The sequence below is a fragment of the Pongo abelii genome, chromosome 21 (genome assembly GCF_028885655.2).
Source record: "Pongo abelii isolate AG06213 chromosome 21, NHGRI_mPonAbe1-v2.0_pri, whole genome shotgun sequence".
Classification (NCBI taxonomy): Eukaryota; Metazoa; Chordata; class Mammalia; order Primates; family Hominidae; genus Pongo; species Pongo abelii.
Window position 1 is genome coordinate 60,862,983 of NC_072006.2, and position 142,781 is coordinate 61,005,763.

At 45.3% G+C, this 142,781-nt stretch overlaps 4 protein-coding genes, 2 long non-coding RNA genes, 1 other non-coding gene and 1 pseudogene across 9 annotated transcripts; 6 read left to right on the forward strand and 2 right to left on the reverse strand.

Moving 5' to 3' along the window:
• The first annotated feature begins 366 nt into the window (after positions 1 to 366).
• On the forward strand, positions 367 to 57,993 carry RTF2 (replication termination factor 2). Of its 3 annotated transcripts, none has more exons than XM_024238515.3 (9): positions 367 to 2,355; positions 7,867 to 7,961; positions 9,248 to 9,341; positions 11,563 to 11,702; positions 18,849 to 18,927; positions 49,054 to 49,167; positions 52,597 to 52,651; positions 52,768 to 52,863; positions 57,253 to 57,993. In XM_024238515.3, exons 1-9 carry the CDS (start codon positions 2,287 to 2,289, stop codon positions 57,276 to 57,278), a joined length of 768 nt encoding a protein of 255 aa, XP_024094283.2. In that variant the 5' UTR covers positions 367 to 2,286; the 3' UTR covers positions 57,279 to 57,993.
• On the forward strand, positions 10,219 to 10,321 carry LOC112130421 (small nucleolar RNA U13). Its single transcript, XR_002912691.1, has one exon. It is a non-coding gene; the product is annotated as a small nucleolar RNA U13 (small nucleolar RNA).
• On the reverse strand, positions 26,086 to 33,158 carry LOC100462087 (beta-1,3-galactosyl-O-glycosyl-glycoprotein beta-1,6-N-acetylglucosaminyltransferase 7). Its single transcript, XM_002830449.3, has 3 exons — positions 32,134 to 33,158; positions 30,704 to 30,799; positions 26,086 to 27,261 (listed from the first exon to the last, which is right to left on the reverse strand). The coding sequence occupies exons 1-3, from the start codon at positions 33,101 to 33,103 to the stop codon at positions 27,035 to 27,037; spliced, it is 1,293 nt and encodes a 430-aa protein (XP_002830495.3). The 5' UTR covers positions 33,104 to 33,158; the 3' UTR covers positions 26,086 to 27,034.
• On the reverse strand, positions 50,469 to 60,500 carry LOC129052158 (uncharacterized). The gene is made up of 3 exons (XR_008517030.2): positions 60,217 to 60,500; positions 56,262 to 56,420; positions 50,469 to 50,581 (listed from the first exon to the last, which is right to left on the reverse strand). It is a non-coding gene; the product is annotated as an uncharacterized LOC129052158 (long non-coding RNA).
• On the forward strand, positions 60,245 to 61,976 carry LOC100461720 (protein FAM209A). Its single transcript, XM_002830448.4, has 2 exons — positions 60,245 to 60,863; positions 61,628 to 61,976. The coding sequence occupies exons 1-2, from the start codon at positions 60,252 to 60,254 to the stop codon at positions 61,892 to 61,894; spliced, it is 879 nt and encodes a 292-aa protein (XP_002830494.1). The 5' UTR covers positions 60,245 to 60,251; the 3' UTR covers positions 61,895 to 61,976.
• A 6,712-nt stretch (positions 61,977 to 68,688) lies between these two features.
• On the forward strand, positions 68,689 to 72,290 carry LOC100936225 (protein FAM209B). Its single transcript, XM_024238645.2, has 2 exons — positions 68,689 to 69,370; positions 71,942 to 72,290. Exons 1-2 carry the CDS (start codon positions 68,918 to 68,920, stop codon positions 72,206 to 72,208), a joined length of 720 nt encoding a protein of 239 aa, XP_024094413.2. The 5' UTR covers positions 68,689 to 68,917; the 3' UTR covers positions 72,209 to 72,290.
• A 59,691-nt stretch (positions 72,291 to 131,981) lies between these two features.
• LOC129052159 (uncharacterized) lies at positions 131,982 to 133,776 on the forward strand. Its single transcript, XR_008517032.2, has 4 exons — positions 131,982 to 132,049; positions 132,299 to 132,396; positions 132,967 to 133,107; positions 133,204 to 133,776. It is a non-coding gene; the product is annotated as an uncharacterized LOC129052159 (long non-coding RNA).
• A 5,146-nt stretch (positions 133,777 to 138,922) lies between these two features.
• LOC100432860 (small ribosomal subunit protein eS4, X isoform-like) overlaps positions 138,923 to 142,781 on the forward strand; it is a 5,553-nt pseudogene continuing 1,694 nt past the window's right edge.

A 142,781-nucleotide genomic window follows, 5' to 3' on the forward strand; every position in this document is an offset into this window, starting at 1 on the left:
TGAGTCAGGTGAAAGAATGCCTACAAATCTCCCAGTGTGCGCATGGTCATGGCTTAATAAAGAGCCGCTATTTTTGTTTTTTTCTTCCCCAAATGAGAAAAGAACACTGGTTTGAGTCTTTCTAAAGATGCTGGTGTTTCTGCTGTTCTGTATTGGACCTTCTGTCCTTTGCTGTGAGAAAGAACTAATCCTAGCACTCATTCCCGGGTCTCTCACTAGCTATGTGACCTTGAAGGAGTCATTTGATCTTTCCACGCTTCTGTTTCCTCACCAGTAAATGGAATTCTAATAGTACCAACCAGTTTTAGTATCTGCCAGAACTAGGCTTTTGACCCCTTTCTCAATGAATCTCTTTCTTTTGGTTTACTGAGGAAATGTACTCAGCTATTCAGTGCGCCAAAGACTCTTCTAGGCACTGATGATACAATGTGGAATAAAAGTCCTGGCCGGGCTTGGTGGCTCACGGCTGTCATCCCAGCACTTTGGGAGGCCGAGGCAGGTGGATCACCTGAGGTCAGGAGTTTGAGACCAGCCTGGCCATCATGGTGAAGCCCCATCTCTACTAAAAATACAAAAATTAGCCCGGCATTGTGGCGGGCACCTGTAATCTCAGCGACTGGGGAGGCTGAAGCAGGAGAATCGCTTGATCCTGGGAGGTTGAGGTTGCAGTGAGCCGAGATCACATCACTGCACTCCAGTCTGGGCAACAGATCGAGACTCTGTCTAAAACAAAACAAAACAAAACAAAAAAACGAAGTCCCTACCCTCATAGAGCTTACAGTTGTTTTGGTTAGCATACAAATAAATCATAAATCAATCAGAGACCAACTAATTAAAGGGATTATTTTTTTAAATTCCCATTAATCACAGTAACAAGTACCCCAAGCTTACATATAGCCCTTGAAGTTTCCACATCCACATATTTTCTGGGCAACTCTTCCCAAGTAAAAAATATTTTCAGTGTTTTTATGTTTCACGTAGGTCAACAGGGTAACATCCAATCATAAAGATCTGCCTTCTTGGCAATGGAGAAATTTTCCCATCATATATATGTACAAATACATACATACATACATACATATTAATGACAGAGTCTTGCTCTGTTGCCTAGTCTGGAGTGCAGTGGCACGATCATAGCTCACCGCAAACTTGAATTCCTGGACTCAGGCAATCCTTCCTCCCCCCTCAGCCTCTGGAGCCGCTAGGACTACAAAAGCTTACCACAACGCCTGGCTAATTTTTCTTTTTCTTTCAAGATGGGGTCTCACCATGTTGTCCAGGCTGACCTGGAACTCCTGGGCTCAGGTGCTCCTCCCGTCTCGGCCTCCCAAAGTGCTGGGATTATAGGCACTTTCCCATAATGTTTATAATAATTAAAGGAACAAACAGAGATAGACAATCGCCTAAGAGCAGACAATCATGGATTTTTAGCAAGGGATTTGTGTTCTCATAGATAAAATACAGCCTGTCTCTTGGAATGGGCATGGCAACATCAGTGTATGTTTTATAAGAACTATTATGTCGTCTATTAATGATACTTGATTGTTAATAAAATTTTTTTAGCCTGGGCTTCAGGAAACTGTGAATGAAATACACACACGCACAAACTGTATGCAAAATTTCACACACATGCCATCTACAATATGCACGGCAACACCAGAAAGTTCCAGGCCTTAGGGAGGGTCTTACTTCCTAGAATCTGCTGTAACATCACTTCACAGGATTTGTTGTAAGTGCTTGAGTCACAGCTGGAGCTCAATAAAGATGCGTTCTCCTTTTAAACACAAAAATGTCCATTGATACGGCAGATTCCGTTCACAGGCATCATTAATCGCAGAAACAGAAGGGCGGCCCTTTTCCTCAAGGCGCTCTCAGTCCAGGGATGTGCCCGCTCCGCAGCCGCACAAGCTGGCGTGGGATAGGGTCAAAGAGCGGTGGATGCGCATGGGCCGCCCACGCCCTCGCTGCCCTCCCGGAGCGTGGGCGAGTGATTCCGATTGTGCGCAGAAACCCAGGGTCTCACGGGAAAGAGTAAACCCGCCCGCTCCCAGCCTCCAAGCGACGCTCTCCATGACAACCGGCGCTTGCTAACGGCCCCACCCCTCCCCGCCCCGCCCCGCCCCACCCCACCCCGCTACATCGCGATTAGCGTGCCGCCCCGCCCCGCTACGTCGCGACCAGCTTGTTGCGTCACGGCGGTGCGCCGGAAGTGGCTGCGGATTTCGCCAGAAATCCGGGAAGTGACAGCTTTAGGGTTTTGCTGCTGGCTCTGACTGCCGTCCTGCGATGGGTTGCGACGGCGGAACAATACCCAAGAGGCATGAACTGGTGAAGGGGCCGAAGAAGGTTGAGAAGGTCAGTGATGTGGGCGGGCTCTTGGGGACCCCAGAAAACGAGAGGAAGTAAGAAGGGGGAGCCAGTGGGGTTCCAGACCTGGCTGCGGTCTTTTATTCCATTCAGAGGACTCAAAATTAACAACAGTATTGAGAGTGGACATTCAGTGGTTGCTGACTATTGCCACTCACTGGACAGTAATCTTAACAGGGGGTATCTCATGTAATTATCACAATAGCCCTATAGCTACATACTGTTATCCAGACATGAAGTTGAGGCTCAAAAGGAGAAATTTGCAAAGCTAGTAAATGGCAGAGCCAGGATTTGAACCCTACCTGCGACTAGTAGCAATAATACAAATACCTAGTGTATATTGAGTTTTGTATACACTAACTTCATTTGCTCAGAGAAGCCTTCCCAAACTGTTCCCTTACCACATCCTTTTATAAACTGTCTTATCAGCCTGCACAAGGCTGTACGTGGTTGATTTGTATCAGTCTTCCCCGCTAGACGGTAAGTTCCTGATAGCAGAGGCTGTACCCTTTTTTTCTCTGCAACTAGCATAGTTCTGGCACACTAAATATTTTGAATAAATAAATGAGTGAATAATCCCTAATCTCACAAGTAATCGAGGAAATTATAATAATTTCTTTGCTACTGACAGGGACATTGAGTCCAGGGATATTAAGGTGACTAAGATCGCACAGCTGGTAGGTAGTGAAGCCAGGATTCCCATCCACTTATTTGGGATTTCAAAGTTAGCACTAGTAATTACTTTTTAATGATAAAATATTTGTAAAGCACCTAGTAGAGTGCCTGGCACACGTGGAGACTTCATGTATTCTGATTTAGGAGGTGGAGAGCTTGTTTAAAAAGGTAAACCCCTTATGTCACTATTGTATTTGAAGCATTCCAGTGGCTTCCCATCACATTAAGAATAAAACCTCGTCAGGCCCTTGAGCAGACCCTGTCTGTGTTTCTGACCTCATCTTCTTTCCCTCTCCACCTCTTTCATACTGTTCTAGCTAAACAGGCCTCTTGTTCTTCAACCTGGAGTGTGAGTTCATCAATCTGAAATACTCTTCACTGAGATTGTCACATGATGAGTTTCTTTACTTCATTCAGTTCTTTACTCAAATGTCGTCTGTCCACTGTCGCTGAAATGTGCCTCACTTCCAATATTCTCTCTTCTCTTTTTTACAGTGCCTACCACTGTGTTATTTGTTTATTGTCTCTTTCCCACGTAGACAGGAACCTTGTGTGTCTTACCTCTGTAACCCCTACAATGTGTCAGCCACATAATAGACACCTAATAAATATGTGTGAATACGAGAATGAATGAATACCCAAGAGGATGAAGTGTACCCTCTGATCATACCTACATGTAAACAGGTGAATGCTGGATAATTAGCATTCATGAGTGCTTTTTTGGCTTTCACCAAAAAAGTGTTCAGCTCAGTTTTGTTTTCTTGTGCCCAGGGCTGAAAAGGAGTAGCTTAATGAAAGGCTTGACAAGAAACAGGTGTCGGAAGAGGGTAGAAAAGAAGGAAGAGCGATTCAAAAAAGCCAGAATGGCTAGGCAGGATGGATTTTTATTATAACTATTCACACAACAAATTCTTAATAAGTGGTTACCATATATACATTGTTGTAGGCCCCAGGGCTATAGCAGTGAACAAAGCAGAGTCTAGCCCTGGTGGAGCTTACATTTCAGATCAATATTGTGAAATCTGCCCTGGTTCCTAACACAGAGCACCTAAATTCCTTGTAATTTCCTGGGTGACAGGATCCTCTTTTGTTCTAATAAGGCAATTATTGGTGGGCTCCTGGATGGGGGCTGGTCACCAGAAACACCAAGCCAAGATTAGAAGCCTGGAACTTTCAGCCCCACCTCACCCCCATCCTTCAGGGAGGAGAAGAGGAATTGGACATGGAGTTAATAATCCATCATGCGTACGTGGTGGGGTCTCCATAAAGATCCCTGAAGTTGAGGGTTTGGAGATTTTCTGGGTTGCCGACCACATCCACATGCCAGGAGAGTTACCCCAACTCCATGGGGACAGCCCTGCACTTGGGACCCTTCCAGACTATACCCTATGTACTTCTTTATCTGGCTATTTTTGTCCTTTAAAATGTATTTGTAATAAATCAGCAATGGTAACTAAACTGTTTCCCCACATCTGTGAGACACTAGCAAATTATCAAACCTGAGGGGGGGGATCGTGGTAGCCTTTGATGTACAGACAGAAGTACAGGTGACAACTTGAACTTGTGAATGGCATCTAAAGTCGGAGTAGGGACAGTATTATGGGACTGAGCCCTTAACCTTTGGGATCTGAGGCCATATCCAAATAGGTGGTATCAGAATTGAGTTTAATTGTAAGACACCTGGCTGCTCTCAGCGAATTGGTTGGTGTGGGGAAAATCCCATACATTTTGTCAGAAGTGTTCTGGAAGTATTGAGTGTTGTGAGGGAAAGTATAGAAAAAACACTTGTCTGGCTGGGCACGGTGGCTCACGCCTGTAATCCCAGCACTTTGGGAGGCCGAGGCGGGCGGATCACGAGGTCAGGAGATCGAGACCATCCTGGCTAACACAGTGAAACCCTGTCTCCACTAAAAATACAAAAAAGTAGCCAGGCATGGTGGCAGGTCTGTAGTCCCAGCTACTCGGGAGGCTGAGGCAGGAGAATGGTGTGAACCCAGGAGGCGGAGCTTGCAGTGAGCCAAGATAGCGCCACTGCACTCCAGCCTGGGCAACAGAGCAAGACTCCGTCTCAAAAAAGAAAAAAAACCACTTGTCTTTCCAGTACAGATATGTAGAAACTTAAAAGAAGAAAGACCCTAGAAAAGAAGAGAGACCCTGGTAAACACATTTTTTACTGCTTTTTTGGGGGAAACAATTTTCAAAGCTCTGGATAAGGAGTGATTTGTCACTTTTCTCCCTGTCCCCAACTCTCTGAGGTGCTTTTTGAATATAACCTAATCTCTTGGTGCCTCACTTTCCTCATCTACAAAAGTAAAAATACTAACTCGTAGAGTTTTTCTGAGGATTAAAAAGTTAAGTTATGGAAACTGCTTAGCACAGTGCCTGGCACACAGTAAGCACTTAAGCAGTTTTTACTTCAGAAATTAAATTCAGAGGGCCGGGTGTGTTGGCTTACACCTGTAAACTCAGCACTTTGGGAGATTGAGGCAGGAGAATCACTTGGGCTCAGCAGCTGGAGAACAGCCTGGGCAACACAGGGAGACCCCTTAACAAAAATAAAATAAAATTAGCTGGGAATTGGCGCTTGCTTGTAGTCCTAGCTACTTGGGAGGCTAAGAGGGAGGATTGCTTGAGCCCAGGAGAATTGAGCCTGCAGTGAGCTGTGATTGTGCCACTGCAGCCCAGTCTGGGCAACAGAGCAAGACCCTGTCTCAAAAAATAAATTAATAAAATAAATTCAGCGGGATTGTTTTTGTTTTCTTTTTTCCTTTTCTCTTCCTATTTTCTTCCAAATGTGTTGTCCTGTTAAATTATTCAGGTTTTGCATTTGAAGAATGGGAAAGAGTGGTGTAGTCTACACAGTGAAGGAAAAAGCAAGAATGGGAAAGAGTGGTGTAGTCTACACAGTGAAGGAAAAAGCAAGAATGGGAAAGAGTGGTGTAGTCTACACAGTGAAGGAAAAAACAAGAATGGGAAAGAGTGGTGTAGTCTACACAGTGAAGGAAAAAGCAAGAATGGGAAAGAGTGGTGTAGTCTACACAGTGAAGGAAAAAGCAAGAATGGGAAAGAGTGGTGTAGTCTACACAGTGAAGGAAAAAGCAAGAATGGGAAAGAGTGGTGTAGTCTACACAGTGAAGGAAAAAGCAAGAATGGGAAAGAGTGGTGTAGTCTACACAGTGAAGGAAAAAGCAAGAATGGGAAAGAGTGGTGTAGTCTACACAGTGAAGGAAAAAGCAAGAATGGGAAAGAGTGGTGTAGTCTACACAGTGAAGGAAAAAACAAGAATGGGAAAGAGTGGTGTAGTCTACACAGTGAAGGAAAAAACAAGAATGGGAAAGAGTGGTGTAGTCTACACAGTGAAGGAAAAAACAAGAATGGGAAGGAGTGGTGTAGTCTACACAGTGAAGGAAAAAACAAGAATGGGAAGGAGTGGTGTAGTCTACACAGTGAAGGAAAAAGCAAGAATGGGAAGGAGTGGTGTAGTCTACACAGTGAAGGAAAAAACAAGAATGGGAAGGAGTGGTGTAGTCTACACAGTGAAGGAAAAAACAAGAATGGGAAGGAGTGGTGTAGTCTACACAGTGAAGGAAAAAACAAGAATGGGAAAGAGTGGTGTAGTCTACACAGTGAAGGAAAAAACAAGAATGGGAAAGAGTGGTGCAGTCTACACAGTGAAGGAAAAAACAAGAATGGGAGGGAGTGGTGTAGTCTACACAGTGAAGGAAAAAGCAAGAATGGGAAAGAGTGGTGTAGTCTACACAGTGAAGGAAAAAGCAAGAATGGGAAAGAGTGGTGTAGTCTACACAGTGAAGGAAAAAGCAAGAATGGGAAAGAGTGGTGTAGTCTACGCAGTGAAGGAAAAAACAAGAATGGGAAAGAGTGGTGTAGTCTACACAGTGAAGGAAAAAGCAAGAATGGGAAGGAGTGGGACATGGAATATGATGTATGTGAAAATGTCATTCAAGGGCCAGGGAGGTTCTTATGTCTGGATTTTCATACTGTGGATAAAGTTTGATGTATCCCTTAGTGAATAAGCCCCAAAACACTTATTTCTGTTAAATTGAACATTTTATAAAGAATTATGTAGTCTTTGTTCTGAACTTTAAAAAAAAATGCTTGTCTTCTCAGTTCTTAAGTCTTTAAATTCTGCCGCAACTTAGCAGGCTTTCCCATTGTTAGAAATTAATCTAACACACTTTTTTTTCTCTTTTGTATGGCCTCCCTAAGTTATTATTAAGATTCAAATGTTAATATTTGTATGTGGCTTGCATAAACAGTTTAATAATTTTATATAATCTCTTTTTCTTTGTACATGTCATATTTAGATGGGCCTTTATTTGGTGTAGCATTAATTACTTGTGACTTTTAAAATCCTGATTTCAGCCAGGCACAGTTGCTCATGCTTTCAATACCAGCATGGGTGACTGAGTGGGCGGATCAGTTGAGTCCAGGAGTTTGAGGGCAACATGGCAAAACCATGTCTCTACAAAAAATACAAAAATTAGCCAGGCGTGGTGGTGTGCACCTATAGTCCCAGCTACTCCAGAGGCTGAGGTGGAAGGATTGCTTGAGTCCGGGAGGTGGAGGTTGCAGTGACTGAAGATTGCGCCACTACACTCCAGCCTGGGCAACAGAGTGAGACCCTGTCTCAAAAACAAACAAACAAAAAACAAACAAAAAACCCAACTTCCTATGTCATTATCTTTGATTTAAAAAACAAAAATCATTACAGTGTGGTATTACTGAATATACTTTTATATGTAGAACTGTGAACCATGTGTCTTTCAGAGTTGAAAATTAATTGAATTTTTTGTTTTTTATTAGGTCGACAAAGATGCTGAATTAGTGGCCCAGTGGAACTATTGTACTCTAAGTCAGGAAATATTAAGACGACCAATAGTTGCTTGTGAACTTGGCAGGTATGGTTTTTACACTTAATCAAGATGAGTTTATTAAGTGATTTTGAGGAGAATTTTGATGTGTAAATGCAGTTTTCCATTCATCAAGCAAATTTGTGAGGCATAGGTTGTCGTTCCCTGTCTCTGAACATAGTTCTGTAGTCTTTAATCAGTTTGGTTTATTTAATCCATGGTTTGAAAACTGAGGGGCTGGGCTGGGCGCAGTGGCTCACACCTGTAATCCCACCACTTTGGGAGGCTGAGGAGAAAGGGTCACTTAAGTCTAGGAATTCGAGACCAGTCTGGGCAATATAGTGAAACCCCACCTCTACAAAAAAATAAAATTAGCCAGGCATGGTGGCATGATCCTGTAGTCCCAGCTGTTCAAGAGGCTGAGGCAGGAGGATCCTGTGAGTCTGGGAGGTTGAGGCTGTAGTAAGCTATAATTTCACCACTGCACCCCAGCATGTGCAAGAGTGAGACCCTGTCTCAAAAAAAAAAAAAAAAAGCAAACTCGGGCCAATAGAAGCTCAGTTATAAGCATAAACACGTGAAGTAGCCATGCGAGGAACGGGAGAGAATGGCAGGGAGTGGAGAATACTGGAGAGTCCATGTCCTGTCCAAAGCGGGAGCTGCCACTCAGTTCCAGCCAGTTTTTACAGCTCAATGGTGTGGGCCTAGTGATTCCACGCCTTCTGGTTTTAATTTTTAAAGAAAAAGAGGAAATATGTACTTATACATTAAATTTCCCAATTAAAAAAATCCTTGTTCAGGTTACATTCAGCCTTCTGACTGCCAGTTTGTCACCTTTGATTTAAACTAATTTCTTGCTGGATGCATTGGCTCATGCCTGTGATCCCAGCTCTTTGGGAGGCTGAGGTGGGCGGATCACCTGAGGTCAGGAGACTGAGACCAGCCTGGCCAATATGGTGAAACCCCGTCTCTACTAAAAATACAAAAATTGGCCAGGCATAGTGGTGGGCGCCTATAATCTCAGCTACTCGGGAGGCTGAGGCAGGAGAATTGCTTGAATCCGGGAGGCGGAGGTTGCAGTGAGCTGAGATTGCACCATTGCACTCCAGCCTGGGTGACAAGAGTGAAACTCTGTCTCAAATAAATAAATAAATAATTTCCTTCTTTGCATGCTCTGGAAATAGTTGAAACAGGGTTAAATTTACTTTTTAATAATTCAGGGCATTTCTCTTACCAAATGTAAATGACTTTTGGATTGTGTTCAGTTTATTCTTCCTCCTTTGGTTGTTTGAAAGTTGCTTGTTGACATAATATTCTAATACTTACTATTGCAGACTTTATAACAAAGATGCCGTCATTGAATTTCTCTTGGACAAATCTGCAGAAAAGGCTCTTGGGAAGGCAGCATCTCACATTAAAAGCATTAAGGTAACACGAGTGATTCGGAAGTGCTGTGAGGGTCTGAAAAGTGGCTGAGGTTTATTTTATAGAATTTATACACCTTAAAGAGTGAACTCAGAAATTTGGGATTCCATTCCCACACGGCCATCTAATACAGGTATGATCTTGAGAGGTCACTTAAATCTCAAGCCACGAGTTCCACCATGCATACTTCCTACATTATAAATCTGTTGTGATTTCACCTGTGTGTTGTGCTTTGAAAATTTTCATGTTCTCTATTAATGTTGGGAGGCATTATTTTTGTAATTAAGATTCACCTACTTGGATTTTGGATTTGGAAGATACTTTTGTAGAATTAGATAATTTTATGGATCACTGTTAAATCATGTGGCTACCATTTGGTGATTAGAGGTTCTGATTGGCAGTTAAAGTTCTTTCATAAAAGTTGAAAAAACAAGTTTTTTTAATAAAGGAAGTTTCTTGAGAGGACACAACTTTTTAAATATGGTCAGTGGGGAAAAAAACTCAGAAAGGTAGTAAAGAATTTGAGAACCATCAGGCTAGTCAAACCTTTCATCTCACTGTAAATGACTCACTTGAGGCCACAGAGCTAGCGAAGTACTTAAACCAGAACCAGATCCCCTAACTCCCAGTCTAAGGCTCTAGGTTTTGCCTTCTTTTTCTTTCTTTCTTTCGTATTGTTATATTAGGCTTTTTGTTCAAATGCTTGGGGTTGATGATAGGATGTGTTCATTTCAGGCAAATTCGTAATTCTGAAATGTAGCTAATGATAATGCTCTAGAAATTATTCTGATTTTAGTGGTCTTTTACCTTGTGGAAGAGAATTTATTCCTGAAAAACCTGTGGTAGTATGAATCATCTAACATCAAAAATGTGGTGAAGGATTCTTTAGTAGTTCATAATGCTATGATTGGGTTTTCATGTGCACATGTAAGATGTGCCTGTCTCAAACCTTGTTGTGACATCAGCACGTTACCCATCTGATGAGGAAAAAAACACAGTTATCATTGAAATTAATTCGTACAGTTCTATACTTAAAATACTTGTAATATTCAGTTTTATGTGGTTGAATCTTTAATGGAAAAAAACTCCAAGAAATTACAACAGTAAAGAAAAAAAAGGATACAAATAAAACAATGCTAATACATAAGATTGTCATTACCATCAATTGATAGTCCACAAATACTCAGAGCAGAGAACTCAGTGAGATGTGCTCATTCTCGTCCAGGAAGCTGATCGTATGAATGGTGATTTGCCTTTCAAGACACTCACCAGCAGCTCTCTAGAGTGTTGAAATCAAAATGGTCTCATTAAATATGAAGAAATGCCTCAAATGCAAAAGTAGAGTTACTGTATCAAATTCCTTATAAAGTTGGGAATTCTTGAAAACCTGAATAGCTGTGTCTTAGAGTATGACAGTATTTTCTGGCTAATATTCTGCCTTAGCTCATTAGGAAATGGCCTCAGATTTTACTGTCTATTCAATGATTTTATATATTTTTTTTTGTTTTTGCTTTTTTCAATGATTAAATAAATGTGGATAGTCAGTAACATGAAGCAGCCTCAGAGAGGATTCATCACAGGGAGAAAGCATTCTCTTCTGGATGGAACTCATGCAGAGCTTTCTGTTAGTGGAGTAATTTTTTATATAAGAAGGTACTTTTCCTTAAGTTAAAAAAAAGTGTGTAGTAGAAATAACCAATTTACTTGCTAGTCAGTGAATTGAAAAAATCTTGTTTTCTGTTTTCCTTTTTTTTTTGAGACGGGGTTTTGCTTTTGTTGCCCAGACTGGAGTGCAATGGCACTATCTCGGCTCACTGCAACATCCTCCTCCGGGGTTCAAGCGATTCTCCTGCCTCAGCCTCCCGAGTAGCTGGGATTACAGGCATGCTCCACCACACCCAGCTAATTTTGTATTTTTAGTAGAGACGGGGTTTCACCATGTTGGTCAGGCTGGTCTTGAACTCCTGACCTCAGGTGATCTGCCCGCCTTGGCCTCCCAAAGTGCTGGGATTACAGGCGTGAGCCACCACGCCCGGCCTTGTTTTCTGTTTTCTATTTATGGTTTAATATTATATCCATGTTTCTCATGGACCAGAGGAAAGTAACTATGAGGAAGAGATTTTGATGGGAAGGGCTGGAATAACAATTTGTTGACTTAGGTGGTTAAGGCAAAGGATGATCTATTTATCAAATGAATTGTTAAAATATTAATGGTTTTTCCCAGAATGTGACAGAGCTGAAGCTTTCTGATAATCCTGCCTGGGAAGGGGATAAAGGAAACACTAAAGGTGACAAGCATGATGACCTCCAGCGGGCGCGTTTCATCTGCCCCGTTGTGGGCCTGGAGATGAACGGCCGACACAGGTTAGTGACGGACCTGGGACAGATGATGTGGGAGGCTGAAGGAATACTGCCGGCTTTGGTGGCAGTGGTGCCGGAGCTTAGCAATCATGTGGCTTGCTTTCTGGTGTGCTTGGGTTTGGTAGCGCCTTGGAGGAAATGGTGCTTGGTTGGTGGCAGTGGTGCTGGAGCTTAGCAATCATGTGGCTTGCTTTCTGGTGTCCGCGGGTTTGGTGGCGCCTTGGAGGAAATGGTGCTTGGTTGGTGGCAGTGGTGCCGGAGCTTAGCAGTCACGTGGCTTGCTTTCTGGTGTCCTCGGGTTTGGTGGCGCCTTGGAGGAAATGGTGCTCGGTCATGAGCGTGTTCATTGCCATCAGCCATTGCTACGGGACTTCCAGTGAGACCCAGCCTGGTCTGCGGACTTCCGTTCTTGAGGTGGGGAAACAAAACCTGAAGTGAAGTGGGATTCCGAAAAGTTCTCATGTGATGCTTATGAAACCTGAGTTTAGTTCTTAGATCATCTTTTCCTGTGGGACAGAAAGCAAAGGGCAAGTGTTTCCCACCAAGCAAATCCCATTTCCATCCAGTGACTGATTTTTAATTTTTATTATGTTTTATAGTTTTATCCTTTTTTTTTTGAAAGTAGAGATAAGGTCTCACTTTGTTGCCCAGGCTGGTCTTGAATTCCTGGCCTCAAGCGATCCTCCTGCCTCAGCATCCCAAAGTGCTGGGATTGTAGGCGTAAGCCACCATGCCCAGCCACTAATTTTTATTTTTGTAGAGATAGGGTCTCCCTATGTTGCCCAGGCTGGATTCAGATTCCTGGCCTTTAACGATCCTCCCAAAGCGCTGGGATAACATGTGGGAGCCACTGCACCTGATTACAAGTGCCAAAAGTTATGCGGTAGCAGGCAGTTATAGAAGCTGTGGTTAATCAGTCAACCAAAGGCTCAAAAACATGGTAATTTGCCTTGAATTTGTAGCTAACAGATTCTCTGGCTGTAGCACCAGGAATATTATGGTTGAGATGTGTGTAGCAAATGTAAGTAACCTGTATATTTTCCTCTTTAAAAAATACGAAGGGTTGAATGGGTTAGTACATGCTTTTTCATAGGATGTCTCACTAAGCAAAAGCATTAAGCCCTTTCCCCCACTCTTGAGAAGTACAGTCATACCTTGGAGATATTGTGGGTTCTATTCCAGACTACCACAATAAAACAGATATTACTGTAAAGCAATTCACACAAAATTTTGGTTTCTTAGTACATATAAAAGTTATCTTTAGCAGCGCACAGTGGCTCCCACGTATAATCCCAGCACTTTGGGAGGCCGAGACAGGAGGATTGCTTGAAGCTAGGAATTTGAGAACAGCCTGGGTAACATAGTGAGACCCTGTCTTTACAAAACAAAATTTTTTTTAATTAGCCAGCCATGGTGGCATGTACCTATAGACCTCACTACTTGGGAGGCTGAGGCAGGAGGATTGCTTGAGCCCAGGAATTCAAGGCTGCAGTGAGGTATGATCATGCCACTGCAGAGCCTGGGTGACAGAGCGAGACCCTGTCTCAAAAAAGAAAGTTATGTTTATACTGTAGTCTATTAAGTGTGCAATAGCATTATGTCCAAAAACAAAGTACCTATCTTAATTAAAAATTATTGCTAAAGAATGCTAGCAATCACCTGAACCTTCAGTGAGTCATCATCTTTTTGCTGGTGGAGCCTCGATGTTGCCTTGATGTCGATGGCTGCTAACTGATCAGGGTGGTGGTTGCTGAAGGTTAGGGTGGCTGTAGCAGTATATTACAGTAAGACAGCAATAGAATTTGCTGCATCGATTGGCTCTTTCATGAAAGATTTCTCTGTATGTAGCATGTGATGCTGTTTAATAGCACTTTACCCACAGTAGACCTTCTTTCAAAATTGGAATCGATTGTCTTAAACCCTGCAACTGCTTTATCAATTAAGCTTATATAATATTTCAAATCTATCATATCAACAATATTCACAGCATCTTCACCATGGGCAGATTCCGTCTCAAGAAACCACTTTCTTTGCTCATCCATAAGAAGCAACTCTTCATCCATTTGGGTGTTATCGTGAGATTGCAGCAATTCAGTCATCTTCAGGCTCCACTTCTCTCATTCTCTTGCTGTTCTACCACATTTGCGTTACTTCCTCCACCGAAGTCTTGAGCCCCTCCAAGTCGTCCATGAGGGGTGGAATCGGCTTCTTCCAAACTCCTGTTAATGTTGGTATTCTGCCCTCCTCTCATGAATCACAGATGTCTTTTTTTGTTTTTATTTTTGTTTTTGTTTTTGTTTTTTTTGAGACGGAGTCCAGCTCTGTTGCCCCGTCTGGAGTGCAGTGGCACAGTCTCGGCTCACTGCAACCCCCACCTCCTGGGTTCAAGTAATTCTCCTGCCTCAGCGTCCTGAGTAGCTGGGATTACAGGCGCCTGCCACCGCGCCCAGCTAATGTTTATATTTTTGGTAGAGACAGGGTTTACCATATTGGCCGGGCTGGTCTCAAACTCCTGACCTCAGATGATCCGCCTGCCTCAGCCTCCCAAAGTGCTGGGATTACAGGTGTGAGCCACCACAGCTGGCTAAATCACAGATGTTCTTAATGACATCTAGAATGGTGAATTCTTTCCAGAAGGTTTTCAATTTACTTTGCCCGGATCCATCAGAGGAATGGCGGAGGAAGCCTATGGCAGCTATAGCCTTATGAAATGTATTTTTAAATAAGACTTTAAAGTCAAAATTCCACCTTGATCCATGGGCTGCAGAATGGTTGTTGTGTTAGCAGCCATGAAAACAACTTTAATCTCCTTGTACATCTCCATCAGAGCTCTTGCTTGACTTAGGTGCATTATCAATGAGCAGTGATATTTTGAAAGGAATCTTTTTTTTTTTTTTTTTTTTTTTGAGCAGTAAGTCTCAACATTGGGCTTAAAATATTCCATAAGCCATGTTATAGACAGATGTGCTCTCATTCAGGCTTGGTTCTTCCATTTCAAGAGTACAGGCAGAGTAGACTTAGCATCATTCTTAAGAACCCTAGGGTTTTCAAATGGTAAATGAACATTGGCCCAACCGAAAGTCACCAGGCACGTTAGACCTTAGTGAGAGTCAGCCTGTCCTGATGCTTTGAATCCAGGCATTGACTTCTTTTTAGCAGTAGAAGTCCTGGATAGCATCTTCTTTCAATACAGGACCATTTTATCTACACTGAAAATCTGTTGTCTAGTGTACCCATCTTTATTAATGATTTTAGCTAGATTTTCTGGAGAACTTAATGCAGCTTCTCCATCAGCACTTGCTGCTTCACCTTGCACTTTTGTGTTATGGAGACGGCTTCTTTCCCTAAACCTCATGAACCAACTTCTTCCAGTTTCCAACTCTTCCTCTGCAGCGTTCTCGCCTCTGTCAGCCTTCATGGAATTGAAGAGAGTTAGGGCCTTGCTCTGGATTAGGCTTTGGCTTAAGGATCTGTCACTGTGGCTAGTTTGATCTTCTGTCCAGGCCACTAAAACTTTCTTCATATCAGCAATATGGTTGTTTCACTTTCTTACCATTCATCTGTTTATAGAGTGGCACTTTCAATTTCCTTCAAGAACTTTTCCTTTGCATCCACAGCCTGGCTAAGTGTTTGGTTTGAGAGGCCGGATTTTGGCCTATCTTGGCTGTGGACCTGCCTTTCTCCCTAAGCTTAATCATTTCTAGCTTTTGATTTAATGTGAGAGACATGCAATTCTTCTTTTACTTGGACACTTAAAGGCCATTGTAGGGTTCTCAATTGGCCTAATTTCAGTATTGTTGTGTCACAGAGAATAGGGAGAACTGAGAAGGAGAGAGGTGGGGGAATGGCCAGTTCATGGAGCAGTCAAAACACACACATTTATTAATTGAGTTCACCATCTTATATGAGTGTTGTTCCTGGCACCCCAAAACAATTACAAAAGTAACATCAAACGTCACTGAGCACAGATCACCATAACAGATGTAGTAATCATGAAATCATTTGAAATATTTGAGAATTACCAAAATGTGACACAGAGACATGTCATGATCACATGCTGCTGGGAAGATGCTGACAGACCTGCCAGATGCAGGATTGCCGTGAACCTTCAGTCTAAAATAATCACAATATCTGCAAAGCACAATAAAACAAGGTATGCCTGTATCCTTAATGGCTGGTAGTCCAGACTGCCCTCTGGAATCTTCTATTAAACACACGACATATTGAAAGGTAGCATTTTTTATTACTTTCATTCAGGAAAGGGGTGGGGCAAAGCATCTCGAGTAAGTAAAAATGGTTTTATTGAACTTTAAACAGCAGTATTCAATCTTGAGTATTCTGGCATATTGGTGTCTGTTTATTTAACAGGTGTACATGGACACCCTCTCAGTGTGCCAGGCAGTGTTGCATGTGGCAGACTGTGCCAGGGAAACTAACTGTCCTGTTCTGAAATGGAACAATGAGGGGTTTCATGGATTTGGAGAGAAGTACAGTTTAGGGTCCAAAGACCTTTTGCTTTTAAATATTACACTCTTCTTCAAATAATCTGAATTTAAACCGCTTAGGGCTCTCTTTTAAACCACCACTGTGGTCAAGTAAGACATATTCTGGGGAACCGGACTCATTTACCTAACCATGTCCCACTTCTATATACGTGTGTGTGTGTGTGTGTATGCATATATATACACACACATATATACATACACACATATGTATATGTTTGTATTTGAGGTGAAAGTCACATAAAATTGGCCATTTTAAAGTATATGTTTCAGTGGCATTTAGTACATTCACAGTGTGGTACGGTCACCACCTCTATCTGGTTCCAGAACATTTTTATCACCCCAAAAGGAAAACCTTCTGCCCATTACATAGGTACTCCCCATTGCCAGTCTGTTTCTGTATCAATGGATTTACATCTTCTGGATATTTCATATGCATAGAATCATACAATATGTAACCTTTCCTGTTTGGCTTCCCACTTGTTTTTAAGAAAACTGTAGCTCACCCTAGAAGAGGAACTTAGCAGAAACGAGCTCCACAATGGGGTCTCGAGTAGGAGTCCCCTGTAGCCTGTTGCTCTGATTGTGGCTTCCCCTGTTGTTTCCCCTTTGGTTTGCTGGTCAATCTCTTCTCCTTTTTCTCTTACCCAATGAATTGAGCTTTGCTTATTTTGACTTTGTCCATCTGTTATTGATAAGAGCCTCCACACTTGAAATTGATGATTGGATTAGTTTGTATATGGTCATCCCTTGATATATGTGGGAGATTGGTTCCAAGAGCCCCTGTGGATACCAAAATCCATGGATGCTCAGGTCTCTGATATAAAATGGTACAGTATTTGCATATAACCTACACACATCCTCCTGTATAGTTTAAATCAACTCGAGATTACTTATGATACCTAATACAATATAAATGCTGTGTAAATAGTTGTTATACTGTATTGTTTAAGGAATAATGACAAGAAAAAAGTCTGTGCGTGTTCAATATAAATGCATTCATTTTTCCTCCCAAATATTTTTGATCCGGGTTGGTTGAATTGATAGATGCGGAACGCATGGATATAGAGGATATAGAGGGCCAGCTGTATTTAGTAAAGTTTGTATAATAAACTGTTAGTGTAATAAAAACATTGGGCCTTTGTAAAAAGAAAAATATCTTCCTAATAATTTGTAAGTATCTATAAAATAGGATTTTTAAAATTCTAAACAACATTCAGTGAATTTAGTGCAGTGTTATGAACTGGATTTTGGTTAGGCCAATCTGCGTCTGCTGTAATCCCTGGGAAATTAGAGAAAATTTGTCCTGTGGCATTTTTCAAGGAATGCCTAAAGTGAAATATGAAAGTGCTTTATGCTGCTCTCCAGCCGCGGTGGTGGCATTATTCATTGTTTGATGTTTAATGCCCCCTCCCCCACACCACACACCCATATCCACGCTTCTCCACGCATCTGCATATAGACATAGAAATCGACATGTATTCTTCCCAAACTTTCATGGGGTCGCATTATAAGTAATTAATAACCTCTTTTTTTCCTTCTATTCTGTCTACCTTGGACATATTTTCATGACCTTGAATACAGATTTACCTTCTTTTTAATAGCCGTTTGGGTGTTTATAATTTATTTGACCATTTCCCTACTGAGGAACATGTAGGTGGCCTCCTTCCTTTCCTTTTTACCTTGCTGTACTACACAACTTCCTAAGCACACAGTTGTACGTTTGCACACTTGTGGGCATGTTTCTGTAGAATAAACTTAAAAGTCACACTTTACTTGATACCGCCAAATTGTCTTCCTAAAGTATTGTACTGTGTTTTATCCGCCTGACAACAAATGTGCCTGTATCCTCAGTTTCCAACTGGATACTTTCAATCTTTTTTTTTTTTTTTTTAAAGAGACAGAATCTGTCCCTGTTACCTAGGCTGGAGTGCAGTGGCGCTATCATAGCTCAGGCCATCCTCCCACCTCAGCCTCCCGAGTAGCTGGGACTGCAGGGGCCCACTACCACACTTGGCTAAGTTTTTAAAAAGATTTTTTTTTTAGAGATAGGTTCTCAGTATGTTGCCCAGGCTAATCTCAGACTCCTGACCTCAAGTGATCTTCCCACTTTGACCTCCCAAAGCGCTGGAATTTACAAGTGTGAGCCACTGTGCCTAGCCCCAATCTCTTGAATTGCTGCCTGATAGGTAAAAAATGATGTGTCATGGTTTTAAAAGGCATTTCTTTTAACATTTGAGGTTAAGAATCCTTTGGTCTTTATGTATTTTTTGTGTGAACTGCATGTTAGTCCTCTTTGGCCATTTTTCTATTATAGTGTTGACTGTTGCTTTCTTAAGACCTTTTTGAATATTCATAAAATAAGCTCTGAATCTTATATTTATTGAAAATATTTCCTCCCTGAGTTCCTGTTCTTTTGACTTTTTATGTTTGTGGTTTCAGTTTTGATCTTTTTTTTATTTTGGATGTAACTGATTTCTTTCTTTTTTTTTTTCTGCCCCTTTTCTATGAGAACATACGGATTTTTTTAATGGAGTAAAATGTAACTATTTTAATCTTTGTGGTTCTTGGCCTTTGTATCAACCGGATAAATGTGAATTGATCATGTGATTAATACAGTCCTTCCCCCACTGGGTTATTTCTCCAGGTTCTGCTTCCTTCGGTGCTGCGGCTGTGTGTTTTCTGAGCGAGCCTTGAAAGAGATAAAAGCGGAAGTTTGCCACACGGTGAGTTCCTGACATGTACCATTTGTTCCTTCTCCGTAGCTGAGGAAATCAGATGGTTTAGGGTCCGTTCCCTGCATTTGTTCTTTCTGAAATCAGCTCTCATAAGTTGCTTTTCTGCCTCCGTGGCTCTCGGTTGCTGGAAGTACAGACTCCAGTGGCCTCTTGTCACCTGACCACTGCCTGCCAGTCCAGGTCAGACCACACCAGGGCTGTTTCCCGAACGTGCCGCTGCCGCAGTTGCCTCTAGCAGACCTGCTGTCCTGGAGGGCCTGCTCCCCTGTGAGCCCCCGTTCCATAGTTCTTACTTCTTCTGTGACTCCCTGGTGTTAACCCTCCTTCCACATTCCCCAAGCACCTTGTTATCTCACTCCTCGCATCGTAATGTAATTGCGTATGTATGTGTCTGTCTCCCCACCGGACTTAGTTTTTCAGGGTAGGAAACAAGGCTTGTTCATCTCTTTATCCGCAGGGCGTATTCTCTCCAGGGCACGTAGCATGCCCTCAGTAAATGCTCGCATGGGTGGCGAGTAACTAGACATGAGAGCTAGCCTCAGCTCACGTGGAGGAAATACCGATGCTTTGCTTTAATGGCGCTGCTGCTGCTGAAGCCAGAATGTGTGTGTATCTTGGGTGTACTGCTGGCCCATCGAAAGCATGCTGCTTCATTTAATGTCATGGATGCCGGCAGCTTCTGAGTGTATTTTGCCTCTGTCAACCCTGTTTGTATTTCATTCCGCTCCCCACTGTGTTGTTGCTCCCTGTTGCGAAAGCCAGCACCTTTCACTGATTGGTGGTTAGGGGCCATTGCCTCTTCTAGGCACTGATCTGTGGGATAGCATGCTGAGTAAGATCCGTGAAGGCCCTTGTCCTCCTGCATCCCACATTCTGATTGGAGAGAGAGACACTCAGCTAGATGAGCAAGGCAGAATCGATTGTGACCGATGCTAGGAAGGAAACACATGAGGCCATGTGATGGAGGGAGAGAGGCTGGCGTAGTGGTGGTCAACAGAGGCATATCTGGAGGTTTGAGCTGAGACCCGAAGGGCACGAGGGAGCCAGCTGTGCACAGCCTGAGTAGCAGCCTCTTAGGCAGCAGGAACAGCATGTGCAAAAGCTCGGAAGTGACAGATGACTTTGCGAGTTCAGTGAAGAGAAAGTGTGAGAGTGGAGGGCTGGTGAGGGGAGTAGATGAGATTAAAGAGTTAGGCAGGGGTCGTCTCATGCAAGGCCTGGGGGCCACATTGGGGCTTATGGATTTTATTCTAAGAGCAGCAGGAAGCCAGAAGGCAGCTTTAAGCCGGATGGGATGTGCATTAATTTTATTCTAAAAATCCGAGACGTGGAGGAGGACGCTGGGCGGCTCCTGTTATCTAGGCCCAGTGGCAGGCAGAGGTGAGTGGGGGCGGTGAGTTATTTCCAGTTTGGGGTGACTATGAATAAAGCCTTCATAGAATGAGGAGTCTGTCTTATTAATCTTTAAGAAAAGAAATTCAAAGAAGACATTTGGGAATTGGTTGATATTCAGCCAGAAGTATTTATTGTGGCTCCCGTATTAAGATGATAGCATAGATTCCACGGGAAATAAGATTTGGATGACACGGTTCCTGCGCTCAAGGAGAGTGCAGTCCTGCAGGAATCAGAAGTTATATGAAACGTCACACTCTTTTGCTTTTTGAGGCCAGGTACTAAATAGATGGTAAAGATATTGGTATGAAGGGGCCAGAGAACTTTCTTTTGTCTGCTGGTAAGAAATGGCTTTATAAAGGGAGGGGCATTTGTTCTGGGCCTCAGAGGAAGAGCATGGTTATTGGTTGCACTCCCAGGGATGGAGAGATTGCTGGTGGTAGTGGTGCTGTTCTGGGGAGGCGCACAGCCAGGCACTGGGTATTTCTATGAGGCGTTGTCTGGCAGGACAGTGATGCCCATTTTGCTGTCCTTCAGACCTTCTGCCTGCTTTCAGGAGAAAGTCTCCCTTTAATCCTCGTATGTTTGTAACACTCTCTTAACTGCGTAAGAAAGTAGACTTTAAGCTCAGAGCTTTGGCAGGCAGGATCTAGCAAAACTGGTATTCTCTGCATTTTTACTGTAACTTGATATTTATGGCAAAGAGTACTGTTTTTCTGTATTTATCCTAGGAATATAAAGTTAACTGTTAGGTTGGGCACAGTGGCTCATGCCTGTAATCCCAGCACTTTGGGAGGCCGAGGCGGGTGGATCACCTGAGGTCAGGAGTTCGAGACCAGCCTGGCCAACATAGCAAAACCCCATCTCTCCTAAAAATACAAAAATTAGCTGGGTGTGGTGGCACGTGCCTGTAATCCTGGCTGCTCGGAAGGCTGAGGCAGGAGAATTGCTTGAACCTGGGAGCTGGAGGTTACAGTGAGCCAAGATTGTGCCGCTGCACTCCAGCCTGGGTGACAGAGTGAGACTCCATCTCAAAAATAAATAAATAAATAAAAAATAAAGTTAATGGTTAAAATTAAGTAGAAAAAATGGGTAGATTTAAATAAAAATTAAGATACTGACAGTACGGTTGGCAGGGGAATGGCTGAAGTTTGCAAAACACTGTTGTAAGTCCTGCTGGGACTGTGATTGGTTAGCGGGGGTGAAGAGGGGAATGGCTGAAGTTTGCAAAACACTGTTGTAAGTCCTGCTGGGACTGTGATTGGTTAGTGGGGGGGAAGAGGGGAATGGCTGAAGTTTGTAAAACACTGTTGTAAGTCCTGCTGGGACTGTGATTGGTTAGTGGGGGGGAAGAGGGGAATGGCTGAAGTTTGCAAAACACTGTTGTAAGTCCTGCTGGGACTGTGATTGGTTAGTGGGGGGAAGAGGGGCAGCAGCAGTGTTCATGGGGTGGAAGTAGCTGGGCAGCCATACTGAGATGAATGGCAGGTGTGATCGAAGCCTGGTCCTGTCAGGACTGTGGGGTGGGGTACAGGAGCAGGGAGAGAGGCCGAGGTGTGAGTCGGACTGGATTGGGGAAACCTTCGAATGCCAGAAGGAGGAGCAGGAGTTCTAGTTCTTAAGAGTTCTCAGAATCATTGTAATGGATAACCAGGTTTGGGGGACCTGCTGATCTAAAACAATACAGTTTTTTTCTTGCGCCCATAATAGTACCCATCTCTTAGATGGGTGTACAGTTGTCCTTTGCGTTGGTTGGCCTAAAACATCCATACTAATAACCATGATGACACGTACGCAGTAAAACCTCACTGCCGAGCTTCACGGAGAAGCTGATTCTGTTCCATGGAAATACAGCATTATGAGGGAGCTCTGACGTTACATCGTTGATGCTTGGGAAATTTTACTGAAAGCTAGTAAGCTTTCAACAGTCTGTACCTTGCACTTCAAGGGAAGGGAAGGAGGCAGGAGGAAAGAGGAACAGAGCCACGTCAGGATTGCACAAGGGACAGTAGAGAACAGGTGATGAACAGGAGCGTAGGCTCCTCCCGGCTCCTCATGGAGGCCGCCTTGGCTGTTGCGACCTTCTGCAGTTACGACAGGACACAGGTTGAAATTCAGGAATACCTCAGGAAATTGTCTTAAAAATAAATCTGTTGCCAACGAAGAATGAACAAGATAATGAATGCTTTTTACTTGTATACTGTACATCAGAGTTGCCTTTGCAGAGCTGTGTTGAATACTCTGTGCTAGTTTGCTGGGGCTGCTGTAATCAAGTACCCAAGCTGGATGACTTAACCGGAAAGTCATTGTCTTTTAGTTCTGGAGACTAACGTCCAAAATCAAGGTGTCATCATCAGGGTTAGTTTCTTCTGAGGGAAGGATCTGGTCCAGGCCTCTCATTGGCTTCTAGATGGCCTTCGCCCTGTTCACATCATCTTCCCTCTATCATGTCTGTCTTTGTGTCCAAATTTTCCCTTATGAGGACACCAGTCCCAATACTGGATTAGGGCCCAACTTAATGACCTCATCTTAACTAATTACATCTGCAGTGACTGTGTTTCCCAATAAGGTCACATTTTGAGGTACTAGGGCTTGGACTTCAACATATGGATTTTGCGGGGGGACATAATTCAACCCGTAATACACCATTTAGAAAATAAAATCATAGAGCATGGGGCCAGACATGGTGGTTCACGCCTGTAATCTCAACACTTTCGGAGGCTGAGGTGGTTGGATCACTTGAGGTCAGGAGTTCGAGACCCGCCTGGCCAACATGGTGAAACCACGTCTCTACTAAAAATACAAAAATTAGCTTGGCGTGGTGGTGCACGCCTGTCCTCCCAGCTACTTGGGAGACTGAGGCAGGAGAATCGCTTGAACCCAGGAGGTGGAAGTTGCAGTGAGCCAAGATCACGCCACTGCACTTCAGCCAAGATAACAGCAAGGCTCTCTTGCCGTTTATAAAAAATTTATTTAAAAAGTTTATTTTATAAAAATTTTAATTTATAAAAAAAAAATTATAGAGCATGGGACAGTCAGTGGCACATTAGAGTAGGAATCATTCATTTATGCATTCAACCTTAGTCTGGTCTGTGCTGCTATAACAGAATACCCAAGACTGGGTAATTTATAAAGAACAGAAATTTATTTCCTCACAGCTCCAAAGCCTGAGAAGTTCAAGATCGAGGCACCAGCGTCTGGTGTGAGCCTTTCTGCTGGGCTGTAACATGATGAATGCATCACATGGAGAAGGAGGGAGGGAAGGAGGGAGAGAGAGAACGAGAATAAGAGGGAGCCTGCCTTGTCCTTTAATAAGGACCCCACTCCCACATCCATCCATTCGTGCGGGCAGTGTCCCCATGACCCCAACTCCTCCCATGATGCCTCGCCTCCCAACACCATGGATTAGGGATCAGGTTTCCAACACATGAACTTTAGGGGACACATCCAAACCATAGCACGACCAGTATAACAGTTTGGGCTCACATACCAGCTCTGGCTTTGGGAATATCACTTCACCTCTTTAACCCTCAGATTCTACTATGTAAAATGAAGGAATTATAGTAAATTTTCAGATGCTTTTTATTTAGATCCAAAATTCTAAACAATAACATTATAAAATGAGGAAATAAATGGCGAATTCATATACTTTTATCAAGAATCAAACTCCAGTTTCTAATTTCAGGTTTCTGAAGTTTGATAATACAAAGTACAGGTTGAATGTTCCTTGTCTGAAATGCTTGGGACCAGAAGTGTTTTGAATTTCAGGTTTGTTTGGATTTTTGAATATTTATATAAACATAATGAGATATCTTGGGGATGGGACCCAAGTCTAAACACTGAATTTATTTAAATTTCATATACACCGTATAGAAGGTAATTTTATACAATATATTTAATAATTTTGTACATTAATCAAAGTTTTGACTGTGACCCATCACATGAGATCAGGTGTGGAATTTCCCATTTGTGACACCAAGTTAGCACTCAGAATGTTTCAGATTTTGAAGCATTTCAGATTTTCCGATAAGGAATTCTTAACCTGTATTTTGGTCAGAGTTGGCTAACTGCTGTAACAAACAACCCCAAAGTTCCAGCGGCTAATCCAGTGGGCAGCTTTCTTCCAAGGGGAAAGATTCAGGCTCTGATCTCTTGTTTTGGTCAGAAGGAGAAGAGAACATCTCTTTTTTTTTTTTTTGGATTTACTTTTTATTTATTCATTTATTTTATTATTATTTTTTTATTATACTTTAAGTTCTGACCAACCCAAACGTCCATCAGTGATAGACTGGATTAAGAAAATGTGGCACATATACACTGTGGAATACTATGCAGCCATAAAAAAAGGATGAGTTCATGTCCTTTTTAGGGACATGGATGGAGCTGGAAACCATCATTCTAAGCAAACTATCGCGAGGACAAAAAACCAAACACCACGTGTTCTCACTCATAGGTGGGAATTGAACAATGAGAACACTTGGACACAGGAAGGGGAACATCACACACCTGGGCCTGTCATGGGGAGAACATCTCTTTTAGGAGGTTGTTACGGACCAAGCCTGGAAGGGATGGGATTGGCTTCTACTCACGTTATATTGGCCAGAACTCAGTCACGTGGCCACACCTGCAAGGTAGCTTGGGAAATGTAGTCTAGCTGGATGCCCAGGAAGAAGACGTAAACACTAGCCATTCCTGCCAAACTCTGCCAAAAAGAAAAGTGATGGTGCAGGTTCAGGAACTGTAGTGCATCACAAAAGCATGAATGAAGGGAGATAAAGCCATGGTGTCAAAGTCTAAAACAAATATTTTCACTTTTTAGGTAATGTCTAAAATTTAGAGAAACCAGTGTTATAAGAACGTCAGGAACCTCAGTGGTGTTTTGGGTGTACATTTTCTCCACCTTTCAGTCTGCAGTTTCACCAGCAGTTGCCTTTTCAGTTCACTGGAAGAGACTTGAGGGTTGGAAATGGCTTTCGTGCCATGTTCTAAAACAACATGGTATGCACATTGATTTCAGTAAACAGGGTCCAAAGAGATGTTGTTGCTAGGTGTTTTTGTGTTTGCTATAAACAAATCGCTAGCCAAAATAATTAATTGTATTCCCTACTGTGCTGTGCACTTCTTGTAATAAGAAGAAATACATTGGAGTAATTACAGGCTGCCAAATAAATGATGGGCTTGTTACTCAAAGCATGACCCACAGACCTGCAATAATGTCATCACCTGAGAGGTTTTTTGTTTTTTTTTTAAGAAATGCCCACTCTAGGCCAGGCACAGTGGCTGACACCTGTAATCCCAGCTTTTTGGGAACTGAAACGGGAGGATAACTTGAGCCCGGAGTTCAAGACCAGCCTGGGCAACATAAGGAGACCCTGTTTCTACAGCAAATTTTATAATAGCCGTGGTGGCACAAACCTGTAGTCCTTGAGAGGCTAGGACAGGAGGGTGGCTTGAACCCAGGAGTTCAAGGCTGCAGTGAGCTGTGATGGTGCCACTGCATTCCAACCTGGGTGACACAGAGTGAGACCCTGTCACAAAAAAAAATAAAATAAAATAAAATAAAATAAAATAAAATAAATAAGTTAACAAAGAAAGAAAGAGAAAAGAAGAGAAGAGAAAAGACTGACTCTCAGGTCCTACCCCAGACCAGTTGAAATAGAATCTACATTCTAACAAGATCCTTAGATGATTTGTATGCACAGTAAAATTTGAAAAGTGCCGATGCAGGGCTGGGCGCGGTGGATCACAAGGTCAGGAGATCGAGACCATCCTGGCCAACATGGTGAAACCCCGTCTCTACTAAAAATACAAAAATTAGCTGGGCATTGTGGTGTGTGCCTGTAGTCCCAGCTACTTGGGAGTCTAAGGCAGGAGAATCGCTTGAACCTGGGAGGCAGAGGTTGCCGTGAGCCGAGATGGCGCCACTGCACTCCAGCCTGGGCGACAAGAGTGAAACTCCATCTCGAATAAATAAATAAATAAAGGTAACTTAATTTTTCAAAATTAAATAAAAATAAAGATTCACTTTTGTAGTCGCTGTAGCCATGTTTCCAATGCCCAGGAGCCCCTGTGGCTGTGGTGAGTGTTGGACAGCTCAGCTGTGGAATGTCCACCATCACAGAAGGTGCTAGGAGACGACATGTCAAGACCGCAGACACCTGGGGGCACCCTTTTTAACAAGGTGTGTTTTCTACTCCAGATGAGTTCTGTTTTACCCAAAGAAATACACTCTTCAGTATTTTTCGAGGACCGCCAGAATAGGATTACATTGCTCGCAGCCAATGAGGACTGTTTCAGATAAGCATATTTTCATTTTCACTGGGAGTCTGTTCTTTCTTAGTATCTCATACACAGTAGTATCTGGGTCTTCAAAACAGACTGTGTCATTCTTATTCCAGCTTAAGCCTGGATCCAGGTGTTTGGAGAATTTGGGTTTTCAGCAGCTTTTTACTGAAGCATTTGGCCTTCTAAGTGCATTGCTATATGTCACCAGTGGTAGCTTGAGTTTTTTTGTCTTGTGATTTCTTTCCCAAAGCTGTATAAGTGGCCTGTAATCAATAGTAAAGTCTTGTCAATAGCATGTTTCTGAATTCATTTTAGGAATAATTTGTATCAAGGAATCATCTTCCCACTTCTTTGGTTCAGTGTTCTCTTGTTTCAAGTCAAGGAAACGGAATGATACCAGGAAGAAAGCAAACACTCCCTAGCGGTTCAGTCTCATATTGAAATGACTCTGCTGTTGAAAATGCCAGTGTGGCTCTATAGGAACTTCTGCCTGCCTCAGCACTTGAAGTCTGTGCCGCCTCTCTAAGCAGGTAACCACAAGCGAGTCTGTCGAGAGTTCGAATTTGTTGGCAAACAGAGAAGGCGACTGAATGAGCCACGGCAGGTCTCCTGGTCCATATACACAGATGTCTTGGACGTAGCGGCCTGCAGAAAGAAACACAAAAACCTAGCTGCCTTTGTTTCCTCACCCATTTTATTCACACACAGAAAGTGGCGCATGCTCCGTCCAGTGTCACTGGTGAGCCTCAGCTTCACCAGAGTTCATATCAAACAGCATTTCCATGATTGCTTTGACAGGGGCTTTTATGTTGAATTTTGAACTTACGGTGGAAAGGGGCGCTTTCATTCTTTTAGTGATTTCTGAAATCTTTGTTAGTTACTGCTTTAGGTGAATACCATGGAATTTTAGCTCACCACGGGCACAAGGGAGATGAGCTAGCACTCATGTGCCTGCTAAAATCTCAGTTCCGATAGATTCTGAGTTCCATGAACTTCTAAGTCTTTTAATTGATTGTAAGTAGTTCATAAGAATGGTATGGATTTTAAATAAGTCATTGTTTCTATATTTTTTGGGGACACCAGACATGCACCACCATGCCAAACTAATTTTTGTATTTTTTATAGAAACAGGGTTTCACCATGTTGGTCAGGCTGGTCTCAAACTCCGGGGCTCAAGTGATCTGCCCACCTCGGCCTCCCAAAGTGCTGGGATTACAGGTGTGAGCCACTGTGCCTGGCACTGCTTTTTACTTGTTTTTCAGAGTGAACATTTGATACAAACATTGAAGTGGGAATTACAGGCCAGGCACGGTGGCTCACACCTGTAATCCCAGCACTTTGGGAGGCCGAGGCGGGAGAATGACTTGAGCCCAGAAGTCCGAGACCAGCCTGGGCAATAGAGTGAGATCTCGTCTCTAATTTAAAAAAAAATTTTTTTTAAGTGGGAATTAGAGTTGGAATCCAGTGGTGACTGGTTTCCTTGGAGACTCAGTGACACTTTTTATGTGCTTTTGACAACCGTGTCTGGCTCTTTCTGCTCTCACTTTTAATTCTCACGGTAACACTCTGAAGTGGATTCCATCATCATTCCCATTTTGCAGGTGAGGAAACAGATTAGCAAAGTGAGGCCTCAGCGTATGTGTGAGAGGGAAGGAGGTCTGTTTATTTCAGAAATGTTGCTCTTTCTCTGCCCAGCTCCTTCCTGCTCTCTTTCCTCACACCAGCCCAGTAATCCTACTTTTAAAAAACCTATCTTGGCTGGGCGCAGTGGCTCACGCCTGTAATCCCAGCACTTTGGGAGGCTGAGGCGGGTGGATCACGAGGGCAGGAGATCAAAGACCATCCTGGCCAACATGGTGAAACCTCGTCTCTACTAAAAATACAAAAATTAGCTGGGTGTGGTGGCGCGTGCCTGTAATCCCAGTCACTCAGGAGGCTGAGGCAGAAGAATCGCTTGAACCAGGGAGTCAGAGGTTGCAGTGAGCTGAGGATTGCACCACTGCCCTCCAGCCTGGTGACAAAGCAAGACTCCATCTCAAAAAAAAAAAAAAAAAAAAAAAAACAAAAAAAAACCTATCTTAAGGAAATACTGTTTTTAAAAGGGGCAGGTGGATGTATGCACAAAATGTCCAGTGTTGTTTGTAAGACTATATAAGTGGCAGCTGTTAACCATGATTTAACAAATTTTACCTGATAGACATATTTGCTACAATGTGCTAGAATCTCAGTAGAGTTACATTTAACTACTTTAATATTATAAATATGGGCCAGATGCAGTGGTTCATGTCTGTAATCTCAGCACTTTGGGAGGCCAAGGCGGTAGGATCACTTGAGCCCGGGAGTTCAGGGCCAACCTGGGCAGCATAGTGAGATCCCAACTCTACAAAGATAAAAAAATTAGCTGGGCTTGGTGGCTTACACCTGTAGTCCCAGCTACTTGGGAGACTGAAGTGGGAAGATCACTTGAGCCCAGAAAGTGGAGGCTGCAGTGAGCTATGATCATACCACCTGTGCTCCATCCTGGGTGACAGAGCGAGACCCTGTCTCAAAAAAAAAAAAAAAGATTACAAATATGAAGACTATCAGTGGGAAAAACTTAGGACATAAGTGAAAAGCAACTCAGCTGCACCTTGATTATAACGACACAGCTGTGCCATTTGGACACAGATGAAGTTGAACTAGAAGGGAATACGAATAAATGGACCATTTTCAGAGCTGTGTTAATGCTATTTGGGTGATTAAAAATAAAGCTTTTGTTGCTGGTTCTAATGGGATAGCTGTCCTTCTGCACGCAGAATCGGACTGGGAGCTCGCCCATTGTAGTGGCGGCAGGCGGTTGCTCCCAGTCTGAGCCCCAGCCCTGCCCCTCCTCCCCGTGCCTGTGAGGGTGACTTCACTTACCTGAGCCTTGGGTTCCACATCAGTAAAGGGTGAATAATAATTGTTTCTACCTGAGAATTGTTGTGAGGATTGAGTGCAGGCCCAAAGCTGGGACCCGGAAGATTTACTGCCTCCCTACACACCAGGGCTTGGCCTACTTTGGGTGCTGACTCTAAATGCTGGCCACGGATGGCCACGCTACTGCCTAACTGTGAGAACCGTTTTCATACTGAAGCTAGTGACGGTAAGAACTTTCTGAAGTGTTTACTTTTAGGGAATGAGGACTTTGTTAGGATTTTTACTAACTAGGGTTTTTTTCAAACATTGTTGAAACATTCCGATTTCATTCAGAATTCTGAATCATTACTTTATTATTGATAGTATCAACCCTTCATGACTTCTTATGCCATGTGCACACCTGAGGGGCTCCTGTTTTCAGGAAGAATCCGAGCCCCCTGCTTTTTCTGAGCATTTACTGACTAGTCCTGACAAACCCAAGTGTGTAATGACAGGGAGCCCCTGCTTTCTAAAGAAAGGGCAGAGCTCTTGTTAACCTGTTCTTTACCTGTCGCCTTTCTACCATGTGAATGGATCCATAATTGAATCATATCTACTTTTGAAAAAACCCCTTCACTAGAAAATTGTTCCAGCCCTCTAACCTGGTCGCTCTGCTTCGGGAGGGTGGCTTTGCACATTGGCAGCAGGACTTACTTGTCTTTGAACAAGTCTTCTATTTGATTTACATTTTTTGTTTGTCTCCAATCTGTTTATTTTAGGCCAGTCTTTTAAACAGCTGAAAAACTGGGTAAACCTAGTTTATTTTTAATATCTAGTCTACTATATTCAAACCCAAGGTCTCTACCCAAAATCACTGTTAAAATCAGTTATTGTATCTCTGTGCAGTAGTTCCTGCCACTGGGTAGGAAGCTGTATGGAGACACATGGCAGGGTCTAGCTGTTGTCACAGAGGGTATATTCACTTTGGGAAGTTTTATCAACCTGTATTTTTTATGATTTGTGTACTTTTCTGTATGAATCTTATATAGAAAGTTTTTTTAAAAAATTGACTCAACCTATGCTAATTGGATCATCACTAATTCCAGATTACTTTAAACACGATCCTCGGTCTTGCCCACTAGGATTGAGGCAGCAGTTTTATAGTTGTTGTAAAATTTGAAGCCTTTTTTGTTTTGTTTTTTCTTTTTACCTTTACATCCATCGTGAACATTTCCTTCCTCACTTTTCCACTTAATGGCTCGAATATTTCCTTCCCAGCCAGCGTTTGGTGTAGCACCTGGGGCATCTAAGAGGAAAACAAAACCAGCATACAGTGTGGAATCTGCTTCCCAATTCTTTTAGTACAAGTTCTTCTGTGCTATCATTTCCATTTCCTCTAGATGAGGTAGTCAATGAGAAAAGTAGAGGGAAAAGTCCAACCTTCCTTGAGGTGTTTCACTTGTGACATCTGATCAAAGGCTAGTGCTTTTGGGGGTGGGAGCATGTACTACACTGGCAGTAGCATCCAGGTGGACCAAGGTTGGGCATCCCTATCTTAGTACTTGGGTTTCATTTTTTCAGCCCTTTCTCCACCCCTTGTTACTCCCTTGCTGTATGCAGAGTGCTCTTTGTGATTCTCTTGGGGTTCTTTGGATTGTTTTCTCTGTAACAGCCCTCGGAGATTATTTGAAAATCGAACTTGCAGTGGATATGAGATTATATAAGAAAACCCTAACCAATGTCTACTGGATTCATCGTACACCACTGTCTAGGCTGATTGGCTTAGTTTTTCAGACTTGAAGCCACACTCCCTATAGGAGCCAGTCCACCTTTTACAAAGAGAAAATACTGAAGTCCACTTAAAGATGGTATCTGATTTCCCTCTACCTCTCAGAGAACCCATCTGAAGTATCAGATTTGCCACAAAATCATTACTAGCTTTAATATTTTCCATCTTACAGAGCCCTTAGCACAATGCCTGACACCAGTTGGTATCCAGTAGTATTTATCAAATAAATGAAGAACTTTCTAAAGATTTATGCTCAGAATTTTCCAAAGTCTCAGGAAATGCAAAATGCCAGTACTTCTTTCTAGAGAGGGAACAAAAGCAGCTAGACTGGTTTGGGAACATCTTTCAGCTAACTTCAGACCCCTAAAATCAGAGAACTTCCTGTCTCCCTAAGTGGAAGGTCTTGCAAAATGTAGAACATTTTGTAATACAAAAGCCGAAGAAACATAGCTGAATTGAAAAAATACTGAATTTTTTCAGTAAATCTTACGGCCGGGCGTGGTGGCTCACACCTGTAATCCCAGCACTTTGGGAGGCTGAGGCAGGCGGATCACCTAAGATCGGGAGTTCCAGACCAGCCTGACCAACATAGAGAAACACTGTCTCTACTAAAAATACAAAAATTAGCTGGGCATGGTGGTGTGCGCCTGTAATCCCAGCTACTTGGGAGGCTGAGGCAGGAGAATGGCGTGAACCCGGGAGGTGGAGCTTGTAGTGAGCCGAGATTGCGCCACTGCACTCCAGCCTGGGTGACAGCGTGAGACTCCGTCTCAAAATAAATAAATAAATAAATAAATCTGCTGCTGTTGCTGCTGACTGCACCGGCATCCATATCGGTGGGTCTTTCTTACCTTTTAGTCGGTTCAGGGTCACCCAGTAGTGTTGCTCTGGGCTGCGGATGTCTTTGGACCACTGAAGCATGTCTTTTGCACGGATGTCAGTCAGTATGAACTCTACGAACTTCCTTGTAAGTACATAGTAAGCACTTCCAAAATAAATGGTTAAGTTATGGGGTGGATTTTCTTTGATTCTGTTATTTGGAGGTGCATAGATATTTCCTTTAGGAACGAATTCGAGATGACTTTGACTTGTCTTGGATTTAATGTGCAGTGGGTGGATTACTCCAGGAGTGATATTTTTATCACTCCATTTGCTTCTGATGTAGTGTATGATTTCTCTGTTGGTTTTGATGGGAAAATCCTGTCCACAAAGATTGATGACATAGTTCCACTGAAATTTAGAATGCACTAGATCTTTCATACAATTAATATCTGCCTGTAGTCTTGTAAAGCCAGCATAAGCCACCTTCTCTCTCTTGGAGGAAATAAAAACGTTTTCAAAACAGTTAACCAAGGTTTGCACAGCAGTCTTATACTTCTTTGGGGCCTTTTCACCAACATGAATACAATAAACATTTTGAGGTACATAAATAGCTCTGAGAAGCTGCACAAACATGGCCAACTCCTTATGAATAGTTATAATATATGCCAAAGAGAAATCGCCCTCTTCTGCAGACAGGGGTCTGGTTATGAAATGCAGCCCCCGAGAAATCCTGGAGCAGTTTCCTGGTGTGTGTAAATGAGCATGTATTTCAGATTTATGAGGGCTTTTGCAAAATTTTGCAATTTGGGGGGCCGCCCCTTTCCCTTCAAATAAGGCGGAACACAGTTCATCTGGGTAAAAGCCGCATTGTACTACTTCTGGATGGGCAGGTTCTTCCTCTGATTCCGCAGGAGTTGGATTCCGTAAGTAAAGAAAAATGAACATGCAAATGACTGCACTCACGACAAGTCCAGACTTTGTGGCTCGAAGTTGGCTCATATCTTGAGCTCCAAGTGCATTCTTATTACCATAATTTGAGTATTTTTTCCTTTAAGCTTCCTAAAAGAACAACAGATACAATTGAGGGTGTTGTGACTCTCCCCTGCAACTTTATTGAAATACACTAAACTACATATACACACCCATGAAACCATCACTGCAATCAAGATAACAAGCATTTCCCTCACCCCTCAAAGTGTTCTTATGCTCCTTTTCATCCTCTTTCTTTCCATCCACATCTCTGGCAATTGCCGATATGCCTGCTGTCACTCTAGTTTGTCAGTGTGTGTTTAACTCTTTAAGAAACTGCCAAACTGTTTTCCAAAGTGGTTGTACCAGCAATGTATGATAGCCATTTATTATATAGCCTCTTGCATACTTGCTATGGTCAAATGTTTTAATTTTTACCTTTTAATGAGTTTATAATGTTTGTTCCCTGTAGTTTTACTTTGCATTTCCCTAATGACTAATGATGTTGAGCATATTTTCATGTTATTGCCCTTACTTAGGGAGATGAAAAATCTCAAATACTTACTTTGGACATAGACACTGTCCTGTTCTGCCTTATTGAAAGTTCATTTTATGCCATTATTCTGCATATAAGACTAAATCTTTCCAACAAAAGAAGTGACAAGTTAAGAGGAATTTTATGATTATACACTTAAACCTGTTGAAGTAAGTTTCTGGGCCAGGCATAGTGGCTCATGCCTGTGATCTCAGCACTTTGGGAGGCCAAAGCAGAGGATCACTTAAGCCCAGGAGTTCAAGACTAGCCTGGGCCACATAGTAAGACCCCATCTCTATAAAAAATTTAAAAATTAGCCAGATGTGGTGGTGCCCTGATTATCCCATTGCACTCCAGCCTGGGTGACAGAGTGAGACCATGTCTCCCAAAAAAACAAAGTTTCTGAATTATTTTTAGGAAAGATGTCATAGATTAAAAACAAGATATCTTTATCTAATAACATTATTTGATAATCATGTAGTTGTTTGTCTTGAGTCTACAGAGGTACATGAATAGGTGCAGCAATAGCAAAAAGCGACCAAAAGGTTTCAGTTAATTAATTATTACATGCAAGGATCATTCTCTGGAATTTAGGGAAGAAGATTGATAGGTAACATGTCAAGCTTTATATTGTTAGAAAGTATTTGCTTTTCTTGTTTATGAGTCTTGACTTGGTTTCCATTAAAAGTTGCATGTTATTCCTACTTCCTATTTTTCAGAAGACCGTGTATGTGTGACTGGTATTTGAGCTCAGGTTGGACACTGGTCCCTTGCCTTTCCACATCATTTTTACAAATGCTGTTTGGATAATGCCTCAAACAGGCAGCATTTTTAGTTATCCTTGTGTTCTTAAACTCTGAGCCAACAAAAACTATTAACATTGACTGTGGATTTTAAAGATGTTGTATTTATTTTCATTGTACAGTTTATTTCTACCAATCATGCTTCCAAAATAAAAAGCAGCCACTGCCAAGGTATATCAGGCCGCAGCGTGTTCCACTGGTTCAGTAAATGGTTTCTGCCCCAAACATGAAACCTTACAGCCTAATTTAAAGATATTCTTATAAATTATGTAATACTTTTTTTTTTTTTTTTTTGAGACAGAGTCTTGCTCTGTAACTCAGGCTGGAGTGCAGTGGTGCGATCTTGGCTCACTGCAATCTCCGCCTCCCGGGTTCAAGCGATTCTCCTGCCTCAAACTCCTGACCTCGTGATCCACCCGCCTAGGCTTCCCAAAGTGCTGGGATTACAGGTGTGAGCCACCGCACCCGGCAATACTTATGTTTATAAACATGAAACCATCATAATTTATATATTTTATATGAGATTTCTAAATTAAATTAAACCTGACCATAGAAATTGAACAGGAAAGAAAAATGTTCTTGAAATGAAAGTAAAGCTTTTTACTACTTCTCCTGTAAGAATTTTGATTAAAAATAAATCATATACCATAGTTTGTCATATCTTCCCCTGTATTATGACTTTAGTATAGGAAGAAGAGTTTGGGTTTGTTTTTTTTTTTGTCTGTTGTCCTTTTATTTTGTTTTTTGTTTGTTTGTTTGTTTTTTGAGACAGGGTCTCACTCTGTTGCCCAGGCTGGAGTGAAGTGGCGCAGTCTCAGCTCACTGCTACCTCTGCCTCCCCAGTTCAAGCGATTCTCCTGCCTCAGCCTCCTGAGTAGCTGGGATTACAGGCATGTGCCACCACGCTAGCTAATTTCTGTATTTTTAGGAGAGATGGGGTTTCACCATGTTGGCCAGGCTGGTCTTGAACTCCTGACCTCATGTGATCCACCCTCCTTGGCCTCCCAAAGTGCTGGAAATTTATAGGCGTGAACCACTGCACTTGGCCTATTTTGTTTTTTTGGTTTTCTGTTTTGTTTTTTTTTTTTTAGGAGGAGTTTCGCTCTTGTTGCCAAGGCTGGAGTGCAATGGCGTGATCTTGGCTCACTGCAACCTCCACCTCCTGGGTTCAAGTGATTCTCCTGCCTCAGCCTCCCAAGTAGCTGGGATTACAGGCATGCACCACCACACCCAGCTAATTTTGTATTTTTGGTAGAGACGGGGTTTCACCATGTTGGTCAGCCTGGTCTCGAACTCCTGACCTCAGGTGATCCACCTCCTCAGCCTCCCAAAGTGTTGGGATTACAGGCGTGAGCCACCTCGCACAGCTAGTTTGTTGTTTTTAAGATAACTTGTGAAAGCATTCTGTTCCTTCTGTCACAGAAGTGAGTTAGCCCCTCATCACTACCAAATGATACCCCATGTAAATTTAGCTGTGCGCCAAGCCCAGGAGATTGGGTATTTTCAGTAGTTTATAATAATTAAATGAAGACAGGCCCCAAGAGTAGCCATTGTCCTTTGGGAAGATACCCGGGCTAAGTGTTTTTCCCTCCCCTATATAGAGACAGGGACATGGCCAGTTCAGTGTTAACCTGCTGCGGCCTTCTACCTCGGTTCCATCAGCACAGTCCCTCCCCTATATAGAGGCAGGGACGTGGCCAGTTCAGTGTTAACCTGCTGTGGCCTTCTACCTCGGTTCCATCAGCACAGTCCCTCCCCTATATAGAGACAGGGATGTGGCCAGTTCAGTGTTAACCTGCTGTGGCCTTCTACCTCGGTTCCATCAGCACAGTCCCTCCCCTATATAGAGACAGGGACGTGGCCAGTTCAGTGTTAACCAGCTGTGGCCTTCTACCTCGGTTCCATCAGCACAGTCCCTCCCCTATATAGAGACAGGGACGTGGCCAGTTCAGTGTTAACCAGCTGTGGCCTTCTACCTTGGTTCCATCAGCACCAGCTTTCACCATGGCCCAGTTAAATCTTCCCTCTGGCTCAGGTTCACTGTGAAACTTCAGAATGGATGCCTGCTGGACTGCCCTGCTGAGTGGGAACCAGGGTCCCCAGCAGTTTAGTTTGTCATTGTTTCAACATAAACTTTTTTTTGAGACAGGGCCTCACTCTGTCATTCAGGCTGGAGTGCAGTGGTGTGATCATGGCTCACTGCTGCCTCAACCTCCTGGGATTTGGCCATCCTCCCACTTCAGCCTCCCAAGCAGCTGGGACTACAGGCATCTGGCTAATTTTTTGTAGAGACAAGGTTTTGCCACACGAACTTTTTAAAAAAAAAAAAAATCTTTTTAAAATTGATGTATAATAATTATATATGTTTATGGAGCACAGAGTAATGTTTCGGTACACACAATGTATCAGCACAAGCTTTTTAAGGCAGTCAAGCCCTCTATTGAAAATGTAGCCTTTGGAGATCTCACTGCTGTTGCTGTCACTTGAACATAACATCTAGTGGGTAATGTGAAAATTCCTGGAGGAATAAACTTTTCATGGCCTGACCTTGTTTTTTCCTTTCAAAATAATGGTGAACATTATTTTCAGTTTTGCAAACATTTCCTAGCAATTCTTAGTTTTTGTTGTGGCTGTTTTATGTCTATATTGTGAAGTCAACTGTTTTAATGAAAAAATAATGAAGGTTTAGTTACTAAACATGAGATTTTCTATCACTAAATTAATTTCCAGTAAATGTAGGTGCTATTTTCTAAGTGTGGGGAATATGCCTCTCATAAAAAAGTGTTCTTACTGAGTTTTTGAACCATTTTTTCCTCCATAGAAAGATGTTTAAGATACTTATTGTAAAGGCTGTAGAAAGAGTGGCTGTTACCCTGTGTATTATGGAGTAGGTATGCAAGTTCTTTGTCTGAAACAGACCTATTTTTACCATTCCAGCGTCCTATTTTCCTTGTGTATTACTAGATCACAAACAGTTTCTAAAATTTGGGGGTTAGCGTGGACAATGTAGTGAGACCCGTTCTCTACCGAAAAATAAAAAAAAAATTAGCCAAGTATTAGGGGTCCCAAAATTAGCCACAGCTGTGGTCCCAGCTACTCAGGAGACTGAGGTGGGAGGATCATTTGAGCCAGGGAGGTTGAGGCTGTAGTGAGCCATGATCATGCCCACTGCACTCTAGCCTGGGCAACAAGTGAGACCCTGTCTCCAAAATAAAATAAATTTGGGGGTTTGTGTGTGAGAGCATCTCAAAGCTTTTTTCGTGTACTGCCTTTCCTTAAATTGTCTTTCCTAGACCTGGTATATTTTAATAATCTTTTAGCCTTCCATATCTGCAGCCTTTGAAAGGCAGCATTGTTAAATATGTATATAGTGTACAGTGGAACAAAGCAGCTTCCAAGCCATGAATAGTGTTAAAGTTAACCATTCAGTTGACTGAAGCCATCTAGCATCCAGGAGATACAGTAGAGTGTCTTTCAGTGGAAATCATTGTCAAACTTATGGTCAAGGATGGTGGTTAACTTTTTCCCCTTTATGTAGTGCTAGAATCTGCACAAGAACAGGAATGATTTCCAGTTATAATTCTCAGAGTGGAATTATTTTACATTTTATGTTTTTGTCCAAGGTTAAAGTACTTCCAGGGAGTTGTTTCAAAACACATTGCTCTTCTAATTAGAGCCAGTGCCTGTGTTCTTTTTTTCTTGTAATTCTTCTGCAGTCTTCCTCTCCCGACTCCCAACAAGCCTTCACAGCCAGTAGCAAAAGTCAGCGATATGGGTATGATATCACATTACCTCCAGAACAGTTCGTTGAAGGATATAGTCTTTGAGAATTTGTTGGGATGGGATTTCATTTGTGGTAAAGACTTTTTAGGCTGAGTTGGCAGCATCCCATATGTACTCTTTTGTTGCATTTTTTCTATGTATATATTTTAAAGGAAATTCCTATGAGTAAATAGATAATGGATGGGAACCTTTAAAGGTGAACCCAAAATATTTTGCCATATATTCTAGAATATTACCGTTTTAAAGCATTAACATTAATTTAACCAGCATAAGCAGTTGATTTAGCACCCAAAGTTTCTGAGAGCTTTACTTTTCAAAAAGGTTGGGGGTTGAGGGAGGCTCAATATTGCATTTACCTTATTAGGAGCCTCATATTTAGCTTCAGGAAATGGGCTTTGAATCAGGGCCCCAGTGTTAGGCTCACAGCCCTAGCACTTACGAGTCTGTTGGGCAAGTAACGGAAGCTCCCTGAGTGTCCATTTTCTTGACTGCGGATGTGGTGTATGGCTGTGTCTGCCTCACAGGGACACTGGGAGGAGGTGCAGGAGTGAAGGATGTGAGTTTCACACTGAGCCTGGCCCTAGGAAGTGCCCTGTGCTCACTGGCACTCACCCTCGGAGTAATGCGGCCCCGAAACTGTAACTGCAGGTGCTCTCTTCACTTGTCCTAAAGTCCCTGTAGCCATGCAATGAAAATGTGGTGTCTCTTTCTCTCTGAGCTCAGAATGCTGTCCAAAGCATCCTCAATGTTAGCATAGTGTTTTCCTGAGTTATTTGAGATTATGAGTTGGACAAATTTTGAATTCAAAAGCTGTCTAACTGTCCAGTGAAATGGATGCCTTTCACAAAATGCTTATTCCTAAAACATGTATAAATTATTTTAGCCATTTTGATGGAAAGAAGAAAACTTTATTTTAGGATATTCACTCAAAACAACGACAAGAAATAAAACATTTTAGTTTACAAAATGAGAGCTGAGGATTTGGACATGGCCTTGAATCTGCCTCTCGTGAGGAATTAACAAATGGTAGCATTTTATATTTAAAAATCTAGTTGATGCCATACTGGGAAAATATTCTACTTTTATTTTCTTTGGCTTAAACAAAATTGGGGGCTATTTTTGAAAGAAAAAGACACCTGCAACACCTGCATTTCAAATATTACTCATATTCTAATATTTTAAAACCACAGAGCAAAGAAAAACATAATTTACTTCAAAAAGTATACCTGTGGCCAGGTGTGGTGGCTCACACCTGTAATCCTAGCACTTTGAGAGGCTGAGGTGGGTGGATCACTTGAGGTCAGGAGTTTGAGACCAGCCTGGCCCAACCCAACATGGTGAAACACTGTCTCTACCAACAATACAAAAATTAGCTGGGCATGGTGATGTGTGCCTGTAATCCCAGCTACTCTGGAGCCTGAGGCAGGAGAGTCGCTTGAAACCAGGAGGCAGAGGTCGTAGTGAGCTGAGATTGCACTACCACACTCCAGCCTGGGTGACAAAGTGAGACCCTGCCACACACACACACACACACACACACACGTGCGCGCGCATATGCCTGCTTAACCTTTGCCATTGGTGGGTCCTGCATAGCTACTGAGACGCTTACCAGGAGAAGCCCCCTGTTTCCTGGAGTGGGAGTCCTGGCGGTGTCAGGGCCCAGCCTGGCCTTTCTCTCCCATCGGTTCCTCCCCAGCAGCGGTGCCTGCTTCAGTCACTTGAGTAGAGTTGCTTGGCAGGTTTTGTTGCCATCTGTCCCTGGAGAGTTTTATTCCTGTTGGTTCTGACCTGCAGATTGAAAAGTTGCTGCTTTTGCTTCTCTGAGTATTTCCTTGGGACCGGATCCTTCCTGAAAAACAAAATGAGACAACAGAAGACGCCTGACCCAGATGAAGGGCGCACAGTCACTCACATTGAGAAAACTGCAGGATGAAATCGTGGCATTCATGGGTCAGCGTCTTGAAATTATTTTAAATACAGGAGGTGTGATTTAGTTATCAGACCCTCTCTCATTAAGGGGATAAATAAAAGTCACTTAAAAATCCTGTTTCTCCATAAGTAGCATTCAAAAAAATCCAGACATTTCACAAGGCAGGGGCTGAGCCTTCTCTGTGCTCTGTAGCGCCCCCAAGGGTGAGTCTGCGCCATAGCACGTGGTGAAGGTGGGGTCTGACTGCACCCCTTCGCTAGGCTTTCCTCTTCCCTTCTTCACCTCTGGGTACTTTTCTTCTTAACATCCTTTCCTTTTCTGGTTTTAAAGGTTCTCTGCTTGCTGGTACTCTCTGCAGGCTTGCCACAGACAGCTCTATTAAGAAGATCAGCACCAAGAGACATAGATCACACACCGTAGAGATTTGTTATCTTCTGTGTGCCTTGACGCCTAAGCGGGATGTGTGGTCAACTGAATACAGATTCTCTTCACCTGCTCGTGGGGTGCCTCTGAGACACGTGCTGCTTTTTTGCAGAACAGATGTTGCTGTTGCCGTAGCACAGAGTGTTAGAAAAACACGGAGCAGACAGAATGTAGTCCCCGTAATCTTCAGGGGCTGCGGCATTCATTGGCCTTCCAGTGGGGAGACCCCATACATTTTGTTTATGTGATGTTCAGAGTCCGTGAGTTAAGGTTCTGATTTTATCTAGCAAGAATCAGAAAAGGTCAGGTCCTTTTATGTGTGGAAAAGTCACATTGCCAGCTTGTGAGGTCTTGCTGTGCCTCCCCTGCATCCTGAATGCGTGTTTTGAAACATGTCCTTGCTGGGTGCGGTGGCTCATATCTATAATCCCAGCATTTTGAGAGGCTGAGATGGAAAGACTGCTTGAGGCCAGGAGTTTGAGACCAGCCTGGAAACATAGCAAGACCCCGTCTCTACAAAAAATTCTTAAAAATTAGCTGATATGGTGGTGCGCACCTGTAGTCCTAACTACTTAGGAGGCTAAGGTGGGAGGATTGCTTGAGTCCAGGAATTTGAGGTTACAGTGAGCTAGGATCGTGCCACTGCACTGCAGTCTGGGCAACAGAGTGAGGTGCCATCTCATAATAAGAATAAGAATAATAATAATAATATTTGTCCTGTGGGTGCACCTGGACTAGATGGCAGATTTGCTCACACTGGCCCATTCCTGGGGGTCGAGGGTTGGTGCTGAGTTTCACTTCTTGTCTCACATTCTGCATCTGGAAGGAGAAAGCCGTTCTAAGCCAAACAGCAGTGGAAGAAGCAACTGAGGAAATGCTGGGGAATGTTGCCCACATTAAACGTTACACTTCCACATCGCTGCGGGAAATGCCAACACAAGAAGCAAACATACTAGACCAGCTGAGCCACCCATTTCTATTGGTAATAAATGGACAAAGGGTAAATCGGCTTTATGTATAAACCTCTTATACAGATTGACTAAAGTAAAACATTTAAAAAATGAAATCCCTAACAAATAGAAGGACATACGGTATAATTTACGAAACAGGTGTTGTGAATGCAGTGGGGTTTTTTATGTTTCTTAATCTAAGCCAAAAAGGAGCTATCTCCCTTGCCATTCAGATTAGCATAAGTTTTTCTTCAAAACATATGGTCACGTATGGGGATGTATATTTTCATGTAAGCTTTTGGGAGAACTGCTTGGCTTTAAAATCTCATCTCCTTTTATCCTACTTTGAAATATTTCCTTAGGCTCTGCTCTTATTCATTCATTCAGCAGTTATTCACTGTGTCCATTGTGGGCAGAACCCTAGGCTCCTCCCACCATGGAACATGAAGACAAAATGCCTCCTGCTTGGGGCTAACAGTGTAGTGGAGGAAACACACCGTTTTAAAAGTCAGTACAAACATGCAGACATACACTCATTTACTCTAAGCCATGGGGTACTGCACAGGAAACAAAAACAGGATTCCGTGATAGAGAATGACCACGTCTCGGAAGTGGAATTCCTAGGTCAGAGATGCATGCAGTCAGCTGTTCATTGCTAATATTATTGGTAAGGACAAAGATTGGGAAGCCACTGTTCCATTTGTTAAAGTGATATAAATATCTAGATACATTAGCATATTGCTCCTAATTTGACCACTGTTCCCCTCTTGGCACTTTCCCTACTGGCCTTTTTAAATTACTTTTAAAAAGCATCCAGAGGGCATATGAATATAAATATACAATTACTAGCTTGCTTTTTCCTTTAACTTATGATAAGCATTTTCTATGTTGCCCCAAACTCTAACCATATAATCTTCCTTTTTGGGAATGTATTATGATTTTTTTTTTTTTTTTTTTTTTTTTTTTTGAGAGAGAGTTTCGCTCTGTCGCCCAGGCTGGAGTGCAGTGGCGCGATCTCGGCTCACTGCAAGCTCCGCCTTCCGGGTTCACGCCATTCTCCTGCCTCAGCCTCCCGATCAGCTGGGACTACAGGTGCCCATCACCATGCCTGGCTAATTTTTTGTATTTTTAGTAGAGACGGGGTTTCACCGTGTTAGCCAGGATGGTCTCCATCTCCCGACCTCGTGATCCGTCTGCCTTGGCCTTCCAAAGTGCTGGGATTACAGGCGCGAGCCACTGCGCCCGGCCGTATTATGATTTTTTTAACCATTTCCCCCATTCTTTGGACATCTGAGTTACAAGCAATAAAAAGGATGAAGATAAAATTTTAAATGGATGTATAATTTCTACTGTACAATAACAGTACTCAAGAAAAATGCATTAGCAGGAAGATAAGGGTGATTTTTCTGTTGGTATAATACATGTTATTTACTAAAGAGGTGGGGAGCAGGTCCCTGTGGACCAGCTGTGACTTTGCGGCAGCCCCACTCCGCATCTCCGCAGTAGCCCTCTACCCTTGTTTTCCCTCATCCTTCAGGGATGAACCACTGCACTCAGGTCTCTCGGGTCAAGCACCTACCCAGAACGAGTGATGGGGACCCTAGCGGTTGGGAGGACTCTGCCCAGTCTCCAGGGGCAATTCCTACCAAGGTCCAAGCCATTGAGGCCCTTGAGGGTGTGGGTTTGGTGTTAATGGATCTTTTGAATTTTTGAGAGAAAGAGCAAGGTTACTCAATTTCTATTGTGAGGGGTTCCTGACTTCTTATTGTCAGTGGCCGATTCAACTTTAAAAGTACAGTAAGTCTGGGCACAACACAACTGTATGTAGAATAAGGTCCATGGCCTCTGAACAGTCTGATCTAGAGGAAGGAGACCGCTCACCCCGACACTGTCGGAAGGAGGGGCAGCAAGGAGTGATAGAAAGAAGCAGCAGCAGAAACCTGGGAGGAGAGAAAAAGAAAGGTGGGGGCAGCACCCACAGGGAGCAGGCGCTGGGCTCCTCCCCACCCCTGGGCCCTTTACGTCATAGCCGTGGCTCCAGGCCCCACTGGGCCTTAACTACCACCTGGTTCTGTTCCTGCAGATTCTTTTTCATTCCAAGGAAGAGACCATCTTCCAGAGCCAAGGGAAAGCTCTACTCAGACCTCCCATTGCGTGAGACTTCCCAGGGAACCTCCTCTAGCAGAGCAGGCTGTCCCTCCTCCTGTAGGCCCAGCTCTCTACAGTGACGGCTAAAAACAAGCTCCTTTTCTTCAAGGGTTGTACCAGTTAAATGCTAGATTGGGCACGTGCTTCAGTCATTCATATAACTTCTCTATGGCACCACCCTCAGGGATTTGTGGGTCAAAAAGTCTTCAGTCATGAAAATTTACCAGACCCACCCTAGAAAAAAAGCTGATCTTAACCTGAAAATCACTTTTGGAGACAAGAACCGCATTAAATAACCCAGCTAAGGCAGGGGCTGAGGAGGGTCAGCAAATGCTTGTTGGTATCTTCTGTGCATTTGAGAGATTCTGGAAAATCTTTGGCAACTTCAGGAAAACAAAGTACTTTTATGGCTTTTCTTGTGCTGATAATGTTTTCTACAAAAGAGATTCCAGGCATAGTATGTCTGTTACTGCTCTGGGCACAGTAGGTCTGTTAAAATTACTGTTCCAGTTGTTTAAAGAATTTTGTTATTATTTGCTTGCCTGCCTTTATGTTTTTCAAAGGCAGTGTCTTATGGAGTAACTAAATATTTTAGTTAATAACAGACCTTATCTGGCATACTTTTAAATATCTATGACTACAACATTTAATAGAGTTTTTCATAGATACTAGAAAGATAAATTTTGGTTGATCCACTCAATATGTGACTCTTTGAAGTCATGTTACCTACACTAATCAAGATAGTGTGGTGCTGGCATGAGGACGGGCATATAGATCAATGGAATAAAATGGGGAGGCCGGAAATAAACCCTCACATGTATGGTCATTGATTTTTGACAAAAGGGCCAAGACAATTCATGGGGGAAAGAATAGTTTTTTCAACAAATAGTGCGGCGTAACTGGATATCCACATGCAGAAGAATGAATTTGGACCCTTACCTTACATTGAATGTAAAAATAAGCTCAAAGTGATCACAGACCTAAATCCGTAAGTTTTAGTTACAAACCACTTAGGAGAAACACAAGAGTAAATCACAATCTTGGGTTAGACGATGACTTATTAAATGTGACACCAAAAATGTAGCAGTAAGAGAGAAAATTGGTAAGTCTAATTTCATCAAAATAAAAAAGTTTTATGATTATCCAGTGTAAGATATTTTGTCATAACAGTCTTGGACTAAGACAGAACTTATATCCAGAATATGCTGTATAAAGACCTCTTAGAATGCAACATCAAAGAGACAAATAATACAGTTAAGAAATGGACCAGGGATTTAAGCAGACATTTCTCCAGAGAAGGTATACAAATGGCCAATTAGCACGTGAAAAGATGCTTAACATCTCTGGTCATTTGGGAAATGCAAATTAAAACCACAGTGAGACAGCACTTCATACCCATTAGGATTGTTATAACTAAAAGGAAAAATGGGCCGGTTGCAGTGGCTCACACCTGTAATCCCAGCACTTTGGGAGGCGGGTGGATCACCTGAGGTCGGGAGTTCAAGACCATCCTGGCCAACATGGTTGAAATCCCATCTCTACTAAAAATACAAAAATTAGCTGCCCGTGATGGCGGGAGCCTGTAATCCCAGCTACCCGGGAGGCTAAAGCAGGAGAATCGCTTGAACCCAGGAGGCGGAGATTGCAGTGAACCGAGATCATGCCACTGGACTCCAGCCTGGCGACAGAGCGAGATTCCATCTCAAAAAAAAAAAAAAAGAAAAAAAAGAAAGAAAAACGATGACAAGTGTTGGCAAGGATGTGGAGAAATGAGAATCCTCAGGCATTGCTGGTGGTAATGTAAAATGGTGCAGCCGCTTTGGAAGTTCATCATTTGAGGAAAGGCAGTTCCTCCAAAGGTTAAACATAGAGTTAACTTATGGCCAGTCATCCCAATCCTAGGTATCTACCCAACAGAAATGAAAACAACTGTCCACAAAAGATTTCCATGTGAATTTCTTAGTCTGAAAGTGGAAACAACTCTGTCAGCTGATTCGTAGATGAAGCTTTATTTGGCAATAAGAAGAAATGTAGTTCTGATCCATACTATAACATGGATAAATCTTTAAAACATTATGCTAAAATCCAGTCACAAAAAAAAAACACGTATATTGTATGATTTCATTTATAGAAATGTCCAGAAGAGGCAAATTTGTAGGATGGAAAGTAGATTAATGGTTGCCTAAGACTGAGGAAAGGGGAATGGAGTGAGCACCAGTGGGTATGGGATTTCTTTTGGAAGTGATAAAAATACTCTAAAATTAGATTATGGTGATGGTTGCACAACTCTAAATATACTAAAAGCCATTGAATTGTACACTTCATTATGTTATGTAAATGAGATTTCAGAAAGCCTGTTTTTTAAAAAGGCGAGTTAGGTAGCAAATGCACGTGGTACTGAAGCTGTTCCTTTTAGAGCCAGCTCTTAGCATTCTGTGTCCTGAGTATTGTACTGTGAGCTAAGAGATAGAACATGATTTCTGCTTCCCTCACCCCTAAAAAAAAGGTTTGGGAGATCAGAAGGTGTAAAACAGAAACCCAGAATGCTCTTCGAAGAGTCAGCTACAGAGTAAATAAAAGTTTGAAGAGACTTCCTCAGGCAGGGGAGAACAGAACTTTCATAGACAAGATGATAATAGTAAGCTCACTGCTCCTCCATTTTTTATTTTTAAAAACTCACCACCCAACTCATAGAGGGCAGAGACTATATCTTAAATAACACAGGGCCTACCAGCTTCAGGGTAAAATCAATGAAATCTTTAAACTGAGGCTAGGCATGGTGGCTCACGCCTGTAATCCCAGCACTTTGGGAGGTTGAGGCGGGTGGATTACCTGAGCCCAGAAGTTCAAGACCAGCCTGAACAACATGGCAAAACCCTGTCTCTACAAAAAATACAAAAATTGGCCAGGCATGGTGGCGCACACCTATAGCCCCAGCTACTCAGGAGGATGAGGCGGGAGGATGGCTTGAGCCTGGGAGGTGGAGGCTGCAGTGAGCCATGATGGCGCCACTGCACTCCAGCCTGGGTGACTGAGTGAGACCCTGTCTCAAAAAAAAAAAAAAGTTTACATGACTATGAGTATGTTCCATAAATTAATCCTTTGAATGTTATATATGCTATGAATATTTCACTTAGCTTTTGGCTTATGTTTTTTGTTGTTGTTGTGACATTGTCATGTAAAAGTTTGTAATTTTTACATAGTAAAACTTATTAACCTTACTAGCTTTAGATCAGAGGTCCCCAACCCCCATACCAGTGACAGTCCGTCGCCTCTTAGGAACTGGGCCGCACAGCAGGAGGTGAGCTGCGGGCGAGAGAACATTAGTGCCAGAGCTCCATCAGCGGCATTAGATTCTCATAGGAGCACAAACCCTGTTGTGAACCCTGTTGCGCACGTGAGGAATCTAGGTTGCATGCTGCTTATGAGAATCTAATGCCTGATGATCTGAGGTGGAACAGTTTCATCCCAAAACCTTCCCCCATCTACCCACCATCTATGGAAAGATTGTCTTCCATGAGACTGGCCCCTGGTGCAAAAAAGGTTGGGGATTGCTGTTTTAGATGACATTTCCTACCCTAGTTATAAAACACATTTTCCTATAAATTCTTCTTCTTTCCTTTTTTACATTTAGGTGTTTATAGCCTTAGTCCAGGGCTTCTCAACCTCAGCACAGGGGCATCTTGGCTGGGTAACTTTCTGTGGGGGGCCATCCTGTGCCCTGTGTGATGCTTACTGCATCCCTGGCCTCTACTCACAAGATGCCAATAGCACCTGCACCCCAGATGTGACAGCTAAAAATGTCTCCAGACATCGCCAAATGTCCACCAGGGAGCAGGATCAACCACTGCACTTGGGTTAGATCCCAGTTGGTTAGAGAGCCACTGCACTTGGGTTAGAACCCTCTTTTTTTTTGTTTTTTTTTTGTTTTTTTGTTTTGTTTTGTTTTGTTTTTTGAGACGGAGTCTCGCTCTGTCGCCCAGGCTGGAGTGCAGTGGCACGGTCTCGGCTCATCATAACCCCTGCCTCTCGGGTTCAAGCGATTCTCTCACCTCAGGCTCCCGAGTAGCTGGGACTACAGGCATGTACCACCACACGCAGTTTTTGTATTTTTAGCAGAGACGGGGTTTCACCATATTGGTCAGGCTGGTCTTGAACTCCTGACCTCAAATGGTGATCCTCCCACCTCAGCCTCCCGAAGTGCTGGGATCACAGGCATGAGCCACCGTGCCCGGTCTTAGACCCCTCATTTTTGCAGCTGAGGAAACTGAGGCCCAGAGAAGTGATGTGGCCTAAGCCAGGTGGCCTAGACAGATGGTGGCAGAAATCTCAATTCCAAATGCAGGACTGGGAACCTCCCCTCCTGGTTCTCGTTTTTTCCCTGTTTTTCCTGTCCCCAGCCGTGAGTACCTCTGCTGTGCCAGGCACTGGGTAGCTGCTGGGGTCACAGCAGGGAAGAAAACAACATAGACAAAGTGATGAAGACGAGACTCCAGGTCATGATTAGTGCCATGGAGCAAACACAGAAAGAGTGCTGGGATCCCACCAGTGACAGCATGGTCACAGGGAGCCTCTGCGGAGGTGGCTTGCTCACCGACAGCTCTGTGAGTGTGGGCAGGCCTTTGGTGTGTATGTGTGCATTTCTACCACCACAATACTGTCAGGGAGGTCTAGACCCTGATCGCTGTCTTGTTCTGCCGGGGTGTGTTGGGGGCCCCCAAGGCTGCCGTCATGCTTGGGGGTTTTCTGAAAGACTCGAGACTTAGCATATGTTGTATTCAGCTAACATTCACTGCAGCAGCGTGGTATGGATACACAGCTGGGTATCCATAAGGGAAAAGGCGCAGGTAGCAGAGTCTGGAAGAATCCACGTGGGGCTTCCTTATGCGCACTCCCTCCCTCAAGGGGTTGCACGAAGTGAATACTTCCCCCCGCAACGAAACTGCAACACGTGTGATGTTTTTGCCCAGGGAAGCAAATGAGAGACTCAGTACCCAGAGTTTTGGCTGAGGGCTGGCTTTATACCCTCGGCCTAGCATGTTCCAGAATTCCACACTCCCGTAAGGAAGGTAAGTGTCAGCATAGACCACATTGTTCATACAAAACGGTCTGGGCACGGTGAGCCAAGCTACTCTTGTCAGTTAAAAAATGGCAGGAACCCTCCCCAAATCCAAGTTCCCAGACACCATCCAGGCACCAGCCTTGCAAGTGATAGCACTCTTAACGTGCTACGCTGACACTTTGCTGTGTGCGGGAACTTTCCAAACCAAGGCTTTGACCAGAAAGCCGGTAATAGGAATTTACTCGGAGCTTGGGGGCCACTGCTTGGGGCTGAGAGTGGGGGACTGAAGCGTGGCCACCCCATTGAGTGGTGATGGAATCTGCCCTCTCTTGTTTGCCCTCTCCAGTGTGGGGCTGCCTTCCAGGAGGATGATGTCATCGTGCTCAATGGCACCAAGGAGGATGTGGACGTGCTGAAGACAAGGATGGAGGAGAGAAGACTGAGAGCGAAGCTGGAAAAGGTAATGGGAGTCTTCAGGTTCCGCCCAGCCCCCATCTCATCACTGAACTGCAGTCATCAGTTCAGTGATTTGCAGAGCCGATTTGCAGCTGCTTAGGGGTTTGCATGATCAAGGCGATTTTTATAACCTAGAAGGGCCTGGACTGTAGAAGCAGATTCCAGCTGAGGCCCAGGCACTGCCTGGCTATGGTGAGCGCAGCGGCTCTGCTCTTCCCCGCCGAGCTTTCTCATCAGTGCAGTGGGGTAGTGACAGCATGCGAGGGCACGGAGCTGTCAGCAGGCTCCAGAGACCGTGGCCGTAAAGCACTGACACTGACACAGCCTCAGCAAGCCCTTGGGGAAAGGCAGCCACCACCATTGCTGCTGCTGTCACTTAACTGTTGCTGTTGATTTAAGACAGTACATACTCAGGTCTCATAGCTTGTAAAACAAAGGAAAAATGAAAAGTCACCATCATCCCAGCAAATGTAAGGCTCCCCTGCTGCCCAGATTGGAATGTGCTCGGGAGTGCCCTGGCAGTCTGGGCTCCAGCAGGCCTGGGTGGGCCTGGGCGCCTGTGCGTCTCACCCACTCCGAAGGGTGTGGATGCAACTCCTCAGGGTCACACTTTGAATAGCAAGGAGGTGATGAGTAGCCTTCCCAAAAATGGGGGCCAAATCCCTCACCTTCCTGAGCCCTCCCACGGGGAGAGAGAGGGTCTTTTCTGGAGCGTGGTGCTTCAGCGTCCAGAAGGGAACCTGGTATCCAGAAACAGGGAAAGCATTGCTGAGTAACGTGGCGGAGCGAGCAGGCTCCAGACAACGCATCCGCCAAGAGTTCTTCCGTGCGCTGTCGATTCCCCATCCAGCAGTAAATGTTGTTCATGTTTACAGATGATAGCTATGGAATACAGGCCTTTCGTGAGTGGCAAATTTCTTATTCTTTAAAAAAAAAAAAAAAAAAGTTGGGTTCAGGATAAGCTAGGGAGAAAACTTTATGTGATCAGAACTAAGGCAAAAGAATACTTGAAGTACTAGAAAATTAGCTGCAGTAGGCTGAGGACATAAAATTATGAAACAAATCGCCTGCCTTCACGTGGGCATGCATTTTACCAGTGCCAGTCCGAGGCGAGAGTGATGGAGTACCTGAAGATTTTTCAGAGGTTTGGGGTTTTTAAAAAATCGTAACAGAAGACAGGACTGTATCACCCTGGAGTAATGTGTAATTCGTGGTTGTAAGGCTTTAAAAAGCCGAGGCTTGAGCACATGGTAGCAGTATTATCGTTATGCATGGATTCAGAATGATCAGAAAGAGCCAAAGGCATTTGTATTTTCTCCTTTCTTCATTTTACTTAGGTAGAAAATAATGTCTGAAAATGGTTCTGTAGTTCAAGGAGCGGTGCCCAAACTCTGAATTCAGATGCCAGTAGAAATACTCTGTGGAGCAATATTATAAGATGTTAATACAACATTCCTAACAACTGTTTAAAGAGTCAGTTGGTAGGCGGGCGTGGTGGCACGTGCCTGTAATCCCAGCTACTGGGGAGACTGAGGCAGGGGAATCACTTGAACCCGGAAGGCAGAGGTTGCAGTGAGCTGAGATCGCGCCTCTGCACTCCAGCCTGACAGACTCTCTCTCAAAAAAAAAAAAAAAAAAAAAAAAGCCGCTTGGCCATTTAAATGCTGTGTTCAGGTTGAAAAGTAAATACATGTATATCTTAAAGTGTGTTAATTCTAAGTTGGTTTTCTAAATTACTATGATTTCATTATTGTAAGAGAGGAAAAAAAAGAGGGAAACTAAGTTGGAGGTCTTTTTAACTAAGGACAGTTGCCAAAAGCCATCTCCCTGTTCTTCATTGCTACCATTGATCAAGCTCAGTTTTAAAAAACACAAAAGGGCGACCGGGTGCCGTGGCTCACACCTGTCATCCCAGCACTTTGGGAGGCTGAGGCAAGCAGATCACTTGAGGTCAGGAGTTCGGGACCAGCCTGGCCAACATGGTGAAACCCCATCTCTACTAAAAATACAAAAATTAGCTGAATGTGATGGTGTGCGCCAGTAATCCCATCTACTCCAGAGGCTGAGGCAGAAGAATTGCTTGAACTTGGGAGGCGGAGGTTGCAGTGAGCCAAGATCGTACCACTGCACTCCAGCCTGGGCAACAGAGTGAGATTCTGTCTCAAACACACACACACACACACACACAAAGGGAAAAAAATGCATTTCAAAGGAAGCTACTAGAAATGTTCATATTCCCTTTGACCATTTTGCTTTCGTGAGTTTTCTCTGTCACAGGTTTCCTGCCAAGTTAATTCAAAGCCCAGTGGGACTAACATGCCCCTCTCTGCAAAATATTCTCCAGAGCTTCTGGGAATACCTCATAGCTACTGCTACCAGGATACCAAAATATTTCCCAAATACACTTGCAGCTGGAAGCAAGATACAACATTTCCTGTCTAACTCCTTCTTGCCTGTGCTTTTCAAATAACCTCAGCTACGAATGGAGGGCTTAGAAATAAACAGTTGTCTCTTGTTTGTTTGAAGGACCGAGTATCAGTTTTCACAGATGTGAATGCTTGCCTTGCATATGTGAAATGCACAGAAGGTCTTTATGTTTTGTTATAAATCACACTGCATGTATGTGTTAGAAATTCAAGGCCTGAGAGGTCTTTCTTTAATGCTCAGTGCTGGGAGATGGCTGAAGTAATCAGGCTGCATAACTTTAGTGCCACCTTTTGGATATTTAGGAAATTGACATTTTAAAGTAAATTAAATGAACATAGTCCTACTTGTCATTTCTGCGATTAAATCAATTCCAACACAGCTGTGTAACCGTAGAATGGTTTGTTTATTTTATTATTGCTAATCAAAATAACTATTATGAGTAACAGAATTCTAGTGCCTGGAAATCTAACAAGAGTAAGTTTTGAGTTTAGAAGAATTAGCTCAACTGTCTTTAATATAAACTTCAAGGCCTTACACTTGAATAACAAATACCAAAGCAGTTTGACAACCTTGAAAAAAAGTTAGTGGAATGTGCAAGATTTAGTTGGTGTTTATGCTGGCTGGACTTCACATACCCATATATACTCTGTGTTATTCATTTAAGTGTGCTTTTGTATACAATTGTCACCATCAACATTGGCCCTTATTACTGAAATCTGTCAGCCTCACTTAAATTTTTGCAAATGTGATTTGGGAGATGTAAATATAAAAGTGAGCAGCTCTGTGCAGATACATCTTTGTGTGAGGCAGAAGTGCATGACTGGTGTCACATGCAGAGGATGAAGGCTTAGGAGTTACGGAACATCAGAAGCCTTCTTCCGAGTGACTGTCTCATGTGACTAGCATCGGCCAGTCAGACAGGGCCCCCGGGACAATGGGCAGCCACACTGACGCTGAAGTGGAGTGAATCTGAGCACATCCTCCAACATTCTCTATCTTTTTGTAGAAAACAAAGAAACCCAAGGCAGCAGAGTCTGTTTCAAAACCAGATGTCAGTGAAGGTAAGATCCTTCAAGAGATCCTTATTTTAGCAAAATACAACTCTAGGGCAGTCTGCTAATATGTTCTTGCTTTGTTTTGCATTGTTTTTGCTTTGCCTACTTTGTTTCTTTTACAGAAGCCCCAGGGCCATCAAAAGTTAAGACAGGGAAGCCTGAAGAAGCCAGCCTTGATTCTAGAGAGAAGAAAACCAACTTGGCTCCCAAAAGCACAGGTGGGTCCTGTTGTAGCTACAGGGAGCTGTTTCGAGAAGGCTGAAAACCCAGGTGGCCGAGTCCAGGTTTCATTGGAGTGGGTGGATGGGAAGCCCAAGCCTGTCCTATGTCATATCTCTAGGGAGCGCACTGAACTCTCTTTAGGGGGGTAACTAAGAAATATTGAACACACCCTCATCAGGAGCCCTGGCAGGAGTGATGGGGTCTGGGCACAAATGCTAGTTGTTTAGATTCCTGTCAAGTAAGCGCTTGGTGCCAAGCAAAAGAGGCTGCGCTGAGAACTGGCTCAGATGTTGCACAGAGACTGTCAGATGGACTGTGGCTCAGGGCCTGCGGGGAATGCCCCCAGTTTCTTTACTCTTGGGGCTTTCATTGGCTCCACGTGTGGCTCTCAGAGTCCCCTCTCTGCTGCCTCTTGACCAAGGATCAAAGTTTCTCCTAAAACTCACTCTCTTTAACTCAAAGAAAATACCATTTATTTCACAAAAAGAAAAATACAGATTCATTGTTAAAGAGTGTGTGTGTGATCTTGTGCTCTAAGTAGCGTCAAGGGCGGCTGACAGGCTCCCATCCCGGCTCTACGTGGGACAGCCACTCAGGTTTCTGTGCCCGTTTCCTCCCCTGGAACACAGGCCGTGCCTCATCAGGACAATCTAAGTCATTCACGGGGCTGGGACCAGTGTCTGCGACAGAGCAAGACAGTAAATGATAGATGTGTCGTGCTGTGTCTGCTTTGCTGGAGTTGGCAATTAAGATGATGTCCGCCAGCACTCACACAGCCAGCAAGAGAACGTCTGGGACAGAGTGACTGATGGGCTTCCCTTCTGAGGATGCGAAGTTTAGAATCATCTTTATCCCAACCCTGACAGTTTTGGCTCTTCATTTTTCTAGCAACAAATGAGAGCTCTTCTGGAAAAGCTGGGAAGCCTCCGTGTGGAGCCACAAAGAGGTCCATCGCTGACAGTGAAGAATCAGAGGCCTACAAGTCCCTCTTTACCACTCACAGCTCCGCCAAGCGCTCCAAGGAGGAGTCTGCCCACTGGGTCACCCACACGTCCTACTGCTTCTGAAGCCCGCACTGCCACCGCTCCTGCCCCAGAGGGTTGTTTAGTTTCCACATAGGCAGGTCGCTGTGCGCCTCTGAGTGCACTGCTGTGTGTTCTCTCTATAGCTCTGTGTCATAAAGCTGTCCTGGCCAGCCTTCGAGCTGGTGTGGCCACTCTTGCTGTGAGGCGTGTGGGTTCCAGGGGGGACATGGGAGGGGCTGCACAGTGGCCCGAGGTCATGCTTGCTTCCATCTGCAGGTGCATTTGGTCCTTTCCACGGCCAGGAAGCCCTGTGGGCTGCACTCTTTACGCTTGCAGTAACAAGAGACTCCAGAGTCCTCACCGGTGCAGAGTTGGCACATATTAACTAAAATTCTAATGATCTTGCTACCAGCAATAAATCAAGTAGGCCAAGTGAGACTGGGCTTTAGAAAGGATGGATTTCAAATACACTGTGCCCACTAGAAGCTTTGAAGGGCCTCGTCCCTCTGCTACAGCCCTGGGAGGAGCCAGGATCCTTGGTGGTCTAGCTAAATAGTGTTAGGGGAGTGTGCCCGATCTCATCATTTCGAAGATAGCAGAGTCTTAGTTGGGCACCCAGTGATTGGGTTCAAAAATAAAGCTGGTCTGCCTCTTCTCTCCTCTGTGTTTTTATCTTTTCTACCTTCTGCTCATGCTTGGGTAAGAACATTGCAGCCGTTGCATTGGTGATTATAGGAGTCATTCCATGAAGTCGGAGGAACCCACCCTTCTCTCCTCCAGCAGATGGTAAAGGGAGAATTGTACCCAAAAAGAGGTGCATTTTATCTGCCTATAAGGTGTGTTGACGTCAATAGTTAGTGAAACTTCTCATGAGAGTCCTAATGAAGAACCAAGAGCCCCAGGCCTCTGCGTGGCTTTCTGCACATGGTGGTATGACTGAGATAGTGACTGGTTCTCTATACAGACCCCGGGGCCCTGGGTTTCCTTCAGAAGCAGAAGGAGCTGTGGGAGGTGAATGGTGGGAGGTGAGCAGGCAGGTTCTGTGGGAGACACAGACACGTGGGCAGAACTCCAGGGAGAGGCCAGCAAGGGAGAACCATGTGTGGCCCTGCTTTTTCTCAAACCCTGTGTGGTTCCTGGCTTCACAGTGATGGGAAGGTTTGGCCCTAAGGATATTTTGACATTGTGAGTATAGAGCATTTTAATAAAAATTAAGTGATGAGTTTTTGTCATGGACTTTTCCAGAACAAACCTGAATTAGCCATTTAATTTCCCCAATTTTCTGTATAGCCAAATTCAACCATTTTCTCATTGTTTTTATTTCCCTTTTTCTTTCTTGTTTTTTTTTTTTAATTTTGAAACAGGGTCTCACTCTGTCATCCAGGCTGGAGTGCAGTGGCATGATCTGGCTCACCATAGCCTTGACCTCAGCCTCCCGAGTAGCTGGGATTGTAGGTGTGCACTACTGCACCCGGCTAATTTTTCTATTTTTTGTAGAGATGAGGTTTCGCCATGTTGCCCAGGCTGGTCTTAAACTCCTGGGCTCAAACAGTCTGCCCACCTCGGCCTTCCAAAGTGCTGGGATTACAGGCGTGAGCCACCCTGCCTGGGCCCCCTTTTCATTTTGTTAATTTATTTTCACAACAGTCAGTTCCTTCTTCAATTGGTTAACACTATTTTCTATCACTGTCTCTTCTTCCCTATTTTAATTTTACTGAGAAAACTTGATCAATCCTTTTAGTCACATTTTACTAATTACAGCTTCTGCCATCGTGAGGCATTTTTTTTCTTTTAATGACCATTATTTTTACCAGGTTCGGTTTTCTTAATGTTAGCCTGAATCAGTTTTATTTTGCATTGAGTTTATTGACTGTGTCCAGTTTTTTCTGGTAACTGAGTCACAGCATCCTCAACACAAAAATTTCAGCATCTCAAAGTCCTCTGCTTTGGGCCTCTCTGAAATAAACAGGCTGTGGGCCTCCCTCCAGCTGCCCTTAGTACCATCCACGCAGGAGGGATCAGGGCTTCCTTGGAGATTTCTAGCCAGCCTTTAATATTTTGCTAAGGCACCACTCTTCAAGGCTCCTGGCCAGCGTGAGGGAAGAAGGTATCCATGATCTGTGCTCCTGCTAGGCATGAGGCCTCAATACACCAGCGGCTGGGGAGGGCTGATCATTCGCATTATTTTTAGGGCTCACTGAGTAGCCAAGCACTTGACAGGCTTCTTCCCCTGGGACTCACCAGCCACCCAGTGCAATGTGAAGATGGCCATCCCCAACTTTATAGGTGAGGCGCCTGAGGCCCAAAGCAGCAAGGTGAATGACGGTTCTGCCTGGCCACACCGCACCTTCTCCCCATTCAGTCATTACCAAATGAAGGAATCAGTGGCAGCTGGAGCAAGCTCCCACCCAGGGCGCCAAGAGCACGGGTTCAGGTGCTGTGCCCAAGAGGAAAGTGGGGCATCTGCTAGCTCTCCCTCCTCCGCCGTCCACCTCCAGGACCCAAGCTGCTTTCCACCAAGGAGGGAGCTGGGAGGAGAAAATTGAAAAGATGTTGAAATTCTGCAAAATGGCATCTATTCAATTTCCAACAGTATCGGGGGAACCAGCCCCCAATATTTCAACGTAGGTTCTTTTCTATTTTCCCTAAGTGTTGGCCGGTCTGAGAAAGAAAGTACAAAAGAGAGAAATTTTACAGCTGGGTCCCTGGGGGTGACATCACATCGGCAGGTTCTGTGTTGCCCCCAAGCCGCAAAACCAGCAAGTTTTTATTAGCAATTTTCAAAGGGGAGGGAGTGTACGAATAGGGTGTGGGTCACAGACATCACGTGCTTCAAAGGCAATAAAATATCACAACGCAAATGGGGGCAGAGCAAGATCACAAGTCCAGGGCAAAATTAGCATTGCTGATGAGGTTTCATGTCCCACTGTGCACACATTGTCATTGATAAACATCTTAACAGGAAACAGGGTTTGAGAACAGACAACCAATCTGACTAGAATTTCACCAGGCTGGAATTTCCCAATCCTAGCAAGCTTGGGGGCGCTGCAGGAGACCAGGGCATATTTCATCCCTTATCTACAACTGCATAAGACAGACACTCCCAGAGCGGCCATTTTAGAGACCGCCCCCTGAGAATGCATTCTTTTCCCAGGGCTGTTCCTTGCTGAGAAAAAGAATTCAGCGATATTTCTCCTATTCGCTTTTGCAAGAAGAGAAATATGACTCTGTTCTGCCTGGCCCCACAGGCAGTCAGACCTTATGGTTATCTCCCTTGTTCCCTGAAAATCGCTGTTACCCTGTTCTTTTAGGATGCCCAGATTTCATATTGTTCAAACAAATGTTTTACAATTTGTACAGATAACGCAATCATCACAAGGTCCTGAGGCGACATACATCCTCAGCTTACGAAGACGACGGAATTAAGAGATTCAAGGAAAGACCGGCATAGGAAATTAAAAGAGTATTGATTGGGGAAGGAATAAATGTCCATGAAATCACAATTTATGTTCTTCTGCCGTGGCTTCAGCCGGTCCCTCCATTTGGGGTCCCTGACTTCCTGCAACACCACAGCACTTCATTTCCAACAAATGAAATGGAAGCTGTGCCAAAATGAATGAAAGAAGTGCCACCCCACCCCAGGCCCAGACAGAAGTTTGGCTCAAAGATCTGGTCTGCTTTCCCACTGGTCCTGCTCTATTGGAGAGTGCTCTAGACTTTTGAATACGTATAGGAAAAAGTGATTCCCATAAGATGTGAATATTTCCAAATAACAAAATCACATGTGGCAAAACTTCTGAGCATTTCGGTTGTTTGGGGCCATTCCTGTAAACCACGTCTGTTTGCCCCTTACTGCTCCATCGCACCACAGCCACCAAACTTCCCAGCCGACTTAAGACGCGGGCTGGCTGAGCACTGTGGCTCCCCGTCTGCAGTCCCAGCACTTTGGGAGGCCGAGGCAGGAGGACTGCTTGAGCCCAGGAGTTTGAGACTAGCCTGGGCAACACAGGAAGACCCTGTGTCTACCAAAAATGAAATAAAAATTATCCAGACCGTGTCTCTACCAAAAAAAAAAAAAAAAAAACTAAAAATTATCGAGGCTGCAGTGAGCCAGGATCATTCCACTGCACTGCAGTCTGGGTGACACAGCAAGACCCTATCTCAAAAAAAAGACACAGGCTGTGTATGGACGTGGGGGCCCCTGAAAATAATTAGCCGTCCCTCAAAGCTGCTGGAATGGGGAAGACTAGGGACAGGGAGCAGCGTGATGCCAAGGATAGGCCTCCAAACTGAGGTCACAGGGTGGCCCAAGGCCCTGGACATCAGGGCAGCTGCCTCTACAAGTGGGCGTAATTCCAGGCAGTAGCTGCTGAGCCGAGTGGGCCCCTGCAAGAAGAGAAGTGCCCGTCTTCTGATCACCCTGGAGATTTGCATCTCTCCATCCTGCCCAGACAGTCTCTGGCAGGAAGCCCCACTCCCCCGCCAACACTGCACCACGCTCATGGAGGAAGAAGCTGTGCAGCACAGCCCAACACCATTTTCCCCTTTCGGTTTTCTAGAATAGTCTTGCAGAACTATTTTTTGGTTTTTTTTTTTTGAGAGAGTCTCACTCTGTTGCCCAGGCTGGAGTGCACTGGCACCATCTCAGCTCACTGCAACCACCACCTCCTGGATTCAAGCAATTCTCCTGCCTCAGCCTCCTGAGTAGCTGAGATTACAGGTGTGCACCAAAACACCTGGCTAATTTGTTTTTATTTTTAGTGGAGACAGGGTTTCACCATGTTGGTCAGGCTGGCCTCAAACTCTTTGACCTCAGGTGATCTGCATGCCTTGGCGTCCCAAAGTGCTGGGATTACAGGCATGAGCCACTGCCCCTGGCCATAGTCTTGCAGAACTACTTTGTCATTCCACAGAGCTCAATAGTTTAAGGCACAGCGAAGGTGCCCAGCTGAACTTTGATTATTTCCTATGCAGCATAAAGTTCTGCTCCTCGGGAGTAAATCTGCAAATCAGAGCCTTCCTCAGGAAGATAGCTCTACAGATGACCCAGGGGAACAAGTACAAGCCGTGCGTTCCAGCACCCAGGATTTCTTGTTTCATGTCATTTTAAAGAACTCATGGTTTTGGGTATACTGTGGAGTCCTAGGTTCATTCCCAGCCTTGGCCTCAGTTGTCAAGCCAGCTGTTCCTTCTCACTTGGGGGATTCAGCCCCTTCCCATTTTACCCACCAACTCCTAATCGTCTCCCCTGCTCTAGTCAACCATCGTTTTCTGGAAACTCTTCCTGCATAACCTAGTTTAGAGCAGTCCCCTTGTGCTAGTGTCTAAAGCTTCCTGTTCTTATCACAATTTTAATCAAAGTACACTCTCTCTCTTTTTTTTTTTTTTCTTCCTGAGATGGAGTCTCACTCTGTCGCCCAGGCTAGAGTGCAGTGGTGCGATCTCAGCTCACTGCAACTTCTGCCTCCCAGGTTCAAGTGATTCTCCTGCCTCAGCTTCCCAACTAGCTGGGCCTACAGGCCTATGCCACCATGCCGGGCTAATTTTTGTTTAGTAGACATGGGGTTTCACCATGTTGGCCAGGCTGGTCTCGAACTCCTGACCTCAGGTGACCCACCTGCCTTGGCCTCCCAAAGTGCTGGGATTACAGGTGTGAGCCACCACACCCGGCCCAAAGTATACTCTTAACCCAGGGTGGGCACACACTGCTACGATCAATGATGGTGTGAGGTAATAGTGAGTTGTGGGGACTGTGGAGGGAATATGGCCACCGAAAGGATGGTTTCACTTGGCTGCAGCAGAGAGACTGGTTCCATGAGGGTGTGCACCCATTGTTTCTGGACCTCCCATATTTTCAAAGGAAGCCAGAATGTGGAGTTTTAAAGTGAAATGCCCCCCAATATTTAAGTACTGACAATTTTTAAAAACAATGTAGGCCAAACAAAACACATAGGTGGGCCGGGCGCAGTGGCTCATGCCTGTAATCCCAACACTTTAGGAGGCCGAGGCAGGTGGATCACCTGTGGTCGGAAGTTCGAGACCAGCCTGACCAACATGGAGATACCCTGTCTTTACTAAAAATACAAAATTAGCCAAGCGTGGTGGTGGGTACCTGTAATCCCAGCTACTCAGGAGGCTGAGGCAGGAGAATGGCTTGAACCCGGGAGGCAGAGGTTGCAGTGAGCTAAGATCACACCATTGCACTCCAGTCTGGCCAACAAGAGCAAAACTCCGTCCCCAGAAAAAACAAAAACAAATTTTTTGTTTGTTTAGTTTGAGCCACATAGGTGGCTCCGAGTTTGTAGGTAGCCTGTGGTTTAATACCTTTCTCTCCCATTTAACTCAGCTCCACGGGGCACATGGCATCTCCCTCTGCTCATCACAATGTCTGGATCAAACAAATGAAAAACAAAAACACGATGGCCTCTCCCAGCAAAGCTCCAGGGTTGGAAAGAGTCCCCTGGCAGGGAATTGGCACCCCGTCGTGCCCATCCTCTCTCTCTGACTGCCTGCTGGAAATGCCCCCATCTCCCTTTGAGTCCTCCTCCCGGGCGACCCCTGTGACCTGTAACCTCTGTCCTGAAATCATCACAATGGCCAGGGTGGCCTCAGCTCAGGGCCTCTGTGACATCACCAAGGACCTGGCACCAGATGCCCAGTCTCCCAGTTGCAAGGGCAAGCAAACCCATCATGAGCAACTCCTGTCCCCATCTCTGCTCACCATGTGGACGCTGAAATCGTCCCTGGTCCTGCTTCTGTGCCTCACCTGCAGCTATGCCTTTATGTTCTCTTCTCTGAGAGAGAAAACTAGCAAACCCCAGGGGAAGGTGCAGTACGGAGAGCACTTTCGGATTCGGCAGAATCTACCAGAGCACACCAGAGGCTGGCTTGGGAGCAAATGGCTCTGGCTTTTGTTTGTTGTTGTGCTGTTTGTGATACTGAAGTGTCAAAGAGACAGTGAGAAGAATAAGGTAAGGATGGCTCCATTTTTTTACACCATATTGATTCAATCTCAGGAGTCTCAGGGAAACGGATGTTCTAGTGAGTCTAGGCAGCACCGTTGGGTATAATGAACCGACCTCATGGTCCTGGGCAAAGTTGGCAAATTCACTTCCTGATGTATCCTTAGTGAAGACAATAGTCCCCAGATCCACAGATACTGGGACAAACAGTGGAAGGTGACCTCTGCTTACTGGCTCACAGATTTTCTGGTTAGATGGATTTTTGCAAATGTAGGATAGATTCAAGAACTTATGGTGTGTTTCAGAAGGTCAAAATTATTCACAGGGCCAGATTCACTATCCCCTGTTTTTTAAATTCGTGCTAGTGTTTGACTTACTACAAAATCCTGAGCTAAATGGAAATGGTATCATTATTCCAACGAAATATGAGACTTGTGCTGAAGAGATAAAGGTGTAAGGTAGTTTGAGCTGGTCCTCAAAATGACCACAAACAACTCTTTCAGGTAGAAAGGGAAGGGGAGAGAAAGTGTGTTCTCACCTAGAAAGACCCAGCACTTCATAATCCTGTGCCCAAACTGATGAGAGCAGAGATCGGCAAACCCTTCCTGTAAAGGACCAGGGAGGGTGTGAATATTTTCAGCTTTGTGGGCAGTATGGTCTTCCTTGCAACTACTCAAGTCTGCTGTTGTAACATGAACATGTCGTAACATGCTGGTTTTGTCAAAACCAGCAAAGTTCACAATATTACTGACCTTGAGTATCTTTCTTGACAGGAGCAGAGTCCTCCTGGCCTTCAAGGTGGCCAATTTCACTCTCCATTAAAGAAAAAAAGAAATGCTTCCCCCAACAAAGACTATGTATTCAATACCTTAATCGAACTCGAGGTGGAGCTTATGAAATTTGTGTCCAAAGTGCGGAATCTTAAAGGTGCCATGGCAACAGGCAGTGGCAGTAACCTCAGGCTTCGAAGGTCAGAGATGCCTGCAGATCCACAGCATGTCACGATCTATGACATATGGGGAGAAGAAAGCTATAGCTGAATGGATTTGTGTGTCAGGAGAGAAAAAAGTTGCATGTTGACAAACTGTATGCAAACTAATAAAACTATTCTGAAGAAAAGAACTTCCACGTTTGAGATCTTGCTTCTTTTCTTTTTTGCACTAGAAGAAAAAGTGAATGTGAGACCAGTAGCCATAGCAGTGATGGTTTTGTTTTTGCCTCTCTCACATCGTCTAGAGCTGTGGGTGGTGAGAAGAGCACCGAAAGCTACATAATAGTACGTGATGAGCTCGTGCTTCCGTGCAATGGCCGCGGGTGGATGTTGGAGCTAGGGAAATCTGGGATAAGATGCTGACGTCATTTCCATACAAACTCTCGCTCTCTATAGTATCTATTTGTGCAAGATGCAGAACTGCTTTTTATCTTTGATATATTACAAAAGACGGCGTTAATGATAGTTTTAAAATGGTAAAATGATTCAGTTAGGAGGGGTGTATTCTAGAGTTATCTGATTGTCTCACCACAGGAGTCCTTTCACTCATTCCATTTCAAAGGTTCCATATATATTGACTTTTCCTTCTACCACACTAGCAGTTACATTTGTCAATAAATGGATTAAAAAAAAAGGGATGAGGCAGGAGAATCGCTGGAACCCGGGAGGCAGAGGTTGCAGTGAGATCACACCACTGCACTCCAGCCTGGGTGATAGAGCGAGACTCCATCTCAAAAGAAAAAAACAAAAAGGAGAGGCCCGGCACGGTGGCTAACACCTGTAATCTTAGCCCATTGCGAGGCCGAGGCAGGAGGACTGATTGAGGCCAGGAGTTTGAAACCACCCTGGGCTACATAGTGAGACTCCATCTCTATTATTTTAAATTAACAAAAAAGAAAAGGGAGAAAGAATTCATTCATTCTATGCCATTGGAGTTTTGGATACAAATGTGCTAATCAGGGGCTCCCAGATTAGTTGACATGTTCTTTATCCTACTTATTCAAAATGTGGGTATTTTACATGTTACGGTGGCTGATGGCATCTCTGTACATACTTAGGTGCTTGCCTAATAGTGATTTCTATTTTCCTCTCTCCTACATTCTTTATTGATTGGAATTCTGCTGTAGGAAGAGCTGTTCCTTCGCCGATGATTGATGGATGGATTTCTGTATGGACTTACAGGTGGTTTTTTTCGTTGTAGTTATTTTCTGGCTCCACCTTTCCCACCTTTGGCATTAGAAGCTCCTTTGGGTTGGCACTCGTGTTATGTGAGCAAGCCCCTTCCTCTTTTGAGCAATTCCTTACTTTCTGGCAACCCAAGATGCTCCATGCTTATCTGGTTCATTGCCTGCCTTCATCCTGGAATCAGCCACTTCCCCAAGGGGCCAGGTTCCCTTTCTTGGAGAATGGTGACCCGCCCTCCGGCAGCCAGGATCATGACTCATCTTAAAATCCTTCATTTAATTCATCTGCAAAATGTCTCTTGCCACATGAAGAGCAGGCCCACAGGTCCCAGGAATTAGTGCATAGGCATCTCTGGGGCCGGTACCCAGTTGACCAGCGCTGTCACCCTCACAAGCATCAAAGTCACCCAGGGTCCAGGGAAGACCAAGACCATGAGGCAGGAGGCCATGGCTTCTGCGGCTGCAGCAGAAGCAGGAGAGGGAGGCAGGGCAGACAGCAGCCCAGACACCTGGGGCCTCAGGGGAAGGAGGCCCTGCCTCGAAGGCATAGGCGCCCCTCAAGGGTCCCAACCCCGGGCCCTGAAGGGTGGACAGCATCTTCCCGGGAAGAATGTGGTGGCTGGGCATGGTGGCTCATGTCTGTAATCCCAGCACTTTGGGAGGCCGAGGTGAACAGATTACCTGAGGTCAGGAGTTCAAGAGCAGCCTGGCCAACATGGTGAAACCCTGTCTCTATCAAAAATATAAAAATTAGCTGGGCATTGTGGAAGACACCTGTAATCCCAGCTACTCAGGAGGCTGAGGCAGGAGAATCACCTGAATCCAGGAGGTGGAGGTGGCAGTGAGCTGAGATTGCACCACTGCACTCCAGCCTGGGCAACAGAGCTAGACTCTGTCTCAAAAAAATAAATAAATAAAAAGAATGGTTACCCAGGTGCAGTGGTGCTACTTGGGAGGCTAAGGTAGGAGCATCTTTTGGGTCTGGGAGGTCAAGGCTGCAGTGAGCCATGATTGCACCGTGGCACTACAGCCTGGGTGGTGGCGTGAGACCCTGTCTTCAAAATAAAAATAAAAATAATGTTTGGGGGCTGGGCAAAGTGATTCTCACTTGTAATCTTAGCACTATGGGAGATTGGGGAAGGCAGATCACTTGAGCCCAGAGGTTCAAGACCACCCTGCACAACATGGCAAAACCCTCTCTACAAAACAACAACAACAACAAAAACAACAACAACAACAACAAAAATTAGCTGGGCATGGTTGCATGCACCTGTAGTCCCAGCTACTCAGGAGGTTGATGTGGGAGGATCCCTTGAGCCCAGGAAGTGGAGGTTGCAGTGAGCTATGATTGCACCACTGCATTCCAGCCTGGGTGACAGAGCCAGACCTTGTGTCAAAAAAAAAAGTTGGGGTGCTTTAATCCTTAGGAGTAGTCCTAGGGAAACAGAATCTCTCTCTGACTTTCTGTCCTCCTTTCCCTGCCCAGGGTAGGACTCTAATCTGATTGGGAGCCCAAAGACCTCATTCGAGAGGGTCATGCCGCATGCTCTAGAGGAAGGAAAGCTGCACAGAGAGACCAAGAGGAATCTGGACAGGCCCTGATGGGTTCCCCAATCAGTCTGTTAATATGAGATCTTATCGATTTTTGGCCCAATCACGTTTCTTCATGATTGTGCATCATCCCTGTTTAATGAAGCTGCCATTAAAACCCAAAAGAAGGCCCAGCATGGTGGCTCACACCTGTAATCCCAGTACTTTGGGAGGCCGAGGTGGGTGAATCACCTGAGGTCAGGAGTTTGAGACCAACCTGGCCAACGTGGTGAAACTCTGTCTCTACTAAAAATACAAAATAAGCCGAGCTCAGTGGTGCCCGCCTCTAATCCCAGCTACTTGGGAGGCTGAGGCAGGAGAATCGCTTGAACCCAGGAGGTGGAGGTTGCAGTGAGCCGATATTGTGCCATTGCACTACAGCCTGAGTGACAGAGTGAGACCCTATTTCAAAAAAAAAAAGAAAAAAATTATTCTTAGGCTGGATGTGGTGGCTCACACCTGTAATCCCAGCACTTTGGGAGGCCAAGGTAGGCAGATCACGTGAGGTCAGGAGTTCAAGACCACCCCGGCCAACAAGGTGAAACCCTGTCTCTACTAAAAATACAAAAATTAGCGAAGCATGGTGGTGGGTGCCTGTAATCCCAGCTACTTGGGAGGCTGAGGCAGGAGAATTGCTTGAACCCTGGAGGCGGAGGCTGCAGTGAGCTGAGATTGTGCCATTGCACTCCAGTGGGTGACAGAGCAAGACTCCATCTCAAAAATAATAATAATACTAATTAAAAAATAAAAATACAGGCCTGGCATGATGGCTCAATCCTACAATCCCAGCAGTTTGGGAGGCCGAGGCAGGCGAATCATCTGAGGTCAGGAATTTGAGACCAGCCTGGCCAATATGGTGAAACCTCATCTCTACTAAAAACACAAAAATTAGTTGGGTGTGGTGGCGTGCGCCTGTAATCCCAGCTACTCAGGAAGCTGAGGCAGGAGAATCTCTTGAACCCAGGAGGTGGAGGTTGCAGTGAGCCGAGATCGCGCCATTGCACTCCAGCCTGGGCAACAGAGTGAGACTCCATCTCAAAAAAAGAATAAATAAATAAACAAATAATAAATACAAATACGAAAATTAGGCAGGGATGATGGCATGCACCTGTAGTCCCAGCTACTCAGGAGGCTGAGGAGTGAGAATCACTTGAACCTGGGAGGCGGAGCTTGCAGTGAGCTGACGTAGTGCCCCTGCACTCCAGCCTGGGCGACACAGCAAGACTCTGTCTCAAAACAACAACGACAACAAAAATCCACTCAACCACCCACCCACCCACACACCCATCCATCCAACCATCCACCCATCCATCCATCCATCCATTCATCCATCCACCCACCCACTAACCCATCCATCCATCTACCCACCCACCCATCCACCCTCCCACCCATTCACCCATCCATTCAACAACATGCTGAGTATCTACTGTATGCCATTTTGGCAAGGAGCAGGAATGGAGGAGAAAGTCGTAGGCAGGAAAAGGATTCTGGAAAAGTGGTCCAGGCAGACGTCAGGACAAAGGGAAGAGTTTGCTCAAGTTTGTCATGTGGAGGAGCAGAGAGGACGCTGGCAGGGCAGGTGGGAATGGAGGAAGTTGGGTTTGCTGGGTTGATAAGGGCCAGATCAGACATCATTTTACAGAAGGATTCATTGAGCAACTATGGTATATACCACGTGTTCTTTTCTTTTTCCCCTAGACTGCTCAGCAGAATTTATTTATTTTTTTTAGAGACAGAGTCTTGCTCTGTTGCCCAGGTTATAGTGCAATGGCATCATCTGAGCTCACTGCAGCCGCAACTCCTGGGCTCAAGCGATTCTCCTGCCTCAGCCTCCCAAGTAGCTAAGATTACAGGCATGCACCACCACACTTGGCTAATGTGTGTGTGTGTGTGTGTGTGTGTGTGTTTTTAGTGGCGACAGTGTTTCACCATGTTGGTCAGGCTGGTCTCGAACTCCTGACCTCAGATGATCTGCTCACATTGGCCTCCCAAAGTGCTGGGATTACAGGCATGAGCCACTGCCCCTGGCCATAACTTGTAGAACTTCTTTGTCACTCCACAGAGCTCAGTACAATTTAAGGCACAGCGAGGGTGCCCAGCAGACCCTTGATTATTTCCTATGCAGCATAAAGTTCTGCTCCTCGGGAGTAAATCTGCAAATCAGAGCCTTCCTCAGGAAGATAGCTCTACAGATGACCCAGGGGAACAAGTACAAGCCGTGCGTTCCAGCACCCAGGATTTCTTGTTTCATGTCATTTTAAAGAACTCATGGTTTTGGGTATACTGTGGAGTCCTAGGTTCATTCCCAGCCTTGGCCTCAGTTGTCAAGCCAGCTGTTCCTTCTCACTTGGGGGATTCAGCCCCTTCCCATTTTACCCACCAACTCCTAATCGTCTCCCCTGCTCTAGTCAACCATCTTTTTCTGGAAACTCTTCCTGCATAACCTAGTTTAGAGCAGTCCCCTTGTGCTAGTGTCTAAAGCTTCCTGTTCTTATCACAATCATTTTTTCTTTTTTCTTTTTTTTTTTTTTTGAGATGGAGTTTCGCTCTTGTTGCCCAGGCTGGAGTGCAATGGCACGATCTCAGCTCACTGCAACCTCTGCCTCCCAAGTTCAAGCAATTCTTCTGCCTCAGCCTCCCGAGTAGCTGGGATTACAGGCATGCACCACCACGCCCAGCTAATTTTTTTGTATTTTTAGTAGAGACGGGGTTTCTCCATGTTGGCTTGGCTGGTCTCAAACTCTCGACCTTAGGTGATCCGCCCACCTCAGCCTCCCAAGGTGCTGGGATTACAGGCATGAGCCACCGTGCCCGGCCTCTTACCACAATTTTAATCGAACTATATATTCTTTTTTCTTTTCAGAGACACAGTCTCACTCTGTCACCCAGGCTGGAGTAGAGTGTCTAGATCTCAGCTCACTGCAACCTCTGCCTCCCAGGTTCAAACGATTCTCCTGCCTCAGCCTCCCAAGTAGCTGAGACTGCAGGCGTGCATTGCCACACCTGGCTAATTTTTGTGTTTTTAGTAGAGATGGGGTCTCGTTATGTTAGCCAGATTGGTCTGGAACTCCTGACCTCAGGTGATCTGCCCACCCCGGCCTCCCAAAGTGCTGGGATTACAGGTGTGAGCCACTGTGCCTGGCCCAATATATACTCTTTTTTCCTTTTCTGAGCCCTGCTCTGTTGCCCAGACTGGAGTGCAGTGGCGCCATCTAAGCTCACTGTAACCTCTGCTTCCCAGGTTCAAGTGATTCTCCTGTCTCAGCCTCCCAAGTAGCTGGGATTACAGGCACATGCCACCACGCCTGGCTAATTTGTGTATTTTTAGTAGAGATTGGGTTTCACCATGTTGGCCAGGCTGGTCTCAAACTTCTGACCTCGGGTGATCCGCCTATCCTGGCCTCCCACAGTGCTGGGATTATAGGTGTGAGCCACCGGGCCCGGCTCCAAAGTATACTCTTAACCCAAGGCAGGCACACACTGCTGCTGTCAATGATGGTATGTGGTAATAGGGAGTGGTGGGGACTGTGGAGGGAATGTGGCTACAGGATGGATGATTTCACTTGGCTCTAGCAGAAGACTGGTTCTGTGACAGTGTGGGCCCAGTGCTTCCAGAACTCTCATATTTTCTTTTCTTTCTTTTACTTTTTTTTTTTTTTTTTTGAGACAGAGTCTTGCTCTGTTGCCAGGCTGGAGTGCAGTGGCGCGATCTCGGCTCATTGCAACCTCTGCCTCCTGGGTTCAAGCGATTCTCCTGCCTCAGCCTCCCAAGTAGCTGAGACTACAGGCGTGTGCCACCACATCCAGCTAATTTTTGTATTTTTAGTAAAGACGGGGTTTCACCACGTTGGACAGGATGGTCTCGATCTCTTGACCTTGTAATCTGCCCGCCTCAGCCTCCCAAAGTGCTGGGATTACAGGCGTGAGCTACCACGCCTGGCCACACTCTCATATTTTCGAAGGAAGCCGGAAACCTGGACTTTTAAAGTGAAATGCCCACCCCCCACAACATTTAAGTACTGACAAATAATTTTTAGAAACAACGTAAGCCAAACAAAACACATAGGTGGCTCCGAGTTTGTAGGTAGCCTGTGGTTTAATATCTTTCTCTCCCATTTAACTCAGCTCCACGGGGCACATGGCATCTCCCTCTGCTCATCACAATGTCTGGATCAAACAAATGAAAAACAAAAACACGATGGCCTCTCCCAGCAAAAGCTCCAGGGTTGGAAAGAGTCCCCTGGCAGGGAATTGGCACCCCGTCGTGCCCATCCTCTCTCTCTGACTGCCTGCTGGAAATGCCCCCATCTCCCTTTGAGTCCTCCTCCCGGGCGACCCCTGTGACCTGTAACCTCTGTCCTGAAATCATCACAATGGCCAGGGTGGCCTCAGCTCAGGGCCTCTGTGACATCACCAAGGACCTGGCACCAGATGCCCAGTCTCCCAGTTGCGAGGGCAAGCAAACCCATCATGAGCAACTCCCTTCCCCATCCCTGCTCACCATGTGGATGCTGAAATCGTCCCTGGTCCTGCTTCTGTGCCTCACCTGCAGCTATGCCTTTATGTTCTCTTCTCTGAGACAGAAAACTAGCGAACTCCAGGGGAAGGTGCCGTGTGGAGAGCACTTTCGGATTCGGCAGAATCTACCAGAGCACACCCGAGGCTGGCTTGGGAGCAAATGGCTCTGGCTTTTGTTTGTTGTTGTGCTGTTTGTGATACTGAAGTGTCAAAGAGACAGTGAGAAGAATAAGGTAAGGATGGCTCCATTTTTTTACACCATATTGATTCAATCTCAGGAGTCTCAGGGAAACGGATGTTCTAGTGAGTCTAGGCAGCACCGTTGGGTATAATGAACCGACCTCATGGTCCTGGGCAAAGTTGGCAAATTCACTTCCTGATGTATCCTTAGTGAAGACAATAGTCCCTACATCCACAGATATTGGAACAAACAGTGGAAGATGACCTCTAGCTTATTGGCTCAAAGTTCTTCTGGTTAGATGGATTTTTTCAAATGTAGGATAGATTCAAGAACTCAGCCGGGCGCAGTGGTTCATGCCTGTAATCCCATCACTTCGGGAGGCCAGGGCAGGTGGATTGCCTGAGGTCGGTAGTTTGAGACCAGCCTGGCCAACATGGTGAAACCCCATCTCTACTAAAAATACAAAAATTAGCTAGGCGTGGCGGCGTGTGCCTATAATCCCAGCTACTTGGGAGGCTGAGGCAGGAGAATGGCTTGAATCCTGGAGGCAGAGGTTGTGGTGAGCTGAGATCACACTACTGCACTCCAGCCTGGGCAACTGAGTGAGACTCTGTCTCAAAAAAAAGAACTTATGGTGTGTTTTAGAAGGTCAAAATTATTCACAGGACCAAATTCACTGTTCCCCTTGCTTTTTACATGTTTCCTAGTGTTTGACTTACTGCAAATTCCTGAGCTAAATGGAAATGATATCATCCCAACAAAATATGAGACTTCTGTAAGGAGATAAAGGTGTAGGCCGGGCACAGTGGCTTATGCCTGTAATCCCAAAACTTTGGGAGGCCGAGGCAGGCGGATCACTTGAGGTCAGGAGTTTGAGACCGGCCTGGCCAACATGGTGAAACCTCATCTTTACTAAAAATACAGAAATTAGGCCAGGCACAGTGGCTCACCCCTGTAATCCTAGCACTTTGGGAGGCCGAGGCGGGTGAATCACGAGGTCAGGAGTTCGAGACCAGCTGGGCAACATGGTGAAACCCTGTCTCTACTAAAAATACAAAACTTAGCTGGGCGTAGTGGCGGGCGCCTGTAATCCCAGCTACTCGGGAGGCTGAGGCAGGAGAATCACTTGAACCCCGGAGGCAGAGGTGGCAGTGAGCCGAGATGGAGCCACTGCACTCTAGCCCAGGTGACAGTGAGACTCCGTCTCAAAAAAAAAAAAAAGGCTGGGCGCAGTGGCTCACGCCTGTAATCGCAGCACTTTGGGAGGCCGAGGTGGACGGATCACCTGAGGTCAGGAGGTTGAGACCAGCCTGACCAACATGGAGAAAGCCCGTCTCTACTAAAAATACAAAATTAGTCAGGCGTGGTGGTGCATGCCTGTAATCCCAGCTACTCGGGAGGCTGAGGCAGGAGAATCACTTGAACCCGGGAGGTGGAGGTTGCAGTGAGCCAAAATTGCGCCATTGCCCTCCAGCCTGGGCAACAAGAGCAAAACTCAGTCTCAAAAAATATATATACAGAAATTAGCCGGATGTGGTGGCACACACCTGTAATCCCAGCTACTCGGGAGAGTGAGGCAGGAGAATCACTTGAACCTGGGAGGCAGAGGTTGCAGTGAGCTGAGATTGTGCCACTGCACTCCAGCCTGGGCAACAAAGTGAGACTCTGTATAAAAAAAAAAAAATTAGCTGGTATGGTGGTGGGCACCTGTAGTCCCAGCTACTTGGGAGGCTGAGGCACAAGAGTTGCTTGAACCCCGGCCCAGGGTGGTGGCTCATGCCTGTAATCCCAGTACTTTGGGAAGCCGAGGCGGGTGGATCACCTGAGGTCAGGAGTTCAAGACCAGCCTGGCAAGCATGATAAAACCCTGTCTCTACAAAAATACAAAAATTAGCCGGGCATGATGGCGGATGCCTGTAATCCCAGCTACTCGGGAGGCTGAGGCAGGAGAATCGCTGGAACCCAGGAGGCAGAGGTTGCAGTGAACCGAGTTCATGCCACTGCACTCCAGCCTGGGCGACAGGGCAAGACTCTGTCTCACAAAAAAAAAAAAAAGAATTGCTTGAACCCAGGAAGCGGAGGTTGAGGCGAGCCAAGATCACACCAGCCTGGGTGACAGAGTGAAACTGTGTCTCAAAAAAACAAACAAAAAAAGAGATGAAGGTGTAAAGTAATAACAGCTGGGCCTCAAAGTGACCATGAACATTCTTTCAAGTAGAAGGAGAAAGGGAAAGAAAGCGTGTTCTCCCCTAGAAAGACCCAGCATTTCATGATCCTGTGCCCAAACTGATTAGAGGAAGGGTTGGCAAACTTTTTCTGTAAAGGGCCAGAGAGTGAATATTTACAGCTTTGTGGGCAGTATGGTCTTCCTTGCAACTACTCAAGTCTGCTGTTGTAACATGAAGCAGCCTTAAACAATATAGAAATGAGTGAGCATGACCGTGTGCCAATAAAACTTTATTTACAAAAACAGGTGGAGGGCCAAATTTGTCCATAGTCTGCCAATGCCTGCACTCGAGCAATGCTAGAACCATCTTTTCTTAAATGAGCCCAACTCTCTTGGAACTGTGTCAAAACCAGCAAAGTCCGTGATATTATTGACGTTGAATATCTTTCTCGACAGGAGCAGAGTCCTTCTGGCCTTCGAGGCTTCCCATTTCGCACTCCACTAAAGAAAAATCAAAATGCTTATCTTTACAAAGACTGTGTATTCAATACCTTAAACGAACTTGAGGTGGAGCTTTTGAAATCTGTGTCCAAAGTGCGGAATCTTAAAGGTGCCATGGCAACAGGCAGTGGCAGTAACCTCAGGCTTCGAAGGTCAGAGATGCCTGCAGATCCATACCATGTCACGATCTATGAAATGCGGGGAGAAGAAAGCTATAGCTGAATGGATTTGTGTGTCAGGAGAGAAAAAAATTGAGTGTTGACAAACTGTATGCAAACTAATAAAACTATTCTGAAGAAAAGAACTTCCACGTTTGAGATCTTGCTTCTTTTCTTTTTTGCACTAGAAGAAAAAGTGAATGTGAGACCAGTAGCCATAGCAGTGATGGTTTTGTTTTTGCCTCTCTCACATCGTCTAGAGCTGTGGGTGGTGAGAAGAGCACCGAAAGCTACATAATAGTACGTGATGAGCTCGTGCTTCCGTGCAATGGCCGCGGGTGGATGTTGGAGCTAGGGAAATCTGGGATAAGATGCTGACGTCATTTCCATACAAACTCTCGCTCTCTATAGTATCTATTTGTGCAAGATACAGAACTGCTTTTTATCTTTGATATATTACAAAAGACGGCATTAATGATAGTTTTAAAATGGTAAAATGATTCAGTTAGGAGGGGTGTATTCTAGAGTTATCTGATTGTCTCACCACAGGAGTCCTTTCACTCATTCCATTTCAAAGGTTCCATGCATTGACTTTTCCTTCTACCAAACTGGCAGTTACATTTGTCAATAGTTGGATTAAGAAAAAGGGAAAGGCCGGGCATGGTGGCTCACACCTGTAATCTTAGCACTTTGGGAGGCCAAGGCGGGAGGATTGCTTGAGTCCAGGAGTTTGAAACCACCCTGGGCAACATAGTGAGATTCCTTCTCTATTATTTTTAAATTAGAAAAAAAAAAGGGGGAAAAACAATTCATCCTTTCTATATCATTGGGGTTTTGGATACAGATGTGCTAACCAGGGGCTCCCCAGTCAGTTGATATGTACTTTATCATACTTATTTAAAATGTGGATAGTTTACATGTTAGTATGGCTGACTCTGCACACAGTTAGGGCTGTAAAGCTCCTACTGACCCCTGAGCCCATCTTCCCTCATTTAAAAGGCCAACCTATGGCCGGGCTCGGTGGCTCAAGCCTGTAATCCTAGCACTTTGGGAGGCTGAGGCGGGCAGATCATGAGGTCAAGAGATTGAGACCATCCTGGCCAATGTGGTGAAACCCCGTCTTTACTAAAAATACAAAAATTAGCTGGGTGTGGTGGCGGGTGCCTGTAGTCCCAGCTGCTTGGGAGGCTGAGGCAGGAGAATTGCTTGAACCCAGGAGGCGGAGGTTGCAGTGAGCCGAGATCGTGCCACTACACTCCAGCCTGGCGACAGAGCAAGACTCCATCTCAAAAAAATAATAAATAAATAAATAAATAAATAAATAAATAAATAAATAAATGGCCAACCTGATGGTTTTGTAGACACACTTGTGCTTGGCTGGAGAGAACAGTTAGCTGTGGGACACCATGGAAATTCCTTTATTTCACTTCAGTCCAAAATTTTGGTGCCTGACAGAGAAGTCCTGAATCTCTGCCACCTTCCTTTATTTGTCCACTCCCATTATTTGCACAAAGCTTTCAGCATCCTCCCTGCACGGGTGATTTTCTCCATGTGTAGGAGGTGGACCTCTTGTAAAAGGTCCTTGAACATTTTGCTTTTTGCCTTAACTCTCAGCTTTCAATACAGGGGAAATGGAAGGAGCCAAGATTACTCCTTTTGCCTTCCAGATTATTTATGAGTGTTTTCAAGCAAACTGGAGTATGTCAGTTATTGTCACAGCCCACTCTGAAGAAATCCAGATAACAAAAAAATTGGTTTTAACCAGTAATCTCAAGATGGGGCAGGTTTTAGATTGTCTTCATTTAACCAGTAGATAGTAGATCTGTGATCAGCAAGCTACAGCTCACAGGCCAAATTTGGCCACCTGCCTATATTTGTACAGCCTTGTGAACTAATAATGATTTTTATATTTTTTCGTGCTTAAAAATATCAGGCAGGGTGTGGTGGTGTGCACCTAGAGTACCAGCTACTCTGGAGGATGAGGCAGGAGGATTGCTTGAGCCCAGGAGTCTGAGTTCAGCCTGAGCAACATAGTGAGACCCTGTCGCTGTGTGTGTGTATATATATATGGCGACAAATATGTATATATATATATTTGATGACATGAAAATTACATAAAATCCAACCTTTAGCACCCATGAAGTTTTATTGGAACACAGGCACACTCATTAATTTACATATTATCTATGGCTGCTTTTGTGCCACAAAATTTCCACGTTGTCTATGGCTCTAGCTTTTGTGCTTACAATAGCAGGCTTGAATTATTGCAACAGAAACCAATATGGCCCACAAATATTTACTAACTGGCCCTTTACAGGATAAGTTTGCCAACCCCTAATTTATGCTAATCTCATATGTTAACAAGCAGAAGCTGGGCGCAGTGGCTCACATCTGGAATCCCAGTACTTTGGTAGGCTGAGGTGGGCAGATCACTTGAGGTCAGGAGTTCGAGACCAGCCCAGCCAACATGGGGAAACCTCGTCTCTACTAAAAATACACAATTAGTTAGGCATGGTGGTGGGTGCCTGTAATCCCAGACTACTTGGGAGGTTGAGGCAGGAGAATCACTTGAACCTGGGAGGTGGAGGTTGCAGTGAGCCGAGATCGCACCATTGCACACCAGCCTAGGCAAGAGAGCGAGACTCCATCTCAAAACAAAATAAAACAAAAACCAGGAAATGTATTCATTAGTAGATATATTCATCTTCACAAACATACTTGTCTGGAAGACAAAATATAATTTTATAAATTTATTTTTATTTTTATTTTTTGAGACAGGGTCTCCCTCTGTCACCCAGGTTGGAGTGCAGTGGCATGAATGATAATGGCTCACTGCAGCCTCAACCTCCCAGGCTCAAGCGATCCTCCCACCTCAGTTTTTCCTTTTTTTATTTTTTTTGAGACAGAGTCTCGCTCTTGTTGCCCAGGCTGGAGTGCAGTGGCGTGATCGTGGCTCACTGCAACCTCTGCCTCCTGGGTTCAAACGATTCTCCTGCCTCAGCCTCCTAAGTAGCTGGGATTACAGGCACCTGCCACCACGCCCGGCTAATTTTTGTACTTTCAGTAGAGATAGGGTTTCGCCATGTTGCCCAGCCTGGTCTCTAACTCCTGACCTCAGGTGATCCGCCGCCTCAGCCTCCTAAAGTGCTGGGATTACAGGTGTGAGCCACTGTGCCCGGCCCCACCTCAGCCTTTCTAGTTGCTGGGACCACATGCGTGCACCACCTTGCCAGGCTAATATCTTTAAGGTATTTTTTGTAGAGTCTGTTGCCCAGGCTGGTCTTGAACTCCCAAGCTCAAGTGATCCTCCTGCTCAGTCTCCCAAAGTGCTGGGATTACAGGTATGAGCTACCACACCCAGCCTATAAACCGTATTTTTGTGTATAGCTCCATCCAGGGCACTAGCAACTAAAGATGGGGATCCTCCGAAAGGGGAAATTGTCAAAACTCCTTAGAGCAAGTGCACCAAGGATGTAAATTAGAACAAAATCTGCTGTACATTTGGATTTAACAATTCCTCAAAAATGGTATCCTCCATGTCTTTGGCCTAGCTTAATACACACTGTGCAGACCACAGTTTTGCCTAGAAAATAGTGTTTTCTCAATCCAGTCAATTTCATGCAATATTTTCACGCTAAAATGCATTAGATGTATTTTTGGAGCCATATCTTAAAGTTACTCAACTCTGCTGTTATAGCATAAACTCAAATTCTATTACCACACCCTGTGGTTTAAAAAGAGAAATTGAGGCCTGGCGTGGTGTCTCATGCCGGTAATCCCAGCACTTTGGGAGACCGAGGCAGGAGTATCCCTTGAGTCTAGGAGTTCAAGACACTCCTGGGCAACATGGTGATACCCTAACTCTAAAAAAATATACAGAATAGTCTGGATAATGGAGCCTTGGGAGAAAAAGTTTTAAAAAAATAAAAAGAAAAGAAAAACAAGCAAACAAAGAAAACTGGTCGAGCATGGGGGTGCGTGCCTGTGGTCTCAGCTACTAGGGATGCTGAGGTGGGAGGATCACTTGAGCCCGGGAAGTAGAGGCTGCAGTGAGCCGTGATACCACCACTGCAGTCCAGGCTGGGTGACAGAGTGAGACCCTGTCTCAAAAAAAAAAAAAAAAAAAAAGACCAGGTGCAGTGGCTCGTGCCTGTAATCCCAACACTTTGGGAAGCGGAGGTGGGTGGATCACCTGAGGTCAGGACTTCAAGACCAGCCTGGCCAACATGATGAAACCCTGTCTCTACTAAAAATCCAAAAATTAGCTGAACATGGTGGTGTGCATCTGTAGTCCCAGCTACTCAGGAGGCTAAGCCAGGAGAATCACTTGACTAGGGAGGTGGAGGTTGCAGTGAGCCGAGACGATGTCACTGTCCTCCAGCCTGAGCAACAGAGTGAGACTCCATCTCAAAAAAAAATAAAAATTTAAAAATTTAAAAAACAAAAGAAAATGAAAAATAAAAAGAGAAGCTGATACATAAATGATAACTGCTGATCACTGTAGTTGCCTAAATCTTAAAGTGTTTATCAGAGCAGGTTGACAGCTCAGACTGTCTGCAGAATGCATTCCCTTGCTGCTGTAGTACTCATGGCATTTTGCATCTTCAAAGCCAATAAGGACAGTAAGATTCTAGAGCGAATCACTAGCACAACAGGGGCCTCACAATGTGATGTCATCATGGGAGCCATGGGCATCAGCTCTGCCATGCTCTACTGGGTGGAAACAAGTCACTCACGGGTGTGAATACCAGGAGTGGGACCCAGCTGCAAAGAGGCTGCTCCAGCATGAGGTGATGGAGGCATCATGCTGGTGCTAACAAAAAATTGAGCATTAGGCAGGGGACATGGCCACTGGACACGGCCTTGTTCATGAACCTGGATGCGGGTGGTGGGCTAAATTCTAAGATGGTCCCAAGAGGCACTCACCTTTTGGTTTTTGGGGGGTTTTTTGTTTGTTTGTTTTTGCTTTTGAGACGGAGTTTTGCTCTTGTCACCCAGGGTGGAGTGCAATGGCACAATCTTGGCTCACCACAACCTCCTCCTCCCGGGTTCAAGCAATTCTCCTGCCTCAGCCCCCGGAATAGCTGGGATTACAGGCATGCGCCACCACACCCGGCTAATTCTGTATTTTTAGTAGAGGCGGGGTTTCTCCATGTTGGTCAGGCTGGTCTCAAACTCCCGACCTCAGATGATCCACCCGCCTCGGCCTCCCAAAGTGCTGGGATTACAGGCGTGAGCCACTGCCTCCGGCTGGCACTCACCTTTTGTAATCTTTCCCTTGAGTGTGGTGGGAGCTGTGAAGACGATGACATTGTCTTACGTAAGACCTCATAGTAGCCACGAGACTTCCCTGGCGGCCTGAAGATGGAAGCTGCGGTATTGTGAGACCACGGGGGTTCCATGATAGGGACATGAGGGATAGGGACATGAGGGTTGCCGCTAGGACCCGAAAGAGAGCCCAGACAACAGCTGGGAAGAAAGCATGGACTTCAGTCCTACAGCTGTAGAAATGAATTCCACCAACAACCAGTGGCTTGGAAGAGGGAGCCTGAGCTTCAGATGGTAGAGCAGCCATGACCGATACCTGATTTCTGCCTGGTGGGACCCTAAGCAGAGACCCCGCCAGCCTTACATGTACTCCTGACCCACAAAAACTGTGTGATAAGTGGGGGTTGTTGTAAGCCACTACACATATGGCAAAGTTTTTACACAGCAATTAAAAATGAATACATCATGTATACACACACAAACACACAAAATGTTTCCATCTGCCACTTCTGATACCACAGCTGACACGTCCACCTTGCCCTTTGACCTCGTCACTGGGTCTCTGAACCAGGGAAATGAGACCAAAGAAACAGCAGCCATTGATCAAGAATGACAACACCCAGTCCCTTGAAAGCAGAGGCTATGAACTATTGGCTCAGACACCAAACCTCCCCTGCCCATACCATGTTTGTTTGGCCCACAGTAATTTTTCTTAACTTTTTCTTTTGAAATAATAATAGGTTCACAGGAAGTTGCAAAGGTGGCACTGAGAGGTCCCGTGTGCTCTTCACCCAGTTTCCTCCTGTGGTTGCATCTTAGGTAAGTCAATCCCAAAACCAGGGAGTTGACACGGAGCAACGTGTGCTTGCAGAACTCTGGGCTGTTTTATCCCCCGCATGGATTCTGGTAATCACCACCAACAACAAGATACAGAAGGGCTGGGCGTGGTGGTGCACGCCTCCCAGCACTTTGGGAGGCCTAGACGGGAAGATCTCTTAAGCCCAGGAGTTTGAGACCAGCCTGGGTAAGTGAGACCCTGTCTTTACAAAAAATACAAAAATTATCTGGGCATGGTGGCTTGCACCTGTAGTCCTAGCTATTCAGGAAGCTGTGCGGGAGGATTGCTTGAGCCTGGGAGGTCGAGGCTGCAGTGAGCTGAGATTGCACCGCTGCACTCCAGCCTGGGCAACAGAGTGAGACCCTGTCTCAAAATTTTTTTAAAAAAACGATCTTTATGTTAGGGCTATGTAAAAGCAAAGAAGGAAAAAAAGATACAGAAGTGTCCTGTCACCACAGGGATTTCTGTGCACCAAGCTGCCGTCTCCCACCATCCCTAACCCCTGGCAACCACTAATCTCCATCTCCATCATTTTGTTGTGAGAGTGTTCTATAAGTGGAATCATACAGTCTGCGACCTTTTGAGAGGGGCTCTTTTCACTTAGCCTAACTCCCTTGAGGTCCCTGGCTGTTACCCACACCATGAGTTCAAGCCTTTCTGTCACTGAGTACCACGTGCCCCACTTTGTTGAACCATCCCCTTATGGAGGGACACGTGGGTTGTTTCAAAAAGCTTTGGTATTATAAACAGCTGCTATGGAGAATCACGCACAGGCTCTCGTGTGGACACGAGTGTTCATGACTCTGGGATAAATGCCCAGAAGTACAATTTCTGGATCATGGAGTAAGTGCATTTCAGCCTACGGTAATTTTTTTGAAAGTTTGAATTAGAGGCTGATGGAGTCTGGCTCTGTGTCCCCACCCAAATCTCATCTTGAATTGTAATCCAAACTGTAATCCCCACGTGTTGGGGGACAGAGCTTGTGGGAGGTGATTGAATCATGGGGGTGCTTCCCCAGGGCTGTTCTCATGGTATTGACTGCGTTCTCATGAGACCTGATGGTTTCGTGAGGGCTTTTCTCCCCTTTGCTCTGCACTTCTGCCATTCTCTTCCTTGCTGTCACCATGTGAAGAAGGATGCGTTTGCTTCCCCTTCTGCCATGATTGTAAGTTTCCTGAGGCCTCCCCAGCCCTGTGGAACAGTGAGTCAATTAAACTTCTTTCCTTTATAAATTACCCAGTTTTGGGTATTTCTTTATAGCAGCATGAGAATGGACTAATACAGTGGCCAACATTTTACAATGAAATTTCACATTATATTCTAATATATTCTAATGGGAGAGATAGACAGCAAACCATAAGTACCGATAATATGCAAATAATCATAATGAGGGATGTATCACAATGGATTTAAACCCTTTGTAGTTTCCCACTGTGCTCACAGTGGTGTTCAATCCCACCCCCCTGGCCTGCAGGTGCCCACAGGTCCTGGTCCGCTCCTAGCTCTGTGAATAGTCCCCTCCCAGCTCTGTGAATAGTCCCCTCCCAGCTGCATGTGCCAAGCTCATTTCTTCCTCAGGGACTTTGCACAGGCTTCCTTCCCTGGCATGTTTCCTCCAGATACCACATTGCTGGCTACTAGGCTTGTGACTATGGTCTTTGCTCAGAGGTCACCCCTCAGGGTGGCTCTCCCTGGCCACCCAGCTAACGAGGCCCCTCCCATCTCTCTTATCACATCCTCCGACTTTCTTTTTTTCTTTTTCTTTCTTTTTTTTTTCTTTTTGTAGTACCTATTACTATGGGACATTATGCTTTCTGTTAACCTGTTTCTTGTTTCTGCCTTCTCCCCATAGACAGGGACTGTGATATTGTAATTCATAATCAGAAATAAATATTTGGTCTTCATCCCTCCCCATGTCCTGGCATCCAACTCCTAAACCCCCTGGAATTTCCAAAGTGATGTCTGGTGGCTAAGGGCACTTGGACAGCCTCAGGATTTGAGGCTGTGATTGGAGGGTTGGACCTTCCAGTCCCACCCTTCAACCTCCGGGGAAGAGAGAGGGGCTGAAGGTTCAGTTGATCACCATTGACCAGTGATGTATCAATAATGCCTATGTAATAAAGCCTCCACAAAAACCCAAGGGACAGTGTGTGAGGAACCTCTGGATAGCTGAGCATCTGGAGGTTCCTGGAAGGTGGCGCTCCTGGGGAGGACATGGAGGCTCTGCACCTCTTCCTCCTCGCCTTGCCCTGTGTACCTCTTCCGGCTGGCTGATCATCTGTATCCCTTGCAATATCCTTTACAATAAAAAAACATGGCGGCCGGGAGCGGTGGCTCACGCCTGTAATCCCAGCACTTCGGGAGGCCAAGGCGGGCGGATCACGAGGTCAGGAGATCGAGACCATCCTGGCTAACACAGTGAAACCCTGTCTCTACTAAAAACACAAAAAATTAGCCCGGCGTGGTGGCGGGTGCCTGTAGCCCCAGCTACTCGGGAGGCTGAGGCAGGAGAATCACTTGAACCCGAGAGGCAGAGGTTGCAGTGAGCCGAGACTGCACCACTGCACTCCAGCCTGGGCAACAGAGCGAGACTCCATCTCAAACAAACAAACAAAAAAACATGACGAAAGTGTCTCCCTGAGTTCTGTGAGCCATGGTGGCAAATGAATCAAGCCAGAAAAGCAGTTCATGAAAACTCTCAATCTCTACCCGGTTGGTTAGAGATTCACCCTGGGACTTGTGGGTGTCGCCTGAAGTGGGAGGCAGTCTTGTGGACTGAGCCTTCGTCCTGTGGGATCTGATGCTATCTCCAGGTAGGTAGTGTCAGAATTTAATTGGAGGACCCCCAGCTGGTGTCTGCTGGGGAATTGCTTGATGTGTAGGAAACACCCCCACTGACACACACATATACATTATAGTAACCAGAGGTAGAATGTGGTGAGTGTGAGAGCATGAACAATGGTTTTGTTTCTCGTCTTTTTTTTTATTATTATTATTTTAATTTATTTTTTTGAGACAGAGTCTCACTCTGTTGCCCAGGCTGGAGTGCAGTGGCGCCATCTGGGCTCACTGCAATCTCCGCCTCCTGGGTTCAAGTGATTCTCCTGCCTCAGCCTCCTGAGTAGCTGGGATTACGAGTGTGCACCACCACGCCTGGCTAATTTTTGTATTTGTAGTAGAGACAAGGTTTCGCTATGTTGGCCAGGCCAGTCTTGAACTCCTGACCTCAAGTGATCTGCCCACTTCGACCTCCTAAAGTGCTGAGATTACAGGCATGAGCCAACGCACCTGGCTTCTCTTGTCTTTCACAGAACGGTGTCTATTGTGTTTATTGCCATATTTTCAGCATCTGGGACAGGGCTTGGCATGTAACAGGTACTCAGTATAAAGTTTTAATTTTTGTTGTTGTTTTTTGTTTGTTTGCTTGCTTGCTTTTGAGTCAGAGTCTGGCTCTGTCTCCCAGGCTGGAGTGCAGTAGTTCAATCTCAGCTCACTGCAACCTGCTCCTCCCGGGTTCAAGGATCCTCCCGTCTCAGCCTCCCAAGTAGCTGGGATTACAGGCACATGCCATCACGCCCGGCTAGTTTTTGTATTTTTAGTAGAAACAGGGTTTCACCATATTGGTCAGGCTGGTCTCGAACTCCTGACCTCAGGTGATCCACCTGCCTTGGCCTCTCAAAGAACTGGGATTACAGGCGTGAGCCACTGCGCCCGGCTGAGTTTTAAAAACTGTCAGACTTACGGAAAGGTTGCAATAGTGCAGAGTTCCTGTGCTCCTCTCACCCAGCTGTCTCTGAACTTAACATCCTACACAACAATTGTACACAAGTACAATTGTGAAAACCAAGAAATGTGATATTGGTACAGCACTGTTAACAATTTTATTTGAATTTCCTTCATGAATAAAATTCACTCCATGAATGTGCTCTTTCTGTTCCAGAACCAGCACCCAGAATGCATTGACATATCCCTCCTTAGTCTCCTCCAGCCTGCAACAGTCCTCAGTCTTCACTCGTCTTTTATGACCTTGATAGTGATCAGTTGTTTGGTACAGTGGAACCTTGAGCAACACAGAAGTTAAAGGTACCCCTAGCCCCATGCTGTCGAAAACCCATGTTTAACATTTGTTTTTGTTTTTGTTCTGGAGGCAGTCTTGCTCTGTCATTCAGTCTAGAGTTTAGTGGCGCGATCTCGTCTCACTACAACCTCTGCCTCCCGGGTTCAAGCAATTCTCTTACCTCTGCCTCCCAAGTAGCTGGGATTACAGGCATGCACCACCACACTTGGCTAATTTTTGTATTTTTTGGTAGAGATGGGGTTTCATCGTGTTGCACAGGCTGGCCTCAAACTCCTGAGCTCAGGCAATCCACCCTCCTTGGCTTCCCAAAGTGCTAGGATTACAGGTGTGAGCCACCACACCCGACCACCGTGTTTAACATTTGGTTTTTGTTGTTTCTGAGACAGAGTCTTGCTCTGTTACCCAAGCTGGAATGCTGTGGTGTGATCTCAGCTCACGGCAGCCTCAAGCTCCTGGGCTCGAATGATCCTCCCACCTCAGTTTCCTGAATAGCTGGGACTACAGGCATGCACCACCACACCCAGCTACTTTTTCAAAATTTTTTGTAGAAACAGGGTCTCATTATGTTGCCCAAGCTACTTTTGAACGCCTAGGCTCAAGTGATCCTCCCACCTCAGCATCCCAAAGTGCTGGGGTTATAAGCGTGAGCCACTACGCTTGGCCCATGTTTAACATTGGACTCCCCAAAAACATAACTACTAATAGCCTGCTACTGACTGCCTTACTGATAACATAAACAGTTGATTAATACATATTTTGTATATTATATGGATTATATACAGTCTTCTTACAATAAATTAAGCTATAGAAAAAAATTATTCATAAATCAAAGAAAAAAATACATTTACTATTCACAAAGTGAAAGTGGATCATCATGAAGGTCTTCGTCCTCGTCATCTTCACATTGAGTTGGCTGAGGAGGGAGAGGAAGAGAAGGGGTTGGTCTTGCTGTCTCGGGTGTGGTGGAGAAGGAAGAAAATCTGAGCATAGGTGAACCCGCAGTTCAAACATGTGTGGTTCAACACTCAATTGTACAATGAAGAACAGCGATCGGCTGTTTGGTAGAATGTCCCTTGATGTGGGTTTGAAGGGTGTTTTCTCATGATGGGAACGCGGTTGTGCATGTGTGGCAGTGATGCTGGGGAAGTGCTGTGGTGGCCTTCTCAGTGCCTTGGACCAGGGGTTTGTGTTGTGTTTGTGCCCCTCACAGTGGACATCAGCTGTGCTCATTGGACGATACTGGTGTTCACTGGGCTATGATGGGTGTCTGCTCTGGAAGGGTATTTTCCCCGTTGTTGTTAATAAATGCATTAGGGGAACTACTTTGAATTTGCACCAATCCTGCCTCCTTAGCCTTCCATCCACTAAGCTGAGCATGCATCGGTGGGCCTTGGCTGCAACAATTATTTCCGCAGGGTTTGGTCCTTGCCTAATGGTGATTTCAATTTTCCTCTCCTACATTTTTTATTGATTGGAATTCTGCTGTAAGGAAGAGCTGTTCCTTCGCTGTTGATTGATGGACGGATTTCAGTATGGACTTATGGGTGTTTATTTTATTCTATTAAAATCTGATATTTTTGTAATTTTCTGGCTTCAACCTTACCACCTTCAGCATTAGGAGCTCCTTCAGGTCGGCACTTGTGTTCTGTGAGCAAGCCCCTTCCTCTTCTGAGCAATTCCTTACTTTCTGACAACCCAAGATGCTCCATGCTTATCTGGTTCATTGCCTGCCTTCATCCTGGAATCAGCCACTTCCCCAAGGGGCCAGGTTCCTTTTCTTGGAGAATGGTATTTAGAAGCCAGGACCTGGTTACTGGGTGTGCTTGTTGCTATTGGGCTGCTATTGCTCTTAGGCCATCTTGTAGGAAATATAAATGGGTGTATGAAGCCTCTCCATGAACACAGCTATGGTTCTGCATCTGTCTAGGTGTATGAATGTGAAATACCATGATTCTATGCTGACCTCTCCAGTTCTAGAAAGACACTTCAGGTTCATTCCAGCCATCCTCCTTCCCCTTCTTTACAGCTTCTTTCTCCAACAGCAGGAAACCTGGCTTTCGTGATCTATATTTACTTATATGTTTGACATAGTTTGGATCTGTGTCCCCACTGAAATCTCATGTTGAAGTGTAATCCCCCGTGTTGGAGGCAGGGCATGGTGGGGGGTAATTGGATCATGGGGGTGGATTTATCACGAATGTTTTAGCACCATCCCCTTGGTGCTGTTCTCGTGACAGCGAGTTCTTGTGAGATCTGGTTGTTTAAAAGTGTGTGGCATCTCCCCTCACCCCCTTGCTCCTCCTCTGGCCATGTGACGTAGCTACCCCTCCTTTGCCTTCCACCATGATTGTAAGTTTCCTGAGGCCTTCCTAGAAGCCCAGCAGATGCCAGCACCATGCTTCCTGTACAGCCTACAGAACTGTGAGCCAATTAAACCTCTTTTCTTTACAAATTACCCAGTCTCAGGTATTTCTTTATAGCAATCCTAATACAGTGTTCAATTCTAGTACACACATAAAGAGTTGCAAACCCATAGCCCATTAAGAACATATGTATTAACTAGATTGCACATTTGGGAACAGCTCATTTCATCTTGAGCCTCACAGTATCTAGTCACGATGTTATCTTCCAAAGTTACTCAGTGTGACTGGGCATGGTGGCTCACGCCTGTAATCCCAGCACATTGGGAGGCCAAGGCAGCGGGCGGATCACTTGATGTCAGAGTTCGAGGCCAGCCTGACCAACATGGTGAAACCCCATCTCTACTAAAAACACAAAAATTAGCCGGGCATAGTGGCACGCACCTGTAATCCCAGATACTTAGGAGGCTGAGGCAGGAGAATCACTTGAACCCGAAAGGTGGAGGTTGCAGTGAGCCGAGATCGTGCCGCTGCACTCCAGCCTGGGTGACAGAGAGAGACTCAGTTTCAAAACAAAAAACAAAAAAAAAAAAAACAAAGTTACTTAATGAGTTTTTCCTTCCCTGGCCCCTTCAGGTGGTTGTGTTACTTATTTGTTATTGTTTGTAGTTTTCTGTGTGTTTTAGAGACAAAGTCTTGCTTTGTTGCCCATGCTGGGGTGCAGAGGTATGATTATAGTTCACTGCAGCCTTGACCTCCCAGGCTCAAGCTATCCTCTCACCTCGGCCTCCTGAGTAGCTGGAACTACAGGCGTGCAACACCACGCCTGGCTATTTTTTTTTTTTTTTATTCTTTGTAGAGATGGGGTCTCATTTCATTTGTTATTTGTTAGGTTCATTTGTTAGTGTTTGTATTTCATTTGGGGTTCCTTTTGGATATGTGAAATTATGTGAAGTATCATGATTAGCCTAAGAGTCAGGGAGAGATACATCCAGAGAAGTGTCTCTTTCCTCATTCCTGCTCCCCTTACCATTCCCTCCTTCCTGCCTCCCTCCCATACAGCCAGTGGAAGTAACCGGTCTCTTTGCTTTCTGCTTTATTCCTCCTGTACTTTTTGTGTTTCACAAACAAGCAGATACAAATGTATTTTCTTCTATTTCCTTCTTTCTTGCATGAGGAGTAGATACTATGGGCCTGCCGCGGTGGCTCACGCCTGTAATCCCAGCACTTTGGGAGGCCGAGATGGGTGGATCAACTGAGGTCAGGAGTTCAAGACCAGAATGGCCAACATGGTGAAACTCTGTCTCTACTAAAAATACAAAATTTCACTAGGCATGGTGGCACACGCCTGTAATCCCAGCTACTTAAGATGCTGAGGCACAAGGATTGCTTGACCCTGAGAGGCAGAGGTTGCAGTGAGCCGAGATCTCACCACTGCACTTCAGCCTGGGAAACAGAGCGAGACTCCATCTCAAAAAAAAAAAAAAAAAGAGTAGACACTATGGATATTCTTTTGGACTTTGCTCTTTTTCGCTTAGCAGTATGTCCACAGGTTACTACTCCATGTCAGCTCACAGAGGTCTTTCTCTTCTTTTTTTCCAGTTGTACAGAACTTCATTGTGTGAACATGCCATAGTTTACACAGCAGTGCTCTCAGATATGAACACGCAGGGAGCGTCCAAACATTTGAAATGACAAACAACGGTGCAGTGCCTAACCTTGTGCCTATGTATTTTGGTATTGCTGAAGCTATAATTTCAGGGTAGATACCTAGAAGAGTGATTGTAGGTTAGAAAGGTAAGTGCATATGCAGTTTTGTTAGGTATTGCCAAATTTCCCTTTAAAAGGATTGTGCCAATGTGCATTCTCACAAGAGATGCTAGAACAAGTGTTGAGACTGACGTGTGGCTAGATGGCTGGAGAGCTGGCTGACATCTCACCCCACAGCATCAATGTTAGAACTGGTGCTTACGCGGCTTGCAGTTACTAGAGAGAGCCACTAGATGGCAGATACAGCCCATCACAGACAACAGTGAGCACACCTTTTTCCAGATTTTGCTTCGGGGGCCTTTGATAACAATTGTGTAAGTTGAAGTAATAGAATGTTTCTAAATGACTAATAACATAACAATTGTGTAAGTTGAAGTAATAGAATGTTTCTAAATGAGTAATAACACAACAACTAGCTGTTTTGTAGGTTGTTTTTTGTTTTTTTGAGACAGTCTCGCTCTCTTGTGCAGGCTGGAGTGCAGTAGTGTGATCTTGGCTCACTGCAGCCTCTGCCTAACCTCTGAGTCCAAGTGATTCTCCTGCCTCAGCCTCCCGAGTAGCTGGACTACAGGCACATGCCACCACGCCCAGCTAATTTTATTAATTTTTTGTAGAGACAGGGTTTCACTATGTTGCCCAGGCTGGTCTCAAACTCCTGGCCTCAAGTGAGCCTCCTGTCTCGGCCTCCCAAAGTGCTGAGATTACAGGCATAAGCCGCCACTCAGGCCACAACTAGCATTTGTAATACTAGTAGTAACATTAACATTATTTTTATTAGCAAGTAACATTTTTCATTTGATCATTCATACAGTAAGTGTATGTTTGTTCTATGTGCTGTTATAGGCACTGGGATGAAGAGATTTAAAAACAAACACAACCATCAGCCTGCATAGAGCTTTCATTCTCCTGGGGGAGAGAGAGAGTAAGGAAATACAAAAGCCAAAGACATAGTCTACTGGGAGGCGTAGGTGCTATGGAGAAAGCACAGAAGGGGAATAGGGTGTGTGTGTGTGCCTGTGTGCACATATATGTGCATGCGTGCATGTGTGTGTGTGTGCGTGCATGTGTGTGTGTATGTGGTGAGCAGGGTAGTTAGTTTACAACCTTAAACAGTGTGATCAGGGAAGGGCTCACTGAGAAGCAGCTGACTGAGAGAGGAAGCTGTAAGGACAAACTGGGAGGGGAGGGTGTACTGCAGGAGGAATGGGCCAGCAGAGAGCCTGCAGCTGGAGCAGCCTGGCATGACGGAGGTGCCAGTAGAGGGAGAGAAGGCGCGAGCAGCGATGGAGCGGGGTGTGGACCATGGAGACCCTGTAGGCTACTAAAAGGACTTTGGATTTGTTCTCGTGAGAAAGGAGAGCCACGGAGAGTAAATCAAATCCCTCAGAAGCCCAGAAGGCGGCTGTCAGCTCACTCCTCTCACCGCAGATCACCTATTCACCAGGTACTTACTGATGGCTACCATGGGCCAGATGTGATCCCAGGATTTGATCGTGAGAGGAGCTTGTGTCGGAGTGTGTGAACCAGAGCAACTCCATCTTAAACAGGAGCTGGATAAAATGAGGCTGAAACCTACTGGGCTGCATTCCCAGAAGGTGAAGGCATTCTAAGTCACAGGATGAGGTAGGAGCTCAGCACAAAATACAGGTCACAAAGACCTTGCTGATAAAACAGGTTGCAGTAAAGGAGCCGGCCAAAACCCACCAAAACCAAAATAGCAAAAAGAGTGACCTCTGGTCGTCCTCACTGCTACACTCCCACCAGCGCCATGACAGTTCACAAATGCCATGGCAACATCAGGAAGTTCCCCTATATGGTCTAAAAGGGGGAGGCATGAATAACCCACCCCTTGTTTAGCATATCATCAAGAAATAACCATAAAAATGGGCAACCAGCAGCCCTCGGGGCTGCTCTGTCTATGGAGTAGCCATTCTTTTATTCCTTTACTTTCCTAATAAATTTGCTTTCACTTTACTCTATGGACTCGCCCGGAATTCTTTCCTGCACGAGATCCAAGAAACTTCTCTGGGGGTCTGGATAGGGACCCTTTCCTCTAACACTTGGACTCTGGACCCAGTGGGCTCTGACAATCTGGGGGTGGTGGGCAACAAGCCGTCCTTCCCAGAAAAGGCACGCGTGCAGTCAGGAAGGGCTGTGCACCACTCTGAAATGGACCAGAAGGTCTATGGGGGCCATGGGCAGGGTGCCCTTCAGGAGGTCCTCAGGCTCTGATCATGTTTGAGCTACTTAACAGTTCTGTAGGCAGGGTGCGGTGGCTCATGCCTGTAATCCCAGCACTTTGGGAGGCAGAGGTGAGCAGATAACCTGAGGTCAGAAGTTCAAGACCAGCCTGGACAACATGTTGAAACCCCATCTCCACTAAAAGTACAAAAATTAGCCAGGTCTGGTGGCAGGCACCTGCAATCCTAACCACTCGGGAGGCTGAGGCGGGATAATCACTTGAATCAGGGAGGTGGAGGTTGCAGTGAGCTTAGATCATGCCACTGCCCTCTGGCCTGGGCAACAGAGTGAGACTTTATCTCAAAAAAAAAAGAAAAGAAAAAAGGAGGACAGAAACTGTGTGACTTGGACAGTGGGCACAGCTTTGGGTTCCCCACCCTGCCCATCCAGCCTGGTCTCAGCCCACCTACCTTGCCAGACATCCATTCATTCCCTAAATATTAACTGACTCCCATGAACCAAGCAGGCTCTCAGCACTGAGCACGCAGAGGTAATAGAATCCTATGAGTTGTCAGCCTCTTAGAGGCTGTTAGACAACGGGGAGCAGACAACAGCAATGACACGTGAATATACAATAGCATGTCAGGAGAGGATCAGCCTAGAAAGAAGGATGCACCAGGAGAAGGGGCTCCTGAGCTTCATGGTCAGGGAAGACCTTTAAGAGGACACTTTGGAACAGAGCGTGCACAGCAAGTGCAAAGGTCCTGAGCCCCGCTCCTGCCTACCAATGGTACACGCTGCCCTTAATTACACATTCATTACCATTGCAACTGGGTTTCTGGCTCACAGCATTAAAGGAGATGCTTCAGGAGGGCAGAACCCACCACCATCGGGTCTCCACTGCCAAGCCTAGGCAATGCCTGGCTCACAGTAAATGCTTAATAAATGAGTTATTATAATAATACAAAAATATAAACATGAGTTATTATAATAACTCATTTATTATATAACTAATATTATATATTAGTTTTATATATTATATAACTAATATAACAAATATAACTAATAATTTGGAGATGTGACCTCAAAACATTAACCAAATTTTTTTTTTTTTTTTTGAGACAGGGTCTCAATCTCTCACCCAGGCTGGGGTACAATGATGTGGTCTTGGCTCACTGCAGCCTCGATCTCCTGGGCTCAAGCGATCCTCCAACTTCAGCCCCCTGAGTAGCTGGGACTACAGGTGCATACCACCACGCCTGGCTAATTTTTAAATTTTTTGTAGAGACAGGGGTCTCACTTTGTTGCATAGGCTGGTCTCAAACTCCTGAACTCAAGCAATCGTCCTGCCTTGGCCTCTGAAATTGCTAGGATTACAGGCATTAGCCACTGCACCTGGCCACTCAATACATTTTTTAAACTAATATATTAATTTGCATAAGCCAACCTTACTATATTAGCCCTTATCTTCTATTAGTTCTCCCATTTCCTAGTCACTTTCCTACAATTTATCATTGCTTGAAACTCAAACCTTATTTCCTTTGTTAAAATGCTATATAAGGTCAGGCGCGGTGGTTCACGCCTGTAATCCCAGCACTTTGGGAGCCCAAGGGGGATGGATCATCTGAGGTCAGGAGTTTGAGACCAGCCTGGCCAACATGGCAAAACCCTGTCTCTACTAAAAATACAAAAATTGGCCAGGCGTGTTGGCGGTGCCTATAGTCCCAGCTACTCAGGAGGCTGAGGCAGGAGAATGGCTTGAGCACGGGAGGCAGAGGTTGCAGTGAGCCGAGATCACACCACTGCACTGTAGCCTGGGCAACAGAGCAAGACTCTGTGTCAAAAGAAAAAGTTATATAAGCCTGAATCTAACCATTTCTTTGAGTTTTACTTCTTTTCTATAAATTCTCATGCATGTAAATATTAACAAAAATTATATGCTTTTTCTCCTGTTAATCTGTCTTTTGTTACTTTAATTTGCAAATCCCAGGTACCGAACCAAAGATGGTAGAGGAAAAGTTTTTCCTGCTTAACATATTCAACTCTCTACCCTCAATATATTTGGCTGTTATTATTCTGGTTTACATGTATCATAATTTAACCAGTTCCCTACTGGTGGATGTCTAGGTTTCCCCGATGTTTTGTTATTATGAACACATATGGTATACGTTTTTCTAGATTGGGCAGGGTTTGCCCATCTCCACTTCAAGCAGCACAACCACCATCTGCCAGTGTTGGGGTTTACTCTACAGTCAGCAAACACTGTTGGCACAGCCAGTGAGAGAAACTGAAAACAGAAAGCAGAAACGGCTTACACTGCACTAATTTTAGAATTTCTAAGTACATTTAAGTGATGACTCATCCCACTTAAATTCAAAGCTGTTTGTTGTGCCATCTGGCTCATCAGAACATGAAAGACTTCTCCTCCAACCTGGAAAAAGGCCAGAGAGGAAGACGAATGGAGGAGTCAACCCCACGGGAATGCTGACTGAGTGTTAGCTCCCCGTGGACAGGAATGTCACTGCATGAATAGGCTGCAGTATGTCTGGGCCTGTTTTTTTTCATAAAATGTTCCCCTCCTTTTTTTTTTCTTATTACAAAGCAATGCAACAAAAAGCACAAGAAATCAAAAAGGAAAAAATAGATATTGGACTTCATCAAAATGAAAAACTTTTGTGCTTCAAAGGAAATGGAAAGAAAGTGAAAAAACAACTAAGGGAATGGAAGAAAATATTCTCAAATCATCATCTAACAAAGGTTGTCTTAGTCTGTTCGGGTTACTGTAACAAAATATCATTTCAGGTCACCAGGTGGCTTAAACAACAGATTCAGTTGGCCCTCCGTATCCATGGGTTTCAGGCCTTCGACTTCAACCAACCTCAAATAAAAAATATTTTTAAAAGCCAATACGGCCGAGTGTGGTGGCTCATGCCTGTAATCATAGCACTTTGGGAGGCCAAGGCGGGGGATCACTTGAGGTCAGGAGTTCAAGACCAGCCTGGCCAACACATAGTGAAACCCCTGTCTCTCCTAAAAATACAAAAATTAGCTGGGCGTGGTGGGGGGGCACCTGTAATCCCAGCTACTTGGGAGGCTGAGGCAGGAGAATCGCTGGAACCCTGGAGGCAGAGGTTGCAGTGAGCCGAGATTGCACCATTGCACTCCAGCCTAGGTGACAGAGCCTTCTGTCTCTAAAAAAAAAAAAGAAAGAAAAAAAAGAAAGAAAGAAAAAGCCAATACAACAATAAAAAATAATAAAAATTTTAAAACAACGTAGCATATTGTTTTAAACTATTTAAACTACAATTACTTACATAGCATTTACATTTATAAGTAATCTAGAGATCATTTAAAGTACACAGGAGGATGTGTGTAAGTTATGCGCAAATACTACACAATTTTATATCAGGGACCTAATCATCTTTGGTTTTTTTGTTTTGTTTTTTGTTTTTTGAGACTGAGTCTTGCTCTGTCACCCAGGCTGGAGTGCAGTGGCATGATCTCAGTTTACAGCAACCTCCACCTCCTGGGCTCAAGCAATCCTCCTGCCTCAGCCTCCCGAGTAGCTGGAACTACAGGCATGCGCCACCATGCCTGGCTAATTTTTGTAGTTTTAGTAGAGAAGAGGTTTCACCATGTTGGCCAAGCTGGTCTTGAACTCCTGGCCTAACGTGATTTGCCTGTCTTAGCCTCCCAAAGTGCTGGGATTACAGGCGTGAACCACTGTGTCAGACAGAGTAGACTCCGTCTTAAAGAAAAAAAAAGTTGTGGTGCCATTCCATGCAACGTGGAGAGAAATGTGGCATTCAGGTGGGAAGGCTCCCAGAGACTTAACTCTCCACTCCAGGCCAGCTTTCTGGAGGCACCAGGGCTTTGTCAACGCATAGATGAGGAGTCAGCCATTGAGTGTGACAGTGTGAGGCAGTGGAGAAGGCATAGAAGCTGGAAGCTGGAAGTCCTGCCTTCCTAAACCAGAGCTGCTTCTTACCAGCTGTGTTACCTTAAGCAGGTCCCTTAACCTCTCTGAATCTCATTGCAAAGTGCGGTTCGAATGGAGCAGGATCATTGAGAGGATTCAGTGAAGTATTTACCCTTGAAACCCTTAGCATGGAGCCTGGCACGTACCAGATGCTTAGGAATAATCCTTCATTATCACACCAAAAATGGTGCTGTGGACACCCAAGGAAACAAAATCCCTTCGATAAAGAATTTTAAAATTTTAGTCTTATGAACCGTACTATGTATTCTCCTGCCTTTTTGACAGAATAGACGGAACATCCTTCAACTTTTTTGATGGTGCAAGATCATCTCTTATAAGACAAAAATTCAGGCCGGGCATGGTGGCTCATGCTTGTAATCCCAGCACTTTGGGAGGCTGAGGTGGGTGGATGGCTTCAGTCCAGGAGTTCGAGACTAGCCTGGGCAACATAAGTGAGACCCTGTCTCTACAAAAAATACAAAACTTAGCCAGATGTTTTGGTGTGCACCTGTGGTCCCAGCTACTCAAGAGGCTGACGTGGAAAGATGGTTTGAGCCCGGGGGACAGAGGTTGCAGTGAGCCAAGATTTTGCCACTGCACTCCAGCCTGGTGACAGAGCAAGACTCCATCTCAAAAAAAGAAAGGCAAAAATTCCCTCAGAGTGCAAAGTTTGCCAGTATTTAGAAATCCAACATTAGTTTTCATTCAGCAACCAAAGTCATTCATTTGCCAAACATGAACTTTCCCTAGAACTCCATACTTCTTGGGATGGGTTAGACACTGCCAGAATAATTATTCAAGCACTGTGTGGGCCAGGTGTGGTGGTTTACGCCTGTAATCCCAGCACTTTGAGAAGCTGAGGCAAGAGGATTGCTTGAGCTCAAGAGCTCAAGACCAGCCTGGCAACATGGTGAAAACCTGTCTCTATTAAAAAAAAAATTAGCCAAGTGTGATGGTGCCCTCTTGGAGTCCCAGCTACTCAGGAGGCTAAGGCGGGAGGATCATTTAAGCCCAGGAGATCGAGGCTGCAGTGAGCTGTGATCTACCACTGCACTCCAGCCTGAGTGACAGAGCAAGACCCCGTCTCAAAAAAAAAAAAAAGAAAAAGAAAAAGAAAAAAGAAAAGAAAAGAATGAGTGGGAGGGCCGGGGGCGGTGGCTCACGGCTGTAATCCCAGCACTTTGGGAGGCCAAGGGCAGGTGGATGACAAGGTCAAGAGATCAAGACCATCCTGGCCAACATGGTGAAACCCTGTCTCTACTAAAAATACAAAAATTAGCCGGGCATGGTGGCGAGCACCTGCAGTCCCAGCTACTGGGGAGGCTGAGGTAGGAGAATCACTTGAACCGGGGAGGCAGAGGTTGCAGTGAGCCGAGATCGCGCCACTGCACTCCAGCCTGGCGACAAGAGTGAAACTCCGTCTCAAAAAAAAAAAAAAAAAAGAATGAGTGAGATAATAGCTAGAAGGGGAAACAACCACTGGGCAAATGATAAACAAAATGTGAGCTGTCTGCACAATGAGGTATTACCCAGCCATAAAAAGAAATGAAGTATGGCCGGGCGCGGTGGCTCACGCCTGTAATCCCAGCACTTTGGGAGTGGGAGGTGGGTGGATTAACTGAGGTCGGGAGTTCAAGATCAGCCTGGCTAACATGGTAAAACTCCGTCTCTACTAAATACACAAAATTAGCTGGGCGTGGTGGCGCACGCCTGTAATCCCAGCTACTCCGGAGGCTGAGGCAGGAGAATCGCTTGAACCCAGGAGGCGGAGGTTGCAGTGAGCCAGGATCGTGCCACTGTACTCCAACCTGGGCGACAGTGAGACTCTGTCTCAAAAAAAAAAAGAAGTACTGGTACCTGCAACAGACACAAAAGGCACATATTATATGATTCCCTGTGTGTGAAATGTCCAGAAGAGGCAAATCCATAGAGCTGGCAAGTAGAATGGTGATTGCCAAGAGCTTAGGAGAGGAAGGGCTAATGGCCTTGAGGTTCTTTTTAAGGTGATGAACATGTTTATTTGGAGACAGGGTCTCGTTCAGTTGCCTAGGCTAGAGTGCAGTGGTGTGGTCACAGCTCACTGCAGCCTCAACCTCCTGGGCTCAAGTGCTCCTGCCATCTCAGCCTCCCGAGCAGCTTGGACCACAGGCCTGAACCATCCCCCCCAGCTAATTTTTTCTGTTTTTTGTAGAGGCAAGGTCTCACAAAATCCCAACATGCTGGGATTGTAGGCATGAGCCACCATGCCTGGCCCCTACTCATTCTTTTTTTTTTTTTAAGATGGAGTCTTGCTATGTCGCCCAGGCTGGAGTGCAGTGGCACGATCTTGGCTCACTGCAACCTCCGCCTCCCGAGTTCAAGCAATTCTCCCTGCCTCAGCCTTCCGAGTAGCTGGGATTACAGGCACCTGCCACTACGCCCAGCTAATTTTTCTATTTTTAGTAGAGATGGCGTTTCACCATGTTGGCCAGGCTGGTCTCGAAATCCTGACCTCAGGTGATCCACCCACCTCCCAAAGTGCTGGGATTACAGGCATGAGCCACCGCGCCCAGCCGCCGCTACTCATTCTTAATCACACCACCTGACTTTCTCTACATTGATCACATTAGGATATTATCTTGTTTATTTACAGAAAATCCGTGTCCCTCTTCAGCGTACTGGACTCTTCTGCGCGCTGGATGCTCCATGCAGGCACTAAGTTTTGTCTGACTTACCACTGGTTGTATGCCCTGCTCACAGCTGGCAAATGAATGATTGGAAACACACCTGCTCCCTTGATTTAGGCCTCTGGGAAACAAGGGCATGGTAAGCTCAGGAAGAAGAAAGACCTCGTAATTTCCAGGTAGGAAAAATCCTTTGGTGTGGCCGTGAGACACTGCATTCTTCTTGGCCACAGCTCCCTCTGCTTTGAGAATCACATAATCAACTTTATCTTCCTTGGAATCATTCACATAAAAGGGAGGTGTTGGAACACAAGGTGGAAATGGGCGTGTTGGGGGTGGCTGAGGAAGTCGGGGCAGGAGGAGCCACTGTTTCTGGGAATGAATTCCTGAAACTTGCTGGTCCCACCAAGATGCAAATCTTGCAGCAGTTTTTACAGTTATCCTGTGGAAAAAGGGAGGATCCTACTCCGAGCCCAGGTCAGAATGCTGATAATCCCCTCTGATCAGGTTTTTTAAATTTTATTTTTATTTTTTGTGGTTTGGGGAAGATTTGCCAACTGTATCCTCTTTTCTGGCAAGGAAAATTTGTATCTGCCTGATGAAATCGGGAATTTAACTTCATTCATTCAACAGTTATTTAATTCTATCCTCTACTAGATTCCTACAGCTGCTGTAACCCTAAAGTACCACAAACCGGGTGGCTTAAAACAGACACGTGGCCAGGCACAGTGGCTCACGCCTGTAATCCCAGCACTTTGGGAGGCTGAGGTGGGCAGATCACCTGAGGTCAGGAGTTTAAGACCAGCCTGGCCAAAATGGTGAAACCCCATCTCTGCTAAAAATACAAAAAAAAAAAATTAGCCAGGCATGGTGGTGGTTCACGGCTGCAATTCCAGCTACTCAGGATGCTGAGGCAGGAGAACTGCTTGAACCCGGGAGGCGGAGGTTGCAGTGAGAGTGAGACTCTATCTCAAACAAAACAAAACAAAACAAAACAAAAAACCCCAACAACAACAGACATGTATCCTCTCACAGTTCTGGAGGCCAGAAGTCTGAAATCAAACGATCAGCGGGGCCATGTTCTCCCTCCACAGGCTCTTGGGGAGAATGTTTCTCTGCCTTTCTCTTCGCTGCTGGTGTTGCTGGTAGCTCTTGGCACTTTTTGGGTGTAGGCTCATCACTCCAGCACCTGCCCTGGGGTCACATGGCTCTCTCCTCACTGTGCCTCTTCTTTTTTTTTATTTTTGAGACAGGGTCTGATCTGTGGCCCAGGCTGGAGTGCAGTGGCGCAGTCTCAGCTCACTGCAACCTTCTCCTCCCCAGGCTCAAGTGATCCTCCTCCGTCAGCCTCCCGAGAAGCTGGGACTTCAGGCTCATGCCACCAAGCCCGGCTAATTTTTTGTATTTTTAGTAGAGACAGCAGTTTACCATGTTGCCCAGGCTGGTCTCAAACGCCTGAGCTCAAGTGATATACTTGTCTCAGAGCCTCCCACAGTGATGAGATTACAGGCGTGAGCCACTGGGCCGGGCCCTCCTTCTCATTTTTTTTCTTTTAAAAAAAACAAAACAAAACAAAAAAACATTTATTTTAAGTTCAGGGGTACATGTGCAGCTTTGTTATACAGGTAAACTTGTGTCATGGGGGTTTGTTTTACAGATTATTAGATTATTTTATCACCCAGGTATTAAGCTAGTATCCACTAGTTATTTTTTCTTTTTTGTTTTTTTTTTGTTTTTTTTTTTTGAGACGGAGTTTCACTCTTGTTGCCCAGGCTGGAGTGCAATGGTGCCATCTCGGATCACTGCAACCTCCACCTCCTGGGTTCAAGAGATTCTCCTGTCTCAGCCTCCCGAGTAGCCAGGATTACAGGTGTGTGCCACCATACCTGGTTAATTTTTCTATTTTTAGTAGAGATGGGGTTTAATCATATTGGTCAGGCTGGTCTCAAACTCCTGACCTCAGGTGATCCGCCCACCTCGGCCTCCCAAAGTGCTGGGATTATAGGTGTGAGCCACCGTGGCCAGCCTAGTTACTTTTTCTGATCCTCTCCTTCCTCCCACCCTCCACCCTTTGACAGGCCCCAGTGTGCGTTGTTCCCCTCTATGTGTCCGTGTGTTCTCATCATTTAGCTCCCATTTGTGAGAATATGCAGTATTTGGTTTTCTGTACCTGCATTAGTTTGCTAAGGATAATGACTTCTAGCTCCATCCATGTCCCTGCAAAGGACATGATCTCATTCCTTTTTATGGCTGCATGGTATTCCATGTTCTATATGTAGCACATTTTCTTTATCCAGTCTATCATTGATGGGCTTTGACGTTGATTCCATGTCTTTGCCATTGTGAATAGTGCTGCAGTCCTTTTCTTCTAAGGATACCGGTCGTATTGGATTATGGGTCCACTCTCATCCAGTATAACCTCATCTTAAATGATATCTTAATTACATCTTCAAAGAAATAAGGTCACAGTCACAGGTACTGGGGTTAGGACTTCAACATAGGTTTTTTGGGGAAACTATTCAATGCCTAACACAGCCTCTCCAAGAAAAAAAACTTACTGAAATTTTAATTGGAATTATATTCAATTTATATCATAATTTAGGGATTTTGACTTTTTTTTGTTTTGTTTTGTTTTTTTTTTGAGACGGAGTCTCGCTCTGTCACCCAGGCTGGAGAGCAGTGGCGCGCTCTCAGCTCACTGCAACCTCCGCCTCCCAGGTTCAAGCAATTCTCCTGCCTCAGCCTCCCATGTAGCTGGGACTACAGGTGCCTGCCACCATGCCTGGCTAATGTTTGTATTTTTAGTAGAGATGGGGTTTCACCACGTTGGTCAGGCTGGTCTCGAACTCCCGACCTCAGGTGATCTGCACGCCTCAGCCTCCCAAAGTGCTGGGATTACATTCATGAGCCACCACGCCTGGCAACTTTTTCTTTTCTTTGTTTTTTCTCTGTCACCCAGACTGGAGGATAGGGGCGCCATCTCAGCTCACTGCAACCTCCGCCCCCCCGGGTTCAAGTGATTCTCCTGCCTCAGCCTCCAAGTAGCTGGGATTATAGGCACCCGCCACCATGCCTGGCTAATTTTTGTATTTTTAGTAGAGATGGGATTTTGCCATGTTGGCCAGGCTGATCTCAAACTCCTGACCTCAGGTGATCCACCCACTCCACCTCCCAAAGTGCTAGGATTACAGGCATGAGCCACTGTGCCCAGCCAAATTTATTTCTAAATGTTTCATAGTTTCTCTCTGTATGCTGAATGAAAATGTTTCTTATTTAAATTTTAGGTGTTTATTGCTACAGTGTGGGAAAACTATTGTGTGGTTTTTTTGTGTGTGTGTTTTTTTTTTAAGATGGAGTCTCGCTCTATCGCCCAGACTGGAGGGCGGTGGCTTGTTCTGGGCTCACTGCAACCTCCACCTCCTGGGTTCAAGTGATTCTCCTGCTTCAGCCTCACTAGTAGCTGTGATTACAGGTACCCACCACCACGCCTGTCTAATTTTTGTATTTTTTGTAGAGACGGGGTTTTGCCATGTTGGCCAGGCTGGTCTGGAATTCCTGACCTCAGGCGATCCACCCACCTCTGCCTCCCAAAGTGCTGGGATTACAGAAGTGAGCCACCACGCCCAGCCTTGTTTGATGTATATTTATCTTGAGACTAGCCACCTAACCAAACTTTCTTATTTATTCCAGTGTTTAAAAAAAATAACTAGTATGTTTTGAGTTTTCTAAGCACACAATCCTATAAATAGAGAAATGATTGAATGTTGCATTTTAGAATATTTTGCAGGACAGGAAAAATAACCTAGGGCTATTTATCAGCTGGCCATAACAGCTTTCCACAAGGTAGAGTTAACTAAGGAAAGCAAGATGTAAGAAAGAATGCTTAATATAATCTCAGTTTTGAAAAACAATGAGTAGGCTGGGTGCAGTGGCTCTGCCCTGTAATCCCAGCATTTTGGGAGGCTGAGGCCAGTGGATCACGAGGTCAGGGGTTTGAGACCAGCCTGGCCAACATGGTGAAACCCTGTCTCTTCTAAAAATACAAAAATTAGCCGGTATGGTGGCACGTGCCTGTAGTCCCAGCTACTCGGGAGGCTGAGGCAAGAGAATCACTTGAACCTGGCAGGCGGAGGTTGCAGTGAGCCTAGCTGCACCATTGTACTCCAGCCTGGGCGACAGAGCAGGACTCTGCCTCAAAAAAAAAAAAAAAAAACAATGAGTAAAAGGCAATATGTGTGTATTAGGATCTATGGTTTTTTCTTTGGTTTTTTGTTTTTGTTTTGTTTTTTGAGACAGAGTTTCACTCTCATTGCTCAGGCTGGAGTGCAGTGTGCAATCTCGGATCACTGCAACCTCCTGATCCCAGGTTCAAGTGATTCTCCTGCCTCAGCCTCCCTAGTAGCTGGGATTACAGGCATGCACCACCACGCCCAGCTAATTTTTTGTATTTTTAGTAGAGACAGGGTTTCGCCATGTTTGTCAGGTTGGTCTTGAACTCCTGACCTCAGGTGAGCCTCCCGCCTCGGCCTCCCAAAGTGCTGAGATTACAGGAGTGAGCCACCGCACCCAGCCAGGATATATGTTTTGTATATGATCTTACATTCATAGAGAAAATACAGCATTTTAGATTGTTAACATGAGTCACTTTGTCTAGGTGTAGAACTAACATGCGGGCAGAAAGGAGAAGAGAAGGAGATAAGCAGAAAGTGAAATTAAACAACCTGCCAAAAAATCCAAAATCATTATGACATGGTCACATTTATGCATGTATGTAATTTATGTGTGTATGTATACATATATATTTGTATATGTTCATAGAAATTTAAAATAATTTCTTTTTATTTTTTTTTCTTTTGGAGATGGGGTCTTGCTATGTTGCCCAGGCTGGTCTCAAACTCCTGGGCTCAAGCAATGCTCCCACCTCGGCCTCCCAAAGTGCTGGGATTACAGGAGTGACCCACTGCACCTGGCCTAAACATTTTTTTTTTCAGATGGGGTTTTATGCTGTTACGCAGGTTGGAGTGCAGTGGTGCCATTTCAGCTCACTGCAACCTCTGCCTCCCAGGCTCAAGTGATCCTGCCACCTCAGCCTCCTGAGTAGCTGGGACCACAGGCATGACCCACCATGTGTGGCTAATTTTTTGTATTTTTGGTAGAGATGGTTTCACCATGTTGCCTAGGCTTGTCTTGAACTTCTGAGCTCAGGCCATCTGCCCACCTCAGCCTCCCAAAGTGCTGGGACTACAGGCGTGAGCCACTGTGACTGGCCCTAAAATAATTTTTAAATGAACACAAAAACAAGCAAACAAGCGAGATGTTGATAAAGTGGCTGTTGAAGACAGGCCTTGGCTGGGTTCTGGAATAGCCGAGATGAGGAAGCCTGCACCCTCAAGGACGCCCCACAGAGAACCTCTGACTGCTGGTGACAGGAGGAATGCAATGACAACAGATGGTCCCACTCACCAGCATCCATGCCCTGTGTTGTCACAGCAGCCCAATTTTCCTTTGGGGAACCACCTCATCTCCCCATCCCTTCTCTATCACCTGCACTGTGTATCATCTTCGTGGGACCATCAAGCAAGACACTGCCCGGTGGCCCCGTGCGATGTGGCTCACGCCTGTAATCCCAGCACTTTGGGAGGCTGAGGCGGGCAGATCACTTGAGGTTAGGAGTTCGTGACCAGCCTGGCCAACATGGTGAAACGCCGTCTCTACTAAAAATACAAACATTAGCCGGGCGTGGTGGTGGGTACCTGTAATCCCAGCTGCTCGAGACGCTGAGGTAGGAGAATCTCTTGAACCTGGGAGGCAGAGGTTTCGGTGAGCCGAGATCACGCCATTGCACTCTAGTCTGGGCAACAAGAGCAAAACTCTGTCTCAAAAAAAAGAACACTATGCTCAGCCCCAGCAGAGGTGGCTGAGTGTTCAGGGCAGCCAGCCAGATGCTCCCCTGGAAATGTGACTCAGGAATGAAGGGCCAAGCACAGTTGAGCCCAAGCACTCAACACGAAGGCCTCTTGGTCTTGCTCCTTAAAACCAGGAGGCTGGGCATGGTGGCCCAAGCCTGTAATCCCAGCACTTTGGGAAGCTGAGGCAGGTGGATTACCTGAGGTTGGGAGTTCGAGACCAGCCTGACTAACATGGTGAAACCTTGTTTCTACTAAAGTTACAAAAAGTTAGCCAGGTATGGTGGTGCACGCCTACAATCCCAGCTACCCGGGAGGCTGAAGCAGAAGAATCACTTGAACCCGGGAGGCAGAGGTTGCAGTGAGCTGAGATTACACCAGTGCAGTCCAGCCTGGGTGACAGAGTGAGACTCCATCTCAAACAAACAAACAAACCACACTAAATAATTATGAGAATGCAAAGTAAAAGCTGGAGCAAGCAGTATTAAGGCTCAGGAGGAGGGTGGGTCTGGATCTGGGAGGATCACAAAAGCAAGCCAACTCCTCCAGCCCTAAGGGAGACCAGCTTGCAGTTAGACACAACTGAGGGAAATGGGCTGACATTTCCTGTATCTTCCAGGTCTAAGCCCCAGAGAAAGCAAGTCACTGGATCAGGAACCATGGTCTCCTGGATCAAAATCTAGGCTTTTCTCCCAGAAAGGGCACCTGCCAGGGATGCCTGGTCCAGGTGGTGGAGGCTGGGTGGCTCACCGTTCTGTGGTTTCCGTCTTCGTGGAGAGTTTATTCCCTCACGTTGATGATGACGGAAGGGTAGGGCTTCTTCAAGGTGGCTGCTTCACTGGTTTGTGATCCACCCAGTGTACTCAGAGAGCTTCTCACCACACTTTTTCTGTAATTTGCCAGAAATAGTAAATATTTTAGCCTTTGTGGGCCATCTGTTCTCTGCCACAGTGCTAGACTTTGTTGTAGTGACAGCAGCCATACTGTTTACATATTATCTGTGGCAGCTTTTGACACCATATGGAGTAGAAAGCCTAAATTTTGCTATCTGGTTCTTTATAGAAGAAGTTTGCCAACCCTGTCATATAGTATGAACATCTTTCTTACCACCATCTTTTTTTGGGATGAAGTCTTGCTATGTTGCCCAGGCTGGAAACAAACTCCTGGGACCAAGAGATCTTCCCCATTCAGTCTCCCAAGTAGCTGGGACTAAAGGCGCATCACCAAGCCCTGCTGCTTACCACCACTCTTTTTTTTTTTTTTTTGAGATGGAGTCTCACTCTGTCGCCCAGGCTGGAGTGCAATGGTGCGACCTCAGCTCACTGCAACCTCCGCCATCGGGTTGAAGTGATTCTTCTGCCTCAGCCTCCCGAGTAGCTGGGATTACAGGGGTGGGCCACCACGCCTGGCTAATTTTTGTATTTTTAGTAGAGACGGGGTTTCACCATGTTGGCTAGGCTGTTACCACCATTTTTAATGGCTGCATTTTGTTTCCCTTCCACCAATGCTTCCAAAGTTGCTTAGTAATGACATTCAAAACAGAATTTGCCAGAAATGCAAATCAAAACCACAATGAGATACCATCTCACACCAGTTAGAATGGCGATCATTAAAAAGTCAGGAAACAACAGGTGCTGGAGAGGATGTGGAGAAATAGGAACACTTTTACACTGTTGGTGGGACTGTAAACTAGTTCAACCATTGTGGAAGTCAGTGAGGCAATTCCTCAGGGATCTAGAACTAGAAATACCATTTGACCCAGCCATCCCATTACTGGGTATATACCCAAAAGATTATAAATCATGCTGCTATAAAGACACATGCACACATATGTTTATTGCGGCACTATTCACAATAGCAAAGACTTGGAACCAACCCAAATGTCCAACAAGGATAGACTGGATTAAGAAAATGTGGCACATATACACCATGGAATACTATGCAGCCATAAAAAATGATGAGTTCATGTCCTTTGTGGGGACATGGATGAAGCTGGAAACCATCATTCTCAGCAAACTATCGCAAGGACAAAAAACCAAACACCGCATGTTCTCGCTCATAGGTGGGAATTGAACAATGAGAACACATGGACACAGGAAGGGGAACATCACACACCAGGGACAGTTGTGGGGTGGGGGAAGGTGGGAGGGATAGCATTAGGAGATATACCTAATGCTAAATGACGAGTTAATGGGTGCAGCACACCAACATGGCACATGTATACATGTGTAACAAACCTGCACGTTGTGCACATGTACCCTAAAACTTAAAGTATAGTAATAATAAAATTAAAAAAAAAAAACAGAATTTGCCAAGATAAGACACCTTTTGAATAGCAATAGGAAAAATGTCTGCAAATCCTGACTTCTCTACCAGCCCTGCCCTAGTGTCTAAGCTCCAACAGGCTGAAAAATGGGCATTTTCTAAGTCATTTCTCCTGACCCAAGATCTTGCAACTTTGCAAACTTGTAAATTAGGCCACCTGCTGAACAATCCTGTAGGCCCTGTCCTAAGATGACACAGGGCAGTCTCTTCTTTACCCTGTAACCTGGTCCCATTCACATGAAGCTATTTTTCAGCTATTTGCAAAAAGCTCCTTAAAATCTATTTTTCCCTTTAATTATAGTTTACAGCTGGTCTTACTGAAAGCAAAGAATTTATTGCTTGCCCAGGGCCATTAAAGATCAAGCTGGGTTTAGGGGGTCTCTTTGCTGAATCCAGGGAGGAGGGTTCAAGACAGAGGCTATTTCCGAACCAGTTTTTCTAGTTCCCAGGCACTCTCTGGATTCTTCTCTAGGTTTACTTTTCTTAGGTGGAAACCCTACCTAGATTTGCAAATGACATGGAGCTCTTTGTCACCCAAGATCCCTTGGGGCTCCTGGGTCAGTCATTGTTTGGAAAGTGTTGCCTCTTAGGCTTTTCTATTTTTATAAAAGAGGGATTACTGTCTTTGCTCCCTGTAACCCTGGACTACTGCCAAGTTTTCTTGGTGGCATTTTCACTTGATAAATATGAGCCTTTCTGCTCCTGACCCAAAAGAGTGCTTCTCCTAGCAGTCTCAGAAGTTTCAGACCTAGTTATACCCCTGCATTTATCGCCTCAGACATGTCAAATGCAGATGTCACCTCCCAACCAACTTTTAGACACACTGGTGAAGCCAGAAAGATATAAAAGATTATCATTATGCTAATTTTTTTAATGTACAGAACTGCCCTTTTTAATCTTTAATTTTGGAGTTTTAGCCACAACCCCTTTAAAATCAAATAATATTATATTATATATATATTTTTTTGAGATGGAGTTTCGCTCTTGTTGCCTAGGCTGGAGTGCAATGGCATGATCTCAGCTCACCACAACATCTGCCTCCCGGGTTCAAGCGATTCTCCTGCCTCAGCCTCCCTAGTAGCTGGGATTACAGGCATGTGCCACCACACCCAGCTAATTTTTGTATTTTTAGTAGAGATGGGGTTTCTCCATGTTGGTCAGGCTGGTCTCGAACTCCCGACCTCAGGTGATCCACCCGCCTCGGCCTCCCAAAGTGTTGGGATTACAGGTGTGAGCCACTGCTCCCGGCCTATAATTTTTTATTATTAAATGATCATTAGAGAATAAATAACACTGTAGGACAAATTTTCCCCTTCCATTTTTTTTTTTTTTTTTTAGATGGAGTCTTGCTCTGTCACCCAGGCTGGAGTGCAGTGGTATCACCTCGGCTCACTGCATCCTCTGCCTCCTGGGTTCAAGCAATTTTCATGCCTTGGCCTCCCAGTAGCTAGGATTACAGGTGTGCAACAGGCCCAGCTAATTTTTGTAATTTAGTAGAGGCAGGATATCACTATGTTGGCCAGGCTGGTCTTGAATTCCTGACCTCAAGTGATCAACCCGCCTCAGCCTTCCAAAGTGCTAGGATTACAGGCATGAGCCACTGTGCCTGGCCACCCCCACCTTTTTTTTTTTTTTTTTTTTTTTTTTTTTGAGACAGCGTCTTGTTCTGTCGCCCAGGCTGGAGTGCATCGTTCCATCATGGCTCACTGCAGCCTCGACCTCCAGGGCTCAAGCAATCCTCCCACCTCAACCTCCCCAGTAGCTGGGATTACAGGAGTGCACAACCCCTCACCCAGCTAATTTTTGTATTTTTTGTAGAGACAGGGTTTTGCCACATTGCCCAGGCTGGTCTTGAACTCCTAGACTCAGGTGATCCTTCTGCCTGGGCCTCCCAAAGTGCTGGGATTACAGGCATGAGCCACCGCACCTGGCCAAATCCAAGGATTTTTGTATCCATGGGTGGATCCTGGAACCACTGCGCTAGGGATACCGAGGAATGATTATACAGAAAAAGGAAATTTTCTGTATACAAACAGAGCACAGTTGGAAGCACCTCAGCATTTGCCTTATTTGAACACAGTTTAAACATTTGGCCGCCTGCAACTAACTGAAGCTCAGCTAGCTATTGGTTAAAAGAATATACTCCTAATTTAGCCTCTCAGTTAATTTATGTATTAAGTTAGGTTACAGTTCATTACATAAAGGCCAAAGTATGGAAGCCTCCTCAGGCCAAATTTAGTTTAATTTAACGATTCCTCCCTTTTGGTCAGTCTCAATTTTGAGAGACTGACCAAAACCTTGACACTACTCTCTGTAGTGACTAAATACGGAACTTACTTAGTCTCTGTATACAGTTCACAAGTCACAACAGTGGAACAATTCTTTATCTTCTTGCAGATCTAGTTCAAATGAGACCGTTCAACATTTGACGAATGATTATATACAAACATTTAAGACGTGAGAGGATACGGTGCACCAAGAGGACTATTATAATGGCTGTCAGGAGGGTTACACCAAAAAGACTGAAGTGTACTCCTTAACAAAAGCCGTAGGAACTGAACCCATCCAAATCAAAGTTCAGGCAATACAGACAGCTCAATGGTATTTGGCCATGGTCTGTAATCTGGATTTGATGGCAATTAAGGACTATAGTTTGGTGTAAAATGGCCTGATTTAAAGAGGTATCTGTTTTTGTTGTTAGCCTGATAATACAGGCTGTAGCAGTCTAGAGACTTACCAAGAGAACACGAAGATGAAAAAACCTCAGAAACGCCAAGCTGGCCACCTACTGCTGAGGAGGCCTGCGGACCAACTGGTGGCTGCTGCCATAAATACATCATCTGTTCCTTTTCCTTGAGAAATTTTCTTTTTTATTGTTGTTGTTACATTGGCAACTTTTTTTTTTTTTTTTTTTTTTTAGATAGAGTCTCACTCCATCGCCCAGGCTGGAGTGCAGTGATGCAATCTTGGCTCACTGCAAGCTCTGCCTTCCAGGTTAAAGCGATTCCCGTGCCTCAGCTGCCCAAGCAGCTGGGATTACAGATGCACACCACCATGCCTGGCTAATTTTTGTATTTTTAGTAGAGACGAGGTTTTTGCCATGTTGGCCAGGCTGGTCTCGAACTCCTGGTCTTAAGTGATCCTCCCAACTCGGCCTCCCAAAGTGCTGGGATTACAGGCATGAGCCACTGCACTTGGCCATGTCTTGAGAAATTTTCTTAGTGTATTTGGTAGCAGTGTCTAAAGAAACAACAGTATCAGCCACCTTTTTTTTTTTTTGGAGGGGTGGACAGAGTCTTGTTCTGTCGCCCAGGCTAGAGTGTGCGATCTCAGCTCACTGCAACCTCTGCCTCTGGGGTTCAAGCAATTCTCCTGCCTCAGCCTCTTGAGTAGCTGGGATTACAGGTGCACGCCACCATGCCCAGATAATTTTTGTATTTTTAGTAGAGAGGGGGGTTTCACCATGTTGATCAGGCTGGTCTCGAACTCCTGACGTCATGATCCGCCCATTCAGCCTCCCAAAGTGCTGGGATTACAGGCATGAGCCACTGTGCCCGGCCTTCAGCCACCTTTTTAATTAAGCTTTCTGTAGTAGGAAAATCAAAAGAAAAATAGATACAACGTTCCATTTTCTTAAAAACCATATACGAGGCTCCGACTTGAGACAGAAGGAGATCTAAAGCAGGATGGTCTGTTAGGTGTTTTTGTTGAACACATGTATTATCACCCACCTTTTAGAAAGTGGCTTCTACCCTTCTGAACAGGGGGGAGGTCTGGCTGACTGCAAGGTCCAAGATGTTTCCCCAGTTTACAGATCAGTGTCAAATTCTATACTACTAGTGTCCCACAACTGCCAAGAGTGAGCCTCCAGAAACCTCACTGGAATCTTTCCTCGAGGAAACTAACTTGTCTTCACAAACCCCATAATTGCTCAGGTTTTTGCTAAAGCATAAACCTTAGCTAAGGCCATTCATAAACTATGGTCCCATGGATTTTTCTGGAGAGTAAAGTAAAGGATTAAGACAGCAAAAAGAGAAGAAAAGAAAAAGAACGCTGGGTGTGGTGGCTTATGCCTGTAATCCCAGCACTTTGGGAGGCCAAGGTGGATGGATCACCTGAGGTCAGGGGGAGTTTGAGACCAGCCTGACCAATGTGGAGAAACCCCCTGTCTACTAAAAAAAATTAGCCAAGCATGGTGGTGCACACCTGTAATTCCAGCTACTTGGGAGGCTGAGGCAGGAGAATTGCTTGAACCCAGGAGGCGGAGGTTGCAGTGAGCTGAGATCACGCCATTGCACTCCAGCCTGGGCAACCAAGAGTGAAACTCCATCAAAAAAAGAAAGAAAGAAAGAGAGAGAGAAGGAAGGAAGGAAGGAAGGAGAGAGGGAAGGAAGGAAGGGAGGGAGGGAGGGAGGGAATAAGGCTTTCCTGATGGCAGAGGAGCCTTGATCTTGGAAAAGCCGTCCAGGTCTAGAACACCATCTGCTTCTAGGGAGAAATTTTCCCCAGCTAACTTTACATTGAAGTCTCTAATGGAGGCCTGGAGCAGTGGCTCACACCTGTAATCCCAGCACTTTGAGAGGCCAAGATGGGTGGATAACTTGAGGGTCAGGTGTTTGAGACCAGCCTTACCAACATAGTAAAACCCCACTCCTGGTATCAATTTTCTGTGTTTGTTCTCACACTGCTGTAAAGAACTACTTGAGACTGGGTAATTTATGAAGAAAATTAATTTAACGAACTCACAGTTCTGCAAACTTAATGGGAAGCATGACTGTGAGGCCTCGGGAAACTGACAACCAGCAGAAGGTGAAGGGGAAGCAAGCACCTTCTTCACAATGGCAGCAAGAGAAAGAGATAGTGAAGGGGGAACCGCCACACACTTTTATTTACTATTTTGTTTTTAATTTATTTTTTTGAGACGGAGTTTCTCTCTTCTTATGCAGGCTAGAGTGCAATGGCACGATCTCGGCTCACCGCAACCTCCGCCTCCCCGGTTCAAGCGATTCTCCTGTGTCAGCCTCCCAAATAGCTGGGGTTACAGGCACATGCCACCGCGCCCAGCTAATTTTTGTATTTTTAGTAGAGACGGGGTTTCACCATGTTGGTCAGGCTGGTCTTGAACTCCTGACCTCAACCTCCCAAAGTGCTGGGATTACAGGCGTGAGCCACTGCACCTGGCCTGAATTTACTTTAATTTAACAGAATGCAATTATGAGCAATGAGATAAAGAGGAAAATGTTCTGACGTTTCTAGAAATTTGCTCACACCTATATGAAATCTTACTTTCTTTCATTATCTCACCTGATACTCATAAAAACTTTGCGCAAAGGAGTTTTGAGGAGTACTAATATTTAGGAGAGTTGGGCAGATGAAGAACTAACAAAGGTAAACAATTGAAAGATCCAAGAAACCAAGTCAAGTTATTGTTTCAAAGAGGCACCGCTCTACAATTTCAAAGGCTGCTGAGAAATTAAGAATAAGAAGGTGACCTGTGTGTGGCTGCTAGATGAACAAAATGGAAGCTATTAGTGAGCTTGGTATCTTTCTTGAGCCGTATTGCTTATTCATATCTCATTCCATTTGTCCTGATATTCTGCCCAGAAGCTGGGACCATGCTTTGCACATGGCAAGTGCCCATTTTATGTCTGTTAGTAGCAGTTTTCCTGAGTGACTGAAACCAGAGACTTAGCAGAGATGGGTGTGCTCAAAGTTGGCCTCCACTCTATTCCCATTACAAAGCAAAATATAATACAAAGCAATACAAAGCAAAATACAAATACAATACCAATACAAAGCAAAATTCCCATTACAAAAACTCATTGCCAGACAGTTCTACTTACAGGACTTTGTCCTAAAGACAGTTCCCCCAAAGCCTGAGATGCTCTACTTACAAGGATATTAATTGCAATGCTATTTGTAATAACAAAAGTGGGAAACTACCTAAATTCCACCAACTAGAGATTGTGCAATAACCTGCAAAGCATCCAGTCAATGGGGCAATAGGATGCCCCTTTAAGAAAGAACAAAGCTGGCCGGGCATGGTGGCTCACACCTGTAATCCCAGCACTCTGGGAGGCTGAGGCAGGCAGATCACCTGAGGTTCAGGGGTTCGAGATCAGCTGGGCCAACATGGTGAAACCCCGTCTGTAATAAAAATACAAAAATTAGCCAGATGTTGTGATGCGTGTCTGTAATCCCAGCTACTCGGGAGGCTGAGACATGAGAATTACTTGAACCTGGGAGGTGCAGGGTGCAGTGAGCCGAGATCATACCATTGCATTCCAGCCTGAGGGTGACACAGTGAGAATCTGTCAAAAAAAAAAAAAGACGGAAAGAAAGAGCGAACGAGGCTGATGCCTCTGCACTGAAATGATCTCCACAATTTATTTGAAAAGTGGAGAGAAAAGAGGGCAGAACCTTACGGGGGGAAAAAAAAGACAAAAGAACAGCTGGGCCAGATGCAGTGGCTCATGCCCATAATCCCAGCATTTTGGGAGGCCAAGGCAGGTAGATATCTTGAGCTCAGAAGTTCAAGACCAGCCTGGGCAACGTAGTAAGACCCCCCCCCCCAACTATCTCTACAAAAAATACAAAAAATAGCCAAGCATAGTGGCATGCCTGTGGTCCCAACTACTTGGAAGGCTGAGACAGGAGGATTGCTTGAGCTTGATTGAGGCTGCAGTGAGCCATGATCATGCCACTGCACTCCAGCCTGGGCAACAGAGTGAGACCTTGTTTCAAAAAGAAAAAAAAGAAATTATTTCAATGGATCTTGCAGTATTGACTGGATAGAAGGCTGGAAGCCAATAAAGCAAAGAGAATACAAATAGACTGACTGTTCTAGAAATTCTATGGGTAAAGGAAGAAGGGATTAATTAGAAAGCATACATTTATTTATTGAGATGGAGTCTCGCTCTGTCACCCAGGCTGGAGGGCAGGGGCGCAATCTCGGCTCACTGCAACTTTTGCCTCCTGAGTTCAAGCGATTCTCCTTCCCCAGCCTCCTGAGTAGCTGGAATTACAGGCACCCACCACTATGCCTGGCTAATTTTTGTATTTTTAGTAGAAATGGGGTTTCACCATGTTGGCCAGGCTGGTCTCCGGACCTCAAGTGATCCGCCTCCCAAAGTGCTAGAATTACAGGTGTGAGCCACCGCGCCCGGCCAGAAACCATACATTTTTTATTTAGATTGTGTGCTTATCTGGCATGGCTTGATATGGGGGTGCTGATGGGGATTGGGAGGTAGAGAAATACCCTCCCAATAATAATAACCAAACGCAACATAGCACTTGTGATATTTTTTGTGAATTTTATTAGTATGAACTCATTTCAACCTCCTAACAACCTGTGGGGCAGGTCCTTTTAACACTCATTTCACAGGTGAGGACACAGTGGCCTTTCTAATATCACACACCAGCAAGTGTCAGAGCTTCCAACTCAGGCAGCCTGGTCGCAGAGAGGCACATAACCACTCTGCAAACCTGCCTCCCTCTGCTTCAGAGGGGCTTAGATTCGGGGTTTGCCTCTCACTAGCTGGGTAAGCTTAGGCATTGGCCTTCTCAGAGCTTTGGTTTTCTCGCTGCAGAATGAGGGTAACTGCAGAGTCTTTGAGAGCGTATGAAGCACCTGATTCTTGGTGCTCAATACAGGGAACATGTGATAGTTACTGCTGACTTAGAGCAGAGCTCAGGCAGGCACTGCACCAGGATTTGATTATTGATGCATCTCCAAGCTGAGCCTAGGTAAACCTGTGGTCCCATGCCAGGGAGCAGCTGCCAGTGCCTGCTGCAAAGCTTGGCTGTGTGTGGATGGTTGGGACAAGTAACTCCAGAAGCTTTTCCCCTTAAGACATCTTGACATTAAGGAATCTTTTTCCTTTGCTCCTCTTTCTGTCCTCCCTGCCCCCGCTTCCTCCCTCCCTTTCTTCTTTAAATGCCCAAAGTCAGTTGATACCTTTTCTTAAGTAACTCAATAAGCAAGACAGGCAGTTTGCTCATGGTTGGCAGTGGGCAGGATTAAGGGAGGATTAAGGCCCTTTGTCAGTTTCTCATCTCCTGTCTGCAGAGACAAGACCTGAAGGATTGCTAAAGAATGCCCTTGGTAACAACTGTTTCTCCAGGGCCTTGTTTGGCTTCCCTCTGGCTGGGTGGAACCCGCTGTGTGCAGCCTTCGCAGGGAGGTGGGCTGAAGGTTGCCAACGTTGGAGCTGGTGAGCTATGGCATTTGCATTGGGCTGGGTCTCCATTCTTGGGCCAAATCAACTCACCTCTTGGGTGAGTTGCTTCGGACTTCAGAGACAAGCCACATCATGCCGAGAGGCTTTCCCCCCAGTTCCAGGGCCCAAGGGTGCAGGCACATAGCCAGCCCAGCCTTCTCTTCCCTTTGTGTTCCCTTCTGCCCTGGGTTTCTCCTCCCTTGTGAAACAAGGGAGTGTAAAAACAGCACACCTGCTTTTACACAAGGCCAGTCCTCCACGGGCGCCCTCATCCCTCCTCTTTTGACCTTCTCAAGGACTTCAAGTCTCTAATGATCCTCTCTCTCCCTCTCCCTTGTGACTCAGCAGCATACAGACCTGCTTCTAGATGGAAACACAAACAGAAACCCCTCCGACCACCCCTCCACTTTTTCTCCCGCTTTTCCTCAGAGACAAAATTCTCAGCGCCCCCTGCCTCCTTTCCTCAATTCCCGTCCAATCTCCAGCCCACTTCCAGCTGGCTTTGGCACCCACCATCCCTCCTCTCAGATTCACTCTTGTCAAGGTCACCGGGAATACCCGGTGCACAGTACAACAGGCACTTCCATGTCCTCGCGGGATGGGTCTTCCCAGCTGCACTTGACGCAGCTGACCCAGGGTGCTCCCCTCCCTCCCCTCCTGGGGCACACTCATGGCTTTCCCACCTCCTCCCTCTGACCCTCCTGCCTCCTTCCTCGGACCCAGGGCGCTCCCCTCCCTCCCCTCCTGGGGCACGCTCATGGCTTTCCCACCTCCTCCCTCTGACCCTCCTGCCTCCTTCCTCGGACCCAGGGCGCTCTCCTCCCTCCTCTCCTGGAACAGGCTCATGGCTTTTCCACCTTCTCCCTGGCCACCTCTTCTCACTCTTCATTTCCGACTTTTCTTTCTGTTCTCTGAATGTTGGCTTTCTGCATGGCTAAGCCCTGGGTCCCCCTCTAGCTAGACTCTCATGGGATGGTGTCATCCGTGGCCAAGGTTTCTAACATAATCTAGAAGCTGAGACTCCCATATTGCATCTCTGGTCTTGCTGTCAACTCACATGTCCGTGGCCTGCTGGATACCCCTGTTCTGTCTCTTGGGCATTCCACACTTAGTGTTTCCTAAATCAGACTGCCCAGGGCCTTCCACATTGGTTTGTTCCTAGTCTCCCTTGGAGCCGGCACTGGTGCCACCCTTCCACCCGGTGCCTGGCTGCCAAGCTTGATTCCCTCCTCCTCCTCCCTAAACCCTCCCCTCCTCAAACCTCACTTTTTTCATCCTCATATTGCCACCCTAGGCCAGGCCACCATCAGCTCCTGCCTGGACACTGTGACAGCCTCCTAAGTGATCGACAGCCCCCGTTTTTCACGCTGCTGCCATTGAGATCTTTCTAGAATAAAAATCAAATCAAGCCAGTCCCTTGCTTAAAACCATTTCACGCTCCCTATTGCTCTCCAGGTGAAGCTAACCTCCTTAACTCGGTTTACACAGCCCTTGCCAGCCAGCCCCTCCCTGCCTCTCCCACCTCCAGTGCCACCCCCAGACCTCAAGCGATCCGCCCACCTCAGCCTCTCAAAGTGCTGGGTGGTGGCTCACACCTGGCCTCGTCCTCTTCCTACCTTCCCCTTCCCCTTCCCCTTGCCCTCGTCCTCCTCCTCCTCCTCCTCCTTCCTCCTTCTTCTTACTCCTCCTTCTTCTATGAGTGGTCAGTTATTCCAATGATAGATTACAGAATTGGCTTCTGCCTTTCACAAATTAAATCATAACCCATCTCCTGAAGTTTGAACACAACCTTGCCTAATTTTGTTTCTTTTATATTATTTGTTGTCACTACAGTTATTTGGAGTGGGCTGAGGACACAGGTGGAGCTGGAGTGTGGCTGTGACCTCCTCTTGACATCTTTCTGCACCACTATTAATGGTATCCCAAGTGCTGGGCACAGAGGAAGAGATAGATAAATATTTGATGAATAAATGGCTGGGTGTGGTGGCTCACGCCTGTAATCCCAGAACTTTGGGAGGCCGAGGCAGGTGAATCACCTGAGGTCAGGAGTTCAAGACCAGCCTGGCCAACATAGTGAAACCCCATCTCTACTAAAAATGCAAAAATTAGGCCAGGCGGGGTGGCTCATGCCTGTAATCCCAACACTTTAGGAGGCTGAGGTGGGCAGATCACCTGAGGTCGGGAGTTCGAGACCAGCCTGACTAACATGGAGAAATCCCATCTCCACTAAAAATACAAAATTAGCCAGGCGTGGTGGCACACGCCTGTAATCCCAGCTACTCGGGAGGCTGAGGCAGGAGAATCACTTGAACCTGGGAGGCGGAGGTTGCAGTAAGCTGAGATTGCGCCATTGCACTCCAGCCTGGGCTACAAGAGCAAAACTCCGTCTCAAAAAAAAAAAATAGCTGGGCATGGTGGGGCATGCCTGTAGTCCCAGCTACTCGGGAAGCTGAGGCAGGAGAATTGCTTGAACCCAGGAGATGGAGGTTGCAGTGAGCCAAGATAGCGCCATTGCACTCCAGCCTGGGTGATGAGAGCAAAACTCAGTCTCAAAAAAAAAAAAAAAAGACTTGATGAATAAATGAATGAACGAATGAAATCGCTCTCAAATCAGAGCTTCGAGTTTCATGTTATTGGCCTCGAGTGGTTAATTTTATCAGCATACACAAGACTCTCAGTCTCCAAATCGTGAAACTATAGGATGGCAGGATGGGAGAATCCCTGGACCACCCAGGGCCCAACCTCCAAATTTATCAGTTGAGCCAGCTGAGCCATTGCTCACCCACAGTTGTCCTGGAGCAGTCAGGCTGCCCACAGGATGGAAGAACGTGGAGGAGGAAGGGTGTGCAGGGGACAGGTCTTACCTGGACTTGTTGATTTTATTCCCAATATGATGAGAAGTCTTTATGAGGGAGACTTTAACATAATCCCTGATCTTATTTTATTTTATTTTATTTTTTTTAAAGATCATTGCAATCCCTGCGAAACCAGATTCAGGACTGGAGAGAGAAAATAAGGTATGGGCTGGGGAGTCAACACACATTTGTGCCTCTTTAATGGCAAGGCCTAGGAGCACATGCCTGGGGTCAGCTTGCCATCGTGTGGCCAAACCTAAGGACTGCACATCTCCCATCTTGCTTTCCCAGGGCTCCATGTACTTGTGGAGACAGGATTTGGACCGAGGTCTCTCCTCCCACCAAAGTCCAGGGTCTACAGGCCCGAATTCAAGTCCCAGTTCCTGCACTCCCAGCCATATGACCAAAGAGGATTTAGGTTCTGTATCCAACTCATGGGGACAGCAACACACTCATCTCTCACAGTGAAGACAGGAAATGGCAGCTGTCGGCCGGATGCCGTGGCTCACGCCTGTAATCCCAGCACTTTGGGAGGCTGAGGTGGGCGGATCACGAGGTCAGGAGATCGAGACTATCCTGGCTAACACGGTGAAACCCTGTCTCTACTAAAAATACAAAAAAATTAGCTGAGCGTGGTGGCGTGTGCCTGTAATCCCAGCTACTCAAGAGGCTGAGGCAGGGGAATTGCTTGAACCCGGGAGGCAGAGGTTGCAGTGAGACGAGATCGCACCATTGCACTCCAGCCTGGGTGACAGACTGAGACTCCGTTTCAAACAACAACAACAAAAAAAATAGGGGCTGGGTACAGTGGCTCACACTTGTAATCCCAGCACTTTGGGATAGGATTGCTTGAGGCCAGGAGTTTGAGACCAGTCTGGGCATCGTGGTGAGACCTCCACCTCTATTTTAAAAAAAAAAATTATAATAAATAAGTAAATGTCTAACCACCTTATCTTAGGGAGGAAGAAACTGAGGCTCAGAGAAAAGAAGGTAGAAAGCAAGACTTCTCAGGCCGGGCGCGGTGGCTCACGCCTGTAATCCCAGCACTCTGGGAGGCCAAGGCAGGCGGATCACTGGTCGGGAGTTTGAGACCAGCCTGACCAACATGGAGAAGCCCCATGTCTACTAAAAACACAAAATTAGCTGGGCATAGTGGTGCATGCCTGTAGTCCCAGCTACCTGGGAGGCTGTGGCAGGAGAATCACTTGAACCCGGGAGGCGGAGGTTGTGTTGAGCTGAGATTGTGCCATCGTACTCCAGCCTGGGCAACAAGAGCGAAACCCCGTCTCAAAAAAATAATAATAATAAAAGAAAGAAAGCAAGACTTCTCAAGGCTCTGTCCAAAATGCAGGACTTCCACTCCCCAGGTCAGCAGTGAGCCCAAGGCTCTAGCTCCAGCGGAAGGCTGGATAGTGTTGGGGCTGGAGGTCCCAGGCAGGCACCCCAGAATGAGATTCAGAAACGGCCAGTGAGGACACAAGCCATGGTGCTTTGGAAGCCCAGCTCCTTCTTCCTGCTGATGAACAGGCATCCGGAGAGCCTGTGAGCGGGGCTGTGTGCTCCAGGCCATGTCCCAGGTGTACAGAATTTCAGGCATTTAGTGAAGATGTTGCCCAACATTTTTTTGCTTTACAGGAGAGGAAGCTGAGATCCTGAAAGGGGTGGGGCCCGGCCCGGAGTCACTCAGCAATTTTCAGTAGCTGCTGCCTACTGGGGAACTGTGTGTCTGAGGTCGTGGCCATCTGTCCAAAGAGCTTCTTCTGACCACAGAGCTCATTTTCATAGGGTGACCACAGAGGTATGTATTTTATAACCTTATCTCATTTCATCATCCCAGCAGCCTTGCAGGGAGGTTTATTTCCATTTTGCAAATGAGGACTCTGAGGCTCAGGGAGGTGATGTGATGTGCGCAAAGCTGGGAGGGGTGGGTGAGGACTTGCCCTGTCTCCATTGGCCTCCAGACCCTGTGCTCACAGCTCACAAAGGCACTGCAAGAACCTTTGAGCTCCTCAGGAGGGTTAATAAAGGGTGTGAGAAAGGACAGATCTCTCGGAGGGCCGTCTTCAGAGTTTACTTCTCTGTGTTCTAGAGAGAACCAACGACCCTCACACATCACTTTTTGGTAAAGGAAATGAAGGATTCAGGACAGTGGGCACTGGGCACCCACAGCGTTTATTCAAGCAGCTGAAGCTCCTGCTTCAGAACCTTGGCGTGGTTAGGGCCCAAATAAGGGTCTTTTCCTTCTCTCTCTGAACACAGCCTTGCCTAAGTTTGTTTCATTTATATTATTGTTATCACTACAGTTATTTGGGGTGGCCACCCCCATCCCACAGCTGCTCCCACCCCTCCCTGCTGTAGAAACAGAGGAGGGAAGGCCCAGCAGCTCCAGTGTGAGGGGAAGAGACCTGACTGCACCTGGGCTGTGTCTTCTCCGTCCACAGTACACCCGTGGGAAGAGGAGTCGGGGCATCCCTTGCTGGAAATACCCCAGCCCTGAAGGATGCTGGCAACACCCACCATTTAATTCAGAACAAAAAGTCTGCTCCAGGAGCCCCTGAGAGCATCAAAAAGAACAAGGTGGGTGGGTTGGGAGGAAACATCGCTGAGAGGCTACTTAGGCCTGGATCCCCAGCAGATGCAGGTCCACAACCCGACTCTGACCACTGGCCGGCCCTCCCGAGTGTCTGACTGCGGGACTACCTGGCATCCGCTTGAAGAGACCAGCCTGGGGCATCCCTCCCTGCACCCCAACCCCTGTGGACACTCCCTCGGGAGCACTTCTAACTAGGCCTGGGCATGTGAAAAAGAGGAATCCTTTCACAGAAGGCAGGCTGGACCTGGGAAAACAGTTCTCCATGGATGGAGAAGTGAGGGGATAAAGGATGATGAACTTAGCTGTTTTCTTTCCTGTCCACATTCTCTCTAGGTTCTTTGGAACCAGGGGTCATCTTTTATCTCCCACAGTAACTCATGTCTGCCTTAGACTTATTTCCAACCCCTCAAGTCCAGTTGAAGATCTTTGTAGGATCTACACATTCATACTTTAGTTACTGACACCCCACAACCTATAAACCATAACAAAATGCACCTGCTGCCCACATCTGAACGGTTTTCTTTTTTTTGTTCTGTTTTGTTTTTTTTGAGACAGAATCTTGCTCTGTTGCCCAGGCTGGAGTGCAATGGCGTGATCTCAGCTCACTGCAACCTCTGCCCTCCCGGCTTCAAGCGATTTTCCCGCCTCAGCCTCCCGAGTAGCTGGAATTACAGGCGTGCACCACCATGCCCAGCTAATTTTTGTATTTTTAGTAGAGACGGGGTTTCACCATATTGGCCAGGCTGGTGTCAAACTCCTGACCTCAGGTGATCCGCCCACCTTGGCCTCCCAAAGTGCTTGGATTAAAAGCGTGAGTACTGTGCCCAGCCAACATTTTCTTTGCTATAAAATGTTTTAAAATGTATAACTGAGTTTTGCCAGCTGCATATAGTTCAATTTGTTCTTGTGATTCAAACTTTATTACGTTTTTATGTAAAGCTATATCAAGAATCCAAAACATTCTGTACATTTGGAAGTTTAAAGACAAGCCTCTAAATAAGTCCAATCAAAGAGGAAATCACAATGTAAATGGGAAAATACCTAGAACTGAAGGACAATGAAAACCCTACCTAGTTAAATGTGTGGGAGGCAGGTAAGGTTGTACCTAAGAGAAAATATATGGCCTTAAATAAATGCACACATATAATCAGGAAGAAAGACTAAAAAATAATGAGTTAAAGTTTCAACTCAAATTAGAAAAGGACACCAGAGTAAATTCAAAGAAAATGAAAGAGAATGATAAAAATAATAGTAGAAATTAATTAGAATGCACTCAGAGTATCAACAAAACCAGAAGTTGGCTCTTTGAAAATGAACACAAATAACTAAGACTCTGATGATATTATTTATGGAAAAAAAAGAAAATGTATACATTTTATGAATGAAAACAGAGGCACTACAGACATGGTAGAGATTAAAATATAAAAGGACAAGCCAAGCACACTGGCACATGCCTCTAATCCCAGCTACTTGGGAGGCTGAGGCAGGAGGATCACTTGAGACTAGGAGTTTGAGGCTGCGGTGAGCTGTGATCATGTCACTGCACTCCAGTGTGGGTGACAAAGGGCGACCCTGTCTCTGAAAAGTAAATACACAGAGATAAGAGAACACTTTGAAGCAGCTATATACCAATGAATTTGAAAATTTAGAAGAAAACGACAATTTCCTGGGAAAACACAACCTACCAAAATCACTTTTGAGGACTGCAGTACACCTGCATTCATTATATTGAATCAGTAGTTTTACATGCGGCCAATAGACTCTACAAAACCTCTGTGATTTTGCAAGAAAGTCCTAGCAAATAAAAAACAGACAATCCTTATATTGTTCCAGAGAATAAAAAATGAGGGAAAACTCCCTGTGCTAGTCTGTTTTCACACTGCTATAAACAACTTCTCTGGCTGGGCGCAGTGGCTCACGCCTGTAATCCTAGCACTTTGGGAGGCTGAAGCGAGCGGATCACCTGAGGTCGGGAGTTTGAGACCAGCCTGACCAACATGGAGAAACCCTGTCTGTACTAAAAATACAAAATTAGCCAGACATGGTGGCGCATGCCTGTAATCCCAGCTACTCGGGAGACTGAGGCAGGAGAATCACTTGAACCCAGGAAGTGGAGCTTGCAGTGAGCAAAGATCACGCCATTGCACTCCAGCCTGGGCAACAGAGTGAAATTCCGTCTCTAAAAAAACAAAAAAAACAAAACAAAAAAAAAACTTCCCTGAGACTGGGTAATTTATAAAGGAAAGATTTAACTGACTCACAGTTCCACATGGCTTAGGAGGCCTCAGGAAACTTACAATCATGGCAGAATGGGAAGTAGACACATCCTACATGGCAGAAGGCGAGAGAGAGCGTGTGTGAAGGAGGAACTGTCAAACACTTAGAAAACCATCAGATCTCCTGAGAACAGTATGGGGGAAGCCACAGCCATGATCCAATTTCCTCCTCCCCTGATACATGGGGATTACAAGTTTCTCCCTTCACATGTGGGGATTACAGTTTTAAATGAGATTTGGATGGGGACACAAAGTCAAACCATTTCACTCCCCATCTCATTTGTTTTTCTTTTGAGACTTAGTGTCACTCTGTCACCCAGGCTGGAGTGCAGTGGCATGATCTTGGCTCACTGCAACCTCTGCCTTCTGGTGTCAAGCAATTCTCCTGTTTTAGTCCCCCAAGTAGCTGGGATTACAGGCATATGCCACCACATCTGGCTAACTTTTGTATTTTTAGTAGAGATGGGGCTTCACCATATTGGTCAGTCTGGTCTCCAACTTCTGGGCTCATGTGACCTACCCACCTTAGCCTCCCAAAGTGCTGGGATTACAAGTGTGAGCCACCTCACCCAGCCCCCATCTCATTTAGTGAGGCTAGATTCATCTTAGTACAATACCGGAGAGGAGAGAAACAAACACCATGGCCAGTATTGCTTAGGAACACGGTTCAAAAATACTACATAAAGTATCATTAAGCCAAATGGAACTAAATGTGGAGAACATATATTTTGTGTGCCCTTTGTGGAAGTCCCTGGGACAGGGTGGGGCAGCAACCTGGCAGGGAGCTGGTTGGTGCTCATATTGTCAGGGTGCCTGGGAGATCCAGTGGCCCAGTAGTTGAGGAGTTGAGGAGTAGTTGAGGAGATCCAGTGGCCCAGTAGTTGAGATGCACACAGGGTGATGGAGAAAATGAGTCCATATATGGAGGATTTCAGGGATCCAAGTTTTTTTTTTTTTTTAGAGACAGTCTCACTCTGTTGCCCAGGCTAGAGTGTAGTGGTGCGATCTCAGCTCACTGCAAGCTCTGCCTCCCGAGTTCACGCCATTCACCTGCCTCAGCCTCCTGAGTTGCTGGGACTACAGGCACCCGCCACCATGCCCGGCTAATTTTTTTTTTTTTTTTGATATTTTTAGTAAAGACGGGGTTTCACCGTGTTAGCCAGGATGGTCTTGATCTCCTGACCTTGTGATCTTCCAGACTTGGCCTCCCAAAGTGCTGGGATTACAGGCATGAGCCACCACGCCTGGCGCAAGTTTTTTATTTTCAGAGAAAAAAAAAGTCCAATTATGGAAGGAGGAAATGCTAGAATGAATCCTGGGGAGCTTTTTGGAATGGGAAGAATTAATATGAATGTGTTTTTCCATATAAATATATAAAACAATAGATGTAAATGTGTACACACTCACATCTATACCCCAGTAGTAATGAGCACACTTAGTAGTCAAATCTTTGTTTCTAAACACCATCTTCCACTAAAAGAAACCAGACCTTTGGGAGGTCAAGGCGGGATAATCCCTTGAAACTAGAAATTTGAGACCAGCCTGAGCAACATGGCATGACTCCATCTCTACAAGAAATTTTTTAAATTAGCTGGGTGTGGTGGTGTGTCCCTGTAGTCCTAGCTACTCAGGAGGCTTATGGGGGAGGATTGCTTGAGTCCTGGAGTTTGAGGCTGCAGTGAGCTACAATTGTGTCACTGCAGTCCAGACTGAGCACAGTGAGACCTTGTCTCTAAAAAGAATAAACTGCCTAAACAAAGGTGATCCTTCAGGCTGGGTAGAGACTTCAGGTGACTGCAGCCCTAATCTGCTCCTGGATTTGTGATCATGGAAACTCTGTGGGACAATACATATTTATTGTTTGAAACCACTAAGTTTTGGGTAATTTGTTTACACAATAGATAACTAATGTGCTTGGAAATACAAGTGACCAAGGAATTGCTTATTGCTTTTTGTATGATCTTCATCTCTCCCACTGCTGGTTCCCCATCATCCCCCGACTTTGGCCATCTGCACCCCAGTTGCCCTCAACCAAGGTCAAGCTCCACTGTCTAAGCTGGGCTTGTACTGTCGGGGTTCCCTTGCTGATGGCTGGGCAAAGACCCTGGCAGACCGTGGGCGGTTAGGAATTGTCAGTGGGAGGAGTTATACCCAGTCATAATTGAGGACCCAGTGATGGTTGGATTTATGATGACTGCCAGGCACCGTGCTGAATTCTGCAAACCCTAAATTCTAGACCAGGGGTTCTCAAATTGCACTCCCCACCCGAGCAGCATCACTATCCTAAAATTCCTGGGCCTCACCCCAGACCTACTGAATCAGAAACTCCAAGGGTTGATCCCAGCAATCCATGGCTTAACAATTTCTCTGGGTAGTTCTGGTCCACATTTACATTTGAGAGCCACCGTTCTAGAGCTTGAGAAGACAATGAATTAGGGCAAATGGGTCAGTTCTCAGCAGAGAGAAGCAAGAATCTTTTCTGAGGCCCACACTGAATTCCAGCTCTTTCCTGGGCTGATGTCACCATTGTCCTTCATGGGGTGGGTCCACATTTCCAGTCGCCCACCTGGGGAGCTAGTGCAACAGAGAATGTGCTTAAGGCTCAAATCCCAGCTTTTTTCCTGTTTTAAATCTCGGCTTTATTTACTTTTATTTCTCCAAGTGCGACTGCGTGTGACTTATGGGGTAGCTATTTTGTTTGTTTGTTTGTTGTTTGTTTTTTGAGACGGAGTCTTGCTCTGTCGCCCAGGCTGGAGTGCAGTGGCGCAATCTCGGCTCACTGCAAGCTCCGCCTCCTGGGTTCATGCCATTCTCCTGCCTCAGCCTCCCGAGTAGCTGGGACTACAGACGCCGCCACCACACCTGGCTAATTTTTTTGTATTTTTAGTAGAGACAGGGTTTCACCGTGTTAGCCAGGATGGTCTCGATCTCCTGACCTGGTGATCCACCTGCGCTGGCCTCCCAAAGTGCTGGGATTACAGGCGTGAGCCACCGCGCCAGGCCTGAATAATTAAAAAAAAAAAAAAAAAAAAAAAAAAAAGAGGCCGGGCGCGGTGGCTCACGCCCGTAATCCCAGCACTTTGGGAGGCATAGGCAAGTGGATCACGAGGTCAGGAATTCAAGATCAGCCTGGCCAAGATGGTGAAACCCCATCTCTACTAAAAATACAAAAAATTAGCTGGGCGTGGTGGTGGGCGCCTGTAATCCCAGCTACTAGGGAGGCTCAGGCAGAGAATTGCTTGAACCCGGGAACTGGAGGTTGCAGTCAGCCGAGATCACGCCACTGCACTCCAGCCTGGCGACAGAGGGAGAGACTCTGTCTCAAAAAAAAAAGAGCCAGGTGTGGTGGCTCAAGCCTGTGATCCCAGCACTTGGGAGGCCGAGGTGGGTGGATCACCTGAGGTCGGAAGTTCAAGACCAGCCTGGTCAACAGGGTAAAACTCTGTCTCTACTAATAATACAAAAATTAGCCGGGCATGGTAGTGCACATCTGTAATCCCAGCTACTCGGGAGCCTGAGGCAGGAGAATCGCTTGGACCCAGGAGGTAGAGGTCGCAATGAGCCGAGATCACGCCATTGCACTCCAGCCTGGGCGACAGAGAGAGACTCTACCTCAAAAAATTAAATAAATAAATAAATATCTAAAGACAGGGCTCCGTGTGTGTGTGTGTGTGTGTGTGTGTGTGTGTGTGTGTGATAGAAGGAGGAAGGGACATGGGCCAGGCACGATGGCTTATGCCTGTAATCCCAGCACTTTGGGAGGCCAAGGCAGACGGATCACCTGAGGTCAGGAGTTCAAGATCACCCTGGCCAACATGGTGAAACCCTGTCTCTACTAAAAAATTAGCTGAGTGTGGTAGCGTGCGCCTGTAATCGCAGCTACTCGGGAGGCTGGGCAGGAGAATCACTTGAACCTGGGAAGCAGAGGTTGCAGTGTGTGAGATGGGGCCATTGCACTCCAGCCTGGGTGACAGAGCAAGGCTCTGTCTAAAAAAAAAAAAAAAGAAAAAAAGGAGTGGGGGCGGAGGACAGAGAAAGGCAGGCTACTTTATAGAATTCCCTTTCTCTGTTAGGTCTTTGGAGCTCATTTTTCATTTTATTTTATTTACTTACTTATTTATTTATTTTTGAGATGGAGTCTTGCTCTTGTTGCTCAGGCTGGAGTACAATGATGCGATCTCAGCTCACTGCAACCTCCACCTCCCGGGTTCAAGTGATTCTCCTGCTCCAGTTTCTGGAGTGGCTGGGATTATAGATGTGCGCCGCCACCCCCGGTTAATTTTTTTGTATTTTTTGTAGAGATGGGGTTTCACCATGTTGGCCAGGCTGGTCTCAAACTCCTGACCTCAGGTGATTCACCCACCTCAGCCTCTCAAAGTGCTGGGATTACAGGTGTGAGCCACTGTGCCCAGCCTATTTTTTATTTTATTTTATTATTATTTTTTTTTTGAGAAGGAGTTTTGTTCCTGTGGCACGATCTCAGCTCACTGCAATCTCTGCCTCCTAGGTTCAAGTGATTCTCCTGCCTCAGCCTACTGAGTAACTGGGATTACAGGCGTGTGCCACCACGCCTAGCTAATTTTTTGTATTTTTAGTAGAGATGGGGTTTCATCTTGTTGGCCAGGCTGGCCTCGAACCCCTGACCTCAGGTGATCCGCCTTGGCCTCTCAAAGTGCAGGGATTACAGGTGTGAGCCACTGCGCCCAGCTGGTCTTTAGAGCTTATTTTCAAGCCCATCACAAAGTCCACTCCTCCTCACCACCCCATGAACTTTCTCGTTGTTCTTGCTGCTATCTAGAGTGCCATTCCTGTCTTTCTCCTTCTCCTAGAAGTTTTATGCAATCCATAGAACAATGCAGAAGTGACGGGGGGGTTGGGGGAGGATTAGGAGGAGGAGGAGGAGGAGGAGGAAGGGAGAATAAACTGCTCCCAGTTCTCTGGCATGTATCCTGCCACTTGCTTCATGCTCATGAAAAACATTTTATAGCATATTTATAGCTGCTTAGATGCAGATGCAATGTATCCATGGAAATAATCCTTGCAGGATATACAATTTGTTGTGTAAATTAAGGAATAAAATGTCAGAAGGATGAATTATGTGCCCAGTGACATATAGCAACGGCATGGCTGAGATTAGCCTGGTTATCCCAATCACTCCTGCTCTTTCCCAAGAAAATGAGTGAGGAATGTGCCCCAGCTCCTCCATGCCTAACCTCCGTGCTGAGATGTGCTGAGCACCTACTATGTGCCAGGCACTGCACTGAGCTCTTTATACAATTAGATCTCATTGTTTCACCACAACATTGCAAGGCAGTTACTGTATCATCCTGATTCTATAAATGGAAACAGTAAAGCTCAGAGAGATACTTTAATAACTCAACCATTGTTACCCAGCCTGGGTGTGGGAGGGAAGGGATCTGAACCCAGGTAATCTAGCTTCAGAGACTGTGGGCTTCACCATTGCTTTCTATTGGCAACCTTCAGATAGTTTCTTTCTCTTGAATATTTAGTATATTTGTTTCTATTACTGCTTCAACAAATAAGCACAAACAACACAGATTTATTCTCTTACATTTCTAGAAGGCAGAGGTTTAAAATGGATTGGTGGGACCGGGTGCGGTGGCTCACGCCTGTAATCCCAGCACTTTGGGAGGCTGAGGCGGGTGAATCATGAGGTCAGGAGATGGAGACTATCCTGGCCAACATGGTGAAACCCAGTCTCTACTAAAATAAAAAACTTAGCTGGGCATGGTGGCACGTGCTTGTAGTCCCAGCTACTCGGGAGGCTGAGGCAGGGCAATCGCTTGAACCTGGGAGGCGGAGGTTGCAGTGAGCTGAGATCACGCCACTGCACTCCAGCCTAGCAACAGAGCAAGACTCCATCTCAAAAGAAAAAAAAAAAAAGGATTGGTGGGACTATATTCCTTCTGGGAGTTTTAGAGGAGGATCCATTTCCTTGTCATTTCCAGCTTTTTTTATTTTTTTATTTTTTTTTTTATTTTTAGTAGAGACGGGGTTTCGCTGTGTTAGCTGGGATGGTCTTGATCTCCTGACCTCGTTATCTGCCCGCCTCGGCCTCCCAAAGGGCTGGGATTACAGGCGTGAGCCACCATGCCCGGCCCCATTTCTAGCTTTTAAAAGCCGCCTGCATTGCTTGGCTCCCGGTGGTCACCTCCATCCTTCCAGACATCACTCCAGCCTCCGCTTCCATCTTTACCTCTCCTCCTCTGACTCAGATCCTCCTGCCTCTCCCTTCTGGAAGGCCCCCTGTGATTACACTGGGCCTGCCCAGATGATCTGGGATAATCTTTCTATCTCAAGATCCTTAATTTACTCCTATCTGTAAGATCCCTTCTCCCTGTTAGGTAATATATCCATAGGTTACAGGGATTTGGATGTGGACAGCTTTTGGGGGCTATTATTGGTTCTACCACATTTGGCTGTTTCTATTTTGTAGACTAATAACAAAAAACATTTTTGAATGCCTTCATAGACTTTAATTCCATTAGCTTAATTCCACCTGAAAAACCTGTTGATCGAGCAAAACTAGGTTATTTGGACTTCCTGCAGTAAAGGAGAACACCACGTCAACAGATTCAAATTAGGGAAATTAGGGAATGGTATTTATGGGTTTTCAGGGCCCTGGCTGGGTGATTTTAAAGCAAGTCTTGCAAGGCAGGAAACTGGTTGGGATTGGGGAGTTTCTGACATAAGAGCTTTGGAATGGTGGGCCCAGGAAGACAGGGTTTTGAAGTCACATCTGATGCATAATCTTATCTTCCAGGGCAGGTATTTTTTTGGAGCAAGAAGTGAAGTGACTTTTGCCTGTCTTGATATTGCTTAACCCAAGGATTATGTGGGTTGTAGTCCTTGCTAATTACAATAATAGTATTTTTTTGAGACTGAGTCTCACTCTGTCACCACGCTGGAGTGCAGTGGTGCGATCTCGGCTCACTGCAACCTCCGACTCCCTGGTTCAAGTGATTCTCCTGCCTCAGCCTCCCAAGTAGCTAGGATTACAGGCACATGCCACCATGCCCAGCTAATTTTTTGTATTTTTAGTAGAGACGGGGTTTCACCATGTTGGACAGGATGGTCTCAATCTCCTGACCTTGTGATGCACCCACTTCGGCCTACCAAAATGCTGGGATTACAAGCGTGAGCCACCGTGTCAGGCCATAATTTCCATTTTTTAGAGCACCTCCTACAGGCCAGGCAATTTTGAATACATTTTGACAATTACAACAACCCTACAAGGCAGGTATTTCAATTTAATCTCAGTATGGCACAATAACTCCCCTCTTGGATTTTGGAGTCAAAAAGTCTTGGATAAAAATCCTGGCTCCTCCACCTACTTGCCAGGTGAATAGGCAGGTAAGTTCTCTGGGTGAGTCTCTATGTCTTCATCTGTAAAATCAGGATAATGCTTCCCACTTCGAGTGTGTAGGAGTGTGCACACTGTGTGCCCACATGAGTAAGGGGACCATGCTTCCCTGTCATTGTTTTTGTTTTGTTTTGCTTTGTTTAAGACGGAGTCTTGCTCTATCGCCAGGCTGGAGTGCAGTGGCGCAATCTCAGCTCACTGCAACCTCTGCCTCTCAGGTTCAAGCGATTCTCCTGCCTTACCCTGTCTAGTAGCTGGGATTACAGGTGCATGCCACTATGCCCAGTTAATTTTTTATTTTTATTTTTTTTGAGACAGAGTTTTGCGCTGTTGCCAGGTTGGAGTGCAGTGGTGTGAACTTGGCTCACTGCAACCTCGGCCTCCCAAGTTCAAGTGAGTCTCCTGCCCCAGCCTCCCGAGTAGTTGGGACTACAGGCACACACCACCACGCCCAGCTAATTTTTGTATTTTTAGTAGATGTGGGGTTTCACCATGTTGGCCAGGATGGTCTCGATCTCTTGACCTCATGATCTGCCTGCCTCAGCCTCCCAAAGTGCTGAGATTAGAGGCATGAGCCACTGCACCAGGCCATTTTTTTTTTTTTTTTTTTGTATCTTTAGTAGAGATGGGGTTTCACCATGTTGGCCAGGCTGGTCTTGAACTCCTGGGCTCAAGTGATCCACCTGCCTCAGCCTCCCAAATTGCTGGGATTACAGGTGTGAGCCAGTGCACCTGGCTCCCTGTCATTGTTATCATTGTTAGTAGTGTCCTTTTTTTCTTTTTTTTTTTTTTGAGACAGAATCTTGCTCTGTCACTTAGGCTGGAGTACAGTGGTGCAATCTCAGTTTACTGCAAACTCCGCCGCCCAGGGTTCAAGCGATTCTCCTGCCTCAGCCTCCCAAGTAGCTAGGATAACAGACTCATGCCACCACACCTGGCTAATTTTTGTATTTTTAGTAGAGATGGGGTTTCAGCATCTTGGCCAGGCTGGTCTTGAACTCCTGACCTCGTGATCCAACCCCCTTGGCCTCCCAAAGTGCTGGGATTACAGGCGGGAACCACCACGTCCGGCCATGTCCTTTTATTATTCTCAAAAGAGTCCTTACTTAGATGATGAATTATATGGGCACAGTTCCAATATGGTGACACTGTGCTTATTACCTTTACTCAATAGGTGAAAGGGGATGGATCAGAGAGCTTAGGTGACATGCTTAGGGCTGCACGGCTAATTGGGAAGAATTCTCCAAGTTAAAGCTGCATAGCAGATCAAGTGTTATCCTTCTGCCTAGAACAACTCAACACAATGCCAGACTTTGTAACTATGTATTTGTGTGATTTGTTTTGATTTTGATGTTTTTAATTGAGACAGAGTCTTGCTCTGTTGCCCAGGCTGGAGTGCAGTGATGGGTTCACTGCAGCCTCAACCTCCTAGGCTCAAGCAATCCTACTCCTCAAATCTCCCAAGTAATTGGAACTACAGGCATGCACCACCATGCCCAGCTAATTTTTGTATTTTTTGTAGAGACAGGGTTTTACCATGTTGCTTAGGCTGGTCTCAAGCAATCCACCCACCTCAGCATCCCAAAGTGCTGTGATCACAGGGTTAAGCCACCGTGCCCGGCCCATTTATGTTATTTTTAAATGAAAGCTGTCTTCCACCAGGCTCACTGGCTCACGCCTGCAGTCTCAGCACTTTGGGAGGCTGAGGTGGGCGGATCACTTGAGGTCAGGAGTTCAAGACCAGCTTGGCCAACATGTTGAAACCCCATCTCTACTAAAAATACAAAAATTAGCTGGGCGTGGTGTCGTGCACCTGTAGTCCCAGCTACTCAGGAGGCTGAGGCAGGAGAATTGCTTGAACCCGGGAGGCAGAAGTTGCAGTGAGTTATCACGCCACTGCCCTCCAGCCTGGTGACAGAGCGAGACTCTGTCTCAAAAAAAAGAAATAAAAATTGGTGAGGAAGAGATCATTCATCACTGTCACTGTATTTGATAAGCATCCATCTCCCACAGCTGGGCAGACACAAGAGAGGGGAGAAATTCTGGCCACGCACTGGGCGCTCTCAGGTATGGTTTATATGCCTGGCTGGGGCCTGGCTCCAAATGTCCCCCAGCAAACAGGTTTTGGTTTTTTTTTTTTTTTTTGTAATTACCATACTTTGGGCTTGGCCCTCACAAGATTATCTCCCTTGAATTAGATAGGATTTTTTTGGACACGATGAAAAACAGTGCCTCCTCTTAACAGTTACTATATTATGCTATGCCTTGGTCTTTACTGCGGGGGTCTCCTAGTTCCAGGAGGATATTAACCCCCACATATTTACGTATTTAGATGAAGGCAATATATGGTCCTGGTATTAAAACTTCAATCACTATAGAAGAGTTTTTAACAAGATTTAAAATCTGTACAGACCCCATGACTCAGCAGTTTGAACTCCAGGAACCTCATCTTTAAAAACATGCAACCAGCAGGTGTGCAGAGGATACTTCTTTTATCTCTCTTTGTAAAAGCAGGAAAAACTGGAATAACCTAAGGGTCTATTGAGGAGAGAGGGGTTGCTGACTTACACATCAGGGTCTATCCATACAATGGAATGCCTCTCAGGTGTCAAAAATAAGGAGGCTGAGCTGAAGATGGTATCAAGGATTTGGCATTAGAGAACAAAGCAAACGTTAACATTATGTATGCTTGCACAGAGATACTCATATAACTGCCTAGACAAGAGCCTAAAAATGCAAAGTACTTAAATCTGTTACCTCTTTGGCATTTAAAAAAGATTGTATTTAGATAATATTGAGGTCATTTTAGAAAACACACACTTACTGCATTAAAACAAGCAAAAGTTGAACAAAAAGGTAATAACGTTAAGCAGGTTACAATTCCATTGTAAGTAAATGGTGGTGGTAATAGTTCAAGTGCTTCCTTGGTCAGATTAAGATTGTTTTTCCAGAGCTGGGCAGCAGGGGAAATAACTTAAAATTTCATTCCGACATCCCCCTGCCAAAAAATAGCCTGAAAATTCAGCCTCAGCTCTGGTCTGAATCCGGTGACAGGACTGACTGCCAGGAGATCTCTCAGCCTCTGCGCTGCTGACTTTGGGGTCTGAGTCATTCTTGGTTCTGGGAGGCTGCCCTGTGCATTGCAGGGTATACAGAAGCTTCCTTGGCCGCTACCCATTAGATACCTGTATCACCCCCTCCCAGTTCTGACGACCAAAAATGTCTCCAGACCCAGATGTCCCCTGAAGTGCAAATTGCCCACCCCATCCCCACCCGTGGTTGAGAATCACTGGAGTAGGATGATCGACGTCAGGGTTTCCTGGGATCCACCTGGTTGGTGTCTCATGAACTGGGGAAATTACTAACTGCGCCCCCTTTCCTTCTGTGATAAACCATATGGTCACTCTGGCTCTGGCCCTTTCTCCCTAGAAAAATGTACCCATGCTTGTGGCATCATAATCCCCATGTCCGTCATTCTCGTCAACACTTCTCGTGGTTTTTGTCATGCGCGTCCGTGTGAAGAGACCACCAAACACGCTTTGTGTGAGCAATAAAACTTTTTAATCACCTGGGTGCAGGCGGGCTGAGTCTTGTATATGTGCAGGTCACACGGGATAAGATGGCTTAGCTTGGGCTCAGAGGCCTGACAGTTTTGGTCGTAGCCGTCTTCGTGGATGCATGATATACCCTTTTGAAACTTTTCCAGAACCTTTTTTCTTTTTCTTTCTTTTTTTGGAGATGGACTCTTGCTCTGTCACCCAGGCTGGAGTGCGGTGGCAGTCTTGGCTTACTGCAACCTCCGCCTCCTGCGTTCAAACGATTCTCCTGCCTCAGCCTCGTGAGTAGCTGGGATTGCTGGCCCACACCACCACGCCCAGCTAATTTTTGTAGATTTTGTAGAGACGAGGTTTTGCCATGTTGCCCAGGCTTGTCTCAAACTTCTGGGATCAAGCGATTCTCCCACCTCGGCCTCCCAAAGTGCTAGGATTATAAGCGAGAGCAACAGCGCCCGGCCTTCTTGTCTTAGATTTGTTTTACTCAAACAAAGCCCTGTGGCTTACCTTTATATGAAGTTCCAGAGAAGGACATTTTAACACTCCTGTACTTAAGTCACTACTGAAGCATGTTTGGGTGAGGAGCTCTATGAACTTGGTTTCTAAAGAAGGCCTTCCAGCCACAGGCAGCTACACAATGTGGGGCCATTTATTTTGCAAATCAGTAAGACTTCAAAATTTAAAAAATAATAGTATAAAAATGAGGATGGACCGGGCGTGATGGCTCATGCCTGTAATCCCAGTACTTTGGGAGGCTGAGGTGGGTGGATTACCTGAGGTCAGGACTTCGAGACCAGCCTGGCCACCAGGGTGAAACCCTGTTTCTATTAAAAATACGAAAAGAGAATTGCTTGAACCTGGGAGACAGAGGTTGCAGTGAGTGGAGATCGTGCCACTGCACTCCAGCCTGGGCAACAGAGTGAGTCTCCGTCTCAAAAAAATAAAAAATAAAAGAAATTTTAAAAATAAAAAATAAGTTAAAATTAGGATGAATTGCTGGGGGAATGGAGAAATCAATTTCTATTTTTGGTCCTTCTGCCCTGTTTTTGTTCCTCTTCTAGGCCATGCGGATGTCTTGTTTTTATAATTAAAAAACTAGGCGGGGTGCAGTGGCTCACATCTGGAATCCCAGCACTTAGGGAGGCTGAGGCAGGAGGATTCCTTGAGCACAGGAATTCAAGACCAGCCTGGGCAACATAGCCAGATCCCATCTCTACAGAAAATTTTAAAAGTTAGCCAGGTATGGTAATGCACACCTATGGTCCCAGCTACTGGGGAGGCTGAGGCAGGAGGATTGCTTGAGTCTGGGAGATCGAGGCTGCAGTGAGCTGTGATCCCAGCACGGCCCTTTAGCTTGGGTGACAAAGAGAGACCCTGTCTCAAAACAAAAAGAAAAACAAAACAAGTTATTTTATTATACGTAAGTCCAAACACATTAGCACAGGCACTGAAGAGCAGCAGAAATTGCACCTAAATCTCCTTCTCCCCATGTACATATCCAACCCCATCCCTTGTTCCCATTTGTGCTCAGCTGGGGTCAAGGTCTCACCATCAGAGCTGGCTTCCGAAAGGGCTCCTTTCCCTACAGGTTTCCCCCACTGGACTTTACCTCCAGATGCCCAGGACATGGGACATCATGCAAAGACCTAGCACATGGTGAGCATTTAGAAAATATTTACAGAATTATTCACAGTATTTGTTGAGCACCTACTGCTCATTCATATCAGTTATGATCTCCTCGCACTGCTTAGCACTAGCAGAAAGAGAAGACCCCGAGCATCTTAAATTCATGGCAGTTGCCAGCTGGAGCTCCCATCTGAATTTCCTGGAGGAAGGCAGATCCCATTGCGACTTTCTTTCTTTCTTTTTTTTCTTCTTGAGACTGAGTCTCGCTCTGTCTTCCAGGCTGGAGTGCAATGGCGTGATCTCAGCTCACTGAAACTGCCACTTCCCAGGTTCAAGCAATTCTCCTGCCTCAGCCTCCAGAGTAGCTTGGACTACAGGTGTGTGCCACCTCACCTGGCTAATTTTTGTATTTTTAGTAGAGACGGGGTTTCACCATGTTGGCCAGGCTGGTCTCGAACTCCTGACCTCAGGTGATTCACCAGCCCCAGCCTCCCAAAGTGGTGGGATTACAGCCATAAGCCACTGCGCCTGGCCTCTTCATTTTTTTTTTTTTTTTTTTTTTTTTGAGACCAAGTCTCAGTCAGTTGCCCAGGCTGGAGTGCAGTGGCACAATCTTGGCTCACTGCAGCCTCCACCTTCTGAGTTCAAGCGATTCTCCTGCATTGGCCTCCTGAGTAGCTGGGACTACAGATGCCTGCCACCACGCCCACCTAATTTTTGTATTTTTAGTAGAAACGAGGTTTCGCCATGTTGGCCAGGCTGGTCTTGAACTCCTGACCTCAAGTGATCCACCTGCCTCGGCCTCCTAAAGAGCTGAGATTACAGGCATGAGCCACTGTGCCCATCCCCCACCGGGACTTTCTAATTCAGGAGTTCTAGAGTGGGACCCTGTAATTTGCATTTCTTTTTAAAATTATTTTTTGTTCTTTTCTTCCCCGCCCACCCAGCTTTTCCTGACTGGAGAAGAACCGGGGACAGAAGGCCCGATTTGCATTTCTACTATTTTCCTAGGAGATGTTGACTTTGCAACAAAGAGAACCCCTCTGTGAGAACCAATGTTCTAGAGTTTAGGAAGACCATCAATTGGGGTAAATGAGCCAATTCCCAGAAGGAAAGGGGAAGGACCTTTTCTGAGGCATGATCTGAATTTCCTGGGCTGATGTTGCCCTTTGTTATTTCCATAGGGGACCTGTGTTTTCAATCGCTCACCTGGGGAGCCGCCAGATGCTAGCCAATCTCTGCTTTTTTCCCTCTCACTGTGGGTTCTTCAGAGCCCCATGGTTTAGACACAACAGTGGATTCTCTTGTGCCCCAATTACCACATGCGTCATGGGGAGAAGAGCTTGAACCCCCCAGAGGGTCAGGTCCAGGTGAGAATTGAGGGTGACACTGTAGAGAATTTAGCTAGGTGGGCACTGTGTACCTCATCATTGCCTGCTCCTTTCACAGTTTTGCATTTGTGTGTTGTAGAGCTACGTGTCTCAACCTAGGAGGATCTCCAGGATGTATCCTTGGGTGGAAAAATTTAGGTATTAGAATCTAGGCCAGGTGCGGTAGCTCACACCAGTAATTCCAGCACTTTGGGAGGCCGAGGTGAGTGGATTACGAGGTCAGGAGATCGAGACCATCCTGGCTAACACGGTGAAACGCCATCTGTACTAAAAATACAAAAATTAGCTGGGCACAGTGGCACACTCCCGTAGTCCCAGCTACTCGGGAGGCTGAGCCAGGAGAATCGCTTGTACCCGGGAGGCGGAGGTTGCAGTGAGCCGAGATTGCACCACTACACTCCAGCCTGGGCGACAGAGTGAGACCCCTCCATCTCAAAAAAAAAAAAAAAAAAAAAATTAGCCGGGTGTGGTGGTGGGCGCCTGTAATTCCAGCTACTACTCGGGAGGCTGAGGCAGGAGAATCGCTTGAACCCAGGAGGTGGAGGTTGCAGTAAGCCAAGATTGTACCACTTCACTCCAGCCTGGATGACAGAGCAAGACTTTGTCTCAAATAAATAAATACATAAATAAATATAAAAATAAAAAATATTTTAAAAAGAAATCTATACTGAGTTTTGTACCTACCTATGATTCATGGATACCTACCAGGGAAAAAGCAGAATAAAAACATGCACAGAAGGAAATATTCCAAATTCTGCTTGCCTGGGTGGTAACTTGCTATAATGTTTTACTTCTGTAATGGGAGGGAGTACACATGTGGCTATTCTATTATTCCTCCCATGTTTCATATCTGAAATATTTCATATTTTAAATATTTATGTAATACATTTTGTCAACCTCTTTCTTCAAGTCTTGGTGTTAAAATCATGTGTATTACTAAACCTTTTTTTTTTATTTTAATTTAAGAGGCAGGATCTCGCCCTGTCACCCAGGCTAGAGTACAGTGGTGTGATTATAGCTCAGAGCAGCTTTAACCTTTTGGACTCAAATAATTCTCCCACCTCAGCCTCCCCAGTAGCTGAGACTGCACGTGTGAGCCATCATGCATGGCTAATTATTTTTATTTCTTGTAGAGATAGGATCTAACCATGTTGCCCAGGCTGGTCTCAAACTCCTAAGCTCAAGCAATCCTCCTGCCTTGGCCACCCAAAGCACTGCGATTACAGGCATGAGCCACTGCACCTGGCCTTAAACACTTTTTTCCTAATATATTTTTATACCTTTAGCTCTTTGCTATATCTAATGGCCAGCCCTCCATATCCATGGTGTTGTCATCCATGGATTCAAGCAACTGCAGGTAGAAATTACTAGAAATAAAAAAGGATGGTTGTGTTTGTACTGAACATGGACAGTTTTTGTTATTATTCTCTAAACAATACAGTATAACAACTATTTACATTGTATTAGGTATTAAAGCTAAAGACTGCACAGCAGGTCCTCAAATAACTTTTTTTTTGAGATGGAGTCTTGCTCTGTCACCAAAGCTGGAGGGCAGTGGTGTGATCTTGGCTCACTGCAACCTCCGCCTGCCAGGTTCAAGCGATTCTCCTGCCTCAGCTTCCCAGGCAGTTGGGATTACAGATGTCCGCCATCATGCCCAGCTAATTATTGTATTTGTTAGTAGAGATGGGATTTCACCATGTTGGCCAGGCTGGTCTGGAACTCCTGACCTCAGGTGATCCGCCTGCCTCAGCCTCTTAAAGTGCTGGGATTGCAGGCATGAGCCACTGTGCCTGGCCAACATTCTTTCATTTAACATTGTTTCATTATATCATTGATGAGAAAACAAATTGGTTTTGTTTATACATCCTTTCCCTTTAAGTCAAAGTTTCTAAGAATCTTAACTGTATACAGAAGGTTGTGTGGTTGGTTACATGCAAATACTACATGATTTTATGTAAGGGACTTGAGCATCCATGGATTTTGGTGCCTGAGGAGAGTCCTGGAACCAATCCCCCATGGATACTGAGGGACAACTGTAATCTTTTTTGGAATAAGGAATTAAAAATTTCCCCAAAATGCTTCTCCTTAATGTCATTTATTGAATAACTTGTTCTTTCTCCAATGATGGGAAATAATACCCTTTACCATTTACCAAACCCTCATATATATGTGGGTGGAATTCTAAACACCTTATTCTATTTTATTAAGTTTTCTGATTACCCTATACCAATACCAATTAAAATTGGTATTATTATCAAGAGGACACGTGCTTCTGGTAAATGATGTTGAGACAACACCTAGAGAGTTTAATTTCCCACCTCTCCTAACCGCACTTCCCAGAGATAAAGCTCTGGGTTAGGGTTTGCAGCAGGATTAGGGAGCAAGAGCCCAGCCGGGGTGCTGGGGAACATGCAGGGCCTTAGGACCAGCGAACGGAGGTCGCCATCATTTCCCCAGGGTTCTGGGTGGTCCTTGTTCATTAGCTACAAATGATGCACCTTTGGGGCTAGCAATGAGCTATGGTTGTTAGTACTTTATTGATGAAAAAAATGAGGTCATGAGCGGCTGTCTAATCCAAAATCATACTGCTAGGGAGTAGGTGAAATTCCTCAAGTTAAAGTTGTATAGCGAGACACATGCTGTTTCTTTTATTTGGAATATCTTCCCTCCTCCATCACTCTTTTACATGTTGTAGCACATGTATGTATATATATACGGTGTGTGTATATATATAATAGAAATATATATATTTAATTATTTTATATATAATATATCACATATATTATATATCACATATATTATATAATATATATCACATATATTATATAATATATATCACATATATTATATTATATATCACATATATTATATAATATATATCACATATATTATATAATATATATCACATATATTATATATAATATATATCACATATATTATATATAATATATATCACATATATTATATATAATATATATCACATATATTATATAATATATATCACATATCACATATGTATTATATAATATATATCACATATATTATATATAATATGTATCACATATATTATATATAATATGTATCACTATATATTATATATATATCTATCACATATATATTATATATATATCTATCACATATAATATATATAATATCTATCACATATATCTTATATATAATATGTATCACATATATATTATATATAATATGTATCACATATATATTATATATAATATGTATCACATATATATTATATATAATATATATCACATATCTAATATATAATATATATCACATATCTAATATATATATTATATATATATAAAAATATTTGAGTCAGGGTCTCACTTTGTCACCTAGGCTGGAGTGCAGTGGCACAATCATGGCTCACTGCAGCCTCAACCTCCTGGGCTCAAGTGATCCTCCCCACTCAGCCTTCTGAGTAGCCATGACTAAGGCTTGCAATACCACATAGATATTTGATTGCTGTGTACCCAGTAGACCAGAAACTCCACAGGATTGGGCACTAGGTCTATTTTGTTCACTGCTCTATGCCCAATGCCTGTAATTGTGAGAGTGTAAGGTAGGTGCTCAATGGATGTTTGTGGATTGACAGGAAAACCCTTATCCTACTGCCTGGTGCCTAGGAAAGGGTTAAGACATACTAATAAGGTCGGGCCTGGTGGCTCATGCCTGTAATCCCAGCACTTTGGGAGGCTGAGGTGGGTGGATCACCTGAGATCAGGAGTTCGAGACCAGCCTGGCCAACATGGCAAAACCCCGTCTCTAGTAAAAATACAAAAAGTAGCTGGGCATGGTGGTGGGTGCCTGTAATCCTAGCTGCTCAGGAGGCTGAGGGAGGAGAATTGCATGAACCTGGGAGGCGGAGGTTGCAGTGAGCTGAGATTGCGCCATTGCACTCCAGCCTGGGTGACAAGAGTGAAGCTTCAAAAGGAAGCTTCAAAAGGAAAAAAAAAAAAAGGCCAGGTGCAGTGGCTCACGCCTGTAATCTCAGCACTTTGGGAGGCCGAGGCAGGCGGATCACCTGAGGTCAGGAGTTTGAGACCAGCCTGGCCAACATGGTAAAACTCCACCTCTACTAAAAATACAAAAATTACCCGGGCATGGTGGCACACACCTATAATCCCAGCTACTCCAGCTGAGGCAGGAGAATTGCTTGAACCTGGGAGGTGGAGCTTGCAGTGAGCCGAGATTGCACCATTGCACTCCAGCCTGGGTGACAGAGCAAGACTCCATCTCAAAAAAAAAAAGAAAAAGAAAAAGAAAAAAGACATGTGAATAATTATGTGCCAGAGGGCTTTTGATCACAGACAGGCTCAGTCTCCAAATGGCTAGTACGGAATCCTCTAAAGGTGTTCGCAAGTCCAGCAACATGGTATGCATTCCAGTAACAGAAAAGCCTCTGCTTCCATCAATTATCTGTGTAGGTGCTGTGACCCTGTGCCTGAGTAACCCAGAGTCTGTGAGCAACAGAGCAGTCCTCATTTTGGTTGCTTTTATTTAAACATTGTACCAAGCCACCTTTCAATAAGCTAGACCCGGCCAGCGCAGTGGCTCATGCCTGTAATCCCAGAACTTTGGGAGGCTGAGGCGGGCAGATCACGAGGTCAGGAGCTCAAGACCAACCTGGCCAATATGGTGAAACCCCGTCTTTACTAAAAATACAAAAAAATTAGCCGAGCATGAGGGCAGGCGTCTGTAGTCCCAGCTACTCGGGAGGCTGAGGCAGGAGAATCACTTGAACCCAGGAGGCGGAGGTTGCAGTGAGCGAGATTGTGCCACTGCACTCCAGCCTGGGTGACAGGAGGCTCCGTGTCTAAAGATAAAAATAAAAATGTAAATAAGCTAGACCCAGGAAGCAGAAATCATGCCCACGCCCTGGGTTCTCTTGGTTATGGTTTATGTGCCAGTGCTTTTGTTACCTGCCTCCTGGATGGGCTATTCAGGCTCACAAGACTTTCCCTTAATCACCACACCTGGGGAGTGGGGGTGTCTCGTAGATTTGCTGCCACCTGATAAAATGAAAATTCTAAATTCTCCTGGAATATTTTCTTGGTTACTAGAATAACATATCCTACAAATCTTGGTCTCCTACCACAGGAGAAAATTATTGTTTTTATGTATCAACTAACTTACATTCCTTAAAGTGGACTTTTCCCCAGATGTTAAAAAATGCATGCTGGGCGTGGTGGCTCAAGCCTGTAATTCCAGCTACTTGGGAGACTGAGGTGGGAGGATCTTTTGAGCCTAGTAGTTGGAGGCTACAGTGAACCATGATTGTGCCGCTGTACTCCAGCCTGGGAAACAGAGCAAGACCTTGTCGTATTCACAAAAAAAAGAGAAAAGACCGGGAACGGTGGCTCATGCCTGTAATCCCAGCACTTTGGGAGGCTGAGGTGGGAGGATAGTTTGAGCCCAGGAGTTCAAGACTGGCCTGGGCAACATAGGGAGACCCTGTCTCTGCAAAATATAAAAATTAGGACCCCAATTTCTACGCGCACCAGAAGACGGAGGTCCTCTTTCCTTGCCTAACGCAGCCATGACTCGTGGTCCCAAGAAGCATCTGAAGCAGGTAGCAGCTCCAAAGCACTGGATGCTGACTAAATTGACTGGTATGTTTGCTCCTCGTCCATCCACCAGTCCCCACAATTTGAGAGAGTGTCTCCCCCTCATCATTTTCCTAAGGAATAGACTTAAGTATGTCCTCACTGGAAATGAAGTAAAGAAGATTTGCATGCAGCGGTTCATTAAGATCAATGGCAAGGTCCGTACTGATATAACCTACTCTGCTGGATTCATGGATGTCAACAGCGTTGACAAGTTGGGAGAGAATTTCCGTCTGATCTGTGACACCAAGGGTCGCTTTGCTGTACATCGTATTACACCTGAGGAGGCCAAGTACAAGTTTGTGCAAACTGAGAAAAATCTTTGTGGGCACAAAAGGAATCCTTCAAATATATATATATATATACACACACACATATATATACATATATATGTATATATATTTGTATATATATGTATATATATTTATATGTATGTATGTGTGTATATATGTTTTTTTCCCAAAGGAAAAAGAAGACGTGAGCCACCGTGCCCAGGCTCCACAATTGTATTATACACAATCGTATTATATTATATTATATATATATATATTATATTGTATTATACACAATTGTATTATATTATATCAAAACATGTTGTACACTGTAAATATACATAACTTTTATTTGTCAGTTTCAGCTTAACAAAACTGGAGGAAAAGGCTAGTAGAGAACAAAATGAGATATGGGCATAGATAATAATGCAGAAGAATGGACAAGAATATTGCCAGGTGGTAGATTTATATAAAATTGCAAAGAATAAGATCCTCATTATAAAAGCTGTATGCAAGGCCAGGCGCGGTGGCTCACGCCTGTAATCCCAGCACTTTGGGAGGCCGAGGCGGGTGGATCACCTGAGGTCGGGAGTTCACGACCAGCCTGGCCAACATGGTGAACACTCATCTCTACTAAAAAATACAAAAATTAGCCAGATGTGGTGGCGGGCGCCTGTAATCCCAGCTACTAGAGGGGGCTGAGGCAGGAGAATCACTTGAACTCGGGAAGTGGAGGTTGCAGTGAGCTGAGATGGTGCCACTGTACTCCAGCCAGGGTGACAGAGCGAGACTCCACCTCAAAAAAAAAAAAAAAAAGTTGCATGCAGATATGTGTACTTAAATATATAGAAAAGGGACTCACAGGATATTTACCATGTTTCCTTCTGGGGAGAAGCGAGGCAATTCCTACTTGTTGGTATGGGAAGAGCACCTACCAGGGCAGAGCCTGAGAGAAATATCCTATTAACCTCAGGAATAATGTTCAATTCTGGGAAAAAGCCAGGAAGATGGACATTTATGTGTTCCATAGCAATACACTTATACATATTTTAAGAGTATTTTATAACCAAAATATACGTATGCCTTCCTGGCATACGTATATTTAATACCAAAAGCTAACAAAGTTATCAAGTGGAAAAAAATGCAAGTCTCTCTGTCTTTACCCACCCACCACACACCTGCCTTCCCCACTTCCAGGTAGCCACCATAAACAATGTTCCCTTAGATCTGGAATTGTTCCTTTGTAAGTAAATACTGTTGTTAAGAGAAAATGCTAATAGCACGGGTTTTCTGCAGCAAATTTCGATGGCTATGCATTGGGTGTGGTTACAGGAGGAGAAAGAAATTAAACCATCCCTCCAAGGGGGGAAAAAAAGGGAAAGAAAGGAAGAAAGGAAAGAGAAGATGATGACCCACAAAATGAGTACCTCTGAGTCTGATCTGAAACCCTTCTACACATAGCGCACAGGCACAACAGTTGACCACCAGGCCTTAATTATTATTATTATTATTTTTTAAGGCAGAGTTTCGCTCTTGTTACCCAGGCTGGAGTACAATGGCACAATCTTGGCGCACCGCAACCTCTGCCTCCCAGATTCAAGCGATTCTCCGGCCTCAGCCTCCTCAGTAGCTGGGATTACAGGCATGTGCCACCACGCCCAGCTAATTTTGTATTTTTAGTAGAGACGTGGTTTCTCCATGTTGGTCAGGCTGGTCTCAAACTCCCGACCTCAAGTGATCCGCCCGCCTTGGCCTCCCAAAGTGCTGGGATTACAGGCATGAGGCACTGCACCTGGCCAATTTTTATTATTTTAAAATTGTATGTAAAGATGGAGGCTCACTATGTTGCCCAGGTTGAACTCCTGGGTTCAAGCATTCTTCCTGCCTGCCTAGGCCTCCCAAAGTGCTGGGATTACAAGTGGGAGCTACTGCACCCAACCCTGCCCTTTAAATAATATTGATGTTAATTAGAATAAGAGCAGCAGCTATTGTGCTTGATCCTTTTTCTTTTTCTTTTTCTTTCTTCTTCTTCTTTTTTTTTTTTTTTTGAGACAGAGTCTCCCTCTATTGTCCAGGCTGGAGTGCAGTGGCACGATCTCTGCTCACTGCAACCTCCGCCTCCTGGGTTCAAGTTATTCTCCTGCCTCAACCTCTGGATTAGCTGGGATTACAGGCATGCCTCATGCCCGGCTAATTTTTGTATTTTTAGTGGAGACGGTGTTTCACCATGTTTGCCAGGCTGGTCTTGAACCCCTGACCTCAAGTGATCCACTTGCCTGGGCCTCCCAAAGTGCTGAGATTACAGGCATGAGCCACCATGCCTGGCCCTTTTTCTTTTTTATAAATTGAGACAGGGTCTCGCTCTGTCACCCAGCCTGGAGTGCAGCGGCACAAATGCTGCTTGCTACAGCCTCAACCTCCTGGGTTTGAGCAATCCTCCTGCCTCAGCCTCTCATGTAGCTGGGACCACAGGCACATACCACCACGGCTGGTTAATTTTTAAATTTCCTGTAAAGACGGGGTCTTGTAGAGAACAGCCTAGGCTGGTCTGGAACTCTTGGGCTCAATCAATCCTCCTGCCTCAGCCTCCCAAAGCACTTGGATTACAGGCGTAAGCCACTGTGCCTGGCCTACCCATGGGGGTCCCAACTGCCACATTTTCTGCCGCTTGGGTTTCACCCATCCCTCTCCTCCACCCATCCCTCCTTTCTCAGTATTGTAAAACACACCCCGACCTCATATCATTTTACCCAGAAATACATCAGTGTGCATCTAAGCAGATAAAGGCATTCTTGCTTGTTTGTTTTTCTAACCCCCAGTGTGATCATCACTCCAAGTACACGTTAATAAAAATTTCTGGGCTGGGTGCGGCGGCTTGTGCCTGTAATCCTAGCACTTTGGGAGGCCAAGACAGGCGAATGGCTTGAGGCAAGGAATTTGAGACCAGCCTGGGCAACAGAGTGAGACCCCCATCTCCACACACACACACACACACACACACACACACACACACACACACACGCACAAATTAGCGCAGTGTGGTGGTGGAAGGCTGTGGTCTCAGTTACTTGGGAGGCTGAGGTGGGAGGACTGCTTGAGCCCAGGAGGTTGAGGCTGCAGTGAGCCATGATTGTGCCACTGCACTCTAGCCTGAGTGACAGAGTGAGACCCTATCTCAAAATAAATAAATAAGCCAGGCATTTATTAACTCTGTGACTTCATCTGTAATCACAGCACTTGGGGAGGCTGAGACAGGAAAATTGCTCAAACCAGAGACGGGGAGGTTGCAGTGAGCAGAGATCATGCCACTGCGCTCCAGCCCGGGCAACAGAGTGAGTGAGACTCCATCTCAAAAAATAATAATAATAAATGAATAATAATTTCTTACCATCTAACAACAGGTCCCCTTTTCAATTCTGTCCTTTTAAATGAGACCAGAGGAAGAGCTGGAAAGCTTTGGAAACTTGGC

Excerpts from the sequence above, each read along its gene's own strand:
- RTF2 (XM_054541455.1), top strand. The coding sequence starts at position 2,287 with ATGGGTTGCGACGGCGGAACAATACCCAAGAGGCATGAACTGGTGAAG. Across the intron at positions 2,356-7,866 it reads GGCCGAAGAAGGTTGAGAAG|GTCGACAAAGATGCTGAATT; the intron begins GTCAGTGATGTG and ends GTTTTTTATTAG. Across the intron at positions 7,962-9,247 it reads GTTGCTTGTGAACTTGGCAG|ACTTTATAACAAAGATGCCG; the intron begins GTATGGTTTTTA and ends TTACTATTGCAG.
- LOC100462087 (XM_002830449.3), bottom strand. The coding sequence starts at position 33,103 with ATGAGCCAACTTCGAGCCACAAAGTCTGGACTTGTCGTGAGTGCAGTC. Across the intron at positions 30,800-32,133 it reads GACCCTGAACCGACTAAAAG|ATGCCCCAGGTGCTACACCA; the intron begins GTAAGAAAGACC and ends TTTTCCTCTTAG. Across the intron at positions 27,262-30,703 it reads TGTTCACGATGGATGTAAAG|GCCGCTACGTCCAAGACATC; the intron begins GTAAAAAGAAAA and ends TTCTTTCTGCAG.
- LOC100461720 (XM_002830448.4), top strand. The coding sequence starts at position 60,252 with ATGGCATCTCCCTCTGCTCATCACAATGTCTGGATCAAACAAATGAAA. Across the intron at positions 60,864-61,627 it reads GAGACAGTGAGAAGAATAAG|GAGCAGAGTCCTCCTGGCCT; the intron begins GTAAGGATGGCT and ends CTTTCTTGACAG.
- LOC100936225 (XM_024238645.2), top strand. The coding sequence starts at position 68,918 with ATGCCCCCATCTCCCTTTGAGTCCTCCTCCCGGGCGACCCCTGTGACC. Across the intron at positions 69,371-71,941 it reads GAGACAGTGAGAAGAATAAG|GAGCAGAGTCCTTCTGGCCT; the intron begins GTAAGGATGGCT and ends CTTTCTCGACAG.